Genomic DNA, 144,179 nt, shown 5'->3' on the forward strand with positions numbered 1-144,179 from the left:
ATTCTGTTCATTCGGTTGACTCAAAATTTCAGGAACTACTTCAACAATACAAAATATTTGGGAGAAATTCAAAAACGTTACTAAACGTATTGCAGAGGTTGAAATTCCTAAAATTTGCATGGTGTGGAAATTTCTTTTTATAAATAATCTACACTGTGAATGACTTTTCCCTGACAACACTGGCAGAGAACTGGCAGATTAAATAGCTTAAAATAGGATTTATTAATACAGTAATTACTCAGGAATTAAAGGGATTACTACAGTACCAGAATATGGCACTATAGCTTCCCCTGCCTCTCCCTCGCGCTTCGCCTGCCATGGTAGATAAAGTGTTAAGAACCCTTTATTTACTTACCTGACCCAGCGCCGATGTCCCTCGGTGCTGGGTTGCAGCTCCACCTCCTCCTTCTGTATTGCTAGATAAGGGAGTGGTAATGTGCATGTACGGCGCACATTACAGTCTCCCCATAGGAAATAATTTAATCCTTCTGAGAAAGAGGATATACAGAACCTCTAGGAGGCATAGTACCTGGAAGTAAGTCAATGGCACAATCGTAAGAACGTTGTGGGGGCAATTTATCAGCTTTCTTTTTATCAAATACCTCTCCTATATCACAATATATCTCTGGTATCTTTCTGAATAGAGGAAGTGAAGTGGGTACATTGATAGAACCAGGATTGTTTAACCTCAGAAACACATCCCTTAACACAAGAAGAACTCCACTTCACTATTTCACTCTTCTCCCAATCTGTCACAGGGTTATGTTTAGTTAGCCATGGGTAACATAGAACAATTGGGAAAGGAGGTGAAGAAATGGTCTGCAAGACAGTTATTTCTTTATGAAGAACACCAACTGTCATAAGTATTGAAACAGTTTCTTTAGTGATTGTGGGTTCCACTAAAGGACTACTATCTATGGCCTCAACTGTCAAGGGTGAAGATCTTTCTTTGAGAGGTAGAGAATACTTTTGAGCAAAAGTTTTATCTATAAAACTCTCCTTCTATGTATGTGTTCTGCCGCAGACAATCTAGTCACTCCTAACTGCATTGGTTCCGGAATTGCTAAAGCCATGGAATCTGATGGAAAGATAGGAGATAATCTTACAGCAGGTCTTCTAGGCCTCTCTCTACTGTTTTGCCTATGTCTTAATCTCTCATCTGTAATTTTTTAGCAGCTACTTCATCTAAGATGGAATAAGACAAGCCATTAAGGAATATGTCTACAGAGGCTTGATTATTCTATTTTATTTCTGGGGCTAGAGTGTAAAATTTTAAGGCATAATCAACTAAGGATTGTTTAATTTTTTTCAATATTAACAATGTTCTTGCTGCATTTGCTTGCCTCCCTGGTGGATCAGAAACATGTTTAAATGCAATAATAAATTCCTTATAGTCATAAACTAGATTACTGTCATTTTCCCAAAGAGGATTAGCCCAGGCCAGAGCTTTCTCGGTAAGAAGAGTAATAATAAATCAAATTTGAGATCTATCAGTAGGGTAATATCTAGGTGAAAACTCAAAATGGACGCTCACCTGATTCAAAAACCCTCTACAACCTACTGGGTCCCCTCCATAGCGTAAAGGGAAATGCATGTTATTATTGCTGCCGGGATAAAAATCTGCTATAGCAACAATAGGAGTTATGGATTGATCTTGACTTTCGGGCTGCATGTTCACCCCTGCGCGGTGGGTGGGGGCCATAAATCACAATGGGAGGGGGAACCTACTGTCCTCCCCCCGCCCCCACCAGTGAGCGTTGGGTGGGGGCCATAAAAATAATGAGGGGGGGACCTACTGTCCTCCCCCCTGGCCCCCACCACTGCGTGGTGGGTGGGGGCCATAAATCACAGTGAGGGGGGGACCTACTGTCCTCACCCCGCCCCCACCCCTGCGCGGTGGGTGGGGCCATAAAAATAATAAGGGGGGACGTACTGTCCTCCCCCCGGCCCCCACCCCTGCACGGTGGGTGGGGGCCATAAATCACAATGGGGGGGACCTACTGTCCTCCCCCCCGCCCCAACCCCTGCATGGTGAGTGGGGGCCATAAAAATAATGAGGGGGGACCTACTGTCCTCCCCCCTGCCCCCACCGCTGCGTGGTGGGTGGGGGCCATAAAAATAATGAGGGGGGGACCTACTGTCCTCCCCCCTGGCCCCCACCCCTGCGCAGTGGGTGGGGCCATAAATCACAATGGGGACCTACTGTCCTCCCCCTGCCCCACCCCTGCGCGGTGGGTGGGGGCCAAAAAAATAATGAGGGGGGACCTACTGTCCTCCCCCCGGCCCCCACCCATGCGCGGTGAGTGGGGGCCATAGAAATAATGAGCGTGGGACCTACTGTCCTCCCCCCTGGCCCCCACGCCTGCGAGGTGGGTAGGGGCCATAAAAATAATGAGGGGGGGACCTACTGTCCTCCCCCCGGCCCCCACCCCTGCGCGGTGGGTGGGGGCCATAAAATAATGAGGGGGGGACCTACTGTCCCCCCCCAGCCCCCACCCCTGAGTGGTGGGTGGGGGCCCTAAATAAAAATCCCTCCCAATCAAAGGTGACTAGGGGTTGACAAGCCCCTAGTGACCCACCCCCCCACCCCCAAAAAGTTACCCCCTACCTTCCCCCCTCACCCTAAAAAATAGTGAGGGGGGAATAAAATAACTAACCTGTAAAGAACAATTCAACTTACCATTTGACGTCTTCTTTTTTCTAAAATCTTCTTTTTTCAGCCCCCAAAAAAGGCCAAATAAAAAGCCATAAGAACTGACACAATTAAACAAAAATAAAAAATAAATCCATCTTCACCCATGGAGGGCTCCGCGCAGACTGAGCTCTGCAGGGCGGGGGAAGGCTTATAAAGCCTTGCTCCGCCCTGCAATTAGGCTAAGAACACTATGATTGGCTGGTTTAAGCCAATCAGAGTGCTCTTTGTCATGTTACACAGCGTGGGAAAATTCTAAAGAACTTTCCCATGCTGTGTAAAATGACACAGAGCACTCTGATTGGTTAGATTCCAAGCCCACCAATCAGAGTGCTCTTTGTCATTTTACACAGCGTGGGAAAATTCTAAAGAACTTTCCCACGCTGTGTAACATGACAAAGAGCACTCTGATTGGCTTAAACCAACCAATCAGAGTGTTCTTAGCCTAATTGCAGGGCGGGGCAAGGCTTTATAAGCCTTGCCCCGCCCTGCAGAGCTCAGTCTGCGCGGAGCCCTCCATGGGTGAAGATGGATTTTTTTTTTGCGCTCGTTTTTTTTTTTTTTTTTTATTGCGTCAGTTCTTATGGCTTTTTATTTGGCCTTTTTTGGGGGCTGACAAAAGAAGATTTTAGAAAAAAGAAGACGTCAAATGGTAAGTGGGTTTTAAAATTTGCCTGCCCATTGAAGTCTATGGCGGATTGCCCGGTTAGCAGGTTCACAAACGTTTGCGGAAGTTCGCGTTCGCCGTTCGCGAACCGAAAATTTTATGTTCGCGACATCACTATTCACTATTTTTGTTTTGATATTTCCTTTAACAAATCACTATTATTCAATTCAACTGCTTTTTTTCTAAAATAATCTTTTTTTTATAATTAAATTTTATGCTGATTATGCGTTAATGTGATTACTTCTTAATTGAATCATTAAAAAAGACAACATGTTCTATGTATTTGAAGCTCATCATGATTCTAATCATGAGTCTTATAAATGATATTAAATATTGTGGTTTTGATTAGGTATGATAAGTATATTACCAACTAGAAAAAGTTGTAGTTGAAATCTATGTTTTATTCATTTGATTTAAAGTGCCATTTGATGCTAAGGAGGATCAAACATATATTTTGTAAGAAAACAAAATGGTTGGTGTTATCTCTTTAAATGCCAGATGTAATTTATATATGAACTAGGTCAATGTTACAGTATTGATACTATTATAAATTGCTATGCTAGAACTGTCACTTTGGTTTGAAATTATGATATATGATCCTATATCTTGTTTCAGTCCATACTATAGTGTTTGCTTTTTGTTTGTTTTTTAGATATTAGTGGGGTTTCTAGGCTAATTACTACTAATTAGCATTGCCAACAACAAAATTCATCCTATATCCTTATTTTCTGGAAACAAGATGCTAATGTTTTGTGTAGTTCAAGGAGTCCCAAATCTGTTGGTGGAAAATATCCTACATATGCACCCGATTATTCGTGTTATTAATGTAATTCTTGTGTAATACTCTTGCTAATTTGCACTGAATGGAATAGCTTGTTTGTAGCAGAGTGAATGTTGTAATACCCATTTTTATTCCCTTTGTTCGGCTGTCCGTACCCTCCCGTTCATTTACCAAACCCCATCTGTTTGGTTTCTTGGTTTGCATCATTTAATAATCGACCACCCCTGGCTGCTAACCACAAATTGCTTGTTAAAAAAAGTGTTTCCCCTGTGTGTCTGACATTCGTATTACCGAACGCACATGTGCAAACAAACGGCAGCCATTTTGTCTCTCGAACGTGGGCAGCAGTACATGGTCTACGATGACCTGGAAGTAATTTTGGCTACTCTACTCGGCGAACACCTAGCAAACTGACACCGCTACCCATTCAACTTCCCGAACCAGTAGGAGAACGGCGTTCGGGAGACCTAAACATGTGTATGCTAGCAGCCAGAGGGCGCTTTCATTGATGTTTGTGTGAGAACTGCCGAAAGAAGACCAGTTAAAGCCTAAGTTTCTCTGGCTTCACCTTGTGGGTCACAGGTCCAAACTTCACTCGAATGGCCTTCCCAAACCACCATGGATCTGAGTGATATTTTGACAAAGAGGGCGCTCAGATCCCAGCAATTTGGTGAAGTAACTTTTGTGGGGTTCTGAAATATTAAAATGTGTTTTATGCTGGTTATAAATATTGTATATTTTCTGTACCTGGGAGATAATTTAATTAAAGAGTTGTCCTTACTCAATCATCTCCCAGGCACAGAGGTGGAGTCTGTGAACTGCTGATTTGTCCCTTGTCCCCACTTAGGTCCACCAGGGAAAAAACCCTGGAATGTGATTTAAGAAACCCATTGCATGGGGAGTTGCGTAGAAGCCAGCTGTGGCTTAATAAAAATCAGTTGACTCCCAGAACTTTGTGTCGTCCAGTTACTGGGGGGATTGTGCCTTGCATATCTTATTGCTTCCTCCGCAACAAGGATTCTACAGCGGAGATATTTATGCTGAATATTGGAGCTCCGCTACATTGTTAATATAAAAAAAGTTAGTAAATAAATTAAATGAATCTGGACTCTGAAATTTGGAGTTGACTCAAGTGTTGAGACCAAATTCATTTGTAGACCTAAGCCTAACACGAAGAGAGTGTAAAACAAGGACCTCTGCAGCCTAAGATGTTTGATGCAGATGAGTGAAAATGTCAAGGTCAAATAGAAGTCACATACATGTTGGTCGTACAATATTTTTTTGTAAAACGTAAAGTAGTATCTATGCAATGTAGGAAAGATTTGATCAGTGTTATTTAAGCCTATTCCATTTTTATTTTTATTTTTACATATGGATAGGGATCGAAGTCACCCCACAACAGCTGCATTATTTATTATCATGAGCATAGTGTATTTTTAAGAGGAGGAAGAAAGTGATGCAGAGGAAATAATTAAGATATTGGTTGCGGAGAGATGTATTCATTGGTATGTTGTTTATGTTGCTTTCTTGTGGCCTGTATGGTGGAATTGTAGTTAGAAGTCACAAAAAGATTTTTAAGTGTATTTAATTAATCTTATTACAATATTACGAATTTTTGAAATTCCAAGGATGCAGTTTGTGATTTCACAGAAACTGAGGTTCAATTCGAGATTGAAATCATCATGTTTCAATACAATGACTACACCTTTGTACATGGACTACACCTTTGTCCATTTTAAAACCAGGAAAAGGTGGGCATGGATGGTGAGCTGATTCGGTGGTGCAATGGGCCACTTGACTGGATTTGCCCTTCAGGCCTAAGGCTGCTAGTCCTCTCCTGAGAGAGCTGATAGGTTTCATCAAGGTATCAGTAGAATAGGAGTGTATTTATAAATAGCATAAGGTTGGTGTGCATGCCTAGGGTATCGAGGGACAACAAAGTGATGGGGTCCAAAAACTGATGAAAAAAGTTATATTTTGAGATGCAGTGAATGCCATAAATAAATTTAAAGATTCTAGTAGGACTCAATAAGGCAATACGGTAGCTACATTACTATTACATTTTGAAATAATTTAAGTCTTGCCTAGGTGGTAGAACCTTATTAGATAGTTATGTAGGCAACAGACTGGTGTTTCAGGCATTGGGGATTTGAAGGATAACCTTTTAAGAAAAGGTAAGCATATCATAGGGTGCGATCTCTTCAGGCAAGCCAATGTCCATTATGAAAAACAATCAATATCATTGCATAACAGTGCTTTTATTGGATAACATTGAGGTTAACTGGAAATTCACAATTTACTGGGTAATTTGTGTTACTTGTTTTTCCCTCCTCAAACATCAGCAACCCTATCATACTTGGAGCAGAGCAAGTAAGTATCCTGTCTCCCCCAGGTCCCCACATATCTGGATGTCATATCACTGTGAAGCTGAATGCAGATGATTGTGGATTAACAATTACTTTTATAAAAAGAGACCTTACATTTTCATACCATGTCACCTGTCTTTGGAAATTTTTAGAATTACGTTTGCCATACTCTATTCTCTGGCATAACAAGGGATGGCACCTAATCATTCGAATTTTCTGACCATTCTGCTAGCATAAGAAGCTGCAATCATGCCACCTCTGTTATGGATGATTGATTGAGAATCCCACTGTTATTGGACATAATGAGTAAGGTCACATTGTCTCTGTTTCTTTCAGGCTGCACAATTCATCTTAGATATAGATGATAATTTTATTTTGTACATGTTGATATTAGTGAGGCAGAGAATTCTCAAGCTCCTCTCAATTTACCGACTCTTCCATACTAAGAAAAAAAAACCATAACGGTTTAAGTGTGATAATAAAATGTACACTGGACAAAATTATAAATGCAACACTTTAGTTTTTGCCCCATTTTTCATGAGCTGAACTCAAAGATCTAAGACTTTTTCTATGTACACAAAAGGCCTATTTCTCTCAAATATTGTTCAAAAATCTGTCTAAAATCTGTGTTAGTGAGCACTTCTCCTTTGCCGAGATAATCAATCCATCTCACAGGTGTGGCATATCAAGATGCTGATTAGTCAGCATGATTATTGCACAGGTGTGCCTTAGGCTGGCCACAATAAAAGGCCACTCTAAAATGTGCAGAAAAATGGGGGCAAAGTGTTGCGTTTATAATTTTGTGGCAAAGTGTTGCGTTTATAATTTTGTTCAGTGTATAATAACACACCTGCCATGCTTTACTGAGGTGGCCCTTCTCTTCTCTCAGTTGGAGATCACTTTGCTCATACTGAGCAGCAGACAATGCAGAAATCAGGCTTCCTCAAACTGAGCACTGCAATCTCAGAATCCTGTAGCCTTAGAGATAGCAGAGTAAACAGAGGCAATGAAGGCACGTGTGGCACCCCTAGCAGGCATGTGCCAGTAGCGAGGTGCCTACTTTGCCTAATTGGAAATCCAGCTCTGTGGGAGGACAAAGGTCTATATTGAGTGTCCATCTTCCCTTCAGAAAACCATAGTACCCCTTCCTCCTATTATTTAGACATTTTCTACCAACTGCTTAACTCCAGAGGGGTTATAGACAGCACACTTAGCATTATATTCATTTAGTAAGTGGGTATATGTTGAATTATCCCCAGTGTGCTCTAAGTACATATGATTCTTGGTTTCCAATGCAGTTAATTGAAGAGGATGTTCTAAACAAGTAACACATTCAACTTTATAATATAATTTCATGGTTAAGCTGCATTTCCTTGAACCAGTAGATGAACTGAAATATTTTTGTCAGTAAGAATAGATTTCATGGGAACTGTTAACAAGTGCATTTATATTTAGAAATTTCAAACTAACTAGATTACTAAGAAAAAAAAATGAGTCATCAATTTGTTTCACATTTATTTATTCAGACCTACTAAAAATGAACTATATTGCTTAATCTTTTTTCTTTTTTTTCTGATTATCATATTTTGTATAGAATTATAAATATTTTCTTTGGGGATGTTTTAATTTGAATATTAAATGTTAAAGCAAACTTGTCCAGATATATATGCTCCATTGTTGCCAATTTTGAAACTCCTTGGGTGCTATACCATTGTATCACCTACCTCTGATCTCCACCATGACCTGCCCTTGTTCTGTTTTGATTGGTCATGCTTGGGGACATTTCCTCAAACATAGCAACCATTCCCTATGGTACCCACATGCTGGCCTTGTTACCAGGACAGTAGCATCAGAGCAAAGTGACATCAGTCATTCCATTCCTAGACATCTCTATCCAGAGCAACGCCCTGTCTATAACCAGTGGGAGGGGGGGGGCAGAGGGGGCCATGCCCCCCCCTACATCATGCTGTGCACTTGGGCCACCCCAAATGCCAGAAAATTGCTGGCCATGTGTTTAGATTCTATTCCCTCGGGCTGTAACAGTCTGTGACAGCCCGAGGGAATGCAGGACAGAGCAGCTCAGCTGGAGGCTGGGGGCTGTCTGTGGCCGGAGAGAGCACTGACAGGCTCCCCGGCACATGCCCCAGCCCCCAAACGAAGCCCCACCTCCTGAAAATAAGCCCCGCCCCTGCCATTAAGCAGCAGCCCATGCTGCTGCTGCAAAGGCCAGAAGGCCAGGACTCAGCAGTCTGTGTGTGTGTGTGTGTATGGACTCAGCAGTATGTGTGTGTGTGTGTGTGTGGACTCAGCAGTCTGTGTGTGTGTGTATGGACTCAGCAGTCTGTGTGTGTGTCTGTATTATGCAATTATGACCCCCAGCAACAGGTAGGCTTGATGTGTGTGTGTCTGGACTCAGCAGTCTGTGTGTGTGTGTGTCTGGACTCAGCAGTCTGTCTGTGTGTGTGTGTGTGTGTATGGACTCAGCAGTCTGTGTGTGTGTGTGTGTGTGTGTGTGTGTGTCTGGACTCAGCAGTCTGTGTGTGTGTGTGTGTGTATGTATGGACTCAGCAGTCTGTGTGTGTGTGTGTATGGACTCAGCAGTATGTGTGTGTGTGTGTGTGTGTGGACTCAGCAGTCTGTGTGTGTGTGTGTGTGTGTGTGTATGGACTCAGCAGTCTGTGTGTGTGTGTGTGTCTGGACTCAGCAGTCTGTGTGTGTGTGTATGGACTCAGCAGTCTGTGTGTGTGTGTATGGACTCAGCAGCCTGTGTGTGTGTGGACTCAGCAGTCTGTGTGTGTGTGTGGGTGTGTCTCTGGACGCAGCAGTCTGTGTGTGTGTGTGTGTGTGTGTGTGTCTGGACTCAGCAGTCTGTGTGTGTACAGACTCAGCAGTCTGTGTGTGTGTGTGTGTGTAAGGACTCAGCAGTCTGTGTGTGTGTGTGTGTAAGGACTCAGCAGTCTGTGTGTGTGTGTATGGACTCAGCAGTCTGTGTGTGTGTGTGTGTATGTGTGTCTGGACTCAGCAGTCTGTGTGAGTGTGTGTGTCTGGACTCATCAGTCTGTGTGTGTGTGTGTGTGTGTGTGTGTGTAAGGATTCAGCAGTCTGTGTGTGTGTGGACTCAGCAGTCTGTGTGTGTGTGTGTGTGTGTGTATGGACTCAGCAGTCTGTGTGTGTGTGTGTGTGTGTCTGGACTAAGCAGTCTGTGTGTGTGTGGACTCAGCAGTCTCTGTGTGTGTGTGTATGGACTCAGCAGTCTGTGTCTCTGTGTGTGTGTGTGTGTGTGTGTGTCTGGACTCAGCAGTCTGTGTGTGTGTGTGTGTGTGTCTGGACTCAGCAGTCTGTGTGTGTGTGTGTGTGTGTGTATGGATTCAGCAGTCTGTGTGTGTGTGTGTGTGTGTGTGTGTGTGTGTGTGTGTCTGGACTCAGCAGTCTGTGTGTGTGTGTGTGTGTGTGTGTATGGACTCAGCAGTCTGTGTGTGTGTGTGTGTGTGTGTGTGTGTCTGGACTCAGCAGTCTGTGTGTGTGTGTGTGTGTGTGTGTATGGACTCAGCAGTCTGTGTGTGTGTGTGTGTGTGTGTGTATAGACTCAGCAGTATGTGTGTGTGTGGACTCAGCAGTCTGTGTGTGTGTGTATGGACTCAGCAGTCTGTGTGTGTGTGTGTGTGTGTGTGTGTCTGGACTCAGCAACCTGTGTGTGTGTGTGTGTGTGTGTGTGGACTCAGCAGTCTGTGTGTGTGTGTATGGACTCAGCAGCCTGTGTGTGTGGACTCAGCAGTCTGTGTGTGTGGGTGTGTGTGTGGGTGTGTCTCTGGACTCAGCAATCTGTGCGTGTGTGTGTGTGTGTGTCTGGACTCAGCAGTCTGTGTGTGTACAGACTCAGCAGTCTGTGTGTGTGTGTAAGGACTCAGCAGTATGTGTGTGTGTGTATGGACTCAGCAGTCTGTGTGTGTGTGTGTATGTGTGTCTGGACTCAGCAGTCTGTGTGAGTGTGTGTGTCTGGACTCATCAGTCTGTGTGTGTGTGTGTGTGTGTGTGTATGGACTCAGCAGTCTGTGTGTGTGTGTGTGTGTGTGTGTATGGCCCCAGCCCCCAAACGAAGCCCCACCTCCTGAAAATAAGCCCCGCCCCTGCCATTAAGCAGCAGCCCATGCTGCTGCTGCAAAGGCCAGAAGGCCAGGACTCAGCAGTCTGTGTGTGTGTGTGTGTATGGACTCAGCAGTATGTGTGTGTGTGTGTGTGTGTGTGTATGGACTCAGCAGTCTGTGTGTGTGTGTGTGTGTGTGTCTGGACTCAGCAGTCTGTGTGTGTGTGTGTGTGTGTGTGTATGGACTCAGCAGTCTGTGTGTGTGTGTGTGTGTGTATGGACTCAGCATTCTGTGTGTGTGTGTGTGTGTGTCTGGACTCAGCAGTCTGTGTGTGTGTGTGTGTGTGTGTGTGTGTATGGACTCAGCAGTCTGTGTGTGTGTGTGTGTGTGTGTATGGACTCAGCAGTATGTGTGTGTGTGTGTGTGGACTCAGCAGTCTGTGTGTGTGTGTATGGACTCAGCAACCTGTGTGTGTGTGTGTGTGTGTGTGTGTGTGGACTCAGCAGTCTGTGTGTGTGTGTATGGACTCAGCAGCCTGTGTGTGTGGACTCAGCAGTCTGTGTGTGTGGGTGTGTGTGTGGGTGTGTCTCTGGACTCAGCAATCTGTGCGTGTGTGTGTGTGTGTGTCTGGACTCAGCAGTCTGTGTGTGTACAGACTCAGCAGTCTGTGTGTGTGTGAGAGGACTCAGCAGTATGTGTGTGTGTGTGTATGGACTCAGCAGTCTGTGTGTGTGTGTGTGTGTGTGTGTGTGTATGGACTCAGCAGTCTGTGTGTGTGTGTGTGTGTCTGGACTCAGCAGTCTGTGTGTGTGTGTATGGACTCAGCAGTCTGTGTGTGTGTGTATGGACTCAGCAGCCTGTGTGTGTGTGGACTCAGCAGTCTGTGTGTGTGTGTGGGTGTGTCTCTGGACTCAGCAGTCTGTGTGTGTGTGTGTGTGTGTGTCTGGACTCAGCAGTCTGTGTGTGTACAGACTCAGCAGTCTGTGTGTGTGTGTGTGTGTGTGTGTGTAAGGACTCAGCAGTCTGTGTGTGTGTGTGTGTAAGGACTCAGCAGTCTGTGTGTGTGTGTATGGACTCAGCAGTCTGTGTGTGTGTGTGTGTATGTGTGTCTGGACTCAGCAGTCTGTGTGAGTGTGTGTGTCTGGACTCATCAGTCTGTGTGTGTGTGTGTGTGTGTGTGTATGGACTCAGCAGCCTGTGTGTGTGGACTCAGCAGTCTGTGTGTGTGGGTGTGTGTGTGGGTGTGTCTCTGGACTCAGCAATCTGTGCGTGTGTGTGTCTGGACTCAGCAGTCTGTGTGTGTACAGACTCAGCAGTCTGTGTGTGTGTGTAAGGACTCAGCAGTATGTGTGTGTGTATGGACTCAGCAGTCTGTGTGTGTGTGTGTATGTGTGTCTGGACTCAGCAGTCTGTGTGAGTGTGTGTGTCTGGACTCATCAGTCTGTGTGTGTGTGTGTGTGTGTGTGTGTATGGACTCAGCAGTCTGTGTGTGTGTGTGTGTGTGTGTGTGTGTGTGTGTGTATGGCCCCAGCCCCCAAACGAAGCCCCACCTCCTGAAAATAAGCCCCGCCCCTGCCATTAAGCAGCAGCCCATGCTGCTGCTGCAAAGGCCAGAAGGCCAGGACTCAGCAGTCTGTGTGTGTGTGTGTGTGTGTATGGACTCAGCAGTATGTGTGTGTGTGTGTGTGTGTATGGACTCAGCAGTCTGTGTGTGTGTGTGTGTGTGTGTGTCTGGACTCAGCAGTCTGTGTGTGTGTGTGTGTGTGTGTATGGACTCAGCAGTCTGTGTGTGTGTGTGTGTGTGTATGGACTCAGCAGTCTGTGTGTGTGTGTGTGTGTGTGTGTGCCTGGACTCAGCAGTCTGTGTGTGTGTGTGTGTGTGTGTGTGTGTATGGACTCAGCAGTCTGTGTGTGTGTGTGTGTGTGTATGGACTCAGCAGTATGTGTGTGTGTGTGTGTGGACTCAGCAGTCTGTGTGTGTGTGTATGGACTCAGCAGTCTGTGTGTGTGTGTGTGTGTGTGTGTCTGGACTCAGCAACCTGTGTGTGTGTGTGTGTGTGTGTGTGTCTGGACTCAGCAGTCTGTGTGTGTGTGTGTGTGTGTGTGTGTATGGACTCAGCAGTCTGTGTGTGTGTGTATGGACTCAGCAGTATGTGTGTGTGTGTGTGTGTGTGTGTGGACTCAGCAGTCTGTGTGTGTGTGTGTGTGTGTATGGACTCAGCAGTCTGTGTGTGTGTGTGTGTGTGTGTCTGGACTCAGCAGTCTGTGTGTGTGTGTATGGACTCAGCAGTCTGTGTGTGTGTGTGTGTGTGTATGGACTCAGCAGCCTGTGTGTGTGTGGACTCAGCAGTCTGTGTGTGTGTGTGGGTGTGTCTCTGGACTCAGCAGTCTGTGTGTGTGTGTGTGTGTGTGTGTCTGGACTCAGCAGTCTGTGTGTGTACAGACTCAGCAGTCTGTGTGTGTGTGTGTGTGTGTGTGTGTGTGTAAGGACTCAGCAGCAGTCTGTGTGTGTGTGTGTGTAAGGACTCAGCAATCTGTGTGTGTGTATGGACTCAGCAGTCTGTGTGTGTGTGTGTGTATGTGTGTCTGGACTCAGCAGTCTGTGTGAGTGTGTGTGTCTGGACTCATCAGTCTGTGTGTGTGTGTGTGTGTGTGTGTGTGTGTATGGACTCAGCAGTCTGTGTGTGTGTGTGTGTGTGTGTGTGTGTGTGTATATGGACTCAGCAGTCTGTGTGTGTGTGTGTGTATGGACTCAGCAGTCTGTGTGTGTGTGTGTGTGTGTGTGTGTGTGTGTAAGGATTCAGCAGTCTGTGTGTGTGTGGACTCAGCAGTCTGTGTGTGTGTGTGTGTGTGTGTATGGACTCAGCAGTCTGTGTGTGTGTGTGTGTGTGTGTCTGGACTAAGCAGTCTGTGTGTGTGTGGACTCAGCAGTCTCTGTGTGTGTGTGTATGGACTCAGCAGTCTGTGTCTCTGTGTGTGTGTGTGTGTGTGTGTCTGGACTCAGCAGTCTGTGTGTGTGTGTGTGTGTGTGTGTCTGGACTCAGCAGTCTGTGTGTGTGTGTGTGTGTGTGTGTGTATGGATTCAGCAGTCTGTGTGTGTGTGTGTGTGTGTCTGGACTCAGCAGTCTGTGTGAGTGTGTGTGTCTGGACTCATCAGTCTGTGTGTGTGTGTGTGTGTGTGTGTATGGACTCAGCAGTCTGTGTGTGTGTGTGTGTGTGTATGGCCCCAGCCCCCAAACGAAGCCCCACCTCCTGAAAATAAGCCCCGCCCCTGCCATTAAGCAGCAGCCCATGCTGCTGCTGCAAAGGCCAGAAGGCCAGGACTCAGCAGTCTGTGTGTGTGTGTGTGTGTATGGACTCAGCAGTATGTGTGTGTGTGTGTGTGTGTGTGTGTGGACTCAGCAGTCTGTGTGTGTGTGTATGGACTCAGCAGTCTGTGTGTGTGTGTGTGTGTGTGTCTGGACTCAGCAGTCTGTGTGTGTGTGTGTGTGTGTGTGTGTGTATGGACTCAGCAGTCTGTGTGTGTGTGTGTGTGTGTATAGACTCAGCAGTATGTGTGTGTGTGGACTCAGCAGTCTGTGTGTGTGTGTATGGACTCAGCAGTCTGTGTGTGTGTGTGTGTGTGTGTGTCTGGACTCAGCAACCTGTGTGTGTGTGTGTGTGTGTGTGTGTGGACTCAGCAGTCTGTGTGTGTGTGTATGGACTCAGCAGCCTGTGTGTGTGGACTCAGCAGTCTGTGTGTGTGGGTGTGTGTGTGGGTGTGTCTCTGGACTCAGCAATCTGTGCGTGTGTGTGTGTGTGTGTGTCTGGACTCAGCAGTCTGTGTGTGTACAGACTCAGCAGTCTGTGTGTGTGTGTAAGGACTCAGCAGTATGTGTGTGTGTGTATGGACTCAGCAGTCTGTGTGTGTGTGTGTATGTGTGTCTGGACTCAGCAGTCTGTGTGAGTGTGTGTGTCTGGACTCATCAGTCTGTGTGTGTGTGTGTGTGTGTATGGACTCAGCAGTCTGTGTGTGTGTGTGTGTGTGTGTGTATGGCCCCAGCCCCCAAACGAAGCCCCACCTCCTGAAAATAAGCCCCGCCCCTGCCATTAAGCAGCAGCCCATGCTGCTGCTGCAAAGGCCAGAAGGCCAGGACTCAGCAGTCTGTGTGTGTGTGTGTGTGTGTATGGACTCAGCAGTATGTGTGTGTGTGTGTGTGTGTATGGACTCAGCAGTCTGTGTGTGTGTGTGTGTGTGTGTGTCTGGACTCAGCAGTCTGTGTGTGTGTGTGTGTGTGTATGGACTCAGCAGTCTGTGTGTGTGTGTGTGTGTGTATGGACTCAGCAGTCTGTGTGTGTGTGTGTGTGTGTGTGTGTGTCTGGACTCAGCAGTCTGTGTGTGTGTGTGTGTGTGTGTGTGTGTGTGTATGGACTCAGCAGTCTGTGTGTGTGTGTGTGTGTGTGTATGGACTCAGCAGTATGTGTGTGTGTGTGTGTGGACTCAGCAGTCTGTGTGTGTGTGTATGGACTCAGCAGTCTGTGTGTGTGTGTGTGTGTGTGTGTCTGGACTCAGCAACCTGTGTGTGTGTGTGTGTGTGTGTGTGTGTGTGGACTCAGCAGTCTGTGTGTGTGTGTATGGACTCAGCAGCCTGTGTGTGTGGACTCAGCAGTCTGTGTGTGTGGGTGTGTGTGTGGGTGTGTCTCTGGACTCAGCAATCTGTGCGTGTGTGTGTGTGTGTGTCTGGACTCAGCAGTCTGTGTGTGTACAGACTCAGCAGTCTGTGTGTGTGTGTAAGGACTCAGCAGTATGTGTGTGTGTGTGTGTATGGACTCAGCAGTCTGTGTGTGTGTGTGTATGTGTGTCTGGACTCAGCAGTCTGTGTGAGTGTGTGTGTCTGGACTCATCAGTCTGTGTGTGTGTGTGTGTGTGTATGGACTCAGCAGTCTGTGTGTGTGTGTGTGTGTGTATGGCCCCAGCCCCCAAACGAAGCCCCACCTCCTGAAAATAAGCCCCGCCCCTGCCATTAAGCAGCAGCCCATGCTGCTGCTGCAAAGGCCAGAAGGCCAGGACTCAGCAGTCTGTGTGTGTGTGTGTGTATGGACTCAGCAGTATGTGTGTGTGTGTGTGTGTGTGTGTGTGGACTCAGCAGTCTGTGTGTGTGTGTATGGACTCAGCAGTCTGTGTGTGTGTCTGTATTATGCAATTATGACCCCCAGCAACAGGTAGGCTTGATGTGTGTGTGTCTGGACTCAGCAGTCTGTGTGTGTGTGTGTCTGGACTCAGCAGTCTGTCTGTGTGTGTGTGTGTGTGTGTGTGTGTGTATGGACTCAGCAGTCTGTGTGTGTGTGTGTGTGTCTGGACTCAGCAGTCTGTGTGTGTGTGTGTGTATGGACTCAGCAGTCTGTGTGTGTGTGTGTGTGTATGGACTCAGCAGTATGTGTGTGTGTGTGTGTGTGTGGACTCAGCAGTCTGTGTGTGTGTGTGTGTGTGTGTGTATGGACTCAGCAGTCTGTGTGTGTGTGTGTGTCTGGACTCAGCAGTCTGTGTGTGTGTGTGTGTGTGTGTATGGACTCAGCAGTCTCTGTGTGTGTGTGTGTGTGTGTGTGTGTGTATGGCCCCAGCCCCCAAACGAAGCCCCACCTCCTGAAAATAAGCCCCGCCCCTGCCATTAAGCAGCAGCCCATGCTGCTGCTGCAAAGGCCAGAAGGCCAGGACTCAGCAGTCTGTGTGTGTGTGTGTGTGTGTCTGGACTCAGCAGTCTGTGTGTGTGTGTGTGTCTGGACTCAGCAGTCTGTCTGTGTGTGTGTGTGTCTGTGTATGTGTATGGACTCAGCAGTCTGTGTGTGTGTGTGTGTGTGTGTGTGTTTGTCTGTGTGTGTGTATGGATTCAGCAGTCTGTGTGTGTATATGGACTCAGCAATCTGTGTGTGTGTGTGTCTGTGTGTGTGCATGGACTCAGCAGTCTGTATGTCTGTGTTTGTGTGTGTATGGACTCAGCAGTTTTTGTGTATGTGTATAAATCAGCCTGTGTGCATTCAGCAACACCTGTGTGCATTCAGTAGTCTGTGTGCATTCAGAAATCTGTGTGTGTGTGTGTATGTATTCAGTGTACTGTGTGTATGTACTCAGCAGTCTATCAATAATTAAAAAATAATTATTCCTGTGAGTTGTTGTGTAGGAAGGGCCCCAGTGCACTGCTTTGCCCGGGGGCCCTTAACGCTGTTAAAATGGTACTGCATGTGTGTGTCAGTGAGCTTCTATTTAGTGAGCATGTGTGTGTCAGTGAGCTTGTCTTTAGTGAGCTTGTGTGTGTCCCTGAACTTCTTTGTAGTGAGCCTTGTGTTTATACAAGTGAGTTTGTCTGTAGTAAGCTTGTGTGTGAGTCAGAGAGTTGTGTCTGTCAGTAAGCCTATTTGCGCATGTCAGTGAGCTTGTGTGCTTACTGTACAATATATACATATTGACTTGTAGAAATGGCATACATTTTTTCCAGGGCTGCTTTGGATTCTCAGTTTGGCTCTGCCAGCGAGTGCGCTTTACATCTGAATCATCTGTGTGAGCTTCCGCACACTTTAGCCCTGTTACACACGTCTGGGAGCTGCTGTTGACAGGTACTAGTAGTCTAGAGGTTGGGACATGGGGTATAGGCTCAGCTATATGTATAATACTATAGTGCTGTTCTCTGTATAATACAGATCTGTGTGTGTATAATATCCTGGGATAGTCAGTGTTCCTGTATAGTGCTGCTCTCTGTCTTGGGATATTATACACAAACAGACCTGTATTACACAGAGAGCAGCACTATACAGGGAGCACTGACTGTCCTGGGATATTATACACATAGCCATGTATTATACAGAGAGCAGCACTATACAGGGAGCACTGACTGTCCTGGGATATTATACACAGACAGTAATTGATAGCTGTGCTGCAAAATGTCCTTGGAAATTGTTTTCAAATGTTGGCAACTATGGCACTGTATCAAAGGAAATGTGTTTGTTTTTTTAATAATCCCTGGTGGAAAATAATGAATCCTCCACCAGGGATTATAAAAAAAAACACAACACATTTTGTCGGGGGCGGGGCTTAACATGCGGCAGGCGCGGGGTCAAACTGCGGCGAGGTCGGGGTCCCTGGCCCACCCTGTGTCCCCCCTAAAAATGAATCCTAGAGACGCCACTGTATAAGACTAACCACAAGAACCACAGAGCAGGTGTTATAGTTGTTGTGTTGGAAGGTTCTCCTGGTGTCCTGTCTTTTAATTGTTGGAACAGAGGTTCCAACTATTCCAACTGTATGCAGAACAGTTGATTGACACGTGGGGAGATATCTATTTTTCAATAGATTTTTCTTCCAATCTATGCATTTGGTAGCAATTCTGCTAGCACAATGCATATATTTGTTTTATTAGACTTTAAATTCATCATATATGTGTGTTCCTTGACATGTAGATTCAGGTTTAATGATCACATAAAGAAAATCTATAAAGTTTCAGGTTTTTAGGTTTATTGTTACTTAATGAGATGGTTATTCTGAGTTTATAAGATATTAAAAAGTATTAAAGGGTTTACCAGGCTAAATACAATTTTTTTAAACCAGGCAGGGATGACCACTATCTTGACTGTCCCAATCTTGTAATTATTCCTCTTATCCTTTGCAGTTTAGGGGGGAATTACTGATAGATTTCCTGATTTAACAACTTTGAATATGATGGATTACAACTTCCATGAGTCTCATGACAACATTTTGGGTGTGCTTTAGAAGAATTACGCTCTTGGAGTGTATATAGCTCTCTCTACAAAAGTTGATTGTTATCTTATTAGTGCACCACCTATTGGTTCTTCTAGAATAACATTATGGGGATTGTAGTTCAAAAACATTAGTGTTGGGGACATCTCTGCAATAACACTGTTAAATCAAAACTGCAAATTAAGAATTATTTAACATCAATCCAAAAGATAAAATATGATATACGCTTACAAGATAATTTAATACAACTTCTCCAAAGATTTTAAACTAGTCTGAAGATGCAGTCATCTTTGTGTGAATTAGGTCAAATCCAGTACAATTTGTATTAATCAGAGTATCCAAAATGCATATCCAACAGTGCATTAATCAAAGCATTACCTCTATTCATTTATTAATTGCAAGTAAATATGAACACTTTTTAGACTTGAAATTCGGCAAATCCCATGAAAGCAATAGCTCAAAATCCTATTCCCCTACAGAGTGTCTTGAGGATACCAAACTCATATCAGGGCACATACATTTTTAAAGAATCAATTCAGTGATCCCAAAACAATTAATGTTTTTTTTTTTTATCATATCTCTACTATCCTTAAAATATTTGAGATACCTAACAAGGATTGAGAAACTTTTATATCCCAAGCTGAGAGGGTGGGCTTTCATTCTCGTTAAATCTCTTCTTTTTGTCAAACTGCTTAAAAATAAAGCCAAGAAGTCCTTGCACCATAACTACTTAAATAAGCTGAAGTGGTAATAGTGCTTGGAGTAACCGTTTATAGCCTTAGGATAATTCATCTATTGATTGACAGTTCAAGTGACTACTAACATTGCCTGAAATGATGGTCAGATGTTTAACTACCTACCCTTGGAGGGTGTAATGGTCACCCTCGCACCATAACCACTATGATGTGCTTTACTTGTTCTGTTGCTTGGAGTGTTAGTTTTAAAAACACCTGTCATCAGTTTTATTACTACTGAAAATATAAGATTGCATTTAATTTCATCTGTGTGTGCATTATTTTCTCATATTTGCATAAAATATAATATATACCACCATATAGAAAAGGTTAGCCTAAAGATGTATTTTATTTGTTTCAAAATACACACAAGCTAATGTGACCTTTTATTTTCAGGAATAATAAAAAATAACGGCGGTTGTCCTTGAAGCAGAATAATTGAGAAATGTTCACATTAAAAGTCTGTATTATGCAATTATTACTAATCTTGTTCATATTTAAAATTTTCTATCTCACCTATTGCCAATTTAGGATATCAAACAATACATGTCTGTAAAATGTAGAAACTTGTTTTCAATCAGGAATATATAACATTTGGGAGGAATAAAAGGTTATTTCCACTAAGTAGGGAATATTTTGTGATTAATATTTTCCAGAAACATGTCCCATACAAAGATAATGCAAAAATAAGTTGCCGAATGTGCCACAGTCTGGCCAAATCAGTTCCAGAGATTCAGTGGTAGCGATCGGTCAATTTCAGGAGTTCCAAAATGACCAAAAAGACAAACGGTTCCTCTGGCTCATAGGTAGCGTTTATTCGCCTTCTATGTGCGAACAAATCTACTGAACAGCGCTCACCTGGCTTGTCATGGAAAGAAGCAGGCGTTCGTGAAGTTTGACCGGTGTTCGCAAGGCCGAGTGTCCGACTTAGAGTTCCAGACATTCGCCGACCAAGTCCCGCTGCCTGCTTTCGTGCGACAAGATGGCCACCATTTTCTCCAGCAAGTGTTGTTCGATTATACGAATGGCGGCCACCAGAGGCGGCTCTCTAATTAGGCAGTTTAGGCGGCCGCCTAAGGCCTCGCGCTGGCTGGGGCCTCGCGGCCGCCTAAACCGCCTGTGGGCAGAGTGTGTCAGGTCCTCGGTCAGTGACCGAGGACCTGACACCAGGAGGGGGCCCGGCGGCTTGCCCGGTATGCCGCCGGGTGCGAGGCCCCTCCTGGCTGCCAGGCCGGCCACCGCAGACACTGGTCTGCAGCTCCGCAGTGCGCAGAGCTGCAGACCATGTGACTCGCGAGAATTGGCCAATCAGAGCGTTGCCGCGGGTTACCACGGCAACGCTCTGAAATCTCGCGAGATTACACGGTCTGCAGCTCTGCGGAGCTGCAGACCGGAAGTAATGGCCACCGGACCACCAGGGAGCCCACTGGACCACCAGGGAAAGGTAGGCTCTCCCTCCCCATAACCCCCCACCACCATCACCACCCCCAGCCGTACCCCCCACAGCCTCACCACCCCATCACCCTCAGACTCACTCACCATCACCCCCCACCACCCTCAGCCTCACCCCCATCACCATCACCCCCCACCACCCTCAGCCTCACCACCACCCCCCACCACCCTCAGCCTCACCCCCCCTACCCTCACCATCACCCCCCCCACCCTCAGCCTCACCCCCCACCCCCCACCCTCACCCCACCACCCTCAGCCTCACTCACCATCACCCCCCACCACCCTCAGCCTCACCCACCACCCTCAGCCTCACCCCCACCACCCTCAGCCTCACCCCCCCACCCTCACCATCACCCCCCACCACCCTCAGCCTCACCCCCCCTCACCATCACCACCCTCAGCCTCACTCACCATCACCCCCCACCAGCCTCACCATCACCCCCACCACCCTCAGCCTCACTCACCATCACCCCCCACCCTCAGCCTCACCCCCCACCACCCTCAGCCTCTCCTACCACCCTCAGCCTCACCCTCACCCCCCACCACCCTCACCATCACCCCCACCACCCTCAGCCTCACTCACCATCACCCCCCACCCTCAGCCTCACCCCCCCACCCTCAGCCTCACCCCCCCACCCTCAGCCTCACCCCCCACCACCCTCAGCCTCACCACCTTCAGCCTCACCCCCACCCCCCCTCAGCCTCACCCCCACCCCCCTCACCCTCACCCCCCACCACCCTCAGCCTCACCCACCACCCTCAGCCTCACCCCCACCACCCTCAGCCTCACCCCCCACCACCCTCAGCCTCACCCCCCACCACCCTCAGCCTCACCCCCCCACCCTCACCATCACCCACCACCCTCAGCCTCCACCACCCTCAGCCTCACCCCCCCCTCACCATCACCACCCTCAGCCTCACTCACCATCACCCCCCACCAGCCTCACCATCACCCCCACCACCCTCAGCCTCACTCACCATCACCCCCCACCACCCTCAGCCTCACCCCCCACCACCCTCAGCCTCAACCCCCACCACCCTCAGCCTCACCCCCCACCACCCTCAGCCTCACCCCCACCACCCTCACCCCTCACCATCACCCCCACCACCCTCAGCCTCACCCACCACCCTCAGCCTCACCCCCACCACCCTCAGCCTCACCCCCCACCACCCTCAGCATCACCACCCCCACCACCCTCACCATCACCCCCCACCACCCTCAGCCTCACCACCCCACCCTCACCATCACCCCCCACCACCCTCAGCCTCACCCCTCCTACCCTCACCATCACCCCCCACCACCCTGAGCCTCACCACCCCCACCACCCTCAGCATCACTCCCCCCGCCACCCTCAGCATCACCCCCCGCCACCCTCAGCATCACCCCCCCGCCACCCTCAGCATCAGCCCCCCGCCACCCTCAGCATCACCCCCCCACCACCCTCAGCATCACCACCCTCAGCATCACCCCCCACCACCCTCAGCATAACCCTCCGTCACCACCCTCAGCCTCACCCCACTCACCATCACCCCCTCCTTCTCACATCACCCCCTCTCACATTACCACCTCTCACTCTCACATTACCCCCTCTCACTCTCACTTTACCCCCCTCACTCTCACTTTACCCCCCTCACTCTCACATTACCCCCCCTCACTCTCACATTACCCCCTCTCACATTACCATCACCCCCCTCCCTCTCACATTACCATCACCCCCCGCTCCCTCTCACCATCGCACCCCCGCTCCCTCTCACCATCGCACCCCCGCTCCCTCTCACCATCGCACCCCCGCTCCCTCTCACCATCGCACCCCTTCTCCCTCTCACCATCACCCCCCCCCTATACACACAACACACTTCAAGCAGCTACCCCATACACATAGGGTCTCAGACAAAAACGCAAACATGCTCACAGAGACATACATTCAGACACACAAGGATACTCTCTGTCAGACACACTCTCAGGCACATACACAGGTAGACAGCGCATCAATGTGTATATGTGACACTTTTTTGTTAGTGGGGCCTCATGTTTGCGTTTCGCCTAAGGCCTCATAAAGTCTAGAGCCGCCTCTGGCGGCCACACAGGGAGAGCACTTAAGCCTGTGGTTTCTTTGAACTTAATGAGCCGGGGGGTGGTCAGTGTTTGGTAGATTTATCTACCGAACACAGGGATAGTAACTTGGGGAATACAGTATGTAATTTTGTCACACCCTGTAGTATGTATAATTCAGAAGAAGGTGTATAAGATTAAGTAATTAGCAATAAAGAATCCTGCAGAACATGCAATATACATTCTGCAGGGCAACCCTTTTCACGTGTTTTGAAAGATATGACAAATTATATGTTTCTGAAACATGGTGGATATGGACATGGACTTATGGGTAGCTCTGCACTTTTAACTGACAGGACAGGAAAAAGAACTGTAAGAATAAATGGTACCACCCACTCTTTGTCGGGCAGATTCTTCTACTCGTTCACAGAAGTCAGAAAGGGGCCATAATTTTATTTTATGCTCACTAGACCAATATCTTTGCAATCCTAACCATGGCTCAGTCTCTTTTCCCAGCAGACCCAGTAAACACATCACTTTAGGTAATCTGTGGTTAAACATTAACTGTCTCCCCTCACGAAATTACTATTGCTTATGGGGTGTTTATAAAAGCCTTTAGATTAAGCACATTAGGCTGTTAATTCATTTTAAATTTACCAGTGCCATGTATCCTACATTGAGGCCTCAAAGATCATTATTTCTTTAGGTCTTGCCCAGTGACTCTATTTAGCACTGTATTTAGCACGAGGCTGACAATGTTTTTTTCTTGGGTGGTACTTTGAGGGGACTGGCAAAAAAGCCCCAATAGTCCTGGCAGATGCCTTGCCAGCCTCTTGTTCTGGGGGCCCAGGAGCTGGCCACCTTAGGCCCCCCAGAGGCTGGCATGTCCTTGTGATGGAGGCAAGTGGTGATGGAACACCTCTCCCATGACCTCTCCCTGCTCAGCTCCCTCGCACGCACTGCAGTGATGCCAGAGCCGGAATATGATGTCACTCTGGCCCTGGCATCACTAAGAGGTGCGCGTGGGAGCTGAGCAGGAAGATCACTGCTTCCTCGCTGCCCGCAGCTATACGCCAGCATGCCCATCCGCTCAGCACCCCCACTGGACCCAATGGATCCCACGCCAGCCGCTCAGCCCAGCATCCCCACTGGACCCCAGGGAAATAGAGACTCCATGCCAGCACTCCCAAAGGTAGGGAGGCTTGGTGGAGTGAAATTTTAAAAAATAAATAAATTGTATGTGTGTCTGTTAATGAGTTTGTATGTGTTTGTCAGTAATTGTGTATGTGTGTTTGTCAGTGAGTGTGTATGTGTATTTGTCAGTAAGAGTGTATGTGTTTGTCTGTGAGTGTGTAAGTGTTTGTCAGTAAGAGTGTATGTGTGTTTGTCAGTGTGTATGTGTATTTGTCAGTGAGAGTGTATGTGTGTTGTCAGTGAGTGTGTATGTGTGTTTGTCATGAAGAGTGTATATGTTTGTCAGGAAGAGTGTATGTGTGTTTGTCAGTGAGTGTGTATGTGTTTGTCAGCAAAAATGTATATGTGTGTTTGTCAGCCTGTAGATATGTGTGTTTGTCAGTGTGTATGTGTGCTTGACAGTGAGAGTGTATATGTGTTTGTCAGTTAGTTTGTATGTGTGTCTGTCAGTGAGTGTGTATGTGTGTCGGTCAAAGAGTATGTGTTTTTTGTATGTGTGTCTGTCAAAGAGTATGTGTGTTGTCAGTAAGTGTATATTTGTGTGTCTGTCGGTGAATGTGTCCATCCACCAGTGACTGTGAGTGTTTGCTTCAGTGAAAGTGTGTGTTGGTTATACAGCGTGTTTCTTTTATCATTTGACTTGAATAATAAATGGAAATATATTGTAACATATAGTATGTTACATGTAGCTTGGATGAAATTTAAAACATAGTATTTGTAGTGGACTCCTGGTAACTTGACTACTTACCTCTGCTAACTCTCCTCTCAAACTGGAACCATAGTTCTCTTCCCCCCAGTAACCAGACGAGACATAGTTCTGGGAGTAATCGGGGTTCATTTCTCTGGATGCAGCCTTTTATGCCCATAACCCATAATGGGGTCTCCATTCTTTTACATAGTGATCCCGCCCAGGTGTCTCTGAGTCTGGGAGATAATTGAGTCAAAGACTGGTAAATTAAATAAATTACAGGAATCTTGTTAGTGAAGATTTGCTAATTTTGTTAGCAGTGCAACATGTTTGTGTTCAGTCCTGAAAAAATCCTATACTAAAAGCCAGACATATTACTGTAAATACATCGAGCTTTCTGTTCTCCTATCAGTATATGTTTTAGGAAATGTCTGAGAAAAAACATTAGTCTAGTTTAAGAGAACTAGACAGAGGAGAGAGTGAGTCAGCGACGGACTCAGATTATAAATAGGCCCAGGCACACAGAAGACCACGTTAAGCGGCTAATACCATATAAACCTCATCCCCCCAAAACCAAGCTGCCAAAAAAAGTGTCTTATTCCTACACAAAAAGATAAAACGAAATGTAAATATCACAGTAATCCAAAACATTATTAACCATTATTTCATAAAATATTTTGTCATAGAACGTGATTTGCACAACATGTAAACTCTTATTACAGGCATCACATGTACAGTGAAACGTCTACACATTATAATAATTTTTTTATAGCCTCTGTGTGTAATACTTTATAATGGGTACGGTTAAGTCAGTTATAAGGTATATAGGTACTGTTTGGTCAATTGTTAGGTAAATAGGTATATGTAAAGAGGTAAATAAAGAAAACTTGGAAAGGTTAATTTTGAGAGTATAAAAAGTTACAAAATAGCAGTCTGTCCTCATAACCACTACAGCGTGTCTAGCTCACCTCTTGTCTGTTATATTCCATATGTACATTGCTAAATCACATGTATATTATCTCCATTTTATAAATGTAAAGTGCTTCGGAATATGTTTGTACTATATAAATGATATTCAATAATAATAATAAGATGGCATGTATCTGCAACAATATCATATTTGTCTTACATAATTGACATATACATGTTATCCTAAATATTCAAATATAATTGTATGTCACTTCATACTTCTTCTAAACATAGTATTAGAAATGTACACTAAACAAAATTATAAACGCAACACTTTTGTTTTTGCCCTCATTTTTCATGAGCTGAACTCAAAGATCTAAGACTTTTTCTGTGTACACAAAAGGTCTATTTCTCTCAAATATTGTTCACAAATCTGTCTAAATCTGTGTTAGTGACCACTTCTTTTCCTGTGCCGAGATAATCCATACACCTCACAGGTGGGGCATATCAAGATGCTGATTAGACAGCATGATTATTGCAAAGCGTTGCCTAAGGATGGCCACAATAAAAGGCCACTCTAAAATGTGCAGTTTTATCACACAGCACAAAACCACAGATGTCGCAAGTTTTGAGGGAGCGTGCAATTGGCATGCTGACTGCAAGAATGTCCACCAGAGCTGTTGCCTGTGAATTGAATGTTCATTTCTCTACCATAGCCGCTTCCAAAGGCGTTTCAGAGAATTTGCCAGTACATCAAACCGGCCTCACAACCGCAGACCACGTATAACCAAACCAGCCCAGGACCTCCACATCCAGCATCTTCACCTCCAAGATCGTCTGAGACCAGCCACCCGGACAGCTGCTGCAACATTCGGTTAGCATAACCAAATAATTTCTGCACAAACTGTCAGAAACCATCTTAGGGAAGTTCATCTGCATGCTTGTCGTCCTCATCGTGGTCTTGATCTGACTGCAGTTCGTCGGCGTATCCGACTTGAGTGGGCAAATGCTCACATTCGATGGCATCTGGCACTTTGGAGAGGTGTTCTCTTCACGGATGCATCCCAGTTTTCACGGTACAGGGCAGATGGTAGACAGCATGTATGGCATTGTGTGGGTAAGCGGTTTGCTGATGTCAACATTTTTTTGAATCGAGTGGCCCATGGTGGCGGTAGGGTTATGGTATGGGCAGGTGTATGTTATGGACAACGAACACAGGTGCATTTTATTGATGACATTTTGATTGCACAGAGATACCGTGATGAGATCCTGAGGCCCATTGTTGTGAAATTCATCCACGACCATCACCTAAAGTTGCAGCATGATAATGCACGGCCCTATGTTGCAAGGATCTGTACACAATTCCTGGAAACTGAAAAGATCCACGTTCTTGCATGGCCAGCATACTCACCGGACATGTCACCCATTGAGCATGTTTGGGATGCTCTGGATCGGCGTAAACGACAGCGTGTTTCAGTATCTACTAATATCCAGCAACTTCGCACAGCCATTGAAGAGGAGTGGACCAACATTCCACAGGTCACAAAAAACAACCTGGTTAACTCTACATGAAGGAGATGTGTTGCACTGTGTGAGGCAAATGGTGGTCACATCAGATACTGACTGGTTTTAGGACGCCCCCAGAACCCCCCAATACAGTAAAACAGCACATTTTAGAGTGCACACCTGTGCAATAATCATGCTGTCTAATCAGCATCTTGATATGCCACACCTGTGAGGTGGATGGATTATCTCGGCAAAGGAGAAGTGCTCACTAACACAGATTTAAACAGATTTGTGAAAAATATTTGAGAGAAATAGGCCTTTTGTGTACATAGAAAAAGTTTTAGATCTTTAAGTTCAGCTTATGAAAAATGAGGGCAAAAACAAAAGTGTTGCATTTATAATTTTGTTCAGTGTATTTCTTACTTCAAATAATTTAATAATTATATATTTTGCCAAATTCATATTTTCTCTTGGCTATATCAATGCTAACATTTAAGAAAGTAACACGATGTAGGAATATTGGCAAAAGCCTTGGTATGTAAAATAAAGTACATTTTAAGCATTCTGTTTTTGAACAAGGACATCCTTGTGTCTTGTATAACATTTTAATAATACATGGTGGAATTATTCAGTCATATATGTTTTTCACTTGAGGAACCATGATGGAAGTCAGTCAGTCATGCGGTATTTTATCAGCAGGCACTGTTTCCCTACTGTTAACGGGAGAACTCCAGGTTTGATTAGATAACTGGAGCTCCACCCTGTCAAATGTGGCCAACATTAGTGGCCCTATACAGACTGATGAGCTTCATGCAGTACTCCAAGTGAGCATTGCGCTTAGTACTTTAAATGGGGATTTAAATCCCTGATGCCACAACTTGGATTGACCAGGGGGTCCGCTGTGTCAGCTGAGACCATATTTAGTGGCCCAGTTTAAAAGATGAGCTGCATGCAGCTCACAAAGTTAGCACAGCATGCAGCCCTTTTAATGGAGATTAAAATCCCCATTTGCTGCGATGTAGTGTGAACATCAATGAAATCCACGTATCAAGATACCTGGGGCTCATCTTTCTCACAATTAGCGGCTCTGACTGATCAGCGGTATGTAGATGGTGGCAACATACCACTCTCTATTTTTTTTAGCTTAGAATTCCCTTTGCTAATATCAGTACTGATATTAGCAATGGGAAACCCTTGGGATTGGGATTAAATTTATAATTAGGATACATTTAGGGTTATTAATAGGTTTAGGACATCAGCAGAGATAATCTTTCTAATATTATTGCTAAGGTTATGACTAAGATTAGGACTAAAGTTATGGTTATAATTAGGATAAGGCATGTGATTACATGAGGGTTAGGATTAGGTTTTGGTTTAGGATTAAGGATAGGATTCGAATTGATACTTTGGAAAGTCATCAACATGGTGTAGTCTTGTACTCAGGACATGTTGCGTAAAAAATACAATTTTATTCAGTGGCACACAATATAAAAAAAAATATGCAACATACAAAAATACAATGTGTATATCAAAATTAAAAAATAAAACTGAATACCACTAACATTAGTCAATAATCCTGCAAGTGTATTAAATGATACTGCAGAAGGTTTTTTTATTTTACTGTTTATAAACTACCATCAGAACCATTAACGGTGCTTTGAATCTTTACTTTCAGTTTTTCCTGCACTCCTACAGTAAACTTCATATTTAACCAATATTTATAATCCTTTCCAAATAGATATGCCTGCATACAGGGTATTTTCTTTTACTAGCATTGTGTTTCTTTTTACCAGCAAACACACAGACGAGCAATGTAGAAGCTGCCAGCTGTTAAGGCTAGCGTTCTTTATCAATTTATTAGCAATGACTGATAAGGCTCCCAACAGTATAGTAAATTAGAGAAGTGGTCTATGACTTTATATGAATCAATAACAGATGTTTCCCCTATTCATATAATTCCTCTTTCCAGTTTCCTTTTGTGTCTGTTACAATACTCCCTAGAAAGATTAATTGCGCAATAAAGTTTTACAATGTAACATTTGACATTTTAATCTTCACCGTCTTGCTGTTGCATGGGTTAATTTAACTCGACCAATTGCAGCCATTTTTTTAACCTCAAAATGTCATGAAATGGTCTGTTTCCATTTCTTTTTGTACTACAATCCCCATAATTACTAGAAGCTTATATATATATAAGTGTGTGTGTATATGAGTTTGTGTATGTGTGTTGCCTTACATAGTAGTTGGAATTTCAAGTAAGTGCGATACAATCTCTGGCACTCCAGCTTTTGTGGAGCAAAAGTTCACCTTTAAAGTAACACTAAAGTGTCAGGAACACAAACATGTATTCTAGACACTATAGTGTTAAACTAACTATTTAGGTCTCCTACCTCCCTTGCATCACATGGCAAGGTAATTTTACTCACCTTTTTTCCCATGTCCGACCAGTCTTGTCGTGCCTGCCTCCATGGTTGAGATCATCAAACATCTCCTCATAGAGATGTATTGAATCAATTAATCTCTATGGGGAATGCTCAGCGTCTCCTTGCAGAGTGTGGAGACTCTGAATGCCAGTGCTGCACACTGTTCAGCAATGGACTAAGAAGCACCTCTGGTGGCCCTCTGAGTGGCTGCAACTAGAAGTGTTACTAGGTAGTGTTTCTATAAAAAAAAAGCCTACATGGGGCATGCTATGGACACCAGAATATTAAACTGTAGTGGTTCTGGTGACTATACTGTCCCTTTTAGGAAAAATTAAATATCGTGTAATATAACAGAACTACAAAGACAAACCATGTTAGAGGAGAATAAAGTCATGCTGGACTTTTGTAAACATCAATAAACCACAAATTCATTAGCACCATGCTTTATGATAGCTTCATGTCTTATCCCATCCATGGCAAAATACAGTCACTACTTCTCTCTTTCTCTCTATATTTATCTCGGTTATATATTTTAACAGGCAGTCCCATTTTCTACTCTGACTGAGGATAGTGAGAGTTATGCTCTAGGGAAGCCATCACTATTTACAGGATTTCCTGTTGACATGTATGTTGGGAGAGAAGTTGAGGGGTGTCCTCAGCTCCACTACCAGCATATCCCTGTCTGGAGAGCAGCCGCACTTAAACAGCACCTGAAACCCAAACAACAACCTCACACCAGTCTTGGGCAAATGTAAAAACCCAGTGTCAATTAAAGCAACCAATACCCTAACCCTAAACCTAACTGTAACCCTAACCCCAAAGGGCTTTCCGCCCTCCCTATCTCGCGGTCACCCCACACCGCAGCAGTTAAAGGGTTAAAACAAACTTTTATCACTTACCTAACTCCAACGATGAGGTTCCTCAGCACCGTCTCCATCTCCGCTTGGTCCAACGTCATCGGGCTGAGGTGGAACCAAATGCACACGCAGCTTGAGTACATCCAGCATCCTTTCACGGAGTCAAACTCCATTAAACAGCAGGAACTGCCCCTAGTGGATTTCTGGTACACAGCCAAAAGAGGCAGTTTCTATGAAACTTCAATGTTTTCATTGTAAGTATAAGAGATACAGCAACATTGCTCCCAGACCACTTCAATGAGATGAAGCTGTGTGGGTGCCTAAATAAATAAATTCACAAAAGTGAAGCATGTATTTAAGTATATAATACCATCTTGGGGTTCCAGGGATATGTAAAAATGAATGACTTGGTTGCAATTATACTTTATTAAGACCCTCTCAGTGTCATAATTTTTCCATTTAAAGTAAAATGAAATAGTTTTTTACACATATAAAAAATTGGTGTATGCTTTTAAAAAGTCATAAAATGAAAACAAACTATAAAACAAAACAGTATTCATGTTTACATATGCGTATCTTGTGTAGAAATTAGCTGACCCATAAAAAGCCAAGAAGAAATTCAAGGGGCATCGCTGACCCATAACTTAATTTAGCTTGATGAAATGCTTTATGTGTGAAAGGTGTGCTCTCGTTTTACAATTTTACCAAAAAGTGTGGATTTCAATAGGCTTTCAAGAAGACAACAGGTAATGTTACTTTCCGGTCTGGTCAGATATTGCCAAGAACACCTCCCTTGCAAAGACTTTTCATTGAACTGCATTGAGAAGTCTGTGATTGGACAGCACCAGACCGCCTGGGTGGGGTTAGAAGGGTAGAGTTAGAAGGGCAGACAAGGATATTGCAGTTTTTGCAAGCTGTTTTTAGTAATACTCCCAATGAAAAAATGCATCTTTAAATGCATGCATGTTTTTATTATGGGTATATCTACTAAACTGTGTTTTTTTAGTTTTTTTTCTGTTTGGCAGTGTAGTGTCCCTTTAATATATGACAAATGTAAAATATATTACAGAATGCTGGATTTTAAACTCTGTATGAATGACACTGTAGGATACTGTTATGGTTTTACAGAGTGACATAGCTAACATAAATTGATGGAATATATTAGTTTGAATTATTTTAGACAGTTTTAAAATGATGTATTGGGTTGACAGTACAGCTATGAGACAACTTCAAATATACATGTCCTATCTGCAATTTACATCATAGTTTCAGTTTAACCCAAATAAGATCAGAATTTGGATTGGTGAAAAATAAACCCCTTCATGACTAAGAAAGTTTAACATTTAAATGAAAATGTGATGTGACCTAGTGTGTCCATGAACGTAAAAGAAAATATAAATGTTGTGCCTCACTATCATCAGAGCAGTATTCTAATCTGCATCGAGAGGTACCAGATTGGGTCACCCTTCAAAAATACTGGCCTGTGAGAAGCAAATTCAACCTTAGTCAAACTCAAAGACAACTCAACAGAACTTCAGCAAATAGGGGATGTCTGTAGCAAGCTGCTATCAGCACAGTTGACAACAGCAGACACCCTGACTCTACATAATGACCAGCTCAGGGGAGTAGCACTGCACTTTAAAGACCTTTAACCCCTTAGTGGCCAGACAGTTTTTAATTTTTCTTACCGTTAAGGACCAGGGCTCTTTTTACATTTCTGCTGTGTTTGTGTATAGCTGTAATTTTCCTCTTACTCATTTACTGTACCCACACATATTATATACCGTTAAATGGTCTTTCTAAAGATACCAATATTTTTATCATATCATATAATTTACAATAAAAAAACAGTCTTTTTTTAAATTTGAACCCCCAAAATCTGTTACGCATCTACAACTGCCAAAAAACACCTGTGATTAATAGTTTCTAAATTTTGTCCTGAGTTTAGAAATACCCAAGGTTAACATGTTCTTAGCTTTTTTTGCAAGTTATAGGGCTATAAGTACAAGAAGCATTTTGCTATTTCCAAACTATTTTTTTTTTTTTCAAAATTAACGCAAGTTACTAGGGATGTGTATGGGGAAAATATTCGGTTTGGTATTCCGAAATTCAGGACTTCGGACATTCTGAAGTATCCGAATGTGCGAATTGGGCGAAATTCGTCCAAATTGACATTCTTAACTAAACGAATTGCACATGTCTACAAGTTACATTGTAATACTGATATCTGTCAGGAATCCCTGAATAACCCTTCACATGTATATATTTTTTTAAAAGAAGACAACCTAAGGTATTAAACGTGGGGTATTTTGACACTTTTCATGCAACCATTTTACCACCAATCTATGCCAAATTTTTTACAAATAATAATAATAATTGGTGATTTTTTTGACACACATAGCAATTTAAGAATACATGTACTGGGAACTTTAAGTGTCACTACCAAAGAACTCCCCAATATGTGTTCAGCAACATCTCCTGAGTACAGTGATACCACCCATGTATAGGTGTGTCGGGTTCTCTGGGGGCTAAAAGACCTTATTTGGAAGGTGCACATTCCAGTTTTCCAACTTGGAATTTTCACTGCTGGTCATCATGCACTCATGTCCTACTTGGGACATTTTTGAAGCCGGACAATATAATTTACCCCCATCAAACCATATATTTTTGAAAAGTAGACACCTTAGGGTATTTCAAATGGTGGTATTTTAACACTTTCCATGCACTAATTCTACCACCAGTCTTTGTCAAACATTTGGGTAGTCATTTTTTTGTGTTATTTTTCAGTGGTCATCCTGAAAGCTCACCCAAGATATTATATGTTCCCAGGCTCACTATGACCTGCATCTTATGGAAAACATGAGAGATTCTGGACATTACTTACAACTAAACATGGCCTCAGATGGGACCAACAGATGGCTATGTGACAGTTACTTTTGTCTTTGATCTCCCTTGACCTGACAAATTATGGCACTATAGAGCTCTCTCCTGAGACTGGAAGATTAAGAAGGCCAATACCTTTGCCACGTACATAGTTTTACAATGTTCTTCCCAGGCTTAACAGCCTATTTCTACAGCCGTGGCATTTGCCAGTTCATGGGAGTCTTCTCTGTGTGACCCAAGGGGAGTCATGAAATGTCATTTCTGGACTTGTTGTATAGAGTAATTATTCCCACTTGCACCTATATTGTGTGTCCAACCATACGATCTTGGATCTCTGACATTTCAGGGGCTGCTCTATGCTATGCATGGAAATTGAACATTTGGTTTCCCTGCTATTTCCCTTCCTTTTGACCTGATTGATGTGCACTTCCAGTTTCACTAATAGACATTCATCTTGCTTAGCTAAAGTACTCTAGTTTGAGTATTTCACATCTAGATATATGTTTCAAATGGCTTATTCCACGAATGATCTTGGTAAGATGATCACTTTGTGCCCTATATATTATGCATTCATAACTTTATGCATATCCGATGGACTCATAGGAGCTTGGTCCATTGAAATGAGTGCAGGCTTAGACCAGAAGAACACCTCGAAGGGCATCTGTCATGATCTTGAGCAGGTCAGATAGGAGACTTATGTCAGGGTTGACTTCAGGTATTTTATTAGTGATTTTAGACATATTATGAAAACAGAATTTAGGCAATATGCCACAAAATAGGATACTTGCCACAGAACAGGTTACTTGCCAAAAAATAAAGAATGTCTGTAATTTCCAGGTAGGGTTGTAACAAAGGCAGGTTGGTATCAAAGGCAGGCTGGAAACATAGGAAGGCTGGTTTGAAGTATATGTAAGGGTGGAGCAGGTTATTGTTAGGAGCAGGTTTGAAGGTAAGACTGGAGAAGGTTGGTATAGAGCAGGTTTGAAGGTAAGTCTGAGCCAGGATATGAAGTGTTTCAGGTAAATCACCAACTTCAATGTAAAGGCCATGAGGTTATTTGGGTGTAGCCCTTTGTAGCTGAAGTAATCAAAGATTAACCGGATGAGTATTCAGAACTAGAGGCAAGTGAGGCCACTAGTGGTAGAAATTAATCAGAGCAGGAACTTGTTTTAAAGGAACAGAAATAAAATGAACAAAAGTCTTGTTTGTCAGGATAGGATCCTGACACAATCCCCTCCTTCAAGAGCGAACTCTGGTCACGAAGGTCTCTGGAGGAACTGAAAAGGATGTCAGTTAAAGGAACATACAGACCAATCGACAAAAAATTAAAACAGGAAAGCATTATTTCTCTTTCTTGGGTTTCTTCTTCTCTTTGATTTTCCAACAACTCCTGAAACATGGTTAGGTCCTTTAGACGAACAATAGTGCTATTTGAGGCTTTGACACACTCAGGTGGTATCTTTTCAGTTACGGTATTTTCCTTTACCCTTAGTGTAGAGATGGGTTCATTATTTTTCTTCTTTAACCCTGATTTAAGAGTCAGAGGTATAGAAGGTTTTTTTCAAGGTGGGTATTAGTGTACCTGAGATTACTGGTTGTGAAGAAGAGCAGGTTGACACTTGATTGAAGGTGTCCTTAGGGTTTTTTTCATTCACATGCCCCATCATTTTAAGAAGGTTTTCATAATCCCTCAGTTCTTTCTTTGGCAAGAGAATCATCTGAGGGAGGATTGGTAGGTATATCTGCTTCGTACAGATCAGATTCAGAAGTATCGTAGATATTGTTTTTGGTTATAGGTGAGATTGTTTTGGAGGTCTGTATATTTGGGTCATCGGTTACAGGAGGTTTTCTTGGAAATAGGTAATTTGGTGTCCTGTATCACCACAATAATAACGTAAATCATCCTGTCGTCTCTTTTCTTGTTCAAGTTTGGTTAGCGGTTCTCTTTTCTCACTTTTCCTGGAAGGTAAGGTTAACTTTTTCTTTTTCTCAGGAGATATGCAGGAGCTTGATTGCAGCAAGCAAGAAACAGTTTTGCATAGTTCCAAGAGACTTTCAGCAATGATTGTTAGAACTTTGGTTAACACTGTAGTCTCTGGTTTAAGGCATTTACATTCTGTCACGATCTTGAGCAGGTCAGGTAGGAGACTTATGCCAGGGTTGACTTCAGGTACTTTATTAGTGATTTTAGACATATTATGAAACTTGAGGGAAAACAGAATTTAGGCAACATGCCACAAAACAGGTTATTGTTAGGAGCAGGTTTGAAGGTAAGTCTGAAGCAGGTGCACAGGAGCCAGGATATGAAGTGTTTCAGGTAAATCACCAACTTCAATCTAAAGGCCATGAGGTTATTTGGGTGTAGCCTTTTGTAGCTGAAGTAATCAAAGATAAGCAGGTGAGTATTCAGAACTAGAGGCAAGTGAGGCCACTAGTGGCGGAAATTAATCAGAGCAGGAACTTGTTTTAAAGGAACAGAAATAAAAGAAACAAATGTCTTGTTTGTCAGGATAGGATCCTGACAGCATCTCTTTTCAGTCTGCTACCAAATAACTCCCTAATTTTATTTCTAGTTGAATTCTAGTTGACTTGCATATTGAGATCCCTACAATGAGCTAATCTTACCAGCAGTTTACAACTGGAGAAAGGGTGATTTTTTTTTTACTATGTTTCTCAGTAACATTTATTTGTGTGAGTTATATGTTCTTTGAGATACTAGTATCATACTCAAAATTCTGTTTTAAAAACAAATGGATTCTGGGTGCTACTCAATGGTCAATAGACTGGACACAAACTACATTCCCACAGATGATCAACTGTCTACACAATTCTTAGCACTGATTCATCAAGCGTAAAACAAGTCACAAAGTCTTCTCCTGTTGTCTCTTGATACACAGAAAAACTTTGATAGAATAAAACAGGACATTCTGTTTGCTATAAATTTTAAAACTCATTGGCATGTGAACATGGAAATACAAGCTCTATATATTGAACCCACTACATGAATTAGAAAAAAAAAACAGAGCATTTACAGATTCCTTTACTATTAAAAATTGCATTTTGACCTCAATATCAAGCCCTTTCTGGAGGCCATTAGGCAAAATACCATAAATACAGAGCATACGCATTGGAGAGGACCTCCACAAGGTTAATATATATGTGCTGATAATCCTGAAGTAATGCTGCTGAATATCATGTCCATATTTACTGATATGGTTTCCAACTGGAAAATAAACTATTAAAATTCTACAACACTAAATATCTCTCTTATGAGGAAATGTGTCATCCTTTTCCACTTGACCTTTCGGTTCATCACCCACCAGTATTAAATATTTAGGAGTGTAGCTGACAGTTGTCCTACTAAAAGAATTTCCTTTCTATGCCTTACTCCTTTACTAAAGAATTGGAGCCTCCCCATATACTGTGGCTGTGATGTGATAGGTAATTGCAGATATAATAGACTTTACGCTGTTAAAATTGTATTTCTTTAAACTGATTCTTTAATAAATGCATAAGATGTTTTTAAGATGCCATCTTGTCCTAGATTAATGTTATGTTCAAGCTTGCATTTTGGTCACAAGAATGATTTGGATGTCTGGGTCATGATAATAGATTGATAAGGATGTTGTTCACATATGAATGTCCTTTAATCTTAAGATGTATAATTAACCCATGAATTGCTTCTAGTAATTAGAAATGATAAACTATATATACTTGCTTGACCAATGCTGGACTTACTGACCGACTCTGGAGGAAACATATACTGAGTGATTACCTGTACAATCAGGAAGAGTATGGTTTACTTATACTTTATATTGCAAGCATATATTCATTTAATTCTCTATACTCTGCTTTATAATATATTAATGGATTATTACGTTTTTATGGTTGCGCTTCTCCTTTCCTCTCGCCCCACCACTTGCCCACTTAATCCTGTCCCGTCTCACCTTATCAGATCTCTCAAGAAGAGCTAAATAGTTTTCCTTTACATTTCCTCTACTATCTATGACATATAACCCAGACTTTTCTCCTGGCATGGACCTCGAAGCTCTTACTGTACTGCAGCCTCAATAAAACCTGTACATATGTCATAATATGATTTATAGACAGATAAAATCACTGAGTTATTTTGTACAAATGGATACCCTGACCTTTAAGTCACAATTCCAATATGCACAGAAATCCCAGCAGCAATTTTTATCAAGAGATCTCACATTGTTGAAACACTGTACTCTGACCCTGACCCCAGAAACATCTATATGCTGTTTTACAATTGAAGAGTGATTATTTCTTTATTTATTATTTCTGGGAAATAGCACAGGAAATAATCTATACTTTAGGGATGTGCTTTGGCAAAAAATTTGTCTGCTTCGGCAATTCGGACCAATGGCCTTCGGTTCGGTTCGGCACTTCCGAATTACCGAACTTTGGCAATTCGGAACTTCGGCAATTCGGAACTTCGGTAATTCGGAACTTTGGTAATTCGAAACTTCGGCACTTTGGACATTCGTAAACATCCGAATGCCCGAATTGCATGAAACAAATTGCACATGTCTAGTAAGTGGCGGTGGTGGCAGTCCGGCCACTGGGTTCCCTATAGATGTGTAAGGGGTTGTGGTGGCTGTCCGGGCCTTGGGAGCCCTATAGATGTGTAAGTGGTTGTGGTGGCAATCCTGGCACTGGGAGCCACCTGCCCATAAAGCCACCACAACCCCTTTCACATCTATAGGGCTCCCAGTGCCCGGACTTCCACCACAACCATTTACACATCTATAGGGCTGTCAGTGCCAGGATTGCCACCACAACCAATTACACATCTATAGGGCTTCCAGTGCCAGAACTGGGTAAGGAGAGGTGAGCAAGGCGGAAGGAGCCTAGTGTCAGGGTACCTGTGGTCTCTACCTCAGAGGAGGTGAGAGACTTAGACGTTTATCCTCCCAGAGGGGTTGTTTCTCCCGTTCCTCGCGGTCCTCTCGGCCATTTACACGCCGGCCGCGAGGGATCCACTTCCTTATATGACGCGACGCTCAGTAGCCGACGTCATGATGCCAACCCGGGCCCACCTGTCAGTCAAGTCCCGAGCACTAATCAGGACTCGTCGGGGGCGTGATTACCCTCTAGAACCAGGGTATAAAGTAGGGCTTTCGGCATCTGTTCATTGCCCTGTCGTGGTTCTAGCCTGTCTAGTCACTCAGTGCTCTTGTATTCTAGTTGTCTCTTTGGTTCTGACCCGGCTTGTTTGTACTACCCTGCTTATCTCTGTTACCCTTTGACTCGGCTTGTCTCTCGCTTACCTGTCCTCTCGTTCCCTCGACCTCGGCTTGTCTCTAGACCATTCTCTGCTTACTCCTTACGTTAAGTCCGGCCATTCTAAGGTCCGGTATACGTACCTACCACCTGTTTGTACTCTGCGTGTTGGATCCCTGTCCCGATCCTGACATTACGACAGGGCCAATGGATCCTGCAGGTACAAACACTCAGGTTGGTCCTTCCGACTCTAGGTTCGACGCCATGGATCACAGAATGGACCAGATGGCTCTAGCGCTACAGGCGTTATTATCTCGTTCTAGTAATCAACCAGAAGAGATGCGTAATACTTATATCTCCCCTGCGAGTTCAGGTCTAGAGGTAGCCACTGTAGGTGCTTCTTCCCATATTACTCCACCTGTACGTTATGGTGGTTCTCCAGAGAAGTGTCGTGGTTTCTTAAACCAAATAGGTATCCATTTCGAATTACAACCCCGCTCCTATCCTACAGATAGGGCGAAGGTTGGATTTATTATCACATTACTCGTTGAGAAAGCTCTGAGATGGGCCAATCCATTGTGGGAAAATGATAATCCGTTAGTATATAATTATAATGCCTTTGTAGCTGCTTTTAGAAGAACTTTTGACCCTCCAGGTAGAAAGGTCAATGCAGCTAGATTACTGTTGCGCCTTAGACAAGATAACCGAACACTTGTGGATTATGCACTAGAGTTCAGGTCTTTGGCGGCAGAAGTTAAGTGGAATGAACAGGCTTATATAGATGTATTTTTAAATGGGTTATCAGATGTAATCCTTGACGAGGTTGCTACTAGAGAGCTTCCTGAAAATTTGGAGGATTTAATTTCTTTTATTTCTCGCATTGATGAACGTTTAAGAGAGAGGCAGAACACTCGAGATAGAAACCGTAGACCTTCCTTTAAACTAGCTCCTTCATTTCAAAGTTCTGAATCCACAACCTCACTTTTTCCAGAACCTATGCAGATAGGCAATACTCGCCTCTCAGAGGAGGAGAGACAGTACAGAAGAAGGGAGGGGTTGTGTATGTACTGTGGAGTCAGAGGTCATTTACGCCTAAATTGTCCTAATCGCTCGGGAAACGCTCGCACCTAAGTTTCTCTAGAGGACAGGACTTGGGTGTTTCTATTTTGTCCTCTACTCATAATTATAAGGATCACAGGCTTCTGCTACCCGTTTCTTTAACTTGGGAGAAGGGAGTACTAGAAACTATGGCATTGATAGATTCCGGAGCTGCTGAGAGCTTTATCGACCAAGTTTTTGTTACCAAACACGCTATCCCATCCCAGTTAAGGGAAACGCCCTTGGCCGTTGAGGCCATAGATGGTAGACCTTTAGTTGAGCCTGTTATTTTTCGTGAAACCATACCCGTTAAAGTAACTGTGGGTATCTTACACGAGGAAGACATATCTCTATTGCTTATTTCTTCTCCTTCTGTTCCCATAGTCCTGGGGTATCCTTGGTTAAAAAAACATAACCCTATTATTGATTGGGAACTAGGGGAGATAGTCTCATGGGGTCAGGGTTGTCAGGACAGGTGCTTACGGAAAGTGTCACCGCTTTGCGCAGTTAACACACCGATTAATTCTACCTACTCTACAGAGGTACAAATACCGCCCCTGTACCTGGATTTAAAGGCAGTATTTGACAAAAAGAATGCTGATACTTTACCTCCACACAGGTCCTTTGATTGTAAGATTAATCTACTACCTGGTACTATGCCTCCCAGGGGCAATGTATATCCTTTATCCACTAAGGAGAACTTAGTCTTAGAGGAGTATATTCGTGAGAACCTTGAAAAAGGATTCATTAGGAGATCCTCCTCTCCTGCCGGGGCTGGTTTTTTTTTGTAAAGAAGAAGGATGGTACACTAAGACCTTGCATTGATTATCGAGGTTTGAACAAAATAACCATTAGAAATGCCTATCCAATTCCTTTGATTACTGAGCTCTTTGATCGTCTAAAAGGCTCCAAGATTTTCACCAAGTTAGATCTCAGAGGGGCGTATAACTTGGTGAGAATTCAGCAGGGACACGAGTGGATGACGGCGTTCAATACCCGTTATGGGCACTATGAATACACAGTAATGCCTTTTGGTCTCTGTAATGCACCGGCAGTATTTCAAGACCTGATCAATGAGGTTCTTAGGGAATTTCAACATGACTGCGTTATTGTATATCTGGATGATATACTTATACACTCTAGAGAGATTGAGACCCACCACAGACAAGTCAGAAGGGTATTGCGCAAACTTCTCCCACATGGCTTGTACTGCAAATTGGAGAAATGTAGCTTTGACCAATCCCAGATAAACTTTCTTGGTTATGTGATTTCTGGGGAAGGGTTTAAGATGGACCCGGATAAGCTCCAGTCCATTTTAGATTGGCCTTTACCTAGGGGCCTCAAGGCCATTCAAAGGTTTATTGGATTCTCCAATTATTACAGGCGCTTCATTAAGGGATACTCTTCTATTATAGCTCCTATTACCAATATGACCAGACAGGGGGCCGACACTAAGAACTGGTCTACTGAAGCCCTTCTTGCTTTCAAAACACTCAAGGAACTGTTTGCTTCTGCACCAATTTTAGTTCACCCTGATACGACTCTGCCTTTCCTACTTGAGGTAGACGCCTCAGAGACAGGTATAGGTGCTATCCTATCCCAAAGGTTAGGTGTGGATAAACCATTACATCCATGTGTTTTTTTTTCCAAGAAACTATCAGGTCCTGAGAGCAGATATGACATTGGTGACAGGGAACTACTAGCAGTTATCATGGCTTTAAAGGAGTGGAGACATTTATTGGAGGGCACCCTACATCCTGTTACTATTTTGACAGACCACAAGAATTTTTCCTATATTGGGGAGGCCAAGCGCTTGTCCTCCAGGCAAGCTCGTTGGTCTTTATTCCTCACGCATTTCAATTACGTGCTCACTTATAGACCTGGTTCTAAGAATTCTAAAGCCGATGCTTTGTCTCGCCAATATGAACCTTCTGCGATATCTGAGCCGGTTTTGTCTTCTATAGTACCCAAGTGCAATATTATCGCCAACACAACTCTCAAGATTCACTCTCCGTTGCTTGCCCAGATCATGAAGTTGCAGCATCTGGCGCCTAGACAGACTCCTGGGGCAAGGCATTTCGTTCCTCCTGAACTCCAACTGGAACTCTTACAGTGTTTTCACAACAGTAAGGCGGCTGGGCATCCGGGTATTCGCAAGACATGTTCCTTGATCTCTAAAGATTTCTGGTGGCCTTCTTTACGGAAGGATATTAGGGATTTCATCGGAGCATGTGAGGTCTGTATGAAGACTAAGCAACCTCATACGCCTCCATGTGGTTTGTTACACCCCTTGGACATTCCAGAGAGACCATGGTCCTGTTTGGCTATGGACTTCATTGTAGATTTGCCTGTTTCTAAAAGACAGACTGTTATCCTCACGGTGGTTGATAGGTTTACTAAGATGGCTCATTTCGTGCCCTTAACTAAACTTCCGACTTCCCCTGAATTGGCGGAGATATTTGCGAGAGAGATTTTTCGCTTACATGGGATACCTTCCGAAATTGTTTCCGATAGAGGTTCCCAATTTGTTTCACGTTTTTGGAGATCCTTCTGTTCTCAACTAGGCATCAAATTGAATTTTTCTTCTGCCTATCACCCTCAGTCTAACGGAGCTGCTGAACGTACCAATCAAAAGATTGAACAATATTTGCGTTGTTTTGTTTCTGAACACCAGGACGATTGGCAGTGGCGTACTAAGGGGGGGGTGGGGGGGGGGGCGGTCCGCCCCGGGTGCCATCCAGTAGGGGGGTGCCATACTCTGTCCCTCCTGCTGGTCGTCCTCTCCCTCGCGGCTCAGGCGCTCAGTGAGTGAGTCAGAGCACAGGGAGGGGATTCCCAGCTTGTGTTCTGAGTCATCACTGAGCACCAGGGATGCTGTTATGGAGTGTGCCAGCAGGGGGCGCAGAGTGTGCATTCTGCCAGGTTTCTCCCCTGCGGCCACTCTGCCTGCACCTCCTGCACTGCCTGCACCTCCTGCACAGCCATTGAATCATGGTAAGAAAATATTATTGTAAATTCACTCTCACCCCCTCCCTCAGTCACCCTGTCACCCCCCCACTCAGTCACCCTGTCACCCCCCTCAGTCACCCTGTCACCCCCCTCACCCTGTCACCCCCTCCCTCAGTCACCCTGTCACCCCCCTCAGTCACCCTGTCACCCCCTCACCCTGTCACCCCCTCCCTCAGTCACCCTGTCACCCCCCCTCAGTCACCCTATCACCCCCCTCAGTCACCCTGTCACCCCCCCTCAGTCACCCTGTCACCCCCCTCACCCTCTCACCCTGTCACCCCCTCAATCACCCTGTCACCCCCTCCCTCAGTCACCCTCTCACCCCCTCCCTCAGTCACCCTGTCACCCCCCCACTCAGTCACCCTGTCACCCCCCCCTCACCCTCTCACCCTGTCACCCCTTTCCTCAGTCACCCTGTCACCCCCTCAATCACCCTGTCACCCCCTCCCTCAGTCACCCTGTCACCCCCCCTCACCCTGTCACCCCCCTCAATCACCCTCTCACCCCCTCCCTCAGTCACCCTGTCACCCCCCTCAGTCACCCTGTCACCAGTCACCCCCCTCAGTCACCCTGTCACCCCCTCCCTCAGTCACTCTGTCACCCCCTCAGTCACCTTGTCACCCCCCCTCACCCTGTCACCAGTCACCCCCCCAGTCACCCTGTCACCCCTCAGTCACCCAGTCACCAGTCACCCCCCTCAGTCACCCTGTCACCCCCCTCAGTCACCCTGTCACCCCCTCACCCTGTCACCCCCCTCAGTCACCCTGTCACCAGTCACTCCCCCAGTCACCCTGTCACCCCCCTCAGTCACCCTGTCACCCCCCTCAGTCACCCTGTCACCAGTCACCCCCCTCAGTCACCCTGTCACCCCCCTCAGTCACTCTGTCACCCCCCCACCCTGTCATCCCCCTCAGTTACCCTGTCACCAGTCACCCCCCCAGTCACCCTGTCACCACCCTCAGTCACCCTGTCACCCCCCCTCAGTCACCCTGTCACCCCCCTCAGTCACCCTGTCACCCCCCCTCAGTCACTCTGTCACCAGTCACCCTGTCACCCCCTCCCTCAGTCACCCTGTAACCCCCTCAATCACCCTGTCACCCTCCCCAGTCAGCCTGTCACCAGTCACCCCCTCCCCAGTCAGCCTGTCACCAGTCACCCCCTCCCCAGTCACCCTGTCACCCCCTCCCTCTGTCACCAGTCACCCCCCCTGTCACCAGTCACCCCTCCCTCAGTCACCCCCCCTCAGTCACTCTGTCACCAGTCAACCCCTCCCTCAGTCACCCTGTCACCCCCTCCCTCAGTCACCAGTCAACCCCTCTTTCCCTCACTCTGCTACCTGTCACTCCCTCCCACGCTCTGTCAGCCCCTCCCTTCTACGCTCTGCCACCTGTCCCCTCCTCACTCTGCCAACCCTATCCCACAGCACACTATGTGCCTTACAATGCCCTACACACACTACATCCCACCCCCACACTATGTGTCTTACCCATACTACATCCCTATCACCCCTACACCAGGTCTGTCTCCTAAATTACTATCAATAAAGATTTGTATCAGGACAAGTAGATTGTCACGGCAGACAAGTAGATTGGGCAAACACTTTAGTCCCTGGACAAGTAGTTGTTTTTTTTTAAATTTCAACACCCCTGCCCTCTCTGCCATATACACCCCCACCATATACACCCCTGCCTTGTCATAATATCCTCCCTGCTATAAACCCACTACCTGGTCATAATTCCCACCCTGGCATATACCCCTTTAACATGTCATATAATACCCACACTGCCATAATCCCCTCCCTGCTATATACCTCCACCGTATCATAATACACACCCTGCCATACACCCTGGCCCTGCCTTGACATAATATCCTCTCTTCCATATAACACCCAATCCCATTGTTCCCACCCATGACATAAAACACCATATACTCACCACCTCACCTGCAGTCACCTCCTTCCACTGTGTGCAGTGGCACACACTGTCATAGTATCCACCACACTGTCCCACCCTGCCATATACCTTTCTCCTGATAGTAATACTCACCCACTTACATATACATCCACGTTGTCACATTCCCCCAGACAGATAGGACAGATATATACTGGAAGGCATTGAGATTAAACATTTTTATGGACCATATAGGAGTTTGTGTACGCCCTGCAGTAAGCCGGCAGCCGGGGTATGACATCATCCTGGCATCGGCATCACTACTGGTCGTGCAAGTGAGCTGTGAAGGAAGAGCACAGAGATCCCAGCCCAGCAGCAACCGCTTGTCACTCCCAGAGTAAGGTAGGGAGGTTGGTTGGACCTCTTAATAACTAAATGCGTTTGTATATCTGTGGTTGTGTATATGTTTAGTAGATAGCTCCCTAATTTGGTGTCCTTAAATATGTCAATCCCACATAAGGATAACAAATAAGTGAGTTATCTACTAAACAACCTAAAGATTAAAATTAAGAAAAAGCCTTTTTAAATTTTGATCTTTTAGCTATTTAGTAGAGAATTCCCTAAATTGGTGCCCTTATGTGAGATTCCATATGTAAAGATACCAAATTAGGGTGCTGTTTAGCAGATAGCTCCCTTATTTGGTGTCCTTAAATATGGCAATCCCACATCTCAGCATCTTGCCAACACTACACACAAACACATCCCTGCATTCCAGTGCAAACACTACATACAAACACACCTCTGTTTTAAAACATCACCATTATATATAACCACACCACTGCATCTCGCCAACACTACACACAAAAGCATGCCTGCATTAAAATGCCAACACTACATCCAAACACACCCATTCATTCACTCACACTTACTCCATACAAAAGCATGCTTACATTGAAACATGCAAGCACTGCTCAATGCTACATACATTTAAAAAAAAAAGTGGGTGTTTTGTACATTTTAAAGTGCAGGGGTGGGGGGGGGGGTGCCAAAACTAGGACCCGCTCCGGGTGCCACATGCTCTAGGTACGCCCCTGACGATTGGGTCGGTTTGATTCCTTGGGCGGAGTTTGCACACAATAATCTCGTTTGTGATTCTACTCGTTCCAGCCCCTTTTTCATGAATTATGGCTTTCATCCTTCCATTCTTCCCTCGGTCTCTCCTTCCCAAGGGGTACCGTCGGTTGATGTTCATGTTGCCAATTTGAGGAAGTTGTGGGATCAGACTCGACAAATTCTTCTACATAATTCCATGTTGTTCAAGAAACACGCTGATAAGCACAGAAGGGCGGCTCCAGTTTTTGTTCCAGGTGATAGGGTATGGTTGAGTACAAGAAACATTCGTTTAAAGGTTCCTTCTATGAAATTTGCTCCTCGTTACATTGGCCCTTACAGGGTTCTGACTCGAATTAACCCAGTTGCGTATCGCCTAGCTCTTCCATCTGCCTTACGCATCCCTAACTCCTTTCATGTTTCCTTGTTGAAACCGCTAGTCTGTAACAGATTTTCCTCTACTGTATCCTCTCCTCGCTCTGTTCAGGTTGAGGGTCAGGAGGAGTATGAAATCAACTCCATCATCGATTCTCGAATCTCCCGGGGGAAGTTACAATATCTTATTGACTGGAAGGGATATGGTCCTGAGGAGAGGACTTGGGTACCTCAGGAGGATGTACATGCTCCTCGCCTCCGCAGGGCTTTTCACTCCCGTTTTCCATCTCGTCTCGGTTCCTTCCGCCCGGTGGGCGTTTCTGAGAGGGGGGGTACTGTCAGGGTACCTGTGGTCTCTACCTCAGAGGAGGTGAGAGACTTAGACGTTTATCCTCCCAGAGGGGTTGTTTCTCCCGTTCCTCGCGGTCCTCTCGGCCATTTACACGCCGGCCGCGAGGGATCCACTTCCTTATATGACGCGACGCTCAGTAGCCGACGTCATGACGCCAACCCGGGCCGACCTGTCAGTCAAGTCCCGAGCACTAATCAGGACTCGTCGGGGGCGTGATTACCCTCTAGAACCAGGGTATAAAGTAGGGCTTTCGGCATCTGTTCATTGCCCTGTCGTGGTTCTAGCCTGTCTAGTCACTCAGTGCTCTTGTATTCTAGTTGTCTCTTTGGTTCTGACCCGGCTTGTTTGTACTACCCTGCTTATCTCTGTTACCCTTTGATTCGGCTTGTCTCTCGCTTACCTGTCCTCTCGTTCCCTCGACCTCGGCTTGTCTCTAGACCATTCTCTGCTTACTCCTTACGTTAAGTCCGGCCATTCTAAGGTCCGGTATACGTACCTACCACCTGTTTGTACTCTGCGTGTTGGATCCCTGTCCCGATCCTGACACCTAGGCTCTCAAAATAGGTAACTATTTTATTTCTTACATTTTTATGGCACCCGGGAGGTGGGGGGAGACCTAGAAAGGAGTAGAAAGGACACTGTAGCGTTAGGAATACTGATTTGTACTCCTTACATTATAATGTTAATTTAATCTTTTTTGCTATACACCTCTGGTTTGACTACTCACTCTCACTCCCGATCATCCTACACTCCTTGTTTATTGAAGGATTAATGTACATTTCACAGATTATATTTTATTTGTTAAGGAGTTCTCAAACAGCTGTCTATACCTGAGTTTATGTTCTATCTCTGTATTCCATATTTCATATACATGGATTACATTTACAGATTAATAATAGTGTTTGTTTTCTTTACATAAAGTAACTATTCTGCATTAGTAACATGAATAGTAAAAGCAAACATATTTAATGCTTTAATAACAACTGACATAGCATTTTGGGTGCTTTATTAAATCATATTTCCACAATTTGACCTGTCATTTCTCCCACTTTATCTGGTATCACAGAGTGGTTTTAGGAAGTGTGAATTTAAGCCACTTCTCTATTTTTTTTTCTTTTCCTCTTCATGTTAAATGTAAAGTAAATCAATTCTCATGAGCTCTATGAAGCCTTGTTTATATCAGGTATGAGCTGCTGCAGTGTTGTGAAGATGGTCACTCTCGTACAAATTCCGGTAGGTAGCTGAACTTAAAACATTCCTGATGTTTGCATTGCTTGTTAAAACTCAGGTGCCACGAATAGGGTGAGAATGAGCATCAATGTGTTTGTACAGCACAAAGGAAAAGTAGTGACTGTAGAAATAAACATGTGCATATATTCATGTATATGTAGTAATGCGTGCTTGCATGTATTCACACACAATATATATTAGGGCGTTCATCTTCGCTATTCTAGCACTTTAAAAGACTTGACGGTACTTTATATATAATGCAATTCTAAACAACTGGATGAAAAACATTTTTTGCTTTTTTTATGTTTTGGGAAAATTATTAATGTAAGACCTCTATCTATCTATCTATCTATCTATCTATCTACCTATCTATCTATCTATCTATCTATCTACCCATCTATCTATCTGTCTGTCTGTCTATCTATCTCCTGTCTGTCTGTCTATCTATCTCTGTCTGTCTTTCTATCTATGGAGTGGTCCAGATGTTATGGGGAAATTATGGTATTGTGAGATTCTGGACACATTATGTCTATCTATACATCATGCTTTCAAAAAGGTGATTTCATGAGGCTGATGAAAGTCACGTTGTTAAGCTTCAGACAAGATTCCTGGCTGTCACCATTTCTGGTATTCTTGGTGACAGGCTGGTAAGGGAGAAGTACAGTTGTCATTCTCCCCAGAGGTGGAACTGGAACTGCAAAGTGTCTGATATTATTTTACTTACAGCTCCATTTATTTATTTATTTATTCTTCTGTTTAGTTTATTTCATTGTTTGTTTTCCTAATCAGTACTCATACTGCAATGGAGTCATTAAGTTATTATACTGAGTTTTTATTGTTGTCAGTTACGGAACATTACTTAACAGTCGATTGATTTTAAATGTTAGTTAAAAGATAATAGTTCAGGGAATACAACAATTACCTATCCATGTGTGTATATGTTTTAGAATGCTTCATTGAGACTTTTGACTCCTGTGTCCCATAGATTATGAATGGTATCATGGACAGTTATAGTCAATACTGGGTAGAATCGAAGAGATCGACAATATAATTTATCTTGTCATTTTTGCCATATAACTGTTTTGTAAGTTTGTTTATTTTTGTTTGTTAAGGGAAATTACTTAGCAATTACATGATTTGTACTGGTTCTTTTGGGGATCACATATATAAATTCAAAGAAAATAAATGATGTACATCCATGGGTTTGTTTGCTTATTGATACATCGAGATAGCATGCTTTTCTTTGCAGTTAAAGAAAATGTGCTTTTTAAAAAAAAAAAAAAAAAATATATATATATCAAAAATATAAGTGCACAGAATGCACAACATGTAGAACAGAAACTGTGTATTTACAATATTTTGAAATTACTGGTTTGAGGTAGTAGCGTTTTCCTATACTTGAAGTGAAACTAGTTGTTTCATAATATTGATATAAAAAGCAAGTAGTATTGTTGGACAAAATGCAACGGTCAACGCAAAATTGCAAAAAACTAATTCAGCATGTAAACGAGAAAAAAACATCAGTCGATAATGAAATAGCTCAAGGGTGGCCAAAAGATAGATCCCCAACTGAACTACAAAAATCAACATATCTCCACCACTGTATTAATTAACCAATATCCTTTCTACATTTACATCATGGAGCTGAAAATTAGCTCCAGAGCAGAGATATTAGCAAGTATAGATTTTCAATATTTGGCAAAAATTATTTTGCAGAACTGAAATTTCTTGATGTACACAAGTCTAATACACACACGCCTGCATTCACGCACCCATGCACACACATACCTGCTGTAATTGAGCAAAGAGTGTGAAGGTAAGTATAGATAAATCCTTATTTAAGGATAATGTTGATAAAAGATTCCAAGGGATGAGTACCTTTAAAGGACCACTATAGGCACCCAGACCACTTCAGGTTAATGAAGTGTTCTGGGTGCCAGGTCCACCTAGGATTAACCCTTTCTGCTGTAAACATAGCAGTTTCAGAGAAACTGCTATGTTTACCTATGGGTTAATCCAACCTCTAGTGGCTGTCTCATTGACAGCCGCTAGAGGCGCTTCTGCGCTTCTCACTGTGATTTTCACAGTAAGAAGACGCCAGCGTCCATAGGAAAGCATTGAGAATGCTTTCCTATGAGACTGGCGGAATGCATGCACAGCTTTTGCTGAGCATGCGCATTCAGCCGATGACGGGGAAAGGAGGAGGAGAGTTTTCCGTGCCAAGGGAGCCTGGCGATGGAAAAAAAGGTAAACTTTACCCCTTCCTCTCCTTCCAGCCCGGCGGGAGGGGGACCCTGAGGGTGGGGGCACCCTCAGGGCACTAAAGTGCCAAGAAAACAAGTATGTTTTCCTGACACTATAGTGGTCCTTTAATATATGAGAGGCTCCTTTCGCCATACACACACCTTTGGTCAGACAGGGTTTCGAAAACCGAAACTTAGTCTCTATGGTCTTCCCTACTTCTGTGCAGGTAATAAAGCAGGGAAGACCACTGTGCCACCGAAGGTGCATGTATATGACCATAAATGATCCTGTAGTATGTAATCCTGTCACATAATAAAGAGGTTTACTATTATTATTTTTTTACATATACTTCATTTAAAAAAAAAATTCTATGTCCTTTTCATACTTGATGTAAGGATTGTTAAATTAAAAAATATTGTGAGGTTTACAGTAGTCCTTTAAGTGATCACTTTCTACAATTTACATATCTGATATACAAATATGTCTTCGAATTAAAGCACTTAAACATTAATCTAACATCATTGGTGACATCTTACGAATCAAATTTACTTTTGCAAAATATGAATTTTTGAGTATAAATATACCCTTGTGATATATATAGTATGAGTAATACAGTGGGACAGAGACAATATGCTCTTATCACTTTTGGAAACGCTACACATATAACAAACATTTTTAAATATGCATGTTCCAAAAGAGCTTCAAACTGATATTTTTTGTCTTCTTTTGGAACGACAGCAAAAACAGATGTGAGAAACTGAACTGAGCTGAACTTGATGGACACATGCCTCTTTTCAGCTATGTAACTATGTAACATTGAACAATACAGCAAAAATAATCGTATTAATAGATTCAAATATAACTTAAGAAAGATGCATGCACTATTAGTGTTAAAAATCTAAGTCATCCTACTATAATAGCATATTTGTATCTTTCTAGCCCTGGTTTATGTTAATTAGGGACAAGAAAAGTCAGGCTTAACTTTGAACCAAATATAGTTTTCTTTCTCTTGTTCATCCACAAAAAAAAACTAAATGCCTTGGAATTTCAATACATCTGACATGAACATAAAATAGACAAGTTAATGTATAAATACAAAATCTAAAAATACACTCTTTTCAGCTGCAATGATATCCTAAAAATAAATGTATACTATATTTTAATAATCCATGACAGGCATGACTGATAATTTAAGATTTTATGCTACACTTGATCATTTATAGCTGTCAGAGTTATTTTAGGTCATCAATATACCAAAAATAGTGAAGTCTGTGCTGAGTATCTGAGTTATTTAAAACTTGACCTTTGTAAAGACCCCCGAAAAAACGCTTCTACTGGATTTCCATTCATGAAAGAACAAAGATCCCTAATGGACTTGATGTTAAAAGGTTAAATTATATTATTATAGAACATGCAAAACCATACTAGAGTCTTGTGTTCAAACATATATTTCAGCGGGACTAAAAGAGTGGTTTGTGTAAGTGTTATTGATATTACATAATACGCGGGATACGATATCCAGTTATAGCTTTGGATTCCTTTGATATGGTGAATAAGTTATTTTTCAACAAAAATTAACATCGGTTTCAAGTGAAAGATATATATTTTTATTGTCAATCATTTTTTTTTTAGGCAATTGTATAACAGACACTTTTTTGTAGTAGAGACATTGCCAAACATAGAATGTGTAACAGCATTATGATATAACATGAACAGTGACATGCATCTAAACATGAACAAATAAGAATGTTTAGCCGCTCGCTCCAATTGCAGAAAATATGGGCAGAAGTAAATCTGTCTGAGCATAGCTAGGCTAATACAAAAATGTTGTACATAAGATGATATTGCGCACATAGTCACATATAGACTATTCAAGACTATTTTCAATAATATAGATTGCATACAAAAGCCACTTACATATTAATTAGTAGAGACATAACTTGGAACATGTTGTAAATAAACAATAAGAAAGTAAACGTATTGAGTGTAATATACAACAGGAAATAAAGGATTAAGACTTTTTGGCACCATAGGAAAATTAGAAAAAAATTGAAGAGGTGTTAAGATAGATGTTAACCTCTGGATTAGTGACAATTAAGCATTAATTATGCTAATGAGCTTCTCTCATAGTCCGGTAAAGATTACCCTACCCCCACCAGTGGCAGGACACAATCCTGTAACTCAGCATTAGACCCAATTTCCACTCGACCCCCCTTTCATGCTCCATCCCTGGGCCTCGACATAACTTGAGGTGTGAGAGATGTCATAGGTTCATTCGGTCACATGCCTGTATAAGGTGGCGTAGTTGCCCTGGTACTGCTTTCTACCAGTCAGCTTCATTAAAAAATCTTCAAATATTTTATCTAGCCCAGCCATGTCATAGGCATATAAACATTTCATGCTTGGCATCTTCTATTTTGAGTTGGTAGATGCACCCCACCTCTTCTTCTCCTCTCATCCTAGCTGAACCTAGGGTGATAGGCACTGGCTAGGATGGGGGAACAGGGACTTGCCACAAATGCTCAAATTCCATGTGGATCCCCCACCAGTGCCACCAGTATGGCTAGTTAAGCCACAGAACCACCTGAGCTGGATTACTCCCCAACCAGGGATGATAAACTGCCGAGATCAGCTATGCTGAGTCCGCAAGCTGTATCTTTGCCCTGCTAAGTTAAAGACTAGGATTTGTGCATAAAAAGTCTAGTATTTCAGTCACAATTCAAGTTTCTCCCTGGAGTTTAACCAGCTTGTTACAAATCAGTATGGCAGCCAATGCCATAGTGTTATTGGGTATTGCAAGTAGTTTACAAATTCAGCTCATCCTCAAACTATTTTTATCCAAAATGTAGCAGTGACTACGGCAATCACACACAATAGTCTAGAATGGGCAAAACTCTTTGTTCTGCTGATCTCGTACAACACCTGTAATTCCTCTTTGTAGCAAAATGTGTCTATTGTTTCCTGCACGGTTCCTGCAAGGTTCAGTAAGTACACTCAGCAAAAAAAAATATCTTGTAGCAATCAAGTTCTTCTGGCTTAGAGAATCTCTATATCTGCACACAGGTTATGCTTTAAACCCTGCGGGATGCACCTACAATGTACACCTGTGGTTAAAGGAACATTACAATCTCCTAAGTACTTCAGTGTGCTGAAGTGCTTTAGGGGTTAGCTGAAGGTCCCCTCTGTGTTATCTTGTAGAAGTGTTGATCTCAAGAGAACTTTTATAAAAGCCCTTAGTTACACCTTCAATCAGTCAGTCAGCCAGGAGGGTTTCCTATCTCACTTGCTTTGAACTGTAGTTCAAAGCGGAAGGCAATGCTTCTCATACAGACAAAAATGACACCAACGCTACTCTATGAGAACAACGATTGGCAGAGTCCCCAATGCTTCTATGATCACCAGTTGTGATAATCTAAGTGAGCGTAGAGCAGACTGTTAGGTTGTAGAAAGGAGAAGGCGGGTTTTATTATTACTATTATTACTATTATTATTACTATATTATTTATTTTCTTACTAAAATGTGGGTATCTAAAACAAAAAACAAGAACACCTCAAAGTTGAAAATAAATATATATATATATATATATAATAAAAATAATTTTATATATTATTATGTTTTCTTTTTTTCTTATAGGATACAATATTCCAAAAAATACAATTTATAAACTATATATATACATACACACATATATAAATGTAATACATAACAGGTAATAATTATATTCAACCATGACAGGCGCATTCTGTGCTGAGGTATATTGCCATAGATCTCTTATATATCTCCCTTTGAACACCAATGCATGATTTTATTACATACACTCCCCCCAGCTTATATCTCATGGTGAAAGAAACTATGGACATTCCATTAGATATGGAATGGACAAATAATGCACCATAGGAAGACCATTATCGTTACTGTGCAGACCATTTTAGTGTCTAACAGTTATAGAGTAAGGAACCAGCTAGTAACTCCTGAATTTGTCTTCTTATTCTGGCTTATCCAATTAAGAAGAGCATTGACTGTGTTAAGCCTAAAATGCCCCTCAGTAAACATTATTGAAGGATCCGTAAAGCCCATTAAAGGATTACTAAGCACCATAACCACTTCCGTGGTCTGTATGTGCAGCATTTTAGCTTAAAACTCTGCACATACAGAGGAAATGCACTTTCCTGTCGGAGATTTAACTCCGCCTCTGGCAGCATCGTTCGCCAACCTAGTATGGGAGTTCTCAGCTGGCTAATGTTAAATCTGTACATTTGGCATCTGTTACAGCACACATAGCAATTTTTCAAAAGACAACCAATAGCAGCACGCTCACCCTCTGTACTGCCCAAGTCATCCCCTCAGCCCATCATCTGGGACATCTCACCAACTTCCAGTGAGGGGAATGACATCACAGGAGGAGGGGTGGATTTTAGGGAGCCTAGTTTTCGATCACAGGTATGCTTTTCATCTGTTTTTGTTTTGGGGGGATGGGACAAGGCCAATAAGGGTTGCTCTATTATTAATATTATTATTATTATTATTATTATTATTATTATTTTATTATTTATATAATACCATGAGGACAACGTTTGTATAGGAATATTCATCAACTGATTCATAGAAACTTGTATCTGATTTTGGTTTAATTGCAACAGTTGTACATTGATATTCTGCATTCTTAAAGGAATTTGATGCACTAAACATTAATGATATAAGTGCATTATACTCTAGAAATTACAGACTGACTGGCATTGCAGAGAGTACAATATACTGCATACAGTTATTCTCAAGGTTTTATCTCACTCATGCACAGAGGGTGTGGTAGGTGGTTTTGATAGTTGGTGAATTCTCTCGTTGTCCTCTAATAAATGTCATAATGCAGAAAATAATTGACAATGAATATATTTTTCTAAATATTTTGCATTTGGAAATAATGCAAGATAATTATTAAAGGTTGGAAACTTAATTTTTCAAACAATGGTCAATATGAGCTCCCCAGGATAACCTTCTTTTCTTTTTTATTTAACTATTTTGTTACAATATTGCAAATGTTTCATTATTTCACAGTTTCTTACTTCTGGGTATCAGTCATTTCAAAAATTGTGAAAAGCTACATCACAAGGTATATTAACTTGTAACTTATATTAGGCTATTTAAATTTACAATATTATGAAAGTAAATATGATAATACTGTTTATTGCCAGTTATGTGCTTTAACTTTCATTATAATCTGTTCCCTAAATACTCTGCACCAAGATGGGATGTCCTGTTTGTTTATTCCCTCTATCACAAAATGAGGGAGAAACTATCTTTTGATTTAAACTAGGTTGTGTTGATAGAATCTTCTTTGATCTTCAAGGGGTTAATTGGATGGTTTGAGTTTTCACTCTGTTCTTCTGATAGCATTGAGACCTATCTGTATCCACTCCCCTTCCTGCTCTGTTATTATGCAATACTGCAAAGTTGGAAAAGACAACTCAATGTAACTAACCTTAGATGGAAAGGGGAACTAATTTTAAGATTAAAGAAATCACCATGCTTCTTTGCTTATGAAAGGTAAGATAAATGCATAGAAAAATTCACTTTAAATTAAATCATCCCAAAATATTTGGTTGACCTTTCGTAGGTAAAAGAAATGCATTTCGCAACCCAAAAACAAACACAGGGTTAAATAACTGAGGAAACAATAACCTTTTTCCTTTGGTATAACTACATTTACTTCTGTGCACAAGAAGTAAATGTATATGTCCACAAGCTTATGTATATGTCCACATGTGAATATTTTAGCATGTACATTTTCGTATCTAAATGTTTTTGTGTGTAATGCTCTGTTTTTATATCCTAAATGTTTTCAATTCTTTGTGTTATTGTATGCATAGTTGAGTAAACATGTGCTTCTGTCTGCTGTAATTATGCAGCTCTGACTGTGTGTGTGTGTGTTTGTGAGTGTGTGCCTCCATGTGCTCTTGCCTGGATTCTGCCAACACGTGTTTCTGACTGTGTTTATGCCTGAAGTTCCTGCTTTTACTGGGTTTATTGGGTTATGGTGAAAATCTGGAACAGATTGTTAATCTGTGACCCTTCTAATTATCTGAACAGATGTGATGTACACTAAACAGTGAGTTAAGATGAGCTGGCAACTAACTTTTTTAAATCAATTATTTTATATAACATTTAGCATCATGGTTAACCATTGTTAACAAATTAGATACCCATTATATGTTTAAGCAGAGATTCCTGTCCATGCTTTCACTTTTACATATTACTATGTGTTTATTTTTATGTGTTATTGCTGTTGTTTTATATCATGTTACAGTCACTTTAATATGTTTTATCTTACGTACAGTCACTTTAAAAGTACTTTTTACATTGTTGACCTTTGTTACTTTTTACCTTAGCAAAAACCTGGATTTACCTATCCAGCTTGATATTTTCATGTGTTTTATATTTTATATTTTATATCATATTTTAGGTGTTTATATAGACATAGATCATGCTCCAGTGGTTATGGTGCTAGTAGTGCCTTGACACTAATGCGGGAGAGCTGGAGATTCCTCAGCAGGGCCTTCCATTAGTTTGTCTGAGCAAAGTGCTGCAGGCAAAGGCTGTAGATCTATTGGACTGCCGCCTTAGCAAGCCCTCCCTTATTTTCCCAGAAGACACTTTCAGCTTCTGAATTTTTGCCCATGTGCATGCACATTTGATCATACACATGCGCATGTGTGGTCTGAGTTCTTGAGGAGTTGGTCTGAGGTCTATGTGAGAGGAGGCAGGCTCAAGTAGCGTGTGTTTCTGACACTTCCATTAGCACTCCTGAGCAAGGAGGCTGCAAATCTCCCTGGCTGTTTGATTGACAGTTAATTTCCAAACAGTTAATTTATAAAAGTAGAAATCTTCCCTTTTATAAATTGATATTAAACTAGGATACTCGTCATCCATAAAGCGCTTCAGCTGAAGTGCTTTTGGAGTGTGGTATGGCCCATTAATCAATGCATAGGAACTTTAGACTCTTCAGTGTTTGTAGTAGAGACCGGGAGTGGGATCCATCAGACTCTAGGTAATTAGTCAACCCTTGTAAATATGGATGGACTGTTACAGAGAGGGGTACAAGGAAACTCCTGGCACCATAACCACTACAGTGAGCGGTAGAGGTTACCGTGCACGGAATGTTCTTTTACAGGACTGCAGTTTCCAATCTAGTGATGAAACTTTGGATTCTCTTATTACAAGGGGTCACTACTATTTAAACTTGTCGAGCTTTCTAGTTTGTGATTTTACCTCCTTCCATTGAGACTTGCCTGAATGTTATAGCTTTCTTTTCATTATTATTATTATTATTATTGCAATTTATATAGCGCCAACAGATTCCGTAGCGCTTTACAATAGTATGAGAGGGGATTTAACTATAAATAGGACAATTACAAATAAACTTACAGGAACAATAGGTTGAAGAGGACCCTGCTCGATCAAGCTTACATTCTATAGGAGGTGGGGTGTAAAACACATTAGGACAGGAATTTGCAATCAAATAAGGTGGACTGCCCTTTAGGAGAGGGCAAGAGACAGGTATGTGAGGTATTGGTTAGTCTTGGAGGCCATAAGCTTTCCTAAAGAGATGGGTTTTAAGGCACTTCTTAAAAGATGCAAGACTAGGGGAAAGTCTGATGGCGGTAGGCTAGTGATGATGATGGTGCTGATGGTAATTCACAGCAAATTATTATCTAGTGGAAGTGGAAGAGTACCTGAATTCTGTATCCCTTGGTTCTGAAATTGGAATAATTTAATTGATTTCCTGATAGCCTGAGAAGTGGTACCCATTTATACTGTTAAAGACTATGCTGGATTGGGACATCAGACATGTGTATAACATGTCTGATACAGAATACCATGTTTTTATTATTTTATGTGATTTTGCACTTTGTTATTTTTTTTTTCAAAAATAATAAATGCCAAACTTTTCTCTTATTGCGTCATATGATGCAGTATTTTCACCACTATTTTTTATTCATTGACAGGAAGTGACCTACTGCAAACTGTTCTCTCCAATTATCTTCTTATTGTATGTACCCTATAGCCACAATGGCTAAGAAAGGTTAGTCATGGATTTCCTTAGCAGTAAAACAAGGGCAGGGAGTTCACAGATCTTAAAGTAGTTACAGTAACTCACACAAGTTTAATCCATGCTTCCAATCTAGTGACTGGAAGCAGAATGATTTTCTTGTTAATCTTGCAGCGTTGAGCTTGGTAGGCCGATATTGCAGGGTTAGAAAAAAATGGTGCCTTTGTGAGTTTTTTGATTGAGGGTTGAGGGTTACAGACAACTAAGTGAATTGATGATTCTAGTAGATGACTTGTATGTAACTCACTTATTATCTCCCATATAGCCGTGTGTTTCTTTAAGGTACCTCTAAACAAATGTTTAATGTATTCTATGTTGCTGATTTTGCTATATGTAATATTGTTGCTGGAGTGCTTATTTGTCATTTAATTGGTCAAGAAATTGTGTCTTCACATCAAATCAGGGGAGATTTTTTTTGGGGTGTCCGTTCTGCTGATGCCCAAGGACTTAAAAAAATTTATTAGTTCTTAGAAAATGTGGATTTTTGCACCCTTTTCAAGTGTGTTTAGGCATTGGATTTGGAGTGTATGATTGTCTCATTAAAGTGTATATATCCTCTCTCCAGCTGTGTTTAATGTAAAGGATTGTCTGCATTCTAGCACCAATACTAATGTTAAGCAGTTTCTCAGCTATTTAAAGCTAGTATTTATTAGTCAATAAAATATAAATATATGGTAATGACATACAGTGTTCCTTTGATGCTGAGCGGTTTGCATTGTTCTGAATGTTTTCTGACTTTAACACTGATGAAATGTGTTACTGAATGATTTATGTACCTCTGGCTTGCTTGCTTGCATTCTTAGGTCCCATGAAGCCCTTAAGAGATATAAATAAAAAAAGAGCTTAGAAGTTCAAAACCTAACCTACTAGCTGGGCCTAAAAGTCACTTACCACCACAAACACAATTTACTTTGTTATTCAAGATGTGGCTGCTGTACAGAATTACATTTTTGTAAAGAAATGTAAGGTTGTGTGAATGCTAGTGTATATATTTGTGGAGTATCAGTGCGTGTGTGAATGAAGGGTTGCATTTCTATGGATTGTCAGTGAGTGGATGAATTGAGAGATGTGCGTGAGATGCTCAAGATATGAGTGCCGCTAGGCTTCTATTCTGAGTTAAAAAGAAAAAATAGAAGCTGATTATGCTAAATGCTAAAACGTATCATTCATAGGATCCTGGAAGTCTCTTTAATTCAAATTCAACTACTAGAGAAATGTGTTCTTTGGGCTATCATACAATGTTAATTATGGTGATAAATAAGCATGATATTACAAATCCTGGAAAATGACAGTTTCTCTTTAAGCACAATTTAACACTATAAATACACTGCATGGAACCTCAAAATGTGGCAACAGTATCACCAATACAGATAAACAAAGAGTAGGATGGAATATATTAACCTCTATTACAAGAGGCTGAGTTAAGGCTGCATTGATATGATTTATCAATAAATTGTCTAATTCTGTTTAATATAGGGGCAAGTCAGTCTCAAATCCATTTAAAATAATCTGAATTTTAGCTTCTTCAAGTTGTAAGACAACAAATATAGTAATTTTCACCCGAACTGGTCTTCAATTTTCTCTAATTGTTCCGAATGAGTTTGATTGAATATGCTTCTAAGCCCAGAGAAGACTCTTGCTTCTTTAGATTGCTGTTTTTGATAACCACTGGTTATAGGCTAATGACTCAAAATAAAAGTGAAAGACAGACCCAAAAAAGACACACAAATTGGCAGATTTTCTTCCGACTTTGTCTGTATTCTCCAATATTTAGCAAGTCAGCTCACCACAACTCTCTTTTCAATGACTGCACCTCTTAGAAAACAATTTGCGTGACAATGTTGTATGGCTGAGATAGGGGAAAGAGTACAGACTTATTAAGTGTTCCGCAATAAGGATTATACAATTGGTAAAAGAGCTTTAAAATCTGTCCATACATTGCTGTGCTATTTTACACTGTGGTGTATTAAGAAGTGAAGAATAGGAATTCAGATGAATGCAGGGCTAAATAGTATGTTAATGCCTGTTAATGATATTGTGCATATGTACAATATTGAAAATATCATAATGCTTTCATGATCAAGTTGTAAAGCGCTGTGGAATTTGTTGGCGCTATATAAATATCATAATGATAATAATCAAAAATGCGTCAGAACATTCCCGGTACAAGGCTTTTCCATACCTTGGATCTAAAAGGATAAAACATTTGAACAATTTTAAAAAGTAAATTATTATTAGCATTATTTAGAAAGTGACAATATATAATACATACCTATGTAATGAAAAGAAACATACAATTTTCAAATTTGTTTAAAAAAAATACATAATATAACTATATATCCATTTTCATAGCTACTAGTGTTCCAAACTTGACATGACTAACCCAACTTTAGAACAATTTCTTGCTGTCCTGTTTTTTTTTTCTCTACTCAGGGCCAGCACAACACTAGGTGAACTAAGTAGACAGCCATCTAGGGTGCACCAGCCCAGGGGACGCAGTCTCCTGGTGACTATTGGAGGGGAAGGGCACCGAACAGAGTCTCATGAAAGGGTGAAAAAAGGTACACAGAGGTCTGGGACGACAAAGAGACACACAGTGGGCATGGGGGGATGACAAAGGGGCACACACTGGGGCTGGTGGGACAAAGGCACACAGAGGGGCTGTGGGGGACAAAGAGACAAACAGATGGACTGGGAGGCCAAAGATACACACAGAGGGGCTGGAGGGGAGATAGAGACCCGAAAAGGTGCTGGGGGAAAAAGATGCACAAAGGGGCAGTGTAATATCATACTTGCCAATGTTAGTCATGTGTTTTTCACAACATGAGGTATAATTCCACATTTTTAAACTGATTTCTATATTTTTTTAGGTTGTTTTGTATTCAAGTCTCCAGCGTATGTATCGTTTTTTTTTTTTTTAATGTGGTAACCTTGACTTTATACAAATTAGCATGGGCTGAAACTTCAACAAAGCTTCATCCTATTATTTGTAGTAAAAACATCAATTCAGATTTTCATGCACAATAGCCTCACAAAGTAATCTTTGGAGTGTGAAGTTACTGCAATGACATTCACAAAATTCTGACTGAAAAAAAAATGTGTTCTGTTAAATGCCAGAGGAAGGAGAATCAAAGTCAGCTTAAGATCATTTTCTGGTTAGGACATTGCAACAACTACTGATCAACCTGGTAGATAAAAGACATTCCTTGAGTTGTGAAATGCCAATGACAAGGATTTAGGCTAATTTATACTTTGAATGGTACAGGCAGACTAGACGACCTGACACATTTAGATCCCATACATGGAGAAAGAGAAGAATGTGAGAAATGCAAGTTTGTTACAGATTTTTACCAAAGGGTTAATGGTTGTTACATATTGCTACTCCGGACTGAAGCTTTTTCAGTAGTTTTAAATACACAATTAAGGATTTAAACAAAAGGAATGTAAAACATTAAAATCAATTAAAGGAGCTGTGACTATTTTTCTGGAATGGGATCTTTTATGGATTGTTTGGAGTTTGACTAATGACTTCTAAGTTGACTTTTTGCTGGCATTTTTTTGGGGAAGAAATATTAATAAATGCAGCACCAATACAATAAGTAAAACATAAAAAAAAAAAAAAAAAAACAACCACCTATAACTTATGATAACCTTTATTTTGTTTTTTTAATTTATAATGAAAATGTGGAAATGACATCATATTCCAGTTCAGATAAAGCAATACCACTGAAAATATTTCAAATTAAAAAGAGAAATTGAAACCCTTTTTTATTTCTCCCTTTGTCTGCATGTTTTCTCTAAGTTGAATTGTAAATGCAAAAGGAGAGAGCATATGACAACTAACTGTGAGGCGCCCAGTTACAGTATCACCAATACAGATAAACAAAGAGTAGGATGGAATATATTAACCTCTATTACAAGAGGCTGAGTTAAGGCTGCATTGATATGATTTATCAATAAATTGGCTAATTCTGTTTAATATAGGGGCAAGTCAGTTACAAATCCATTTAAAATAATCTGAATTTTAGCTTCTTCAAGTTGTAAGACAACAAATATAGTAATTTTCACCCGAACTGGTCTTCGATTTTCTCTAATTGTTCCGAATGAGTTTGATTGAATATGCTTCTAAGCCCAGAGAAGACTCTTGCTCTTTTAGATTGCTGTTTTTGATAACCACTGGTTATAGGCTAATGTTTACCTTGTTTCCATATTAACTTGATCACAGTGCTACAAGATAGAGAACCCAACCTAATTACATGCCATTGTTATGTTTCAGTAAATTATATTGATTTTTTTTTTAAAACAAGAGATACTCTGGTAGCAAGGCTAACACATTGACAACTATAAGATATTCTACAGACAAAATGTGAGCTGACAGCCCTAGGTAAAGCAGAAGTCTGCAGACCTGACTAAGCATTATCTCGGATCTCATTATATCCATTGCACCCTGGTCTACTTGCACACTCAGCTAATTCCAGACGACTCTGTGAAACCCAGCAATTCTATCAGTTACAATACTTTCCTTTATTTCAACATAATAAATTACTTTAGTTACTCTGCCTGTGTTTATTTTAGGGGGGTAGTGCTTCTTATTATCTGGATTAAAATTTTAATTGCCCAACTTAAATATCATTTTCAAAAGAGAAAACGGGATCTAATATGATTAAAGAAAATCAGTATGAAATATGTATATGTGTTATATGTCATTTTATATCACAATTCCTTACATAAAGGAAAATTAAATGATTATTCCCATAGTGAACATCCATTTTCAATTCTAAGCTAAGTTGGGAACTGTAACAAAACCTTCGACATGTAGAGTGTTTTAATAAAGTTCTCAACAAAGGCAACAACAGATGAAGACCACAGCCTTGACATGCAGAATGGGGTATACATGCGTTGGCATATAAAATCCCAAACATAAACATGGTTCTCCCAGGAAAAGATTCATCAATGAGTTTTGTTTGGAGCAACTGAGCAAAACTCATTGGCTTTTCATCTATGATGCTGGTGGATCAATCCATTTTATTGTAAGAAACACTCCAGGTACCAAAACAACTTCATCTAAATTGGGGCCCATGGAAGCACTCTTACCTCAAGGTGTTTAACCGTTTTCGAACAGTTTTACCTCTAAGTTGCCTCCATGGCTGTTCTCCACTGGTCTACTACTCCACTGGTCAACACAAAACGGAAGTTTCTTTGGAAGCCAGTTTTCGGAATGAGGAGACACTAACTGGCTGAGAACTTCAGCTGACTGCGTTCAGGCAATCAGCGATGCTCCTGCTCGGCGGCACTCTGACTCATTCATGCTTCTTCCATATCATAGAGTAAGCAACAACAAAAAAATGGATATTTTGGGGGAAGGGATGGGTGCCTGTTACTATTGGCACCTGAGATGTAAATCTAGCCCTGCTCAACTATAAATAACCACATTGAAGAGGGATTTAACATCATATTAAAAATATGCAATCTAGTAAGGCTGTTTAGTAAAATGTGAATGACGATGAGCTGAGAGTTGGCTTCAAAATTTAAACTAAAGTGCTAAGGTTACAGATATTTTTCCAATATAACTTTTTTTCATTTGTTTTGCAAGCTGGTTCTCAGCTCTCAACAGTTTAAATTGACCCCCTGGTATTGTTTAAACCTGTTTCATGCGTAATTGGTTCTAATCTGCTGAGAATGATTATTAGGCCTTTAATTTGGCAAAAAATACTAGAGCTGTAGCCTACAATGGGTGTGATCAACCGTTCCTTCATTAGATCACTAGCTATCGGTATGCTAAAATCTAGCATTTTACAGATCCTTATAATGAGTCATTACTGATTAGCTGAACGGTGTTTAATTAGGAGTTATTTTTAACTTGTATCTAATAATTGTTTGTTTTATAGTCTTCTTTTGTTGTTTATCACTCTTTAAACCAATCTTTTTTTTTAATTCAGACTTTAAAACATTTCAGTGCTCTGTGAGTCAGTCTCCATGTACAGTACTCAATCTGATGTACAGGGAGAACATGTTATATCTTTGTACTAATTACACATTCACCAGTTGAACACAATTTTCACAACTGATACACTGTTAACATTATGGGATATATATATATATATATATACATATTTACACAGAAATCAGTTTGATTTCAATATTAAATCCCTAATCCATAGTCAGGTGAGGCAGAAAAGATAGAACTATGCTAATATATCTTAATGGTTACATGATCAGTTTGCCTTAAAGATACTGATTATTCCTTTATCATGGATACAATCATATCACTGAATAGAGCAACACAGTGTATTACACATCGAGCATCTTTGTAGACCTGTCATATTCTATGATTTTATCTATGATGAAGCTGTAGTGAATAGTCTTGTGATTAATTAGTTGTCACATTAGAGTTCTATTATTAAACGCCCTTACATTGCTGGGCTTCAATCTATTTATAAGCAATATAAAGGTAGATATGGTACCGTTAATACATTTTAATCTAAACACATGCTAGGTTTCAGTACAATACTCAGGACATAGTTTGGTTGTGCTAATTGTCTGAGTACATTTTAAGTTTACAAATCCTAAAACTATGCCAGTAATATGGGTGACAAGCGCAAAGTATGTAAGGTACAAGAAGGGTACACTTTATCACTTTATCAAAAGGAAGATTCGGCATTTGCCGGACTGCTAATTTTGAAAGCACATTGTGAGACCAATTCGAGTAATTGAATGTTAGACTTGTCAACTTTGAAGTTGAGCGTATTGATTCTGGTTTTATTTAAATAGCGCGTACTTCGTATCAAAGACTTGCCCTCAAAGCCTTGTTTTGAAGATGTTTGTTCGCCAACACATTTTCTGCTAATAAATGCCTGGGATGTAAATATTGTTCTGGTGACAGGTATTGTGTTATAACTGAATATAAATAATTATTTAGGCATTGTGTCATAAACTATTATTGTAACGGGACATTCATTGTAACATGGATAACATTCATTTTAATTTAAATATAAATTGAGTTCTACTCAATATACAGTCAGTGTCAACAGCTCCTTGAATTTTTAAATTATTGATTACATTTGTGTTTATGTGTTTTGGTTTTATTTGTTTGGAGGATCAGTATGTGTGTTTGCTTATGAATACTGGTGGTGTATGTGTATGTGTATAAATGTAGGGGAGTATTTCTGTGCGGCAACAACGTGTATTAATGTATGCGTTGAGGTGTGGAGGATTAGGTGGGAGAGACTTGTTTATAAATGACGTCAAAGTTTACACTTTCCAATTAATTACTCCAGCAACCCATAAGAATGAAAGTTAGAAATTCGTGGGAGGTTTTAACCCCTTCCCGACTGCAGACGTACTGGGTACATCCGACAAAAAATGGCCATTAATGACCGCGGACGTATCCAGTACGTCCACGGCAAAAATGACCCCTGGACTTACCTGGACCGGCCGAGACCCCAACCATCCCCCTGCAGCAGCTCCAGCCACGGCAGCCCTCCAGCGCCATGTGATCAAAATGATCACATGGCCGCAATAGGAGTCTATAGAGCTGCCAGCAGGGGAACTGACTGAGCTGTCGGGCAGTCCTCCAAGCACCTAAATTTAAAAAAAAAATTATAATAATAAAATAAATATATTATACATCTATTATATATGTATAATATGATAAAATAATTAAAGCATTTTATAATATATTATACATATATAGAGAATAAAAGTGTGTGTGTGTGCACATCCAGCAATGTGGTATACATGATTCAATGCATAAAATGCCACCTAGGATGCTACATTGGGGAAACCACCCAGCCATTAAATGGCAGAATGAATATGCACAGACATTCTATTAAACACCACAAAGAAGAATCATACTGCACTCCTGTGGGACACCACTTTACCCAGCCTGGCCACTCACTGAAGGACCTAAAAATCAAAGTACTGAAGGGGGGTTATAAAAATACCCAGGAAAGAAAAGCCTTTGAAGCCAGAATGATTAAATGGTTTAACAGCAAGAATAGAGGACTAAATATTGATTTGGGATTCCTGTCCCACTACCAACACTTTACATGAACACTCTCCCAGCATTATCTTACTATTCTGTCATATGTACCAACACTTTAAAATGCATTCCTATATGTTTATTCTATCTGTATACCAAGTACTATGTGTTAACCTATGCTTTCCCATACTCATATGCATTTATATTTGTGTATATGAGTTCATGTGCATGTATGTATATGTGTTTATGTATATGTACATGTGTTTATGCGTTCACATATACACATTTATGTGTGGTGCATGTATAAAGTGTACCATCCTCTGCACTGTCTGCTTGTTTGTTTTTCTTTTCCCTCTCTCCCCCCTCACTCTGCTCTTCAGAAAGATATTTATGACCCTCTACAAAGATGGTGTCTATTTTCTACCAAACCTGTGTCTTATCTACACTCATGTCGCTTTAACCCCTATATCACAACTCAACTTTGAATTCTATGTGTCGTCTTGCTCAGAAATGCTTCAGACTTGAGAAAGGGAGGTTATCCCGAAAGCTTGTCACTAAAAAATTCTGTTAGTCCAATAAAAAAGGTATTACAAGATACAAATTTTATCTATTTTTTACATCTATATATATATAAGTAGAAATTGTAGCCGTATTAGTCCAGTGATGTAGATGTAAAAAATAGATAAAATTCGTATCTTGTAATACCTTTTTTATTGGACTAACAGAATTTTTTAGTGACAAGCTTTCCGGATAACCTCCCTTTCTCAAGTCTGAAGCATTTCTGAGCAAGACGACACATAGAATTCAAAGTTGAGTTGTGATATAGGGGTTAAAGCGACATGAGTGTAGATAAGACACTTTTTCTACCAAACCTGTGTCTTATCTACACTCATGTCGCTTTAACCCCTATATCACAACTCAACTTTGAATTCTATGTGTCGTCTTGCTCAGAAATGCTTCAGACTTGAGAAAAGGAGGTTATCCCGAAAGCTTGTCACTAAAAAATTCTGTTAGTCCAATAAAAAAGGTATTACAAGAGACGAATTTTATCTATTTTTTACATATATATATATACACACACACATAAGTATTATATACACACATATTATATGTAGATGTGTGTGTATATATATATGTATATATATATATATATATATATATATATATATATATATTACATAATTATATGATTTTATTAATTATAATTTGAGGGACCTTCCTGACAATCCAGGCAGACAGTCCAGATAATTTAATTGGCAACCCCTATATTTGACCCCGTAACTTTCCAAAACACCATAAAACCTTTACATGGGGCATATTGTAATACTCTGAACACTTCTCCGAACACAAAAATGAGTGTTTTAAAAAGTAAAACTCACCACGATGATGATATCGCCAGTAAAAGTGCCGTTTTTGTTTAAAAATGCAAAAAACGAATGGAAATGCTAACTTTGGCCAGTGTTCGTGACTAAGTGGCTACTACAAAAGACTGGACATACCCCATTTGGAATACACTGGGTTGTCTACATTTGCAAATGGTAAGCCATGATGAGGTTAATTCACATTCCTGGAATACCATATGGTTTCAAAAAGCAACATAGACCCAGCAAAACTGAAATGGGCAAGCACTGTATTGACCCTGCAACTTTCCAAAACACCCTGTACATGGGGGGGGGGGGGGGGGGGGTAGGGGGGGGGGTGTTACACTCAGGAGACTTCACTGAACACAAATATGAGTTGTTCAAAAACTTATCATGATGATGATATTACCAGTAAAAGTCATTTTTTTGTGTACAAAATGCAAAAAACAAATATGAACGCTACATTTGGGAAGCATTTGTGGCTAAGTGGCTACTACAAAAGACTAGACATACCCCATTTTGAATACCCTGGGTTGTCTACTTTTTCAAATGGTAGGTCATGGTGGAGTTCATTTTCATTTCTGGGCTGCCATAAAATCTCCAAGGTAACATAGCCAATCTGGCAAATAGCAATTTACAAAAATAGAAATTGGCAAATCTAATGTTTGACCCTGTAACTTTCCAAATCACCATAAAACCTATACTTGAGGATTGCTGTTGTACTCGTGAGACATCACTCTTCACAAATATGAGTATTTTAGAGCAGTAAAATGTACTATACTGATATCATCAGTGAAATTGCAGTTTATGTGTAAAAAATGCAAAAGAAATTATATAAAGACTAATTTTGGCAAGGGTTTGTGACTAAGTGGCTACTAAAAACAGAGTAGACATGTCCTATTTTGAATACCGTGGGTTTTCTACTTTAAAAAATATATTGTTTGATGGGGGCAAATTACATTGGCCGGCTTTACAAATGTCCCAAATAGGACATAGGTGCATGATGACCAGCTGTGAAAATTCCAAGTTGGAAAACTGGAATGCGCACCATCCAAATAAGGTCTTTTAGCCCCCCGAGAACCCGACACACCTATACATGGGGCATATCACTGTACTCAGGAGATGTTTCTGAAAACATATTGGGGTGCTCAATGGCAGTTACCCTTAAAGTTCTCCATACATGTATTCTTAACCCCTTAAGGACCAAACTTCTGGAATAAAAGGGAATCATGACATGTCACACATGTCATGTGTCCTTAAGGGGTTAAATTGCTATGTGTGTCAAAAAAATCATCAATTATTATTTGTATTTTTAATTTGGCATAGATTGGTGGTTAAATGCTTGCATGAAAAGAGTCAAAATACCCCAAGTTTAATCTTAGGTTGTCTTCTTTTAAAAATTATATACATGTGAAGAGTTATTCAGGGATTCCTAACAGAAATCAGTGTTACAATATAACGTTTGTTAATTTTGAAATAAAATTGTTTAGAAATAGCAAAGTGTTACTTGTACTTATTGCCCTATAACTAAAGTTCGAAAAAGTGTTTTTTGTTTTTAATTTTCATCATATTTTTTTTTATAGTAAATCAGATGATATGTTGAAAATAATTGTATCTTTAGAAAAAACATTTAATGGCGAGAAAAACTGTTTATAATAAGAGTGGGTACAGTAAATGAGTAACAGGAAATTACAGCTAAACACAAACCCTGCAGAAATGTACAAACAGCCCTGGTCCTTAACGGTAAGAAAATTGAAAAGCGGTCACTAAGGGGTTAAGTAGCTGATCATAACTTTTAATGACAAAGTCAGCTACCTGAGAGTGTCATACACTTTAAGAAACACACTTCCAAACTCACACTTCCAAACGCACTGTCTTATAAGCCTTATAAGCCTTACCCGCTTACTCAATGTCCAGAGCTATCACAGGACTTCTGATTATTTGAGAGAAAATTATAGTCTAGAATGTGCATCCAATGCTGTTAGTGGGACAAATGAGCCACTTAAATGGACAATTCATTGCAGTGCATGTGCGCTAGTGACACTTCCATGTGTTCTTTGCTAAATTATTGTCAAGGCACGACTAAGCTGTGCAGAGCAGTTTGATATCTCATCACTCTGCATTTTCAGCTGCCAGACAGCCCAGTTTATTTTAAATGAGTTCTACCAAGGTGCATGTATATAAGAAGCATGCGCAACCTTCTTCCCCTATTACATTCTGTCTGTCAAGTTCCATACAGCGTTTGTTATTATTTCATATTAGTAAACTTGGTGCTATTAATTTGTGTAATATATAGAAATAATAATTAAAATATAATAATAATGACATTAATACTATTAATAATAATAATAATAATAATAATAATAATAATAAAAACAATAATAATAATAATTTTATTAATTATAATATTATTACTAACCATAAACCAGCAACTGTAACAAATCTTTCTATCCTTAAAGAAACAGTATAAGTTCTTCCTTGTTCTCAGTTTTCGGCATGTTTTGATATATTCCAATAAAAATACTATTTTGCTGATTTTTTTTTAATTCTCTATGTTTTGCTGTACTAAGCAAATAAAAATCTGAGCTTTGCCATTTTAATCTGGAACACATTTAATGAAATCTTAATGTACACTTTATTTAGTTTATAATCGTGTAATTTGCAAAACATATAATCGCTATTAACTATCTTACTTTTTTATATCGCTTACAAATGCCTTCAGAGTGCCGAAATTAAACCAGTATTAAAAATGGCAGTTATGTAGATGTAAATAGCTAAATAAGTAGTATAAATTGAAAACTAAATGTTCTTAATTTATATTCAAATGACTTTTTTTGGTGGATTATTTATGCATGTTTATATCTGCTGGGGGAATTTTAAATACTATGTGTGATTGGAATTAAACAGACAGTTAAAAATGGGCTGTAAATCTAATGTTATTACTGATGAACATAAGAGCACATTAAAAATACTCGGGGAGCTCTTGAGAGAGATTCTTTTTACTACATGTTTGCAATTAACCAATGAGAACACCACTGTAGTTAAGACTCAAGTCTCAATTGACAATGCAGTTTATGTTGTATCTGGTATTCCTGTCATGATTAAATTAAAGGAATGTGACATGTAAAAGAGGCAGAGCTATTTGAAGTAACGGGCACTCTTTGCAATCAAAGGATGGCCTCATTGCAACCAATTAGATGCTTTATCATGCTTAGTAAGATTATAAAGTCCTACTGAGTTCAAACATGATCATTCTTCAACTGCACCATCCAGAGGATTCCGTGGTTGGTACCTAGTCTGAAGCATCAACTGCTGGAGCTGAGCTGAATTAGTACTGAAAATTTTTAAGATCCTTAAAAGATGCCTCATTTATCTGACTGTTCTTTTTATGAGGTAAGATGGATGGATGGATAGATGGTAGAAAGATAGATAGATAGACAGACAGAATGATGTGTTCATTAATTTATTCATACGTTTCAAATCATTGGTTTTATTTTTATATTTTTATGTTGATGGTTAATATTTGTCATTCATAAATGTGTATTTTATTTTCTATAAACAGTAAAGTATTTATAACATGCGTTCGGTGTTCGGATATCTAGGAGTTGTTCGTGGCAAACTAGAATGCAGTATCAAAATTAAAGAATTAATATTATATAAAAATATGCAATATATAGTGATGGTGGACATATATTAGTAATATCTGTATTTGTCATCTTGACTCTGTAACTTGTGGTTATTGTTTTGACATGAAATGTACTGTAACACTTATTTAAAAACGTAATCTCAGAACCTTTACCTAACTAGTTGAACATGAGACAAACAGGTCATGTATGTATTTTGAATTATTTAAAGTTAAATAATTTTTTTTTAGGTTTGCTTTGCATTAAGGAATGGTACCTTGCATTTTGGAAATATGAGAACTACAATGACTTTTTATATGGGGGAATATATTGAATATATCTAAATTTTATATACAGGTTCAAGCACACCTGGACAATCCAACAAAGTACCATCTACAACATACACAAAGACAGCAAGTAAAGCAGTACCTTACACTTGGAACTAAGTTTTCATCACAACCTCTTTCATATCCACATGCTATTCAACCCACGGGAGTGAGTTCAACACTAAGAAATGGACACATGTCTCCTGCTCCGGAGGCTTGTACAAATGATGGAATGGTTACAAACTTACTAACTTTGGGATCCGGTCAAGAAAATGAGGTACTGGCCTTGTAATTATTAATGTATAATCAATAATCGAAGCATTGATTAAATAATGTGAAAAAAAAATTCAATGCAAGTCCCTGTAAAAATTCAAGACAAAGATGTGGCTGCTGTTTTGAGTAAGATACATAAGATACTTGCAGAGAGGGCACGTATGTGAGATAGATAGATAGATAGATAGATAGAAAGATAGATAGAAAGAAAGATAGATAGATAGATAGATAGATAGATAGATAGAAAGATAGATAGATAGAAAGATAGATAGATAGATAGATAGATAGATAGATAAATAATTGTTCCCTGTTCCATGGTTGCGAACATCCCTATCAATAATCTTCCTTCCAATATTTTCTTATGTTTACAACATTAAACATAATTGTTTATTTGTTGGTAGTTTTACCTTAGGAATATCGTTGAAACTCATCAAAATCTCACTACCCAATTACCCAGTTTACATTCATAAACTTTATGAATGACTTATTGATGTTCTACTTTGGTTCTGCTTTAGGCAGAGGGACCAAGCATTTTTCATGTCTGTGAGTTTGTTACTGTCAACTTTTTTAACATCAGCCATTTAGAACTGGGATATCATATAAATGGTCATGCATATAGGTGGATAAACCCCTCCCCTCCACCCCCCCCCCAAGCATTTGTTGATGAAGTTGGGCAAAAAAATAAGAAGGAAAACACATTTAAATAATACTAAAAAAAAAAAAACTATGTGAGCCAAATGCTGCCTTGCTAAATTGAATGAATCAATACTAGTTTGATGCGTCAGTTCTTTCTGTGTTTAAATGTATAAAAGGTTGAAGTTGTGCAATACCTTCTCACGCATTGATACCATTTTATATTCTGTAAAGAGAGCAATCAGATTAAACAGAATATTTTTAATTTGAGTTTCAGGAAAGGGCAATATAAAATAATTTTATGAAATGTACTTATGTCTACAACTAAACAGTTTTGAAAAATATAATTTTGTTTGCTAAATGTTTTGTTCTTTTTTAACATTATTATACATAGTTCAAAAAATATCATAAAATGTGCTATAGATTTTTATTAATAGCCATTAAAGTAATCGTGTGATATTACTCCTTATGTTTTTTTTTAAAAATATGGGACATTTTTAGTTAGATATATTTGTTGATTGTTCATATCAGTATAACATAATAAATCCCTGGATATATCTATTTTCCACTAGTCTACCCAAACTATGATTTTTTTCATATTTATGAACACAAAATCGCATTATACCTAATGTATTCAATATGTATCATTAAGTTGGTTTTATTTAAAGATCGTTTTTCTTTCAACAGATGGAAGAAGTTATTGATGACATTATGAGCTTAGAATCAAGTTTCAATGATGATGGCTTAAACTGCACAGAACCTTCATTATTGATGTCAAGCAATGTAAGTTTTTCAAAACATCATTTATATGTTTCCTAATTAACAACATGCAAAGGTGTGCAGTTTGTTTTACGAGCCTATATAAAACAACCAAATAGAAAAATATGTTTGGGTGTAAAAACTATAACAAAGGAAAATTTTATAGGTAGGTGCCGGACTGTATCTGTGAACTTTACAGATCTTTGCATTTTTTTTGAAGCAGGAAGATTAAAGAAAGAATCACTTCAAAGATAATAATTTAGTGTAGTAAAGGTTGTAAAGTAGGTCTTTGTTAAAGGAACAATGCAAACACCATAACCACTACAGACAAACCGTTTAGTAACATTTTTACTTCCTGCCTGGCATCACATGGGCAGCCGTCGACACATCCTCTGTGCCGGACGTTCTCTTCATTGAGAATGGCCAAGCAGTGCAGTGCAATGAAGTGATGCTTGGAGTGTTCTTTTAAGGACACAAAAGAAACGTTATTCTCGATTTATTGTTCTTCATTTCATGAACTGACTTTTCAAAAGTATATGCTAAAAATATTCTCCAGTAATCAGAAAAAATAGGTGAACTGAGAACAAAATTTTAAAAGTAAACAAGCTGGAAAAAATATCCAACTACAGTACTTTAGTAACTGCAACTTAAGGCCTAATATTTACAACTTGCTTGTCAATTTATAGCAGTTTATTCTGGCTTTATTTATGAATAAATAAAAGTAATTTTTGGTCAACTGGAGATATTGGGAGAAATGTTTTGACATAACCCAAACTGTAAATGCAACCAATTTAAATCATATTGTACCATCCCTGTTATTCCTCTTGAATTAAGTGTGTTAATTATTTAAAAAACACAAGCATCGGAATAGACTCAGGACACCGGTGGGACGGTGGTAGAGGGAGTGGGCCAATGATGAGATCACGTCAAATGCTCCACCTCAAAATGGGTGGAACAGCTGTAAATAAGGTGGTTACACCCCTTTACTGGAAGGTCAGCTAGCTAGCCTATCATGTTAGGTTGGCCCAGGCTTCTAGCCTATCATGATATGTCGGCCCACTGAGGGCAGACCCTGCAGGGAGCAATGTTTTAGTGCTCTCTGTAGGGTCCTAATACCTTGAACATGTCTTATGTTGCGCTTGTACTGTGATTATTGAACACAGCAGTAAAGGACCTAAAAAATATGAATGTCCCACCAGAATCAGGATGGTTGGGAGGCATGTGTGTCCCTCTCCTTCCCAGTACATGTACAATAGTGTGGGGGGTAATGCGAGTTGGTTCCATGTATTCATTGTTGGCCAATCATTTTCTCCTCATTCCCACACTAGATATGTGACTGGATATGAACAAGGAGCTGGACAGATGACTCCGCTGTATGGTCTGTAGGGGTGGGGATTGGGAGATAAGGAAATATGCAGTCGTCTCCCAAATTCCATTCCTGCTGCCCATATTCAATATGGTGTTTCACTTGCTGTTTTTAAAGGCATCAGGGGCAATCAAACCATGGAAATAACAGTATATTCCAGTTAAAAGACCATGTTTTTTTTCAACCTGACACAATCCAGTGATTAGTGAATTACCCTGTCTGACTTATCACTCTTTGGGTCAGGGACTGTTTGTCAACCCACCTCTGTTAATAGGGATCTGTGGAATCCAGTTGTAGATTACCTCCTGGATAGCACTTTAGTGCTTTCAATCTATCACTGCTGTCCATGTTGGAGAGGAAGTTGGGAGCAGAGAAAGTATTGCAAAGATGATGTCATAATATATATATATATATATATATATATATATATAATACATACGTAATATATATATATATATATATATATATATATATAATGCATATACAATATTTTCTCATAATAAAGCAGTTTACATTATGTATTATATATATATATATATAAGATGCCAAAATACCAGAGTATTGCAGTATGCAATGATACCTCTTTTTATTGGACTAACATAATATTTCAAAGACCATCTTTCAATAGTTTTCCTCTCTTCTTCAGGAAACTTTATTATGAGAAAATATTTCCATAAAGGACATCATAATAAACCATGAGACCAAAGGTCCTCCCTAAGATGACATCATTTTCCCCTAATACTCATTTTCCTATACATTTTATCCCACATGGTATTTTTAGTTTATTGTAAGTGTTAAGGCATCGTGGGAGTTAATGTCTAGCGTTAGTATAGGGGTTACTGGGATACTATAGTGCCAGCAATACAAAGCTGCCTCCCACCTCCCTCGTGACCCCCGGTAAATAAAGTGTTAAAACCCCTTTATTAACTTATCTGATCCCAGCGTCGATGTCCTTCGGCCCTGGGTCGACGCTCTGACTCCTTTCGAATCCCGCGATGAGCAGGCTCTAATGCGCATGCATTGAATCAATGCTTTCCTATGGGGGAAAATCTGACGCTGGATGTCCTCCTGCAGAGCATGACCTCCAGCTTCAGATACCAGACCAAAGGTCCGTTTCAGTCCAGGAAGCCCTCTAGTGGCTTTCTGGTAGACATCCACTGGAGGCAGACTTAGAGCTGCAATGTAAACATTGCAGTTTCTCGGGAACTGCAATGTTTAACATTGCAGCACTAAGTGCAAAAGAGACACTGCACCCAGACCACTTCAATTATCTGAACTGGTCTGGCTGCCTATAGTGTTCCTTTAATGTTTAGTGTTAATACAGTGTAAGGGTTAATGCTTAGTGGTAAATATTTAGTATATTCTCTTAGAGGAGGGATTTAACCCCTTAAGGACCAAACTTATGGAATAAAAGGGAATCATGACATGTCACACATGTCATGTGTCCTTAAGGGGTTAACAGTCCTGGAAAGCTGTTTCAGCTGCCCTTATTAAAACTGCAGTAGTTGCCAGTTGGAAGTGTAACTCCTGCTAATCTCTGGCAGATAGGAACATGTATGACCCTCGGACTGCATGGAGGTGATGCGTGCGTTTCTCATTTATTACAAGGAATATATATTTATTTATGATGACACCATCCATGCAATACAGGATTTTAAGATAAGATGTAAAATACAATGCCATGTAACAATATGGCAGTGAGTCAAAGATACCATAACGATTCAGTATTCATTGTTCATTTAAAGTTTGGAGGAAACGTAAGTAAAAACCCTTCCCCCCCCCCACGACCCTCAGATGTAGACTAACATTGTCATTAAACACCATTCGAAAAGTGTACACAATTCAGACAAGGGCATTGGATAATACAGAGAAGTGAGCAAACATTAACACGATAATATGCCATGCACACTAAAAGCAAGAAAACAGGCTAAAGCAGAGGCAAAGTTCAGCTAGCAGCCCAGAATATAACTCTTCTTAGTTAGCATTATTTGAATGGAAACACGGAGAGCTGCAAATAGCTACTTGTGTCTCATATCAAAAGGCTTTTAACAGAACATTGATATCAGGGCAGAGAGGGAGGTAAGTAAACATTTTATTTAATTCATTTATTCTAACAGAGCTGCAACTAAGCAGGATGAAATAACCCAGACAGGATTATTCACTAAACTGAGAATTTTAAAGCGACTTCAAGGTGAACTTAAAATTCAAGGTTAAAAATGGCCAAATTTGAAAAATTCAATAAATCTAATTACATCAAATTTACTTTGAATTCTCGCTTAAGTGAATAAACCTGATAGCTTATTTAAATTGTGAAAATCATGAAGATAATCCATGTTTAAATTGACTATACTAGCTGTATATAAAAAGAATAATAATGATAAAAAAACTTCCACTTGGGAATGAATCGCTTTACACTGTTCTAGAACAGTAATGTAAAAAAGTGGTTCACCAGCACTTTGAGAAACTTGGGGAGGAATGGCGAGATAAGGAGGGAGTATTATTTTATTATTATTTTATTATTTACATAGCGCAGTCAGATTCTGTAGCGCTGTACAATGGGGCCCTGATCTGATCTGAGTGAATTGCAAAACAAAGGCCAATATTACCAGTCTGAAAAAAATCTCAATCTATGTGATCTGGCCCATTTTTTGTGCATCTCAGCTCTTGCAAAGTACAAGTTTTCCAGACTGCTAAGAGAATAGCCTCCATCGTTTGCCTGCTATAATAAAAGTGTGCTAATTCTCCCAATCAGCACAGGAAATGTACATTTAAAATGCTTTCGTTTCACAAATGTGTTTTGCTGAAATGTATGAATGAAATGTATGACATAAAATTATACTGCTTAGCAACTCCCAGCATTGTCCCAGTACAGTTGCAACCACAATATTAAGCAATCCTTAACCTTTTTGCTTACGAGACTTTTAAATATAATATACGGGCTGTGAATATGTGCATTATCATGAGTATATAGTACAATGATTCACTTTTTCGCTTAATTTTCCCATAATATGAAAATGAGTTTTAACTTCAAATGATTGAGGACACAGAACAAAGAATTGCTAACAGGGCCTCATAACATTCTAATTATTTTGTTCATTAATGATTTATAAAAATCTTTCTTGCGAGCAGCATCCTTTATTTTATGCTTGGTATAATAATAGAGGCTGCATAAATAAGACTGTTAAACTTTAAGTTGAAAAATGTGCTGAGCTGCTAAAATGTTAATTATTGGATGATTGTTTAAACTGCTCGTCACAAGTGGATCCATGGTTGCAGTGTTACAGCGGACGGAAATGTAAAAATAGGAGTTTAAAAATTTTCAAATAGGAGATTTTGAGGGGAGTAAGAAATATGATATTATGGTTATTTTCTCCATTTTTTGTTCTGCTATATTATTCTACTATAATGAGGCGAGAACATAGATCCACAGCTATTATTCTACAATTCCCAAAATATTTTTACAGGGTCCCTACCACACAGCATAGAGAGACTGTGACTTAAGACATTGGGCTTGGACCAATGGGATGCAAGCATGTCTATTGACGCGCTTTGTTTCGCTTTCTGAGGACAGTTTCTCTGGATGGTGGGACAGATTACCAAACTAGGACTGATCAGTGGAACACAGGGCTGCTGTGTGCTATTGTCTTATGGCCCCTTTGTTCTATTGCATAATTACATAAAGCTCACAAATCAGTAAAATTCTCAATTCCCCCCAAAAATATTAAACATTTAGTTGCATAGCATAGCAGATTACAGGTAAAGTATACTGATCGTTTAGTCAGTAAAAATATAATTACATTCCTCAAAAAATCCTTGTAAAACTAATATATTCAGAGGCTTTTTTTTTTTTTTTTTTTTTTGCATTTTTCTAAATTTTGATTACAAATTTACAAAGCTAGTCCAGGGTTCTGTATTTTTGAATAAGCTTGTCTTGAGAAGTGAATTTGGACTTTGCACATATCAGTGGCCTACAGGCATGCTCATCTTTGTGTGGCCAGGATAAGAATTAGTGCAGAGGTGGGTGATTAGTGATGCATGTAAACAGATTAGATGTATTGGCTTGATAGTTGTGTTGTATTTGTGTGCAAGAGATAAGATTTAGCAATGGTGATTTAGTGAAGTTTGATGACAGTGCAGTGAAGCATGACTCATGTCTGAGGGTATGCTTCTGTTTATCTTGTAACTGGATAGTGAAACTTGGCTTGATAATTTGTTACGCTATCTTAAAGGGGCACTCCTGACCTCTATAGCATGTCAGTTGGCTGAAGTGCTATATATGTGACAAGTGTGTCCTCATTTTCATTTTACAAAGAATGCAGATTTCAATAGAAATTGGTGCTTTTATAAATTAACCTTGTTACTGCTTTCATGTTCTGTTTTAGATATACCTCCAATTTAAAAAATGCATAATTAATATCTTGCATTTTTTCACTGGGGTGCATATCTACTAAATAGGGATTACAAAAATGGATTTGGGCCATGGAGTGTCCCTTTAAATGTTGTCTTTCTTTAGCTAAAGTTTATTATCATTTTCACTGTACACTAGTTCTGCAGTGCGTGTACATTAGTTCTGATTGCTATTTAGATTCAAATTGGTTGGAGGAACGCTGTTTTACAGACAAGCTGCTATTTATCTTGTGCAAGTCGCTCCATTCATAGTTCTTTCGCTCATGAAGTTACTCACAGCGGACACTGGCATAGCGAGGGGGAGTGGGGGTTGGGACCGGCCAAGGCGGCACCTTTGGTGGCGTCAGACACAGGACCGGCGCTACCATCCTAATGGAGCACCCAATGGAGCAAGGATGTCCGTGTGACTGACGGGAGCACATAAAACCACTTTCCCGCTGGGCACTCTCTCTTACTCCTCCAGATTCGCGAAGTGAAAGCCTCAGAGGGGATGGTAGCTGCGAGGAGCAGAAGCGGTTCACGGCCAATAACTTTGTGTTAAGGGCTGCATGGATAGATTACCTCATATCCCAGCGGCCAAGAGTTGTGAAGAGAGAAGGCTGGTCAGTTTCACTGGACAGCAACACCTGGCCACTGGTAGGAACTTGTTTAATTTATATATCATTTATAAAAAATAAGTGTATATAAGCTAGTGAGTTTGTGTAAGAGCCCTAGTGTGTTAGTGTCAGTGTGTGTGTGTATGTTTGTTTCAGTAAGTGTGTGTTTGCTTCAGTGTGTGTCTGTCACTGAATGTTCGTCTCAGTCAGTGTGTGTTTGTTTGTCTGTCAGTGAGTGTTTGTCAGTGAGTGTGTATGTCAGTTAATGTGTGTGTGGTTGTCTGTCAGTGAATGTGTGTGTTTATGTCAGTGAATGTGTGTTTCTGTGAGTGAATGTGTGTGTGTGTGTGTGTAAGAGTCAGTGAGTGCATTTGTGTATGTGTCAGTGTGTGCATGAGCCAGTGAGTGCATGTGTGTATATATTAAAGGAACAGTATAGGTTCAGGAACACTAATGTATTCCTGGCCTTATAGTGTTAAAAATACATGTAGTGTCCCTGGCCCCATCTTGCCACCCTTAACGCCATTAAGGCACATTATGCCGCCCTGCACACTATGGGCTTAAACACTGCTAGGACGGCATAGTTCACCCTAACGACCGTTAGTACCGCTGGCCAAAGAAACTTACCTGGTCGGACGATCCTCGTTGTTCCCGGTCTGGGGGGACTGCCTGATATGCTAGACAGTTCCCCTGCCACCAGTCCGGCCATCGCGGCCCATGTGATTGCGACGGCTCTGCAATAATATGGCTGTCTGCAGCTCTGCCTTCAGGGGGAACTGCCTGAGATGTCAGGCAGAGACCCAAAGTGGAAAAACATTTTTAATATTTAAGAATAAAGTTAAAAATAATATATATTATACATGTAATAATGTAATATATATGTATAATATATTATAAGTTCATTAAAGCATGTAATTAATATATTATACATATATAATGCATATATAATTTAGTAATACATATATTAATATCAGAATACACTTAGACGTTTTGTAATATTTTCATTGTGTATTGAGAGGGGGGTGGCAAAATCAGAGTCCTTCCCGGGCCGCAAAATCTCTAGCTATGCCACTGACAGCGGATCTGCATCTCAATGGGGAGCATTCAGCATCTCCTGTAGAGCGTGGAGAAGCTGAACATCTGTGCTGCACACTGTACTAGGAAGCACCTCTAGTGGCCGTCTGTGTGAATGCCACTAGAGGTGTTGCTAGGTAGCAATATAAACACAATATACAAGGTTACATTTTTATGGTTTTATACCAAGATACAAATTGAAAAAAAAGAGAAAGATATGAACTTTACATAAATTGTTTAAGCAATTGATATATTTCATCATCATCTTTTCCTTCATTCCATATTGGTTTTATCTTAATAATCTGTGTTTAACATGTATGATAAATACATCCATCAGTTAAGTAAATCACCAGGAGAGAGATTTTGAAAGCAGCCATGCCTCACAATCTCTTTATTTACATGATTTATGGCCAGTCCTGCCCATTACATGGCAGCCATGAATGATAGCTGCACATTTAACCTAAGATTTCTCCTATTGGCTAAAATAATCATTGTAATCTTATAGGAAGGTATTTTATGAGGTTATTATGTTAGCTGTCCATGCATAGTTGCTCAGATATTTGTAGTACTTACTAGCCTCAAGCATAAAGCAGTATCCATGCTTTTTGGATAAATTCCCCCAATTATATTCCAGTGGGAGCTTTTCTGACCAAACTTTTATTGGCAACATTTGAAATAATGTCTTGGTTGTGCGTAAAAATGGAGAGAAATTGAATATTAATTTTAAAATAGGATACAAAACTTTACATTTGACTGACAGTGGAGGACTAACCCCATGCGCTCCTAGAATATAATAAAGACTGGATGAAGATATGTCACATGATTTACAAGGGATCGTGACATGTCATGGACGAGTTTTCTCTCGTTGAAAAAAATGCTGTTTCTCAAGGGTTTTTTATGACGTTTTCATCCATCTCAACTACAAATTTCATATATTAAAATTAGGTTTTTTTCACATTACTTTATTTTTAACTTTTCCAATATTTCACATTCCCAGCTCTCTCGACAAACCTTGCTAACGCTATACCTTAATCAGTCATCACCACAGTGTTAATGTATTTTTCAAGTACTAAGAGTTCATTCACAATTTGCACTTAAACAACAGTTTTACCTTAGAAGTTCTCAGTAGGCTGCTAACTATATAAGAGGCTTGCTGATTCTATTCTGTGATCAGTTCTTCTATTTCACTGGTTTTCTGATGACATTTACACTGATATTCAGGGATACTTAAAGCCTATGTTTCTCTTTTTCATTCTTTTTTTGCATAGTTACCACTTTCTGGCAGCATTCTGGATGTTTACAACAACGACCAAGGTATCACCAGCTCCAACATGGGACTTTCTAATAATTCCTGTCCATCCAGTATCGGTGTGAAAAGGGAAGTTACGGGTAATGTCTTAATACTAAATACTTTTTCTATCCCTCAATTTAACTCTATCAATAAATGAGGAAGCAAATATTTCAAAAATATCCAATGAGAACAAACCATTAATGGACATTTGTGACCTTAAATTTAAGCAAAGCACACTGGCAAAAAAGTTATTTTTTGTCGAAATGATTCTGTAGAGTAGAATGGAAGTTTTATTCTTTTTCGTTTCACTGAACAAACATCTTTCTTTTAAACTTGTACCACTTTAAGAGACTTTCATATTTACGATTAAAGTAAGTAGCTTTCTTAATAGTTTTTTTTAGCTATTTCTTTTGAAAAAAAAAAGTTACATTTTTAACATTGACAATACTAGTGTGGTTTATAATACGCACTCCGTTTTAGTTAAACAAGGCAAAGAGCAACTGATATGTTTACTCTATACGGAGTTTAGAAACTTGGAAACAATGCTGTCTTTGTGATGTATATGAATATCACGCATTTCTAAAATCAAATTATTTTGAGAAACACAAGATTCTTTCAAACGTTGGCTCAGGATCAACTGCATAAATTAATTATCTCCCATTAAATTTGTTTCATGAAGGAACAAATGGCTTTTTAAAGCATACAGAAAATCCATTCAATAAGTATCTATATTAACGGATTAACAGCTTGAAAAGTTACATTCAATTAGTCTTCAACATTCTAAAACCTTTACTGTTTATTAATGTCAGTGAATTGAAACACAGTGTTCTTTCAGTAGAAACATTCACAAAATCCGATTAAAATTTGAACTGGTAGATGGAAAAAGGAACTTCTGCAAATGGTTAGTCACTTTTGTTTTGAGATGAAAAGTACAATAAATCTTAACATAATGATTAGCCGCTTAGAAAAACACATTTTTTTCTTTACAGTGTAGAATTGTTCCTACATTTAAGTAGTAGGAATGTTATTCAATTTAGCCACAGACTCTGCAATATTTTTACTGAGTGCAAAGACAATAAAAATGTCTAATGCTGTGGTTTGCAAGTTAATATTGTATAGTTTTATTGGAAAATTGTGTTTTTATTTCAGTTTTCTTTTTTTGCATTAATGTAAAAGTCCAATGGGCAATCTACATGCATGTAGATGGGAGCCTATATGGCAATTTCCTGACTTTGAGGCCTCTCCAATGATTGCTCCAAATGTGTAACCACTTTGAACACTTTGGAGTGAGTCAGCTGCTTAATAAAGCCAATTTAGTTGCAAAGTCACCAAATGCAACAGGCTGTAACCAGAGGTGTATTTCGGTTAGACATGATTTAAAGGAATATCTGATTTAAATTTGGTCATTTATTGTGCACTGACTTATACATGAGGTCTACAACCAAGCTAGTCAGTTGTTCAAGTCAGTTATTTCAGGGGATATGCTACTTAAGGCCCAAATTTAATTTAGCCGGATATTGGAAGCTTTCCAAATGATTTAATATATATTTTCTTTTCTAAGCTTTCTAAACAATTTCATATTTTGGATATCTATATATATATATATATATATATATATATATATATATATATATATATATATATATATATATATTTAAAATATTCAATCATTTGGAAAGTTTATACAACAATATTAAATTGAGGCCTAATTCCCTATAAATGATGCATTAACATGGGTCCAGGAGATAAGTAGCAGTGTAGAATTAACAAAGTAGATATATAGTGTAATTGAAGTCTCCTCTCCATCACATACTAATTGGCTAATAATCTCTTTCACTTGTGTGTCTAGTTAACACAATGCTGTTCCTCACCTTTGTCTGAATACAGACAGGATTCAATGGCTACATCTACTACAAATTACCTGAATGTAGAATTACTTATGGAATGAACTTATTGTCTGGTGTTGTAACAGTTAATTTGGAGATTCGGCAAGCTGGTGTAAATTTCTTGGTTATTGTTTTTGCATGTATCTTTATTACTTAAAGGGACATTATAGTCACCAGAATAACTACAACTTAATATAGTTGTTCTGGTGTCTACTGCATGTCTCTGCGGGTATTTTAATGTTAACACTGCTTTTTCAGAGAATAGGCAGTGTTTACATTACTTCCATGCTCTGTATGGAGGCGCTGAATGTTCCCTATAGAGATGCATTGATTGGCTGAGATCATCACAATTTAAATCCTCAGCCAAGGAGGTGGTGGATGGTATGGGGCCTGCCACAAAGAGATCCGTGTGGTCCGTGCTGGGAAAAGGGTAGTAAACTACATTTTTTAATGGAAAGAGAGGGGGGAGGGTGTCAAGGGGGACCGGAAACCTAAATGGTGTTTAATGGTTGTAGTAAGACATGTTTGTATTCCAGACACTATAGTGTTCCTTTAAACATGAATGGATCATTAAAAAAAAAAGTATCAAATCATCGGTATCATGATAAAGTGTTGTAATACAACTATAGCAAACAATGTTCTTGTTATCTGTATGGTAAGCACATATTGTATTTATTAGCATCCATACACTGAGTACTGGGTTCTTTTAGCATAGTAAGGGTTTACTTTGCATATTGAAGTGCAATTTTTCCAGAAACTTGAATGGAGCAATTGCTACTCAGCAAGTAGGATAAACCTTTGAATGCAATCCAAAATCTTCCCCTAATTTCTACAGCCTCAAGAACAGTTAAGCTGACAAAATATCCCAATTGGAATTATTTTTCAACTCCGCCCATTTTGGCTTAGATCCTGCAACCTGCAACCTAGATTTTGAAACTCACCACAACGCACTGCTTACTAATTTCCTTCACGAGGAACTATAGAGTTCCACATTTTATTCATATCTATACAGTTAAAAGTTGAGCATACTGATATTGTAAATAGTTAAAAAAAAATCAGACACATTTCTAATCTTGTACTGTAAAATCAAAGCTTCTAAACTATTGCATTATTAGCTTTAGTTGCCAGAATTATGTTAATTTTGTTATTTTTGTCACAAAACAGATACAAGAGCAATGGCAAAAGAGAGACAGAAGAAGGACAATCATAATCTCAGTAAGTATTCAATTCCCAAAACACACAAAGTGTTCGTAAAAAGCAAAATTCTATTGTACCTAATGTGAAACAAGCAGCACATTTTATTACCTGTAACCTTAATGGGTTAACTATCAAGGTGTGTTACTCCACAAACATTTTACAAACTACGAGGAGTGGATAAAAGGCTTGTTGCTAGTAAGGAAGAATATACACAGTATGAATTTACGAGGAGTGGATAAAGGGCTTGTTGCTAGTAAGGAAGAATATACACAGTATGAATTTAATAGAAACCCATATAAATTAACATTGCGTTGGAATTTAACCCCTGTTAGACTACACAAAATTTACTCTAATTTGTCACAAATGTGTTGGAGATGTATAGTTAACGATGACTCCTTTTTACATATTTGGTGGGGATACCCCAAATTAAAAAATACCATCAAGTATCTGCAAAATATTTTAATATCCTTATTAGGGATTAGATTCGATTTATCTTCTCAGATGTTTCTTTTCAACATTTAGCTTCCGGGAAATCATATCCAGAATTGTTTAATTGTGCATTTATCCTTCGAAAGTTAAAATTCGCATTGCACGTAGATGGAAATCTCATGGTGGTTTAATATGGACAGAGATATTGCAACAAATAGATTACCAATATAGAATGGAGGTAACATTCTTTTGAGATAATTTTCAACATGTAAAATATCTGAAGCTCTGGGCCCCTTGGAAACATTTTAGAGAGAACAATAATGGTTTAGTTTAGGTGGGAATTTTCATTGTTTCCCTCACCCCCCCCCTCCTTACTGGACCTTGTATGTTTGATGAGTGACTGACAGTTTGGTGATGCAAATGTTTTCGAATATTTTTCTTTTTTTCTTTTTCTTTTTTTTTCTCGACTATTCGAATAAATACTTATTAAATTTCATAGGCATGTTGAATTTACATCTAAGAATACTTATGAAGAAAAGTCCCATAGTTTTTTCATACAAAAACTTACATTCTGAAATATGTATCTCATTCTTAAAGACATGTAAATGCTTATTTTTAATCTGATACTTTTTGTATATATGCTCTTTGTATTTAATTGACTAATTGTAATTTCAACTATTCTACAAATAAAGAAAAATAATACATTTTAAATAAATAAATAAATAAATAAATATATTTTTACAAACAAAGATAGATACCACAGTGGTGACAGCTTTGCGTTCTGTATAACAATGTTTCCGTTTTGATTCTCGGCAAGGACAACTCAACTTTTGTCTTATTAAATCAGCAAAATAAATACCAATATGCTGAGTAATGATCAATATGATTCTTCTAGAATGGTAGCAGAAAATCTTATGTACCTTAAAATTAACACTCTGAGCACTACAAACACTACAGAATGTTGCAGTAGTCATGGCTCCAGGATTACCCAGTATAAGTAGTGAAACAGTTTGCTAATGGCTTGACAACTTACCTGCGACTTAGCCAACACCATTGACCACCTCCATAACAGCTGAAAGCTCTCTCCAATGAGCTGAGCCCAACGCTGTAGGGCTTAGCTCATTGGTTGAGAGCAATCAGTTGATGCTTTCAACCAATAAATGTGCACTACAGGACTTCACTCAGGAGAGCTAACATAAGCTCTTAGCTGGAGCTTCTATCTCTCAGTAGAGGAATTTCCCTGACTGATGTCAGGCGAAGCCTAGGTACATTTTTAAACCATTAGCAAACAGTTTGACTACTTACATTTGATGACCTGTCAGGGCACTGCTATCTCCATAACCACTACAAAACACAGCAGTGGTTATAGTGCTTGGAATGTACCTCATGATACTTGATTGTAAACATTAATCAAGTTAATATATTTGATACTTGCTATATTTGTATCCAAGAATAAAAAACCCACAAAAGTTCCAAACTGATTTTTTATCAGTCCATCAACAAGACTCCTGGAGGTCTTTAGGAAATTCACTAACTTCACCACATGATTAATTATTGTTTTTGTATATATAATTATATAATTACTGCAGAGAATAAAGAAGCAAATATTTTAAGAGGCTGTGTTACTTTATATTTTAAGTTAGTCTGATGAAGACAACAAATCATTACCACCAGGATTCTTGAGTGCATAAACCCATCAATGAGTCATTACTTACTCCAGTGGTCATTTGTGGTACTACAAGTGACCAAAAAAGAAAGAACCAAAGCATTTACCTAAACAAGATTTTAAATTAAAGCAGCCATTGTTTCTTTTCTACTTTTCCTACCCTCCTCTTGTCAGCCTGCCCTTAGTGACATGAAATGCTTTTGCCCATTACAGAATAATTCACTATCATTTTTAGATTTACAAAGTCATTAGAAAATTAACTTGTTTATTTTTGTCTTAACAGTTGAACGGCGGCGAAGATATAATATTAACTACAGGATTAAAGAACTTGGCACGTTAATCCCAAAGACAAATGACCCGTGAGTCTGTGTGTGTTTGTTACAGCTTTTAAAAATAAAACAAAAAATAATATATAAATTTTTTTAGGCTGTTCTATTTTGTTTTACAATTATTGTTATGTATACATGCTGTCATCATGCATGAGTAGTCACACGATGCGATCTAACCAACATAGCTTTAGTATTTCAGTAAAAGCCAGTATCACAGCAATATTGTCGAAATCTAAAGGTAAAAAAGAGATTTCTTCTATATATTTGCTACCAGTTTGGACCAGCAGAGTGGTCTGTGTTTGATTTTAACCCATGCCTTTTTTACATCAATGCAAGTGCACTTTAAGTAATACTTATTTTTGCTCAATAAAATATGTATGATGAGTTGAAAATCACCTTTAAAAATATAAGTAATAAAAAAAATAAATAGAAAAGTATAATGGATAAATTAATTTCTAATGCAGCCATGTTTAAGATTTTTTTTTCAAAATGCCTATTTTTACTGATGTACAAGAAAATTGTCAACAACATGTTATTTACTAAATGAACCCTTAAGTGTTGCAATTAGTTACAGAATTTTTTGAGCATAGTTTATTTTTTTCATTATTTTACTATAATTTTACATATTGCATACAGAGTATTTTTGCAGACTCTGACGGTCAGTAAATTGGAATGTATACAAACCAATGCATAGAGATTGGTGCGAATATCCGTGTGTTAGGTAAACAAAAATGTTCTTAAAACTGGATACTTTTTACACAATTTATTTTTGACACAATGTACATTAAGTGAAAATGTATCAATAATTAAGAAACTATTGTGAAATAAATGGCAGAACAGGAATTTCTAAGAAGAGGTTAACTACGTAATACAAGTATCCTGAGAGCACATTCGTTTTTCAGGACCAAGACGGTCTTTTTTAACAATGGAATTCTCCTCCCAACTCTGATGAGATTCAAATTTAGAGAATGGGATGGAAAAAATAAGCTTAAAAAATGTAGTCTACAGCCCTTAGTAATGTACATTTTCCATTCCATTAATGTATAAGTACTGTGCATAGATTTTAATCTTAGCCTAAATAATAAAAGCAATTTTCACTTAAAATATTAAAATTGTAATGCTAGAATCATGATAATACATTTAGCACTCTCACAAAAAAGTCTCTCTATTAGTTTCTTTTGACACATATTTTCATTCTAGGATCAATTTTACTATATAAGGACTTCTTAACTATTCTATTAAAATTTCCATTCAGAAGCAATAATATCTAAGAATGAATAATAGCCTTGTAAATCATTATTTCAGGTTAACGTGAAAGATTTTTGTAAGTTCTTATGAATTCTGCTGATGCGTACAATTGTGAAAAGGTTATTTCTCCATTTTTGCAGTGATATGCGCTGGAACAAAGGGACTATTTTAAAAGCTTCGGTAGAATACATCAAGTGGCTACAGAAAGAACAACAAAGGGGCAGAGAATTAGAACACAGGCAAAAGAAATTAGAACAAGCCAACAGAAGATTACTGCTTCGCATTCAGGTCAGTAAATGATAAAGATGAACTACACAGTTCTAAAATTAGTCTCAATCAACCCTATTCAACTATATCATTTATTTATCATTCCCATTAACCATTGTAACCATGTGTATGAAATCTTTTAGGAGATCACTTAAATCAATATTGTTTGATATGATTAACTCCTAGAAAACGTGCAAGCATGTTGTAGAATTAACTAGTTAATAGGAAAGAGCACTCAACTATATATATTGAATAAATGGTGCAAAGTCTCGAACTCCGCCAGGCCCGTAGTAAATCCAAGTAAGTAAATGAAGTCAAGCACTCGTTTGAAAAGATATAACTAAATAAATAAAAAGACATACCTTTATTTGCAACCCTCCTTATTTAATTTACTAGTAGCTTGCCAGTAACATAACAGCGGTCTCTCATTTGCTAACCTGGAGATTTGAGGAGGAAGTACCAACTTTTAGGCCAACTTTTAGGACAAAAAAATGTAAAACATCTGCTGATTTTTTATTTTGTCTGTTTTCGCCTACAATGCACAATCTCTTTTTGATTCGCAACACTTCCATCTTTTGTTAATAAATAGAAATGTTGTTCTACAATTAGTGATTATCTTTCATTTCTCAAGGCAAGTAGACAGTCAGGGTTATTTACAATGTGAGAATTCAAAGATAATTAAAAGTGAATTTTAAATTTAAGGCCAGAGTAGCTAAACTTAAAGGAGAGCCGTATTTTTCCAATTCGGCTATTTTGACCTTAAATTTGAAATACACTTTGGATTCTAACGTTGGTGGATAACCTTGAATGTGTCACAAATGCAATTGACTGCATTCTAGATCTTTAAATCAATCAATCAATCAATCAATCTACCAATCAATCAATCAGATTTTATTGCAAACCATAGAAGCAAAGTACTAGCAATAAGCTGGAGTATATCAACACATAACAGATGCTACTGTAAGGGAAGAAATACTATAAGCACATCATTAATATGCAATATTTTATACCAGTAATGCTGGCTGTTAGGTATATTGTTGCAATGTTGAGTCATGTGACTTATACATTTCAAATACAGCAGAGGAAAAGAGCAGAATGAGCTCAACATTGTTAAAGTGTCACTCACTAAGATCACTTTCTATGTGACAGCACTGACCCAACATAAGTGAATGTGATTTAAAGGAACATTATTCCCTTTCAATAGTCGCTCTGTGACTTTGCAGGTCTTGCTTTCAAAAGAAACCTTTTGGATATTCCTTGTTTTTTTTTTTTTTTTTTTTTAAATTCATCTTACTTTTTTAGTTATACATAAGAAAAACGAGGGACTACTTCTGTTAATGGGGAGAGTAAAGTTTGGCAAATGTTGTCGATGGGCGGATTTTAAGCAAGGTTCTGTACTATTTTACCCACAATACATCAGTAAAACAAATTTCACAGAGGGGGCATGAGAAAAGGGAATCTGAAATAAAAAAAAATGACAAATGACAGAGCTATAAGTAGAACTCCACATCTATCACTAAAGGAGTACTCTAGAGGTGAAAGTGAACTCTCTTTTTCAATGTATCTCTTTAACAATAGGTTCTACCACCAGGTGCGGGGCACAGCGATGGGGACACCTTGTGCCCCATCCTATGCCAACCTGCACCTGGGATGGTGGGAAAACCATATTGTGTATGCAAAACATTTGAAACAGTACATGGATCATGTTTATCTATGGAAACGATATATAGATGATATCCTTGTAATATGGACCGGTACGAAGGAACTTTTCACTGAATTTGTGGAAGTTCTCAACGAAAATGATCTAAATTTACGCCTGATAAATGGAGATAGGCATATCTACATTGAACTTTCTTGACTGCACATTTACTATTACGGAGGAATTACAGATTCAGACTACCCTATACCGTAAACCTACATCTACCAACAACATGTTAAGCTGGCAAAGCTATCATCCCACCTCACTAAAGAGAGGCATTCCAGTGGGGCAATATCTGAGACTTAAAAGAAATTGCTCCTCTACCATAGGCGTGCGCACGGGGTGTGCCGGGTGTGCCTGGGCACACCCTAATCCTCGCGGCACGCCTATGTATTGAGACCGGCAGGGGAGATCTCAGGATCCCCCCTGCCGGCTCATGCAGAGCCGGCGCTATCTGAGCGCCGGCTCTGCTCTCAGCCTCCCCTCCCCGGCTCACATGCATGCTGGCAATAGCTCCGCCGGGTTCCTCTCGCGAGATCTGAGCATTGCCGCGGCAACGCTCAGATCTCGCGTGAGTGAACTCTAGCTCTGCGGGGCTAGAGTTCACTCTCCTCTGGACCACCAGGGAAGGATGGCGGCAGCAGCAGCAGGATCCCCCCTCCCAGGCATAAGGTAAGAAGGGAGGGGGGATAACTGATCTGCCTCCACCTCCACTGGACCACCAGGGACAAGGAACAAGAATCCCCCCTCCCCACATAAAGTAAGAAGGGAGGGGGGATATTAAATAATGTACCCCCACCTCCACCCCCCACAATCACCCACACACATACACAGCACACACACACACATACACAGAACCCACATACACAGCACCCACAGACATACACAGCACCCACAGACATACACAGCACCCACACACATACACAGCATCCACAGACATACACAGCACCCACACACAGCACCCATAGACATACACAGCATCCACACACATACACAGCACCCACACACATACACAGCACACCCACAGACATACACAGCACACCCACACACATACACAGCACACCCACACACATACACAGCACCCACAGACATACACAGCACCCACACACATACACAGCACCCACAGACATACACAGCACCCACACACATACACAGCACCCACAGACATACACAGCACCCACACACAGCACCCACAGACATATACAGCACCCACACACATACACAGCACCCACAGACATACACAGCACACCCACAGACATACACAGCACACCCACACACATACACAGCACACCCACAGACATACACAGCACCCACAGACACACAGCACCCACAGACACACAGCACCCACAGACACACAGCACCCACAGACACACAGCACCCACAGACACACCGCACCCACACACACACAGCACCCACACACATACAGCACCCACACACACATACAGCACCCACACACACATACAGCACCCACACACACATACAGCACCCACACACACAGCACCCTCACAAAAACAAACAGGACCCTAACACACACACACACAAAACACTACCAGTACCCTCACACACAAACAGCACCCTGACACACAGTACATTTACAGCACCCTCACAAGTGCACACACACACACACACACACAAACAGCACCCTGACACACAGTACATTCACAGCACCCTCACAAGCACGCACACACAAACACCCTCACCCACATAGTACACTACCAGCACACACACATCACACTAACAGCACCCTCACACAGCACACACACAGCTTTGTGTGTGTGTGTATATATGTGTATATATATACATACATATACATATATATATATATATATATATATATATACGCCGCGTGTGCTTGTGCTTGAGGGTGCACACCCTAATGCAATAGGCTGCGCACGCCTATGTCCTCTACTGAGGACTTTGTATACAAGGCGGCTCTTCTAAAAGCTAGATTTAAAGCCAGAGGTTACCCTAACAGGTGCCTCAAACAGGCATATCAAAGAGCACTCCAGAGTGAACGTGAGATCCTCTTAGAGGATAAACCCAAATCTTGCCCCCCAAAAACAATCAGGTGTGTGGCAAATTATGATGCTGGATGGGATACAGCAAAATAGATCCTGGCCAGATTCTGGCCATTACTTACTCAAGACCATCATCTAAAAGATGTAATCCCGCCACGTGTCTCTATTACCGCCAAAAGAGGGAAAAACGTAAAAGATCTTTTGGTACCAAGTCATTTTTTGAAATCCAATATGAATAATCACAACAAAAAAAGTTGGATTAATGTGCAAGGTACCTATCAATGTGGATGGTGTGTAGCATGCCGCTACATAAATAGAGATTCGAAGTTTATAACTGACTCCTCTGCTATGTTCAGGGTTCCAATCAAACAGTTCTTTTATTGTAATTCCACAGGGGTTGTCTACCTTCTTACTTGTAAATGCGGACTAAAGTATGTAGGGAAAACAATACGTTCCCTTAAAAAGACTTGTGATGGAACATATCCATTCAGTCACATCTGAAAGAGACACCCCTGTTGCTAGACACGCTAGATTACATCATAGCAATTCTCCTAGATGTTTTAAGTTTGTCGGCGTTGAAAAGGTACAGATGGGTAAAAGGGGAGGCGATCTGGACTTAATCCTTAAAAGAAGAGAATGCTTCTTGATTCACAAACTGGACACTTTGTCTCCAAACGGCCTAAATGAGGGCTTTACGTTTACCCCCTTTTTAGAATCCTAACCCATATCGTTATGAGTATTTATTAGTCTAATGTGTTACCACCTTTATATATATATTATTTAAGAATTACATCATAGTTATGAAACATTGAGGTTAAGATTCTCCTACATTATATAACTGTGATAGCCTTTACTTTCACATTTTTGTGCCATCTTCTCTACTTATGAGATGTTAAATACGTTTTGTTACTCTCTGGTCTCCTTCTGTCTGTCTGTATATAAGTGTTTACAGCAAGCTAATATTGTACTTTGATTTCATGTTAGCAACAACATATTCTTGACTGTTGTACAATTTAATAGATACTATTGTTTCATATTGCTTACTGTGAAGAAAAAAATCCTTATACACATGTACATATGTTATTAGCTGCTGGGCACTAATAAATACATTTGGGCTTTGCAAATGCCAGCTATTTCAAAAGAGCTCTTAACTAATGAATTTTTCCAACCATGACACGTCCCTATACATTTACAGGGCGAGATTGTGTCTATGTGTCTATGGTTATGGAATATACAACTGTCTTACACGATCAGCATTAAGCCCCGCCCAGTGGCACCCAATAGGTCCTCTGGTAGCTAATTGACACGAGACATCCCCCAATCCGATCGGAGGGGGGCGGGTAATTGTAACGCCGCCTACTCCCGATCGGATTGGCTTCTCATTTCAGTGAAGGCTGCATAAAGACTCAGCAAGGTCAGTCTCCTCAATGATAGCCTTTGAGAAAGGCACTCGTTTAAGCGCCGAAACGCGTTAGGCTGATTATGATTTTTAAATCACTTCACTATTTCATTTAAGCACTTTATTTCTTTGGGGTGTTTATTTATTTCTTGTATGGGGAATTATAGCTGTTATTTCTATGCAATCTAGCAAGGGATGTAGCCGGTTCTAAGAGTTCATAAGAGATTCACAAGATTAGTAATGACTAGTTCTTTATTTATGGATGTAACAGGATAATAGGGACTTGTTTCCTGACAGCTTTTCATCGGTACCTATTACTATCTTAGACTCTGTTAATCTTTGAGCCTGGTTATAATTTAATAGGATTTAGAGGCTTTTATATATTTCATCTATGCCATTATAGGGTAGAAATTGATCTATGCAAGTTTCTAGTCTACACAACTAAGGAGATCTATCTACATGAGATTATAGGTCTTTTAGATTTCTGCTCTTTATATTCCAGTTACTATATAAGAGCTATTTACCTCTTCTTCCTCTTTTCTCCCATATATTCTGGCTCTCCCTTCCCAATTATTGAACTTCATTATTTTCTTTCCCCTTTTTGGGAATTTGTGTGTGTGTGTTTTTCATTTATTTTCATTTATGTCTATCATATCTTAATAGAATTATGATTTTTATTCATTAACTACTAACTCTGATACATCCAATTGGTGTATCCTGGACACTGTGTCTCAGGATCTCCTTCCCTCCTTGTTTTTCTTTAACAAGTGTATATATAGGGTTATCCCCTTCTACTGGATATTTTCAGGACACACTTTATAGCCCTGGTTTCTCAGAGCTACTTTTGTCTTTAATCTAGGTAGAGAGTGTGATAAAAATACACATAAATAAAGAAAGAAAGAAAGAAAGAAAGAAAATAAAGATACTTGCCTTTAACGTTCCTGCTGCGTCTGATAGAACTCTGTAAGGAGGAGAAGCAGTTTGCAATTCTCAACAAGGATGATTGGACCTTTTAAGCTTCATCTTTGCAGTATCTTGGGACCAAATCTTAGAGTCAGTTATTTATAACAATGTAGTTTATCAAATCAGATTAATTTTAATACATACGTGCCTTTTGGCATTATATAATATTTTCATTCAATGCCCTTTCTTTTCTGTATTCATTTTTACAGATAATGTTTGCATATGTGAGCATGATCTCTCACACCTCACCCCTCTGCCAGTCCTTACATTGGCTTCCTGTATGCTATAGGAGTCAATTCAAGGTACTAACTCACACCTATAAAGCACTGAACAACTCTAGCCCCTCTTATATCTCCTAACAGATCCATAGGTATGTCCCTTCTCGGTCTCTCCGCTCTGCCCGTGACCACCTCCTGTCCATTGTCCGCACCCATACGGCCAACTCGCGCTTGCAGGACTTCTCGCGGGAGGCTCCCTTCCTATGGAATAGCCTGCCTACCGCCATCAGACTCTCCCCTAGTCTTGCATCTTTTAAGAAGTGCCTTAAAACCCATCTCTTTAGGAAAGCTTATAGCCTCCAAGACTAACCCTTACCTCACATACCTGTCTCTTGCCCTCTCCTAAAGGGCAGCCCACCTTATTTGATTGCAAATTTCTGTCCTAATGTGTTTTACACCCCAACTCCTATAGAATGTAAGCTCGATTGTGCAGGGTCCTTTTCAACCTATTGTTCCTGTAAGTTTATTTGTAATTGTCCTATTTATAGTTAAATCCCCTCTCATAATATTGTAAAGCGCTACGGAATCTGTTGGCGCTATATAAATGGCAATAATAATAATAATAACATGATAATGTCTATGACCATTCTACTAAATTCATCTAACTGTTATTTTATAGGAACTTGAAATTCAAGCCCGAGCCCATGGTCTTCCAATGCCAGCCATGTGTACTGTAGAGCTCGCATCACAGGTCATTAAGCAGCAAACGTATGGAGAAGATATATCAGAAGAATATGCTCATCAGCTTCCTTTGGCTCTTGGACAATCCACTGACCTGTGCGATGGATCGACTGCATTTTCTGATCCACTTTCACACTTCACAGACTTATCATTCAGTGCTGCTTTAAAGGAACAGATGTTAGAAGAAATGTCTCCATTTGGAACAGATCCCTTCCTGTCTGCTACGTCACCTGACCTTTCTAAAGGAAGTAGCAGGAGGAGCAGCTTCAGCACAGATGATGATGATCTATGAGCAAAATTGCCACAATCACAGAAACAAAACCATATTTATATATTTGTGACTGTAGCTTCATTCTTAACAAAAGAAGACTATAACATATATTTTTTGTACTTTATCAATGCAAAATGTGAACATTTCACAGCTAACTTTTATAAACACCTTGATTTTTACAACTGTTTATATGCAAGAAATCCCTCTAAGCTATGACTGGGCAATGTGATATATTCTTTGTGTAGACCTCTCAACACTCTCAACACTCCAAGACAGGCAGCTGTTACTGAACCCCTTAAAAACCAATGATAGTTCTTACCATTATCACTGTCTGGTCCTTAAAGACTTTCAAGTCAAGCATGGAATGATCTGTTTTGACAACAACAGATCCACACCTTACTGATGTCCAAAGCCAAATTCACATAACAGTTTGATGTAGAAACAGGATTCTCAGGGCCTTCCCCAAAAAAGTAAACCACACACACACACACACACACACACACACTCTCTCTCTCTCTCTCTCTCTGTGTCAGCATAGTGGCATGATGTGTGCATTGCAAAATGCATATGTACATTTCTTAATGTGTGCATTTCCACGTGTAGCTTGTGAATGTGTATGTCTAGCAGGTCAGGGGTGCATTCCTGTGTGAGTATATGTGTAAAGTATCACTTCATGCCTGAGGTGTGGCAATGTGTGAATGCTATGTGTAGAAAAATGTGTATTAATCAGGCGTATACTAATGTGTAAATTAATGTATTGTATCAATACATAGATGTAAATTGTAGATACATTAAAATTAGTGCATTTAGTGTGTGATTGCATGTGAAGAGCTGTATATGTTTCTTAAATTGCCACCACTTTGCATACACCATGAGGTGTCCATGCACTTATCTCCAAATTGCTTGTGTTTACACTACAAGGTAGCCATCTCCTATAGCTACATTTATATACAATATAAGGATGTAGTCTAGTTCCCCATTTGTACATAAAGCACATGCAATAATTCAAATTATGCAGCCTAATGAAGGTAGGTGGATGCCTACTTGTAGACTTGGACATCCATGCCTGCCAATGTCACTAAATAAATGGGACATTTTGTTTTTGATAAGTACCAGATAGTTACATCTTAAATACATCTTTGGTCTTTAAGGAGTTGATGATGATTACAATTTAAACAGTTTCAACAATTACTAACATAAATCTGTAGATCTAAGTTGCCTTCAAAGTTCTTACAAGTTAGCTACTTGTCACAATGTTTACCGGGAATTCAGAGAAAGAAAATGTTATGACCTAAAGAACTTTTCTAAGTTGATGATGCCTATTATTAAAGAGATTATCCTCCGTAAATTAATATGGCACTCTTAAAACGTGTAGCATCAAAATGGCACTGCCTTCATAAGGACATAGTTTCATTACCAGCTAATTTTAATGGTGCTTTAAGGGTTTTATGAAGCTTAAGGTGGTACAAAGGATAGGGATAAGAGGGTGCTATTTAGGGAGATAGGTACTTACAAACTATGGTTTCCATCAATGTTTAGGAAATTATACATATTATTTGGGGGTAATTTTGCTTTTGGGATTGTTTTTGAGATTGATTCTGGATTTACAGTCCACAGGAACAAAATAGTTCATGCTAGATTAGGGCTCTGGATGGGGAACATGGGATACAATGAGTGCCATCACACTCTAGAGTTGACGATTATTGGTAGAAATCTATCCCCTACATCATACTGTTTTCACTTCCATTATGATGACTTGTATCAATTTAGCACTGTAAGTATACTACACTCTAATGAATACAGTGCTGCTACAACATTGTTGCTCCATATTAAATGTTGATCGCTAAATTTTAATATTTAATCAAAAAGTAAAAAAATATATATATAGTTCCACTGTTTAGTTAGTTTACATGTTATCATGTAGTAAACTGATATCTTTATTTACTCTAGAAACTGAAATTAATGCTTAGACAGTAATCATATAACACAATATATATTATGGGGCAAAAAAAGATGTACGTATGATATATTGATACAAATATGACAGGAAATAATGTGTTTTTTTTAGATTTTGCATTTGAGTGTGTCTTTTTTTTATCATATTTTATATTTGTATCCGATTTTTGGATTGGAATGTTTTTTATAACTGTTTCTGTTACACTGTACTTTGACAGACTTTTTTTTACCTTTTGTTTGCTTATTATCATTTCCAAGTTTAATTATACTGATATGTTACTTTGATTATCATAAACAGTAAATATTATATACCATGTACAACATGACCAGCACTGATAAAAAGCTATCTGAGAAGTACGATCAATATTGTAAATTGAAATTTTCTAAATCACAAGCAGCGTTTCTTGGAAAGATCTCTATAAGGGAGACTTTTGGTAGAGATAATGAAAAGCTGCAGGAATACGTAATCTTACAGAGCTATATTTAAAGCTACATTATGGAACAATTTCTCCAAAAATATATATAATTATAAGGCAAGATCTTGGCTGGCGTTTTTCACTTGATATGGAGAAAATTGGGTTGGTGGTAGTAAATAGCACAGATTAATATTATTCTGAGTGCATGTTCCTGTTCTCATACCCAATTATGTTGCACCACCTTCCAATCTGAACGTATTATTCATTGTAATATCCTCAGGGTACCTCACTTTGATAATTAGCAATGTAAACCATCACCTGCTGTAAATATACATTCAGACAAAGATTTACAATGAAATGTATGGAGTTCAGCTCTTGGTGTGAGCAATATTACTTAAATTCAAGTTAGAACACACATGGTGGACATTCCTTCCTTCTTTTCTTTTTCTCCCTTTCCCTCAATCTGTCTTTTTTTCCTCTCCCTCTCTCTCTTTTTTATTTCACTCTTTCTTTTTTCTTTCAATCCCATTCACATTGTCTCTCTCTTTCTCACTCTCTCTCTCTTTTTCTCATTCACACTCTCAAATTCCCTCACACTATCTAATTCCCTCACTCTCTCTTTTTTATCTCCTCTCTCTTTTCTTTCACTTTCTCTTTTTTATCTCCTTCTCTCCTTCTCTCTCTCGCTCTTTCTTTCATTCTCTCTTTTCTATTCCCTCTCTCTCTCTTACTCCCTCTAATTCTCTCATGAAACAATTTTCCTTATAGTAATATATTGAAAGTACACAAGATGAAATAATCCCGTCCATGGTATTTTCCAAACAGAGCTAACTATACTGGCTAGCACTGTGAGTGCATGTATTGTGCTCACTGTAATGATTATTCTGATGACATACTCTCGGACCTGATGAAGAAACTTTAGTGACAATCAAACAGAAATAGTCTCAAAATGTTTTCCAAAAAATAATAAAATGATCATAGTATTTATACTTTTTTTAATGTAACCAATAATCTTTAGAGCATACCTAATTGTTTGCTATTGGGAAAATATATACTTTAGTAAAAGTAAACATTATCCATATTTATCAAAGAGAGGTAACACAAAGATAGAGTATGATTGTGCCACAGTACAACAATAAAATGTAGGTATATGTATTTATAGTTCCTAGAGTCTTGTATAAGGTACTTGAAATCAATAGGGTCTTTGGAGCCAGAGGATGGTGTTCTTTGCACTTTGCAGATGTTCGTATATACAGAGTGGGGCAATAAGAAGGGAAAAGGCTAATAGTGCATTACGTCTCACTGGGTATAAGACAGCAAAATAATAGGGTTACACTCACATTTAGTAGAGCTTATGCCAGCTCTGGTGTGTATAGCGTACAGTGGTACAATCCCCACTTAAAGGAAATTACGTGAGTGTTCTTAATGATAAAGGTGTCGAGAACCAAAACGACAAAATAAAAGACAACAATAGCGCTCTCAATAAAATGTAAATAGTCCATAAAAAATAATAAAAGGTAGAGCAGGCTAACTGCTCTATGACAACAGCGTCAGTGGTATGATCCCCATCTGGGATTCTTTGGACTAGAGGAGGGTCAAGGTTTTTGGTGCCGGGTTATTTGAAGAATAAAATAATAAAATAATATAATAACAAATAGTGACACAAATAATAAAGTGATAATATAATAACACATAGTGGCACAAATAATAAAGTGACCAAAATCTATTTATTAGATAAAAAATAATTGCATACATCCAAATGTGTTTCACTATAAAAGGCTTTATCGATGGAGTACAAACATTCAACCTGGCACTATGCCTTATGGGGCTGCAGTACTGGGATAGTAAACTACACGTCGGCAAATATATTTGCCGATGTGAGAGTTAGAGTTAGAAACCGGACGCGGAGGGGGAGTTGTTGAAACCACATAGGCTCTAGGACACCTATTCTATTTATCAGAATTACTATTTGTTCCTTATTTAGATACAAGTAATGAACAATGGGTGTTCGTTTTTTTCTTTTTCAGCTTTGTTTCTCTGTTTATTGCTAGCATTTTAGCTTTGAGTGGAGGTTGCCGATTTCTCAGAATCAGCTTAGCTACTGGGGGGTATTTGAACAGTTGCTCTCGAAGGCACAGACAGGGCTTTGAACAAATTAGCTGACATCCTTTAATTGGTATAGCTATCTCTTTCTGAGATTTAGATTAGTTACTAGTTACTTATTTCTGTGCCCTTGCAAGTACAGACAGGGCTCATATGTTTTACCTTATTGTCTAGAATGCTGTAGACATCTTTTTGGTGTCATTTATATCCAACATCTATCATTCTCTCTACCTTTTTTTATTATCCTCCTGATAATATTCTTGTACATAGTTGCAAACCCCACTTCCTTATACATTGCATTACACACTTCATTGTCACTTTTTTGCCTATCTTATGGACTATTTATATTTTATTGAGAGCACTATTGTTGCCTTTTATTTTGTAATTTTGGGTTCCCGACACCTTCATCATTAAGAACACTCATGTCATATCCTTTAAGTGGGGATTGTACCGCTGTACACTATACACACCAGAGCTGGCTTAAGCTCTACTAAATGTGAGTGTAACCCTATTATTTTACTGTCTTATCTATACCCAGTGAGACTTAATGCACTATTAGCCCTTTCCCTTCTTATTGCCCCTCTCTGTATATACGAACATCTGCAAAGTTCAAAGAACACAATCCTCTGGCTCCAAAGACCCTATTGATTTCAAGTACTTTATACAAGACTCTTGGAACTATAAATAAATATACCTACATTTTATTGTTGTACTGTGGCACAGCCCTACTCTACCTTTGTGTTACCTCTCTTTGATTATTTTCAAGGGTTTTGAGGGTTACTGCCCTACTCATATTGTTCTGCTTTGGTTTATTAGCGGTGAACCCTAGTGTTTTTTCATTATCCATATTTATGTAAGATTTATTTTGAAGCTTCACATGGTTATTCACTAAAGTGTGAATTATTAGGAATACAAAGCGAAGTGAAGCTGGATGGCTCTACAGAACAAAGGGAGCCAATGCCGACTGGGGCTATTGGGCTCATGATGGACTTGACAAGACCTCAGCCAGTTTTAAAGCTGTTCTGCAATGATTTGACATCTTACTTACAAATCTTGCTGTGAGATAGCACCAGGACACATGAGAACATAACCACCACAGCAGGCTGTTAAAAAACAATTCATTTTAGAGGAAGATAACGTAAGCAGGGATTGAGCTAGTATCAAAATCAGTACTTTCAAACTTTGTTTCTCACTTGGATTTAGATGGCAACATAATTTGGAGAGATAGATCGTAGATAATGGCATATCTAAAACTGAAAACAAAAGAAAACATAAACCAAAATAATTGAAGATCTAAACTACTTCCTACAAAACAAGATATATTACTTCTTTTTGAATTATTCTATTTTCTTTTTATATACACAAAAAATAAAAACTCAACTTGAATGTGAAATATTGTATATTGTTGGGTAATATGTATTTTTTTTCTCATTTTTGTTTTGTTAAAAAAGATTACTTTTAAAATACAGGACAGCTTGGCTTTCCAAATATAACTCAATGTTCAGTAAGTAGAATTATGTCATAATACACACAGCCCTTTTTATGCCCTAAGGTGTCTGCCAGAGCTGGAAGGCGTCTTATGGCATGAACTGTTTAGTAACTAATGTGCTTTTTTGGAGACCTAGTAAATGTATTCAAGCAATAATTATCCCTTAGAGTTGGTATGATCCCTGTGGATGGCCTTGGAATAATGGTTTAGAAATATTTCAAATAATTGGTGTTCACTGTTCTGTTAAAAGAGCTCATGCAATTAAACGTGTATTGTAGAATACAGAAGACTTTTTTCTACTTAGAAACATCAGTGCTTATTTTTTAGTCTTTGCACATACTTTTTTTTATTCACTGCTGTAACTAGACACACATACACCCATTAATATTATTATTATTTAGTAATAAAAGTAATTCTATAATTTGGCTGTAGATAGTTTAGCGCATGTTATATTGCAAAGCTTTCTTTTAGCAACATACTTCTTTTCAGCACATTAGGTGCATTGGATGTTACCTGTTACAGGTGAGGTAGGATGTAGGAGCCCTTTTTCTTGGTACTGTAAATGTAGAACATATAAGCTCTAAACTTTAGATCCAAGATCTTTTTGTAATTTTTTTTTTTCATTAGCCCAACCATATACTTAAAGGAATACTCAAATCATCACTACAGTGATACATTTAATAAGGGATTGACACTTATATGTAGTGGTTTTGGTGTTTGGAGTGTTCCTTTCAAATTATGCACACACAAACATATACAGAAGTAGAAATACTAATGAGGGAAAAGGACAATAATTTTAACTTTTTTCCTATTGAAAAAATTTACAGAAATTATGGAAATAAATTATCTCTTCACGCATGATCTATTAATTTTAAACAAGATTATTTCGGCCGATGAAGTTAAATTCCAAATAAATAGACTCCCTATTAATAAAACACCAGGCCCTGACGGTTTTACGAATTTATATTATAAACAGATGCAGTCCTTATTAATTAATCCTTTAACAGACATGTTTAATCAAATAGCTCTAAACAAATTTTTTCCAACTGAATTACTACAGGCTAATATTATTCCGATATTGAAACCTGATAAAATTAGTAACAACCCTAGTAATTATAGACCTATAGCTTTGATTAATGTGGATATGAAGATCTATGCGGCCATAATTGCTGACAGAATAAAGACTATTATTGCGACATTGATCCATCCAGATCAGATAGGGTTTGTCCCGGGTAGGCAGGCATCAAACAATACTAGAAGAATAATTGACACTCTAGACTGGGCCAACAGATATCGGATTCCCTTCCTGGCCCTGTCATTAGATGCCGAAAAAGCATTTGACAGGGTCGGGTGGGGTTATCTTAGCGAACTTCTTATTGCATTTGGGTTCACTGGATGGATACACGACGCCATCATGGCTCTGTATTCCTCCCCCACTGCGAGAACGGTAGGACCAAATATCACAGCAGGGTGGTTTGCACTTAAAAACGGTACACGACAAGGATGTCCTCTTTCCCCCCTGCTGTATATCTTGTCTATTGAGCCCTTGGCAATCAATATTAGGAATAATCCTTTGATCCAAGGTGTCCATACGAATTCGATGGACGCTAAAATATCATTATACGCGGACGATGCGTTACTCACTCTTACATCCCCAGAGTCTTCTCTAAAATTTTTAATGATCGAAATTAATAAATATTCTACAATTTCGAACTTTAAGCTAAATATAACCAAATCCACAGTAATGTATGTGAATATGAACAACGACCTGGTAAACACTTTAGCCCACGCCTATAAATTTGTATGGACAGACTTGGAATTAAATTATCTAGGACTATATATAACTACCAAAGTGACAGCTATAATGGAGAGGAATATAATGTTCCTTATGAGAAATATGAATCTCAAACTAAAAAGATGGAAAAATTTAGAAACTTCCTGGCAAGGCAAAATAAATATTATTAATGCGTATATATTGCCTAAATGGCTATACTTATTTTCTATGATTCCACTCAAAGTCCCTGGGCCCTGGCTGGCTATGATTCAATCCAGTTTCAATAATTTTATCTGGAATAATAAAAAACCTAGAATTGCTCAAAAGATATTAACTAGAAAACTGTCTAACGGGGGTTTAAACTTTCCTAGTATTACCTACAGTTATCATGCTAATATCATTAGACATATCTACCTCCTTCAGGACCCTGAGCAGGTCTTAGAACCATGGTATAATATTGAATCTGAAATGGTCCAAACAGGCAGACTGCAACATTCGATGTGGATAGTTACAAAGAACTCTCTAATGAATTTGTTTAAGAACTCAACGATACTATTCCAAATTCTAGAAGAGTGGTTATTAATTAAGAAAAAACTAGCCCTAGGAAATATGATATCCAAATCATGCACATTAGACATACTGCAAATTCTTATAGAAGATCTCTCTTTAAAGAACTGGGCTAACGCTGATAGAATAAAGTTTTCACAAATTATGCAAAGAGATAATATTTTGCCATTTCAGAGCATTAGTGATATTTTCCACATTCCACGCAGGGAAATTTTTACTTATCTACGGATAAAAAACTATATTCATAAAAATGTGCTCAAATCGTCTTCTATCTATGCGAAAAAGTTGGAAGTTATATTTAAGTCTCAACCCATTAAAAAAAGCATGGCTGTTGCCTTATCAATGCTGGAACTTCTTAAAGAGTCCCCATATAGTTTGATTAAGAAGTGGGAACAAGATTTAGAACTACAAATTTCTTTAGACGATTGGAATTCCTCTTTAACTCGGGTGAATAAATATATCCATTGTCTGAACCTGTCGGAATGCCACTTCAAAGTTCTCTATAGATGGTATTATACACCTGCTAGACTAGCTAAAATGTTTCACTCTTCTGATCCAACTTGTTGGAGATGTGGTAGCCATTTAGGTACGTACATACATATCTGGTGGACATGTCCAGCTGTTAAGTCTATTTGGTCTTGGGCGTTTAATATTTTTTCATTAATGACTACAAATAGAATTCCGGAGAATGCTGCTTCGGCTATTTTACATCTGAATATGTCTTTAGATTCACAAAGAGATTTCTGTTTTGCCATTCATTCTTTGATTGCGGTTAAAATCATTATCGCAAGACACTGGAAAGTATCTAAGTCGTTTGACAAACGACTATTGATAGACCAAATTAGATTCCAATTATCAATGGAATATGAGTTGATCAATAATGCGACTTTTACTTCTAAGAAAAAGAGATGGTATTGTGAATGGTTAGACAAATATAATATATTATTTGGATAGTTCTCCTATGGTTAAATTAGATATCTGCATAGACAGAGAAAGAAGGGATAAAATTAAAACAGAAGCCAATAACCTCAGTCCATGGAAAGGGAGTTGTTTGAAAAGATGCTCTAAGGAAATTTTTTTTTTTCTTTTTTTTTTTATTTTTTTTTTTTTTTGTTGTTGTTTTTGGTTTTGTCGTGGTTAATCTATGTTAGTATGCTGTCATGCGGGTCTATAATTGAACATGCGATCACTGTGTTTGATCATGTACCATCTATCACTTATGTATTTGTTTGATACTTGTGTACACTTGTTGATCTGTATTAGTTTCAGCATACTTGTTGTCTATGTCAAATAATAATGAAAAACTTTTTCAATAAAGACATAATTAAAAAAAAAAAAAAATTATCTCTTCACGCTAGCCTCAATTTAATATTTTTGGAAAAATCTTTGAAACAATTTAATATTTTTGAATACACTTTTAAAATTTGAAAAATATTTTTATATTTTATTAATTTGATATTTTTTATAGAATTTTTTTACACATAATATATTTTTATATTTTAATATTTTGAAAAAAAATATTTAAAAAATATATCCAAAAATATTAAATCATTTGAAAAGCTAATCCAAAAAATGTTAAATCGAGGCCTATATAAGACTGCAATGTAATTCTCAACAAGCTATCCTTTCTTGCACTGATGTCCCTGTGCTGGCTAGACTAATTTCTACCATACTGGCCTTTTACATTGTGCAGAAGCAAATGATTTACTAGACTTCATTTTGGAGCAAACTGCAATTTGTTCAAATTTGGATTGTCTGAATTCCAGAACTCCGTGTCAAGCTATACCAAAGTTACGGACTAACCAAACAGCCTGATGATGAACATGTTCCGGGGGGGGGTGTGGGGGGGGGAGCAGAATCCTAAATTTCACCTGTGGCACCAACAAAAAAAGAAGATAATTAAGATGGTTAATGGCTAGGAGACTATCACGCTAATTTTATTCACAGATCAAATTTCAATGCTCCTCCTGTTTTTCTATCTGTTTGTCGATTTTTCTCAGTTGATCTGTAAACCAAATGGTGAGAAAGTTCCCCTACTAGTGTACTGCTAAATATGTACATAATATTTTATTATTATTTGAAAAACATTATCAAACCATTTTAGTTGGTTCCTCGGATCTGGTTCACAAATCGACATTTGACCAACAGAATTTCAGGTGTCCAGGGACAACGTCTATCTTTAGAAAAAAATGATCCTGCAGATCCGAATTTTCTCACCGTACACAAGTCTAAAATGTACGACTTATATGTATGGCCTAAAATGATTTAAAATGCTATTCTAAACAATAATGTACTTTAAGAATGTTTGGATTTTTTAAATAAAATAACTACCTGTATTGTTAGTTTATACGTTTAGGGAATATTGTAAAAAATGTTTACACAGTAAATATTCTACCATATCCTATCTGAACAATAGAACACATCTAAACTTACACTGAAAACCAATACAGATAAAGGTCTTGATCCCCAGTTAAGTAATTGTATTGTGTTTTCAAAATGTTCATGAATCTTACATTTAAATGCACAGCTCTTCCGAATAAAAATATTTTCATTTTGATCTTTTGGATGTAGAAAATGACAACTAGTCAAACAAAAGAAATGCAGTGTTTTCAGATCTCGAATAATGCCAAAAACACAAGTTCATTTGTAAACAACACAAAGCTAACGTTTTAACTCAGAAAGTGTTCAGAAATTTAAATTTTGTGGAATAATCATGATATTCGATCACAGCTTTCATGCATCTTTGCATGCTCTTCACCACTCTTTCACATTGCTGTTTGATGACTTTATTCCATTCCTGGTGCAAAAATTAAAGCATCTTGGCTTTCTTTGATGGCTTGTGGCCATCCATCTTCCTCTTGATCACATTTCAGAGTTCTTCATTGGGGTTTAGGTCTAGCGATTGGGCTGGTCATTAAAAGGCTGTGATCTGGTGGCCCTCTATCCAGACATTGATTTACCTGGCTTTGTGGCATGCAGGATTCAATACGTCATTAAGTAGAATGGAGTTTGCCTATGTTGGAACTCAACGATACTGGAATGGCTGCCAAACATGTAGAGTTTCTGATTTAAGAGAAATTGATTTTTTTTTCCAGTGCTGGGTTTATAAAACAGTGGTAACATGATTTTTTCTCTTTGTACACAATCTCTACAGATTTTGACAAAAAAAAAGCAGGCAAAACAACAAATAAAATTATGGCCAATCAAAAATGGAAATATAGCTTTTTTTTGTGATTTTTTTGTTTTGTCTATTGTGACCTAATATTTCAAATTCTTTGTTTGAGAATCACACCATGTGTGTTATGCAGGGAGATTGTACACAGCATAGCATTAACTATAAGGGCCCACAACTATGAATTCTTATATGATGAACGAGGCATTGCCCACAAACTGGTAAACTACCCAGAGCCCTATGGGATCTTAAATGAACACTGTAGGCACTATAACAACTTAATCGTATTGTTCCTACCCCCAAAACCCTTGATTGTAATAATCAGAGGCTTGGAAATAATACTTCAAGCCACGCCCCCAAGCCCACTGGGTATGAGAGCCGGGACTGTTACTTCTTGGCTCTCATACTGTAACATGTGTAGTGCCATAACGATCTGGCATAGAGAATATTGTATTTAAGCATTCTCTATCCCGGAATCTTAGGTGCATTGTGGTAAGTGCTTCGCATACACCTAAGGTCTCCAGTGCTCCTATATGCTGAGCTTGGATTGGGTCATCATCCTGGAGGTGTGCCTCAGGAGGAATCCACAGCAGTACTGAGGGAGACTAGGCAATGGAGAAAAGGTGAGTAATTAGTCTTTATTTGTTTTTGTAACAAATGGGGGGGGGCACTGAACTAAATAGGGAAATTGGGATTGTAGCACAAGGAATACAGGTAAACAAATCTAGGAATATTTTAACAATCTTCATTCTTACTCTAAGTTTATTTTTCTGATTATTATATAGCATTCTGTTGTGGATGGGTATCACCTTCCTTCTGTAGGTAAAATGGAAAATAATAAATTATAACATATTCCTGAAGTATTCCCTTTGCCCATAGATGTTATATCGCCTACTGGTCTAATTCACAGTTAATACATCAAGAAGGGTAATCTCATGGAATAGTCAAGCATTGCAATATTACACTAAGCAGGTATGTTTTCCCTTTACCTGGCTAGCTATAGAAATATTACAAATGGTAATCACCAAGGTAAAATCAAAGAGTAGAATAATAATAATAATAATTATTATTATGTTTTATTGATATGTATTCACCTAGCAACAATTGCATTTTTCCTTTAGTTGCTATTGTATTGTACGTTAAACTAGCTGCACCATTATTTACTATAGAACTCTATAATAGTAATGAGCCAAAATACTGTATTTAGAGGAAAAACAATAATCATTTTCTTAAAAGAACTGTGAGTAGTGAGTGGAAAAACATCTTGAGTATCAGCCACAGAAAAATTGCCTCTAAGGGTATGAACCGTCTCAGAACTAATAAACTGATGTTCTATGCCAGACCTAAAAGTTACTCACTACTGCAAACCTGGAGGGTCCATGGTGCAATCACCAGGGGTCAATTTCTACTTGACAACACTTAATTTTTACTTGCCAACGAACTAGAGAGCAAGTGGAAATTTTGAGCCCCGCTTGCATGATCGTGGACCCAGTCAGATATTGCTTGCAATGAGGCCTCCCTGGATACATATAAACAGGGCCTGCAAAAATATATGTTTAGTGATGCAAATGCTATCAGATATATTTGCTATTGTATCTGGAACCTCAAGTTAATTATTATTTACCTTGAATCTCAATACGTGGGGTGATGCAATAGTGAGAGGATGGGTAATACATATTCATCTACTTACAAATCTTACATGGATTAGGGGTGGGAAGTAGTTAGACCAGGTTCCCTTAAGCATAATGGTCATCTTGACTTACCATTAACATAACAGAGGCAGATGCAAATGAGCTGCTCTGGGCATGTTTGCTCAGAACATTAACCCCTCACTTACAAATTGGTGACAGGGCCGATGTTAAATACCAATAAGGTTACTGGCTAAAAGAGAGTCCAGGGGACTGCCACCGCTTGTTTAAAACTATTTATAATTATTCTGACTGTTTATCCTTTGGATGTGTGTGCAAAAGGAAAGTTAGAAAAAATTCAGAATGTGCCACTTTGAATTTGAGATTTTGTTTATATATGACATTTTTTTGTGTATTTTATATGTAATTTGGATTTTTTTAAGGCTACTTTTTTAGCAGACAACATATTATTCCAAATTCTACATGCAAGATGAAGATTGAATTTAAACATACATGTTATTTTATGAAAATGTTTTGGTTTTGTGAACTATTTTTGGTGAACTAAAGAATTGTGTATTTTTAAGAAACCTTAAACCAATCTCGTTTTTGAAAAAAAAAATTAATAACATTCTTATTATTTGTGGAAAGACAACAATTATGAATCCTGAAATGGGTTAAATTAGGATAACACGTTGACCAATGTCTAATAAGAAAACTCGGTGTGAAATGAACAAGCTGTGCGGCATGAGAATATACGCATCTTTATATGTTGATAATGAGAAGATTGTCTTGTTACCTTTGCTCTGAAATGTATCTGCTCGGCAGGGACACAGCATCTGCACTGTCAAGTGTGAACCTTGTTTCATTGTCCTAAAATTAGGCCAGCTTTTGCAGACAGAATTCCATCTATAGAATCTTTTTTCCATCTAGATGTTACCCTAATATTTAATTCCACAGCATTACTCACCTAAGGATTTTTTATTTAATTTCAGAATTTGACATGAATGTTGGTGATACTGAGTTTTATTTATATAGCTTTAATTCAAATGCCACGTTTAATTAAATAGAGGATATCCATATTGTTAAAAAAAATATTCTAGATAATTTCTTTATCTTGTTATAAGGTATATTTGTTTACCTGGGTCATAGTTTACTTTTTCATCACCAACAATGACCAGTGAAAAAATGACCAATAATTTCTCCCTAACATTCTTTGAAAATATATAAAGTCACTACTAGAGTACACAATTACTAATACAAAGTTGAATAACGAAGTTGATTGTTTTCTGTTTTATTAGATCTGTCTCATTGTGCCCTACAGAAATAAGAGAGTTTTTATGTTGCTCTTTTATTGAGTCATTCCAAACCCAGGGTTCAATTGATTGAACTTGCATGTGTTTAAAAGAAACAATTATAAAATAAAAGTAAAAAAAAATGGTTACTATAATGTTAGTTAGTCACTTTACATCACAGAGAGTATCATAAGATCTGCGTCCTTCGATCTCCTGAATGGAATCTCAGGTATCGAACGAATCACAGAAATGCATATTAAAGCAACTTTTAGTTTACAAGAGGAGTTCAAATATTATCATTTGTTGTTCCACCTAATTAATGGCTGTGTTAGATATGTAGAATGCGACTCAGCTAACTGTTTATTTGTTATGCTATTTTTTTTTTTAATTGGATCAATTTGGAATTTTGTAATCAAAATTTTGTATGAGAGTCACTAAAGTTATTATCCTTTAAATTTTGCAATGACATATTGAAATGAAGTCCCTCCAAATAAATACAAAATGGTCTTAAACTGTGGCTGACTGCCATGAAATTGATAGTGAATTAACCATTTAAGCAGTTTCAGAATTCAATAAAAAACAACCAATTGTCAAATGTTTAAAATAGAATTGAATGGAGGCAATTGTCCAACTTCTGAACCAATACAAAACCTAGAATTGTTGCTATGCATGTTCTACTGTAACTTAAGAGCTTCTCTTTAAGTGCGTAAAGTATATTATATTAAGTACATTTTTAGATTGTATTTTTTTTTTAGGATAGATATGGATTTTATTTAATATCCTACATGTATTCATAAAACAACATTAAGTAAATAAAATATTACAAATGTGTTAAAAAAAAAAAACACCTTTTTTTCTCAATCTTCTCTTTAGGTAGTATGTTCCTAACCAAAGAAATGTTTATCCAGGCTCCAGCGGAAACGATCAAGGTAAGTCCAGGAGATGCGTTGAAAAACAAAACTATTTTCTTTCTCAAAAATGTTCACTTTTGAATAAGCCTTTTTATAAGTGAAACGCGTTAATTGTGTTTTTACTTAACTGTGTTGCTTATAGACACTAATTTTGTTCAATAAAATAGTTGTTAATTTCAACACATCACCTAGGCTTACCTTGATCTTTTCCGCTACAGCCTGGATACATATTTCCTTGGTGGGTAACATACCACCTAAGTGCTGTTAATTGAGCTAAAACATACTTTTGCTCTTTGTTTGTGAATGAATACCCCTTCAATTTTGTTTTAAAATGTCATGTTTTTTTGCAGTGGGCACTATATTTTTACTTTTGTTTTTATCTGCATTAACCATCACAACATCTGCTTACAAATTCACAAGATCTTTCGTCTAGACATATACCATCGTGAGCCAACCCACCTGCCTAAAGGCCTCACGCACCTAAGCACCTTATTGAATAAAAGACCAGTTATCCTAAGGCAGGGAATCAACCGCCCAGTTGCAACAAAGTAGAGCAATTGCATCGCTAAACTCAGTAAGTGCACTTTTTACTCTGAATCACCATATACAGAATATACTACACTATATTTCTCTGTGAATTTCTCTTTTTTACATATTCAGCTACCACCAAGACTATTTCTACCATTGAAAATACACCAAGGCACTACCCCCTCTTCTTACTACATGAGTTTTACCAGTATGCCACCATACTAAACATTTTGCATATGCAATTGTCACCCTTGCAACTTAAGAAAATGTATTCAATATTATTGGCAAAACCCAGTGATACATTAGTGGTTTTGGTCAGTATTTGTAACAAATTTTGACTGGATTTAATGTCAGTCAGTATTCTAATAGTTGAACCGAATAAATGAGTTGGCTTCCAGAAAATAATCCTATGATAGATGTGCCTCCCCAACATCAAAACATTTATTGATATATGTTTGAGTCCACTATGTTCAATTTGTAAATCCACTGTATTGAGTTAATTGAGTTTTATTGTAGCATTTAATACACTTATTTGAGTTCCATTGATTGAGGCTCATGCTCAAACAGCTACCCCTTATGTTTAGACACAGTTGCACTGATGGAGGGGTAGCTTGTGTGCCTGGCCAAAACACTGTGCATCTCTGGGGTATTTAAAACTGAAGAAACTCAAAGATTACAGGTCATGAGGAAGACCACATGGTATTTGGATGAAACTTAGCATTTCCGTAGACTCGCACCTCAGATCACCCTGCTGAGTATCCCATTGTATTTCCACAGAAAGTTTGCCAAGAGGAAGAGCCTGGATCTACAGGACCATCTTCCTTCAGGGGTTAGTAACTACATGGTGGGACACATAGCACTGTTTGCACATTGCATTGTAGGTGTGCATGTTTGTTAGTGGTTTTCTTTTTTTTTGTGTGTGTGTTTTTTTGTTGTTGTAATACATGTATTAATCCATGATCTTTGTTTTATCTTTTTACTCCACATTATAATTTACCTATAAATATTGATGTGGGAATGCATGCCTCTTGTATATACACCTCTTGGTATGTATTATTACTTTACTAGTGTCCGGCGCCCTCTAGTGTATATATTTACTATATCTAGCATTTTAACAATCTGTTAAAGGGACACTGTAGGCATCTCATTGAAGTAGTCTGGGTTCAGTGCCCTTGTTCCTTTCACCCTGCAATGTAAAACAATTAAAGTGCCTTAATCGGCTGACGGCGGTTGAGGCCCAGCACTGGGGGACATCGGCGCTGGAATTGGGTAACTGTAAGAAGGTTTTTTAACCCTTTATTTGCCACAGGGAGGGGGCTAGGGGTAGTCCAGAGGGCACTAGAGTGATAGGAATACAGTTTTGTATTCCCAACACTATAGCTTTCCTTGAAATATTGGACAATAAAGTTCTGAATAATTGCTTAGGGAAAGGATTATACCATATATAATACCATACACACTTGAAAACAACAGAAATCTCAATGTATCTTTCCTGGTAAAATATTTTATAAATGTTATAAATAAAAATATAGGAGGTTTATGTCAAATATGGGAGAATTGTAGTATAATTCAGAGCTCAGAAAAAAATTGCAATGATAAACAGCAAACATTTTCTTTTAATCTATAATATCCTTCCCTGTTTGATTTGGAATGTGATTAGACATTCCACCCGTGGAACCAAAAATAAGTTCATTGATGGTCAGGGGACTGCCACTAAATCAAATAAATGAATAAATAAAATAAATAATAAATAAATAAACCAGGGATCAACATACTAAAAATAAACAACCAAATGCTAAAAATCACTATAATTGGCTGAATGTGGACTGAATTTGAATGATAAAATCCGATTTATTTTTGTGAAAATTTGTCCACAGTTACGATTTATTTTGGCAAAATTTGATCTAAATTAGTTTCATTAAAAGATCCCCCTGCTTTTAATTTAACAGCATGTATGGAGGCACAGAAGGTAGACAGTGGTTTGTCCACCTCCTCTATTTAATATGAAGTTACCAGATACCCATAGGTGTGGGCACAGGGGGTGCACCTGACAACAGTATGTATATTATTAGTGACTGGCCAGCAATAGCTGTCCAATCTCTAGTATTTTACAACATTAGGCAGTTAGTGGCTGCTCACTGTTTAAAGACATGTCCGCACTCTTGGCTAGGTGAGACGGGGCATAAGGGAGGTAACACACTGCTTATCTTCACCACCTCCACTTTTAACACCTCGCTTCCTGACTTCAGTTATTCTGAACTTCATTTGTGTTTTATTTTAATTTTCATTGTCAATTTCATTAATGTTTGGTTTTAATGGAGTACAGTAAATGCATTAAGTTTACTTTGCATGTACTTTACTTATTTTGAACTAGTTAACTATATTTACAGCTTGTGGCTGTTGTACTGACATAGAGTCAAAATGTTTACAATCTGCTAGAATTTTAGGAATTTGGATTTTCCCAAATGCCAGTTAATTCTATTCAAGTACCAATGGTCATTTTTTTTCTGTCTATTTTTAATCTGATTTTGTTCTATATTTACTATATGAAAGTACAAGGAGTGGTGCAGCGCCTAAAGTTTCCTCAAAAATATATATAAAAGCAGGGAGAAAAAGAAAAAAAAAGGAAAATATATAGTTTAGTATGTCACTGTCCAAATAAATAGAATAAAACAAAAGAAAAACACTCACAATTTCATGGAGCTAAAATTGTTGTTCTGCCCAGGTGTTTAAGTTGGAGCTACAATTTTAGCTCAGGAAATTGTGAGTGTGTTTCATTTGTTTTATTTTATTTATTTGGACAGTGACATACTACACTATATATTTTTCTTTTTTTTCTTTTTTCTTCCTGCTTTTATATATATTTTTAAGGACACTTTAGATGCTGCACAACTCCTTGTACTTTCATCTGTTTGTGGACGGGACAAGAGACCCTGGCTCCAGTGATTTAGCTGCCGTTTGGACTGTTCCAGTTATTGCTTAGCACTGAATACCCTTTAGCTTTTTCTTATATTTACTATATGCTATAAAATGCATATTTATCCTTACCTCTATTTTTTATGACCATTTTATGATAAGGCAAGGGACATTAAATAATCATGACCTCTAATCTTCGGCAAAAGATAAATTAATAAAAAATTATATTCTTCACATTTATTTTTTATTTTATTTGAGTTACCCCTGTACTACTTGCTTGTTTTTGTTCATAAGTAGTGAAGGAGTTAAGAGAAATATGTTTACGTAACTTAGCTCATATCAAATTTTGTTTTTAGATTAATATCAGCCATCCTCCTAACAGGGAGTATTAAATAATAATAACATTCCTGTTAAAAACAGAGCTGAAATGTAATTTGAGTAATGATCACTATAATGGTAAGTAAATATTATTGCTTCATTGTAAAAGCTTCCCATTTTCCATTCACAATAATTGATTTCCTAGAAGGATTCTGAATACATAATTCAATCCCTTACTAGAAAACACATCTGGTGCAGTATTTATCAAAATGAAATCTACGTTCATTTGTAAACAGAAAAGTAGAATGTTTAGCCGCTTCTAACAGTTAACAGGAATTCTTAGACACAATTATAAATAACAATATGTGTCACCTGATTCTAATGAAGCTGTTCGGGATCAGAGTTTTACTACAATTCATAAACTGCTTCAGCAGACCTTTCTTGATTTATGATGCCCATAGATCCTTCTAAATTACCTCTCATATTAAGCTGTGTGCGGTGTATTGTTCTGTGAAACAAAATGTGACTGTGAGATGAACAGTAACTACTGAATGCATAATCTATTGTGAGACAAAAAGTGAGTGCCATTAAAAAGTATTTTTTTTTTTACTGAAGGCCAAGGTTAAATGTTGCTAGATCTTATAGTGGATAATAGCGTACTTAGAAAACATTTAATATGGCACGTCCAATTCAATCATACAGGCTCTCTATCATTCAAGGGCATTCACTTTTACATGAATATTTTTCGTTATTGTGTTTTATACGCCATCTCCATTTGCATATAGAGAAATGAAATAATTGCTTAAAAATGGTTCTGTATTGCATTTAAGTGCTCTCATGTCAATACAGGGCCGGCGCCACCTGTAAGGCGACCTAGGCAGCCGCCTAGGGCGCAACTTACCAGGGGGCGCCGGATCCCTGTCCCCGCTGTGGCTCCTCATGCTGCGCCGCCTGAGCGCTTTAGCAAGCCCCAGGCGGCGCAGCACTGCTGCCTGGAGGGCGGCCGGGTTTATGACCGGCAGGAGGGAAGCGCAGAGCGCTCCCTCCTGCCGGTCTCTCCATGTAGCGTGGCCGGGCGGCGCGGAACGCGAGACAGGATCCTTTGTTTCCTGTACCCGGCCGCCGGCGGAATGACAGGAAGTGCTCACTCAGTGGCCGGGTACAGGAAACAAAGGTTCCTGTCTCGCGTTCCGCGCCGCCCGGCCACGCTACATGGGCAGGAGGGAAGGGTAAGGACCACTAAGGGGGGGAAGGGGGGGGGTTAAGGACCACTAAGGGAGGGGGGGGGGTTAAGGACCACTAAGGGAGGGGGGGGGGGTTAAGGACCACTAAGGGAGGGGGGGGTTAAGGACCACTAAGGGAGGGGGGGGGTTAAGGACCACTAAGGGAGAAGGGGGGGGGTTAAGGACCACTAAGGGAGAGGAGGGGGGGGTATAAGGACCACTAAGGGAGGGGGGGGGTTAAGGACCACTAAGGGAGAGGGGGGTTTAAGGACCACTAAGGGAGAGGAGGGGGGGTATAAGGACCACTAAGGGAGAGGGGGGTATAAAGACCACTAACGGGGGGGGGGGGGGTGGTATAAGGACCACTAAGGTAGGGAGGGGGTATAAGGACCACTAAGGGAGGGGGGGTATAAGGACCACTAAGGGGGGGTATAAGGACCACTAAGGGGGGTATAAGGACCACTAAGGGAGGGGGGGTATAAGGACCACTAAGGGAGGGGGGTATAAGGATCACTAAGGGAGGGGGGGTATAAGGACCACTAAGGGAGGGGGGGTATAAGGACCACTAAGGGTGGGGGGGGTATAAGGACCACTAAGGGAGGGGGGGGTATAAGGACCACTAAGGGAGGGGGGGTATAAGGACCACTAAGGGAGGGGGGGTATAAGGACCACTAAGGGAGGAGGGGTATAAGGACCACTAAGGGAGGGGGTATAAGGACCACTAAGGGAGGGGGGGTATAAGGACCACTAAGGGAGGGGGGTATACGGACCACTAAGGGAGAGGGGGCTATAAGGACCACTAAGGGAGGGGGGGTATAAGGACCACTAAGGGAGGGGGGGTTATAAGGACCACTAAGGGGGAGGGGTATAAGGACCACTAAGGGGGGGGTATAAGGACCACTAAGGGAGGGGGGTATAAGGACCACTAAGGGAGGGGGGGATAAGGACCACTATGGGAGGGGGGGATAAGGACCACTATGGGAGGGAGGGGGGGGATAAGGACCACTATGGGAGGGAGGGGGGGATAAGGAGCACTATGGGAGGGAGGGGGGGGATAAGGAGCACTATGGGAGGGAGGGGGATAAGGACCACTATGGGAGGGAGGGGGGGATAAGGACCACTATGGGAGGGAGGGGGGGGTAAGGACCACTATGGGAGGGGGGGGTAAGGACCACTATGGGAGGTTGGGGGGGATAAGGACCACTAGGGGGGGGGGATAAGGACCACTAGGGGAGGGGGGATAAGGACCACTAGGGGAGGGGGGTATAAGGACCACTAGGGGAGGGGGGATAAGGACCACTAGGGGAGGGGGGATAAGGACCACTAGGGGAGGGAGGGAGGGGGATAAGAACCACTATGGGAGGTTGGGGGGGTATAAGGACCACTAAGGGAGGGGGGGGTATAAGGACCACTAAGGGAGGGGGGGGTATAAGGACCACTAAGGGAGGGGGGTATAAGGACCACTAAGGGAGGGGGGGTATAAGGACCACTAAGGGAGGGGGGTATAAGGACCACTAAGGGAGGGGGGTATAAGGACCACTAAGGGAGGGGGGGGTATAAGGACCACTAAGGGAGGGGGGCTATAAGGACCACTAAGGGAGGGGGGGTATAAGGACCACTAAGGGAGGGGGGGTTATAAGGACCACTAAGGGAGGGGGGGTTATAAGGACCACTAAGGGAGGGGGGGTTATAAGGACCACTAAGGGGGAGGGGTATAAGGACCACTAAGGGGGGAGGGGTATAAGGACCACTAAGGGAGCGGGGGGGATAAGGACCACTATGGGGGGGGGATAAGGACCACTATGGGAGTGAGGGGGGGGATAAGGACCACTATGGGAGGGAGGGAGGGATAAGGAGCACTATGGGATGGAGGGGGGGGATAAGGAGCACTATGGGAGGGAGGGGGATAAGGACCACTATGGGAGGGTGGGGGATAAGGACCACTATGGGAGGGGGGGATAAGGACCACTATCGGAGGTTGGGGGGGATAAGGACCACTAGGGGAGGGGGGGATAAGGACCACTAGGGGAGGGGGGATAAGGACCACTAGGGGAGGGGGGATAAGGACCACTAGGGGAGGGGGGATAAGGACCACTAGGGGAGGGAGGGAGGGGGGATAAGAACCACTATGGGAGGTTGGGGGGGATAAGGACCACTAGGGGAGGGGGGATAAGGACCACTAAGGGGGGGAAGGACCACCAAAGGGGGGTAAGGAGGGAGGACTACTAAGGAGAGGGGAGGAGGGTGATTACCACTAAGGGGGTGGGGGGAGTAGGGGAATGTCTACTAAGGGGTTTGGGAGAGGGAGGACCACTAAGGGGTTTGGGAGAGGGAGGACCACTAAGGGGGGAGGGGGGAGTGAGAAGACCACCAAGGGGGACTGCAGAGGGACAGGGGGCCAAGGGAGAGCACTAAGTGACAGAAGGGGAGAACACGGAGGGACAGAAGGGAAGGGGAAATCAATAATTGAGGGGAGAGCACTATGAATTTAAAAAAAAAAATTAAAAGAAAGCTGTTCCCATCTCAGTCCCTATCCTACCCCACAAACCCTCTCTTTTACACTACACACATACACAATGCATCCCCCCCACACACACACAGAAACATACAATGCATTCCTACTCACACACAGACACACCCGAAACACACAATTCATCCCTTACGTTCTCTTACATAATTAATGCACCCCTTACAGACACACACTGCATTCAATTACATACACAGAAACAAACCTTGCACCCCTTACACACACACACACAGAAACATACAATGCATTCCTTACACGCAAACACACACTACATCCCCTATAAACACACTACATCCCTTACACAAATTGCACACATAAAACATCCCCAACTCATGGATGGGCCATGTAGGTGGATTTATGGGTGGGCATTGTAGGCGTATGCCCCCTGGGGGCCCAGACCTTGAGTTGTGTAAGGGGCCCTAAAAAATGGAGCTGCTTCCTGTTCGTTAATTGTTGTGAGCACTGTTAAAAACAGTCTCCAGAGAGCCTCTTCTACACCAGACCTGTGGAGCCAGACTGAGCCCATCATCAGCCTCTTGTCCTCATCTGGTGGTAAGTAGGAAATCCAATATATTATTAGTGGCACTAATCTCTAATTTACCTCACATTAAATGGATACTATAGTCACCAGAAGCACTACAGCATAATGTAGTGGTTCTGGTGTCTATAGCCTGTGCCTGTAGGCTTTTTAATGTAAACACACTGTCTTTTCAGATAAGACACTTTGTGAAGACTGGCGTTGGCCCATATGGCAGAGCATATGGGCGGGGCATTGTGATGTCACATGGTGGGCTGGACATATGGGGGGGCGTCAAAAATTTTTTTGCCTAGGGCGGCAAAAATCCTTGCACCGGCCCTGTGTCAATATGTATTTAATTTACGGAGAAGTCACACTGAATTGGTGAAATGCACTAAAAGACATTATTGACATCATGTCTCATAAGACGATCACTACCTCAGACATATAATTCATTGAATAAACTGGTTAATGATTGCAAAAATCCACCTATGAAAGCGAACGTAGAGGGGTTTTGAATTTTATTGTTATCATTATTATTTTTATTGTTATTTAAACATTACCAGTGAATTTCACAGAGCTCTCTATTCTATGCCTCTGATATCCTTAGACTTTTAATATATCTACTAACACCTTTCAGTCATTTTCTTATTCTTTTATCAGCGTAACAAACATTTACCACTGAAAACGATACATCTGGGATAACATTACCATTCGATATCCATATGCTTCACACAATTGGAAGTCACATAAGCTTAGACCAATCCTCTAGGGTGCAACATTTTTGCAAATAAATGGCACTTGTGATTGTGGTACATTAGCTCGGCATACTTTTTATCTTCGTCTTAACACTTTCTGTGCCTTGGGGTTTATACAACTGTGCATGCCAAGCTGCTGTGCTCTTAAATCCCAGAGTGAGAGAAAAGAATTATCAATTATACAACAGTAATCCGCTACTTATAGTGTATTGAACGTGCTCTTTTATTTTGTATTTTTCCACTATGAAAGATACCCTGAATCTATCAAATAAATTAAACATTAACATTAAGCATTAAATTGCTTTGATGTGAGGTATTTCTGAAGTTTTTCTTTGACAACTGCTGTAGTCAAAGACTTATCTATGTTATAGAGCCATTCATATGTGTGGGTTAAATAAATCTGATATGGATTCAGATCAAGTACTTATAATTTTAGAGTGTATGACAAGTGTTTGAGCAGTCGATCTTGGAAAGATTTAAACTAAGAAAATTCACCTAATGTTACTCTAAGGAATTTTAGCATGACCCTGATAAGCCTAAGGTTATTTAACGTGAGGATACCTTGTGGAAAGGGATATTATAATAACGCCTACAAATAAGTGTCTTGAGAGAGCTGTGGCCATTGCACGTCACAGGCAAATAATAGATTTTACTCTTGGTGTATCCAAATGATCTTTTAGGCCACAGGTCATATACCTTGCTTAATATTAGAAAAAAAAGATAGTTGACTAATGCATGAAACAGATTCTTACCACTGATCGAAGCTTCTTAATATACAGAAATCTTCACAAAGTTATGCTAATTCATGCCTTATTAGAATGCAGGCTAACTTTCCATAAATCCACCTGTACCTTATGTCCTTGGAAATGACAGATTCAAAGTTATAAATGAATTGTAATATAAAATAAGAATGACATATTTAAAGACTTTAGAACAGAAAAAAAAGTTTAAGATACATTATTAAACCATAATGTTCTAAGCATGGGAATCACAATGCATACCAGCTGAAAATCAAATTACTATTTTAATTTGGCATTTAGGAATTTACAACTAAATTCAAATTATAGTTCAACTTTCTTTTGTACAAAAATAATACATTTTCTTATGATACTTATTAATTGCTAAAGTTTTCATTTTTATTTTGTGCAATAATTCTTGGGTATGTATTACAAAGTGCTGTCTTATCTTGGATGTGCCAACGGTAGTGGAAAAAAAGAGATAGATTGGGTTAGATTCTACAAGTTGTTCTTATAACAATCTAAGCCTCAATTTAATACGTTTTCCAAATAATGCAATACTGTTAAAAAGACTTCCAAATGTTGAGTAAAAACTGCTTTGCACTGTACAAAATTCAACAAGACAAATCTAGTTTACAACAAGTAGCAGGGTCTCTGCTCAAATGAGCATACAATTCAAGGGAATTGGCTAAATTATGCTTTAAAGTTAAAGTGCATGCTATTTAGTGTAATAAATGGTATATATGTTATAAATAACATATTCTGAAAAAAGTTTAGAACGTCATTAGAGGAGAATAGGAAGCATGGATTAGTGATAACAAAATGGATGTGTGGCTGGAAAAAGGAAATTGGTTAAAGGGACACTCCAGGCACCCAGACCACTTCTGCTCATTGGAGTGGTCTGGGTGCCAACTCCCACTACTCCTAACCCTGTAAGTGTAATTATTGCAGTTTTTTTAAAAACTGCAATAATTACCTTGCAGGGTTAACTCCACCTCTAGTGGCTGTCTACTAGACAGCCACTAGAGGTCTCTTCCTGGTCCATAGCACAGGAAACCTGTGTGAGGACCTCCAGCGTCGCTCAAATCCCCATAGGAAAGCATTGAAAATAGTTTTCAATGCTTTCCTATGGGGAGACCTAATGCACATGCGCGGAATTGCCGCGCATGCGCATTAGGTCTCCTCGGCCGGTGGGCGGGATCAGTCTCGCCCGCCGGCCGATGGAGCCAGTAGGAGGAGCGGTGCAGAGGAGGAGACAGCGGCGAGGGACATCGCCGCAGCCTCAGGTAAGTGACTGAAGGGGTTTTCACCCCTTCAGTAACCGGGGATTGGTGGGTGGGAGGGAGAGGGACCCTCCAGTGCCAGGAAAATGGATCGTTTTCCTGGCACTGGAGTTTCCCTTTAATGACCTTCCAAAAGACAGATTTCAAAAAAGAGTAACGAAATTTGGGTATTGTAGAAGCTGGCAGTTACCTGTGTTTGACATCTTCTCACTCAAAATAAATTGTGAAAAAGGGCTCCCGCATGAGCAGTGTCGGGCTTCCATAGTACACAGAGCAGGTAGCATGGAAAAGGTTAAAAATCAAATTGCAATCGTCAACTCCAGGCTCTTCCCCTCCTATATTTAAGGCAGACCACATGCTCCCTAACAGGATACGTTGTATTTTTGATCTTGATCAACAGTGGAAAGGGGAGAAATCATGACTAAATCATGACTAATGCTCGTGCTATGGAAAATAAAATGTATAGTTAGTAAAATGTATAATTTATAAATAGTCTTTCTATAGAATCAGTCAACAAAGATGGGTAGCTGCTAAAAAAAAAAGGTCAAGAAGACGATTTCAGGTATATAACCCAAAATTATAAGATTATCTAATCAACATTGAAAGCAGAGAGTTAAATTCAATTCCTGTTCTTACCATACATACTTTAATGCTGCTATAGTAGTCTTGTAAAAAAAAGAATTCTGGAGTTAAATTATACAATTTTAAATACTATGTTTGATATTCATCATATGCCAGGGTGGAGATTATACCCCCAATGTTCCTTATCTTGTGCTCAGAGAAGATCAAAAATATGAACTGGCATTTTATTGGCTTACATTTGAAATATATTCCACTATTTGGACCTGCTGTGTGATCTTCCTTTACATACATTTATTGTGGATTATGCATATTATCCTGTGAATTTTATCTGTTGGTAGGGATTGTTCTGCCATTTGCTGTCATCTCTCTCAGTAGTGAGTGACTTATTAAAATGTAAATTGCATATTAAACACTCGCCGTATATGAAGTATGCCCTATGTTTTTTCCATATTGAACAACCAACTGGTGACTATCTGCAGCACATAAAGAAAAGTATAAAAATATTAAAAGAGAAAAGAAAGAAGTACATCTTATGAGATAGACTTTGAGCATTCCCTTTCAAATGAATTGCGATTTATCCTAATTTGTTTCATGATTCAAAGTTCCATCCATGGCACAAAAAATGATTAATGGTTAGGGGACAGTCACTAAATGTTGATTTTATTCACAGATGAAGTTACCAATAGAGGTAAAAAAGGAAGAGGAGCAGTAAAATAATCTATTTTTATATATTTTATGTTTAATCAATATATATACATATACACTGGTCAGCCACAACATTAAAACTACTGACAGATGGAGAACATTGATTATATTGTTATAATGGCACCTGTCATGGGGTGGGATAAATCAGACAGCAAGTGAGCTCTCAGTTCTTGAATTTCATGTTCCAGAAGCTTGAAAAATGGCAAATAAAATGCAGATAAAGGGACAAATAAAGAGTGACTTTCACAAGATTAAAATAGTGATGGCTACACAACTGCATTAGAGCATCTTCAAACAGAAAGTCTTATGGGGTGTTCCCAGTATGAAGTTGTTAGTACTTACCAAAAGTGGTGCAAGGAAGGACAACCAGTGAATCTGTGTCATGGTCATGGGTGCTCAAGGCTCATTGATGCACAAAGAGAACTGGGCCAGCCCTACGTCCAAACGTATAGAAGAGCTATTGTAGTTCAAGTTGAAGAAAAACATAATGCTGGCCATGATAGAAAGGTGTCAGAACACAGAGTGCATTGCATGGAACTGCGCAGGATTACAACAGTCAGAGTGCCCATGGTGGCACCTGTTCACCACCGAGAGCACCTTCAGTGGGGATGTGAGCATCAAACTAGATCATGGACCAATAGAAGAAGGTAGCCTGGTCTAAAGAAATATATTTTTTTTAATATTAGTTATTTGGCCGAGTGCATGTGGATCTTTTACCTGGAGATGAGATGGCAGCAGGATGCACTCTGGGAAGAAGGCATGCCAACGGAGGCAGTGTTATAATCTGGGCAATGTTGTGCTGGCATTCATGTGGATGTTACTTTGATACATATCACCTACCTAGAGATAGTTGCAGACCACATATACCCTCCATGGCAATGGTGTTTCCCAATGGCAGTGGCCTCTTTTAGCAGGATAATTCACCCTGCCACACTGATGCCAGTTTTCATGCCATTTTGGCTTGTTTTTCCTAAAATGGTTGCATGGACAAAATGGATGAATCGATGTTTTTGCCTTGCTTTTATTAAAATGTTTAAGTAGTGTTATGAATAATTGTGGCCAATTTATCCATCTGTAAATTATCTTCAAAATGCCAATGTCTATCCCTTTACTATAAGTGGCATGATCCAAAACCACGGTGGATAGGGATCTCCAAGCCCCTAGCTCCACCTGTTAAATTAAATTTACTTTAATAATAGTGCGGGGGAGGGATGGGGCAATAAAATAATACCTGTAAAACATTAAAAAAATATCTACTTACCATGAGAAGGTTTTTTTCTTGTAAATGTTTCTATCTTCAACCCCAAAAAGGTCAAATAAAAATCCATGATACGCAACTATTGCAAAAATAAAATCTGATTCACACAAAAGCAGACAAGCTATATAAAAAAAAAATCTATCTTGGCTCCAGGTGAGCTCCATGCAGAATAACACTTCAATGTGTGGGAACTGAGGGGGGACATTAGGTATTAAATTAGAAGTCCAACCTGTGATCACCCATGGTGGGGGCAGGAGGAGAAATAAGGACATACCATGAGCCATGAGTGGGGCAGATAGGTTGGACAGTAATCTGTCCACCACCATTATTTAATTTAAAGTCCCTACGTGATGCCTAATGATGGGTCCATGGGGGAATATTCCCTCCTGTTGATTTACAGATTCCATGGGACAAAGCCTTTCTAGTAACTGGGCAGCAATGGCTGCTCATTCGCTAGTTTTAAATATTTCTTAGATATGCCCCCACCTGCCACATGAGACTTCCAAATTGGAAACTATAATACATATCTTAAACTCCAGTCTCACAGACAACTAAGTAGGTGGAATGAGTTGACCTTACTAAGCTGTGTAACTGTAGGAATTAAAGGAAATCCCAAGAGTGGCAAATGGAGTGCTGCCTGATTGCATCCATAATGCACATCCACCCTCTACTCTTTGGATGTGTCATCTACCTGTAATAGTTGTAACACAGAGACCTCATAGTAGGTAGAGTGAGCTCTACTGGCCTTCACTATGGCTTTCTTGAAATTATAATAATGAAGGTATTCCAACAAACCCCTCAGTGCCCAACTATGAGCTCTACTCACTCATTAGCCTTGACGAGACCTGTTCAAGTAAAGTCTGGGGGATATTCTTTAGCATAGCTATACAAATCTTGAGAGTGAAATTAAAAACATATACATTCTTTGCACTCAGTTCATGTTAACATCAGCAGAGCACTACAGTGTTAAATTCACTATGTCACTGTTTCCTCCATATACTTTTATCTAACGCTTAAAACTCTGCTCTTATCGAGTGGCCTGTTTTAGATTTATTGGGCCATAAAAAATTGCATAAAGTTTGTGGTGCCGCTGGCTCTTATCTGTTCTGTGAATTGTTCAATGAGGAGTAGATACCCATGCCATCTTTTGTGGCATCTGGCATTCGACTTGCTTCTCTCTTTTTCTTCTGAGTGCATTTTTATCAAGATTGGGATGGTAGGACTTGTTATCCAGCATTTTAGGAGGGGTAGATGTGACAAAGCTATGTAATTCATTAGGTGCATCATGCATCTGCCTTTTGACATATTTATGCTATCATTTTAAATTATTTTATTCTCAATATAGGTGGTAGATTCTGTCACCTCATTCTACCTCCTCTCTGGTTTAGTATAAAAGGCACTTTCTGGATATGTATTTCACTGTTGTATGTTAAAATCTGTAAAAAACAAACAAAAAAAAAACCTTGTCTGATTTACTATTGAAGTATGGACTTGACAGTAAAGAAATATTTTCCTATTTAAGAGTGAAACACATTCTGATAAAAAAAAAAGGCAAAGACATTAACAGAGAAGGAGATAAGTGGATTTGGGAAATTTTGTATGGGTAAATTAAAACAAACAAGACTCCTATCACTATGGTATAAATGTTTGATAGAGGTGGCTAGCCCTAACAAACTACCATATATGATAACATGGGAGAAGGAATTAAATTGTATTATTGACCCAGCTCAATGTCAACTAGCAATGAGAGTAATAAATATATCTATGCACTGTCTTGACCATATAGAAGCTTCAAATAAAATTTGAATGAGGTGGTATTTAACTCCCCAGCGCCTCTCCAAAATGTTTTTAGGGTCTCCATCAGTATGTTGGAGATGTAATAAGGAAGAGGGTTCTATAAGTCATATATTCTGGAACTGCTCACAGTTATCCAGTTATTGGAGATCAATTAAAAGTTTGATCAAAGAAGAGGCTGGATATGACATACCATTGTTACCAGCTACTTATCTTCTGCATATAGTGCTCAGTGAAATTCCCTCGCATAAGGCAACACTGATTATTCACATATTCACATTGGCTAAAACGTGCATTGCAGCGTTGTGGAAAAGCAAACAAGTTCTTGATGTGTCAAAAGTAATTGCTAAAATTTCTCATACAAAAGTTGAGGCTATCTCCTACAAACTTTCCGATAACATAGAGCGCTTCCACAAAAGATGGGATTGTTGGAAAATCTAGCATTCTAGTACGTAAGAATGTACTCTAAGTAAATTCCCTTATGCCTCCCAGCACACATTTTAAAAAGTACTACCCTAATATGTGGTCAAACAAATGATAAATTGATGTTGGATTATGGTTAAGTTTCCAATACTTAGTGCCATTTTAAGGGTTTGTCTTCACTAATTCTTGCTTTCTTTGCTCAGTATGGTATTCCTGATGATTCTTTATTTTATTTTGTTGATATATTTTTTTTTTAAATAGTTATTGTGCTGCAGCACCTTTTTACAACTGCATTATGCTAGATTGAGTTCATATTGAGTTATATATGTAGGCATATGGATTATCCCCTTAAGGACACATGACGGAAGTATTCCGCCATGATTCCCTTTTACTTCTGTAGTTGTGTCCTTAAGGGGTTATGCAGATCAAAATTTATCTTGCAGAGAATTGCAACTCAATGTATATATAATGCTTTGCAATTGTATATGTATATATATATATATATATATACAAAAGTATTGAAATTTAGGCACTCACCCCTGAATTAAGTATAGTGATCTAAAGCATTACTCCAACGGGAAACATACTGGATACACCGCCTTGATACGGTTACCCCAAAAGGACTGAATGAATACATCACATTCTCCATGTTCTCTTAACTTTACATCTTATAGACATCCCAAGATTAGCTTAACAACAGGCTCTTGATCCACAGATTATGTATTTGATACATAGTAACTTTAAATAATGTAAACTAGTTACTCAAATTATAAATTTTTTTGTCATGCATGTATACCACGTCCATGCATACAAGTACATTCATTTATGCCCTCAAATATAATATCTTTCGTTTTCGTTTGTTTTTAATGTAACTGATAAGACCTATGGCATTTTAGTTTTATATCACTTCTTGTTGCACTGGATTTATGCACTATTGAGCACTTTTAGTACACAACACTGTCACTTCTGGCTCACAGGTTTTATTCATAGACACTTGCATCAACCTGAGGTCTCCTTACTCTATGCTTATTTATTCAGCGAGATCTCTCTAAAAAAGTAGCACTAACTTTGAAATCACTATGCGATACGATATTTTTTCAGGCTGGTTGCGAGCTACATTGTTTCTGGGTATCACCTAGCAACCACGCCGTACGCACTGACGCACGTTAGGGAAACCACGTGGGTCTCCGTGACACTTCCGGGTTTGAACGGGCGGCTGCACACACGAGATTGGTGAGCTTATTTCTTTCACTTATATATAAACTGTATATTTCTTACGTGTAAATTGTTCTTGAAAAAGACCCTGAGGGGTCGAAACGTCGAAATAGAGGATTTACACTCCGATGTAACTTTTTTGTACTATTAAATTTATTTTGGAAAAGCCCTTTTGAGTGCTCCGATCTATCTCTGGTATATATATATATATATATATATACATATATATATATATATATATATATATATATTTATATTGTATTGTATTATTATTTATGTACTTTGGGAAAAAAGAAAAGTAATTTTCTTCAAAAAAAAAAAAGATATTGAAAAAAAATAAAATCTGTAAAATAGAGATCGTGTGTTACATATATATCAATTAAATCGGGATTTTAATTTTTTTCGTAATGTCTTCAATTCTGTTGTTTCCAACAAAACCTTAGCTGTATCAATGATATTCAGAAAAAGTTTTATTTTCATTGTAGATGGTCTTCATGGCATTCTCCCATAGATGCATCTATGATACAGTGTGAAATTTTCGCCTGTCCCAATATTTCCACTGTGCTTGTGACAATTCTGCCCTTGCTTTCCTGTTTTATCTGCCTCTTCTTCTCATTGGTGAGGATATGGGAGTAGATATCATAAAAACTGTCACACACTCTACTAGCCGCCTTTTTGCCAAACATTTTCTTTTTAGTGTGTTATATGACATCAAGTGTGATATCTGTATCCGGAAACCTACGAGGTTCCTTCTGCATATGGGTGTAATCAGCTCCTTTTAATTTAGAGTTTATGGATTGTCCCTGAGATTATGCATGTTTAAACATTTTGCCTCAGTCCAATTTATCAATGGTACCAGCCAACATCCCCACATGTATCAAGCAATTATGACCACTATAAATTCTGCTTAGAATGTTGCATATGGTCTTGATTCTTTGCACATAAGTTGGTAACAGTCATTAATTTTATGTTATGATCAACGATAAAAATATGACTTTACAATGATAACATGAGATCATTTTAAATAGTTTTAACGTAAAAAAACAAGACATTTTCCAATAAACCTACAGGTGGCAAAAAAGCCCTACTCACATTAGAAACAAAATAAAGGAAAGAAAATGAAATAGGCACATTGTGTTCCAATAGATATATTTATTCTAGGGTTAATTTATGTAATAGTATTGCAAATAATATTATTTCCAGATAATGTGAACAGGGAAACAAGATAAATGGAATGCATCACTGTGTCCCATAGGACTAGCAACATTTAATTTACAGATCAAAAAAGCCTATCTTTGGAAAATATTTTTAGATGTATTCCCTGGATCATGAATTCTTTCAATGATCTGTCAACCCAGATAGGATGCATTATCTGTAATCTAAAAAAAAATATTTTGCAACGGAGGTGTCTGGTTTAAATCCTTACTAATTTTGTCAATTTATTCAGCTGTTTCAGGATTAAAACAGCATATGGTAATTATTTGTTCATTCACATATTTTTAATTGGTTTAGCAGTTTAGACTTCATTTACCAATCCACAGGGAAGATGATTAAATTACACCTTTGGTATCAAAAGTGGTAAAATCGTTAGATTTGATCTTGTGTCTTATTTATGGCTAATTGTTTTGCATGTCCCATGATGATCCTATTGCAATGACTGCAATACAAATGCCAAATTGGCTATATTTGTGATTGTTTGCGTTTTGCTGTTTTGTATATCTGGCCAAGAAGCATACAATCATTATCAATAGAGAATCAATTTACTGTTCATTCTTCCTCAGAGGATAAATCTAGAAATATGACTGATAAATATATATGTGTCCTCAAAGGTAAAATAAATAACTCACGGATATTTTGTAATTTTATGTCAGATAGTTTATATATTATTAGAAGAGATATCTTAAAACATGTCATTATCAAACATAGAATTTAAATTGTAAAGTAAAATGAAAAAAACATTTTTAACATGTTTTTATTACACCAACTTAAAGGGCAACCATTAATATTTAATATTATTTATTATAAAATAAAAGATAACGTAACGTAACATCATGTTATTACTTTTTCTTAGTGAATAGTCTGGCTTATCCCTTCCCTTTGGAGGCCGCCATCTGTATGCATTCTTTGGTCAAAAGCACAGCATTCTTGACTCAAAACACAATTGAACAGTATCTCAAATACGAACTCTGGGATAGTTTCAGACCTACAAATTGCACATAGGCAAGATAAGATAAGTGGTGCTTCTCACCAAAGGGGATTAAACGTGTCTGAGCCCACAAAGTAAAGGTGTATGATGAGATGCACCAAAAGAATCAATAACATATATTCATTACTAAACCATTCACAAGGCTATATTATATGGAATCTTTTATTTTCAGTATTAATAAAACCTAATGACAAATTTACTTTAAATACATGGGAAATTTAAACAAATCTAAAACAATACAATTTAAAATGAGTCTGTAGCCTTTCAAACACACTTTGTTCTATGCATCATTATATGTATCAGCAATATTCATTAATGATAAGACAAGTGTTTAGTTTAGGAACTAATATTTACAAAAATTACATTTTACAGGTTATGGACAAATGATTTTTCCTACTGCACAAACAATGAATTCATAGAAATGTTTATTTTATCATCAATAGTCAGTGCCGGACTGGGGATACAAAGCAGCCCTGGAAAAAAATCTATGCCAACCCCATAAGTCACTGTGCCATGTATTGTCACATGTAATACGTACGGCTATGTGTTGCCACCCTAGATGATTGAGTAATATATAAACACATTATATATACATACATGTATATATAATGTGTGTGTATATATTACTCAATCATCTAGGGTGGCAAGACATGTCTACGTATACATATATGCATACATATACATATATGCCCTACATATTATTGGTTAATATATATAAGCTCATTGACCTAAAGCACAAGCTCACAGATGCACACAAATAGGCTCACTGACAGACAATCTCACTGACTTGCACAGACAAGCTTCTTGGTATACACACACAAACGTAGTACAGAAAAACTCTGACACGCACAAGCTTACTACAGACAAGCTCACTGTCACACACACACACATGCTCACTGACACACACATGCTCACTACAGACAAGTTCACACACACATGTTTACTACAGAAAAGCTCACTGATAAATACATGCTCACTACAGACAAGCTCACTGACACACATCACTACAGACAAGGTCACTGGCACACACATGCTCCATACAGAAAAGCTCACTGACACACATGCTCCCTACAGAAAAGCTCATTGTCACGTGCATGCTCCCTACAGAAAGCTCACTGACACAAACATGCACACTAAAGAAAAGTTCATTGACACAGACATGTTTCCTACAGAAAAGCTCACTGACACACACATGCTCACCACTGACAAGCCCACTGACACACACATGCACCCTACAGAAAAGCTCACTGATACACACACACACATGCTTCCAACAGACAAGCTCACTGACACACACACACACATGCTCACTAAAGAAAAGCTCACTGACACACACATGCTCAATACAGACAAGCTCACTGACAACACACATGCAAGCTCACTCACTAGCAGCCATACACACATAAGCTCACTCACTAGCAGGCACACACACACACACACACACACACACACAAGCTCACTCACTAGCAGGCACACAAACACACACACCAGCTCACTCACTAGAAGGCACACACAAGCTCACTCACTAGCAGGCACACACACACACAAGCTTACTCACTAGCAGGCACGCACACACACACACACATACACACACAAACTCACTCACTAGCAGGCGCACACACACACAAGCTCACTCACTAGCAGGCACACACACATGCGGCCAAAATTGATTTACATTGTGCAGGGAGACTGACAGTATCACAAAATGTGTTGTGTTTTCATTAAATATATAAAGATATTCATTAAATTACACTATTAAATAGTAGCACAATCAACATATGCTACAATAGTCTGCGAAAGTTAAAATGTGCAAGTTAAGATACAAACATACAACATAATCCACAAAAGCTCAATTATGTCAGTATCATTACTTTCAAACCGTGATATATGTAGTCCCAATTCAGGATATTATTCTCCCACGCCTACTGAGGGCCCCGTTCTCCCCCCCTGTGGGCCAGGGGGGTTATCCCGGACCTCACCGGAAGGGCAGAGACCACCCCTACCAACCGAGCGGTGAACGGCTCAAATAGAGACCGCACGGCAAACTCCAAGATGGCAGCCGAGCCCAGTACAAGCCGGAGAACAAGCTCCTATCTGCAGCATGGGAGACAACAACTCTGCTACCGTCGGTCCTGAGGGCACCCTATTTGAACTCTCATTTCACCCACACAAAGTGGAGTAACGGACACAGCATGCAGGCTTCATCTTGGACCCCAGGCTGATGCCAGCTGAACTACAAGACCAGGAACACACTCCTGACCACCAAGTACCTCAGCCCTCAAGCAACCAGCGGGAAACACAGGGGACTTTAGCATGGCCAGGACACCAGCCGACTCAGCACCGCTGCAAGAGCAACAAAGCGGCTGCTAACAGTGTATACTCATAATTCTAGCACTGAATATTATTTTGTTTAGCATCTCCGTGTTTTCTGATTTTACTATTATTGATTTTATTACTGCAGAACTGCATAGAAAAATGCCTAAGTACACATAGGTGCTGTGTCCGACAAGCTCAGTGACTCTCTGCCCCTGGTGGTTACTCTCAAGCAGTGTACCTTTTATATAGCATGTACCTTAACAATCAATGTTTGAATCGTACACCCATACACATAGAATGTGCATACAAATCTAATGTCTTAGTCATCTGACTATGTGTGAAGTGTCTTCTTGTACTTTACCTAACCTGCTGAACGACATTCATATACTCACCACTCTGACAACTCAAATGTATAGTTACGCAAGTTATCTATATTTAAAAAATGTCCGACTTTCTATGCCACTGTCTAATATCTGTAATCCTTGCAACAGATTTGTAATTTCTTATAATTGATTATCGATCTTTTAAACTCGTAATATCTTTTTTACTTTATTGGTTATGATGTCTAAAATGCTCTCTTCTCTTTCTCCATAGAATAAGAGGTATTTGTACCTGTACGTATGTAGTTTTCAGTCTTTAGAATTTTTAATTTAATACATTATGAAGATCAATTTTGGATCCAGCAGTATTCCTTCTCTAATTAAGATATAAAGTTTTATGATATATATGATTATTTCTGAATGTATTCATTTTTTATTATTTACTGTATACATTGGGAGCTATTTCAAATTATAATGTATGTTTTAATTCATCCTGTTACTCATTGTACCTATGTTAATAGGGTTTCAATATAAAGATAAGCAATTAATTATTTCCTGTATTATATATTTATGTGCAATAATAGGTTGGTTATTAGCCCCTAATTGAAAGTAGTTCGCTAGGTCAAATATTTATATGCTAAAGTGGACTGGACATTAGTTCCTGATTGACACTTTTAGAAAAGATGAACCAAGTCAGCCTCCTATGAACAAGCCATGCCCCCGGACCAATGAGGGAACAGAAAGGGAGGAGCAAGGCACTTAAAAGAAGGGGCTGGATAACCATGACGTTGTCAGAGGAAGCCTTAGTAGGCGGGCGAAATGCGTCACACATACGTCACTAGAGAGGCGGATCCGGAAGTGATCACGTGATCATGACGGACGAAACCCGGAAGTGACTTTCTGTTTTGCTGCATACATGCTTTTATGTGGGTAGCTATGTCAGCATAACCCACCATTTGCTAAGTAAGAGTTTTTAACTTTTGTTTTTTAATAAATTGTATAAGATTCTATTCAATTGGAGATCCTGCCTCTCTCTGTCCTATATAGCACAGCACAACCAGCTTTCAGTGAACTTACTACTTGTCTTCCCTCTCCAGTCAAGCATTTCAAACCCAGAGCCAGGGATGATAGGGCTCTGGTAAATGTTTCCCCCACCCCCTACCCCCTGTCCCTCCCTAATTACATATTTTGGTTTAGATAGTCTGCACTATTCTATGTGTTTTTCATATTTACAGATTCTATTCATCAGTTTAGCGCACTCTTTTTGGTAAACATTTATCTGTATTCTGTGCGTACTTCTGTATCACTGGGGTGGAGTGCTGCCATACTGAATGTGTTATATTCTATAGCGCTCACATATTATTGTTTTTTTTCAGAGGTGAACTCCATTGGTTGAAAGGCAACGATCCACATTGATCTATACAGTAGCAAAACTCACCATTATTAAGTTTAGGCTACTACAGTGGACTTAACTAACAAGTCTAGAGTAGGTAGCAGGTACCATGTGCGTAGTAGGAGTTAATTAATGAGGCTAGTGAAATTTCTTTATGGTCTGGGTTTGGTGTGGTAGGGGTTTATTAATTGAGGCATTAAATATAAGTTAATAAACCTAAGCATGGGATTCTAATGGTATGTAATTCAGTTTACCATGGGTGGGGAGAGGGGCAAAAATATCTTGCACCAGGATTGTCTCTTCCCTAGATCCACCACAGCACAAATTATACAAATAATATCCCAGGTATAGTTTACCTTTACAGTTATATATTATGCTTTGCCCACAAGAATTGTATGGATCATGAAAAATGTATGGCTTCAAAAAACATCAATGCAGATGATGAATGTTGCACAGAGCTTGAAAAGAAACATTTTAAGACAAACAGATCTTTAAGTAGTTTTAGATGGATAAGAAATCAGAAGAAATAATCAATAGTGTAAGCTTGTATGTATACAATATTATCCCAGTTTAGCAGAAGGAGCTTCATGTTGTGTTTTTTGATGAATTCCCATTCAACCTGCAAAGTTAAATAAATGAATCTTCAGTTGATGAAGGTCAGAGAATACCATTCTGACCTTTTATGAGATTCTTTTGAATCATTCTTCTAAAAGACCATAGGATTTTTTTTTTTTTTTTTTCCCCTCCTAAGTAGAGACTCCTAAATCAACTTAGGACAAAGGTATGACACCAAGCCTTTGTTGGTTAACATTGTCAGATGTTATCCAGTTTATAAACAGTTCTGTCCAATCATTATAGTATAATCTAAATTTCAAAAGTACAAAAGAAACTATTTCAGGGGTTGTATTGTCCTCTGACAGCTTAGCTGGTTTCTGATGGTAAATTGTTAAAAAGTGTAGTAATATGTTTTACTAACACAAACGACTTTCAAAATTCAAAGACAATTCGTGAAAATCTACCAAACATCTTTAAAGGAACACTGTAGTCACCTAAATTACTTTAGCTAAATAAAGCAGTTTTAGTGTATAGATCATTCCCCTGCAATTTCACTGCTCAATTCACTGTCATTTAGGAGTTAAATCACTTTGTTTCTGTTTATGCAGCCCTAGCCACACCTCCCCTGGCTATGATTGACAGAGCCTGCATGAAAAAAAAAAAACTGGTTTCACTTTCAAACAGATGTAATTTACCTTAAATAATTGTATCTCAATCTCTAAATTGAACTTTAATCACATACAGGAGGCTCTTGCAGGGTCTAGCAAGCTATTAACATAGTAGGGGATAAGAAAATCTTAATTAAACAGAACTTGCAATAAAGAAAGCCTAAATAGGGCTCTCTTTACAGGAAGTGTTTATGAAGGCTGCGCAAGTCACATGCAGGGAGGTGTGACTAGGGTTCATAAACAAAGGGATTTAACTCCTAAATGGCAGAGGATTGAGCAGTGAGGCTGCAGGGGTATGTTCTATGCACCATAACTGCTTCATTAAGCTAAAGTTGTTCAGGTGACTGTAGTGTCCCTTTAATATTTCAAACAAGTCCATAGAATGTCCTGCAACAAACGGAAAAAGCTGTTATAAAGTGACAAATAAAAGAACAAATTAAATTCAGTGCAGTTTTAATCTGACTTACTTAGCGTGTAGGTAAATGGTAGCACTGAGTAGATTTGGCAATATAGATATCTCTTGCAGTTATCATTTGCAGTAAATTAGGCATTCAGGACACCAAAACAATTTTAATGGATTTGATTTATTTTGGCCTCTTTAGTATGCTGTATTTTTTTGCATGCTCAATTCTTTAGTTTTTTCACAAAAAAAAAGCTTTTGCAGAATGCTACACCATAAGCCTTAGCTCCTAAGGAATGCTGTTTTAAATGTATGCACACAGTCTTACCCTCAATTCACAATCTGACTGCAGACAGTAAGAGAAACTATAAAGAGGAAGTGATATTCAGTGGTGGAACTAATGTAAAGAGGGCCCTGGTGCAAGAATTATTTTGGGCCCCATCTAACACAAGGATGGCTAAAAGGTAGATCCTCAACTATCATGCAACTCCCACAATGCTCTGCCAACTGGAGATCTACCATTATCCCATCCTTGCAGGGTTGTATTTGCGAGCAGTATGTGTGTGTTTGAATGTAAGCATGTTTTGAATGGAGTATGTGTGTTTTTGAATGTACTAGTGTTTGTATGTACCGTTGCCATATGATAGTAATGGTGTGTTTGTATGTAGTGTTGGCATTTACATGAAGTTGTGCATTTGTGTATAGTGTTGGCATTGGAATGCAGGGGTGTATTTGTGTATTATTTTGGTGTTTGAATGCCTGGATGTATTGACATATTCACAAACACTGCCACACACAAATACACACAGATACTGACATAAATACACATACACACTGACACACACATACTGACACAGATACACACACGGACTGTCACACATATAGATCCACACCCATGCTGGCACACATGACACTGACACACAGATACACTCACATACTGACAAAGATGAACATACACACTTAGATATACACAGCTTTACACACATACCGAAAAAGATACACACACTTATATGTAGATATGTACAAACTAATACATACACACTGATACACACATATACTGACATAGATACACATACACATACACACACACACACACACACACACACACACACACACATACTGACAGAAATAACACATACTCACACAGATACACAAACACACACATAAACACTCATACTGACACAGATATACATATACATACACACTGACAGATACATACACTCAGTAACCCATAAGCACATTCAGTGACCCCCACACTTACACACACACACACACACACACTCAGGGGCCCCCACAGTGGCGTACATACCAGGGTCGCGGCTGCGACCGGGCCCGGCCCACGAGGGGGCCCGGCTGCCCCTGCGACCCGGTATGTACGCAATGGGCCAGCCTCTTCTCCTGGGGGGCCCAGTTGCCGGCCACCTCCGGGCCCCCCGAGGCTGGCCCTGCTTACACCCGGCGGGCAGGCAGGCTGGCCGGTGCGCGAGGGAGCACTCTCCCCTGAGTGCTTCCTCTTCAGCTCCCTCGCGCACCGCACTGATACCGGAGCCGGAAAATGACGTCATCTTCCGGCACCGGTATCAGTACGCGGCGAGCGAGAGAGCTGAAGAGGAAGCACTCAGGGGAGAGTGCTCCCTCGCGCGCCCGCCAGCCTGCCTGCCAGCCGGGTGACCAGCGCCCCCGGGAGCCTAGCAGCACCACTGGACCCACAGGGAATCCCCTCAGCACTCCAAAAGGTAAGGAGGCTGGGGGGATTAAATAATAATAAAAAAATGTTAGTGTGTGTGTGTGTGTTAGTGTGTGTGTGTGTTAGTGTGTGTGTGTTAGTGTTACTGTGAGTGTTAGTGTGTGTGTGTTAGTGTTACTGTGAGTGTTAGTGTGTGTGTGTGTGTTAGTGTTAGTGTGTGTGTTAGTGTTACTGTGAGTGTTAGTGTGTGTGTGTGTGTTAGTGTTACTGTGAGTGTTAGTGTGTGTTAGTGTTACTGTGAGTGTTAGTGTGTGTGTGTTAGTGTTACTGTGAGTGTTAGTGTGTGTGTTACTGTGTGTGTTAGTGTTACTGTGAGTGTTACTGTGAGTGTTAGTGTTACTGTGAGTTTTACTGTGAGTGTTAGTGTGTGTGTTAGTGTTAGTGTCAGTGTGTGTCTGCTAGTGAGTGTGTTACTGTGTGTGTCTGTTACTGAGTGTGTTTGTGTTAGTGAGTCTGTTTGATGTCTGTTAGTGAGTGTGTGTTTGTCAGTGAGAGTGTATGTTTTGTAAGTGAGTATGTATGTCTGTCGCTGAGTGTGTCTCTGTTAGTAAATGTGTGTGTCTGTTAGCTAATGTGTATGCGTCTGTTCTTGAGAGTGTGTGTGTGTCTTCAGCACTTACCTTTCTCCAGCGCCGGACTCCCCTGGCACTGGGGATCCCTCCGCCGCTCAGCTCCGAATGCGCATGCACGGCAAGAGCCGTGCGCGCCTTCAAACCGCCCATAGGAAAGCATTACTCAATGCTTTCCTATGGACGTTCAGTGTCTTAGAATCGCGGAAGCTCCTCTAGCGGCTGTCAGTGACCACCCAGACCACTTCATTGAGCTGATGTGATCTGGGTGTCTGTAGTGGTCCTTTAAGTGTGTGTGCATCTGCATGCACTGGTGTACATACCGTGGTCGCATGTGTTGCGGCCCCGGCCTGCGCAGAGTAAGCGTGCGGGGGGGGGGCCCACAGATCAATTTTCGCACCGGGGCCCCATAGGTCATGTGTACACCACTAGGCCCCCCCACATGTCAGCTGTCACTTCCTCCCAACCTAATTAGTCTCACATTAGTATCAATTACACTCCCACACAGGCACTGCAAGGGTAAAGCCAGGCAACCCCTGCCTTTTGGTCAATCTACCTTAGTAGCTGAAGCCAAAGTATCTAGACAAATCCTGCCTGGAAATATAGTTGTTTTATTGCTGTAACGTACAACCCAACACAAAGAGTAATAATAAATGGAGACAGATAGAAAGTCCCTAAACCAGTCCTTAGAAAATAGAATAATATAATTCAAGCAGAGTCAGAAGGAGCCAAGGTCGAGGGAAGCCAGAAATATACTAACACGAGAGACAAAAGCCAAGTCAGGGGAGCCAGAAATACACAAGAATGAGTAACAAAGCCGAGTCAAGGGGAGCCAGGAAACAGAGTTTGGCTGATTAATAGACGGTATGTTATTGTAAGTCAGCTATCATCAAACATAACAGATAAATCTGTGTCTCTATCTCCAATCTTGGAGAGGAAGTTATATTGAACTCGGGTATATATATATACCCACCTCCCTATACACAGGATGTTGAAAAGCTCTGGGAATTGGAGCATTAATATTACTTTGCACTGAGCACTTTATTTTTGTATTGTATATGTTTCTATTGTTGGTGGAATTCTTGTGATTAGATTCCACGGTGTTCTTAGCTACATGTTTTAGCGCTTATCACATTATCACACAAATTTTCTGTACAGAGCTGATAAAGTGTTGCAAAAAAATAACATCACTACCCAAGTATGTGTTTAAAAATGTACCATACCTGATTGTTGGCTTCATGTATAGTAAACAAAATATCTCTAATTCTGCATTACAGTTAAAGAGCACATGTTGTGCCTGTATTTGTTTAAGAACAGTTATGGCAGAGAGACTAGCAGATGACACTTTAACTGACTGAACAAACTTCGTTAGCAGGTAAATACTAGAGGTTTGGTTACAGATGTTATAGTTAGAAGCTAGGAGTTAGAGTTAAATGCTTTACAAATCTCATTAATATTTGAGGTATTTAATCGTCCCTGACCTTCAGCAGGGATCTTTGGTGATGTAATAATTAGAGAGTAGTAGGAAGGTGGTGGGGAACAAGTCCACAACACCCATAGCATATGGTAAAGGAACCGGCTCCTTAATTGGTAATAGTAAGTAACTGAGAAACCCGCACTCAGATAAGAAAGAGTATGGGCTAGGGTGTAAGGTTGGTAGTTAATAAACACACGGTATGTTTGCTTTTAGTTTACACTTGGTATGCAAGGTGTATAGGAAGATGTCAACATACCATACCTTAAATCTGACTTCAACAACTGATTTGACTCAGAGGGTTAGAAAAAATATTGTTAGCTATGTTTTCAGCTTGGCTACTCTAACCTTAAATTTAAAATAAACTTTGCATGCTGGCTTTAGTAAATAACAATGTTGCTTCCATAGCTAGTATAAACTAGCTATATATGGCTCACATTTTTCAAGTCATGTCCAAATATGAACCAAACAATCTAGGATATCCTGAATTGCTTTTATTGAATAGACAACTGGATCATTCATCTAACATTGTATTGTGTAATTGCAAAATATTTGCAACTCAAACTTTTGTGGATTGTCCCTCCTTAGAATTTGCAAAATGTTACTGCTGAATTGAGTTGCAATAATTAGAAGAGTTAATTGCTGAATTACCTAGCACGTCTCATCAGGAATAAGAGGTTTTTGACAGTTACATTTAACTTACAGATATATCCGTGTCCAAAATAATTGCCCTTGTCATCCATCAAGTTGTCTGATTAAATCTGCCTAGTTAGATGTCCATTGCACTCACCTAATGTAACCAATTTACCCAAAGTGATGATGTTTGCTATGGAAAAAAAAAAAAGCTTTGGATATGTATGAATTAATCGTTTTTCAAAATGTAGCTCAGAAGTTCACACGCAAACAATGGCGGCTCTAGACTTTGTAAGATCAAAGGCAAAAATCATGCATAAGAGCCTCACTGACACCAGAAATGAAAAATAAAAAAAATTATATTATGTGTATTAGAAGTTGGAAGGGTTTGTGTAAAGGGGGCAAAGTGTGCATGTGTGTACAAGGGTGTAGTATGTGCATGGGTGTGTACAGTGGTTGTAGCGTGTGTGTGTAAAGAGGTATAGTCTTTGTACAGGGGGTGTAGTATGTGGGAATAGAGGATATATTCATAGTGTATAGGGGATATAATGTGTGTATACAGGGCCGACCTTAGATGCCATGTGAAAATAATCTTCACAGTGCCTCTCCCTGGCCACACCCCAAAAACTAAAAGACTAGAAATCTATATGAAAATTTTGTTTTGTTTTTACTTAAAGTTATTAAAATTATAAGTGCAATATAAATATAACTATTGATTTTCCATATAGCCATTTCAGAGACGGAAAGAATTCCCAGAATTAAGAATTACTCATCATAGCCACAACAGCCCACTATAGTGAATATGATGTGAGGAGTACCCTAGCACAATTTCTCCATAATTAGGAACCATTTTGCAACAGTTTACCCTCTTACCTTGGACCTTGAATCAAACTCTGTGCATAGAAATATGCAAAGAATTGACATTAGCCAGCATTCTGGACTCTGTAATAATACCCCAATGACGTGGAATTACAAACAGATTAAAGGCAGCAAACAGATTAAAATCCGTACACTGATCAGCCACATTAAAACCACTGACAGCTGAAGTTAATAACATTGATTATATTGTTAAAATGGCACCTGTAAAAGGGTGGAATATATTGGGCAGCAAGTGAACAGTCAGTTTCTTGTTTTGTAAGCAAGAAAAAGGGGCCAGCAAAAAGTGATAGAGCCAAATAGTGATGGCTAAACAACTGAGTCAGAATATCTCCAAACAGCATGAATTGTGGAGTGGTTAGTACCTATCGAAAGTGGTGCAGGAAAAATCAACCAGTGAATCGGTTTCAGGGTCATGGGCACCCAAAGTCCATTGATGCAGGTGGGGAGCAAAGACTAGCCTGTCTAGTCTGATCACACAGAACAGCTACTATAGCTCACATTACTGAAAAAAATGAATACTGGCCACAGTATATGGCAGTTTGCTGTAAAATACTCATGATGACCCTTGTCCACTGCCAAAAACACCTTCAATGGTGACATAAGTGTTAAAATTAGACCATGGAGGAATGGAAGAAGGTTGAATTGCCTCATGAACCACATTTTATAGATCAGGTGGATGGCCGGGTGCGTGTTTGTAATTTGTAATTTGCCTAGGGAAGTCAGACTTTATGCATTATGCTATGGGTAATGTTCTGAGGGAAACCTTCGGTACTGGCATTTATGTGGATGTTACGTTAACACATACCACCTACCTAGAGATTGTTGCAAACCATATACACCCATTAATGACAATGTGTTTTCTGATGGCAGTATAACGCACCCTAACACACTGCAAAAAGTGTTCAGGAATAGATTGACAAACATGACAAAGAGTTCGAGGTATTCCCTTAGTGTCCAAATTTCCCAGATGTCAATCTAGTTCAGACCTCACCTCAAAACTTGCAGTATTCAAAGGATCTGCTTCTGATGTCTTGGTACCAGATACCATATGGCATGTTCAGATGTCTTGTGGAGTCCATGCCTGAATGCATAAGACTTGTTTTGGCAGCATGAGGTGGACCTAAACAATTTGAGACAGGAGGATTTAATGTTGAGACTGATCAGTGTATGTTCTGCATTCCATAGCACAGCTCTGCACATACAGGTTCCAGGGACTATGCTGTGACATTGAATTGGCCATGGTGTTGTAGACACCATTATTACCCTGACATGGCATCCATGGACATACACACTAATACACACAATAATATACACACATGCATGTATACACTGAAATATGCACACATATAAAAACTCTGAAACACGTATACACACTCTGATACACCCACACACACACAAACACACTGATGCACAGAGAAACACATACACAGCAGATGTGTGGAATTAAAAAAAAAATCTACTTGTCCAAGGGACTAAAGTGGTAGCCCAATCTACATGTCTGTCAAAACAATCTACTTGTCCTGATACAAAATATTTTTAATAGATTTGACCCCTGCCAAGAGTACCTGACATCTTCACAAATTAAATCTGAATCGAAAAATTAAAGGCAAAAATAGCTGTTCTGGAAAAATTCTTTAATGCCACTATAGTTATAATATGGCATACAATAGGAGTGCCAGACTGCACCGCAAAAGCCTGGCATTGTGCCCCATCACCTGTTTCTGTCACACTAACGGATTGTGATGCATGAGCAAGGAGAATTGTCAGCCATATAAGTATGGCTGAAGTTACTTTAATGCCCAAACCAAGGACAGGCACGTATTTTTAGTGGTGGTGTAGCTCACTTTCCTGTCTTGTAGCTTTCGGCTTAGGTATGCCCCTGTCATCTTCCCTGACCTGGCTTGGTACAGCTCCCGATCCAAACATTGTAGCATCTGTGTGAACAAGAAAAGCCTTTAGATGGATCAGGAGCTGCCAGTAGCGGGGCATATACAAGTGCTGCTTTTAATTGTTAGAACACCTGTTCATACTCCAGAGTCCATACTACTGTCTAGGGAGCTATATTTAGGAACACATTTCTGAAATATATGCACAGAAAGGCCATAACTTAGGTCTTGGTGTGGGGGTTGGCAAATTTTGCCAAATTTTGCCGGGATGGTGCGGTGAGTCTTAGTCGTCCATCTGTGTCGTCGTGTTGCCGCTCTCCGCCTGTGTGGCTGGCACCTTTGGGTATAGCGCCCAGTTGCTCTCTCCCCGGGAAGGCGTACCTTTTGGGATTCATAGACATGGAGCTTAGTTTTGCCCTGAGAAGGAGGGAAGTCCTGCTGTTGGGGGAATTTGTGTTGGGTCTTAGGGCGAGACTTCAGGTGGTCACGCTCAAGTGTGGGCTGAGGTGGGTATGCGTCCCCAGCTTGTGTGGCCTCGCTGCCTGCCTTACCGGCGTTCGATGTCAGCGCGGCCGCCTGGAAGATCAGATATGGGTGCCCATAATGGCGTCGGCGGGTGGTTGGCCTAATCCATGAGGCCACAAGTTGTGCTGCTAGCTGGTAGGTCACCCCCCTGTCCAACAATATCGTGCAAAAATTCAGGCAGAGCTGGTCCAGTGCTTTCAGAGGATGGGATGGGTTATGGCAGACCTTTCCCAGTTTCCTTTGTCCTCGCTGGCTAGGCCTCAGTTGTCTCGTGGGGTTGCGAGTCGTGTGTTCGGTACGGGCCCGTTCACTGTTGTAGGGTGCTTGGTTCAGTCGCTTGAATGATTATGCCGGGATGTCCCTCACCAGCCGGGGGGGAGATCAGGGTCCTGGGGATTGCTTCGTTATCCGCTGAGTCGCGGGCGGGGAGGTCGGCCGCCTCTCCCGTGCCTGCACCCTTTGGTAGGCCGCAATCCTATCTCCGCTTCAGGTCGCCTCTCCGAGGCCGGCGATCCGGCCACCTGAGCCTCGAGGGTCTCGCTGCTACTCAGCTACGTCGTTTGCGAAGTTCGGCGGGGTATTTTTAGTGTATCGTCGTGTATTTGTCGGTTCCCGCACGGAGCTCCGGTTTGGTGTGACCAGTCTGTTCAGCGGTCAGGCCCCGCCCCCCCCAAAGCAGTTTTTAAGTACATACATTCTAAAAAAAAAAAAAAAAAATGAAAGTGTAGGTACACTAAAACTGGGATGGGGTAGTTAGGTAATGAAGACCAGGGAAAGGCAGACATTTTAAATAACAATTTCTCCTCCATATATATTA

At 39.6% G+C, this 144,179-nt stretch overlaps 1 protein-coding gene across 2 annotated transcripts; it reads left to right on the forward strand.

The window, feature by feature from the left end:
• The first annotated feature begins 47,269 nt into the window (after positions 1 to 47,269).
• TFEC (transcription factor EC) lies at positions 47,270 to 96,207 on the forward strand. 2 transcript variants are annotated; one of them, XM_063445095.1, is made up of 8 exons: positions 47,270 to 47,332; positions 71,001 to 71,246; positions 72,563 to 72,658; positions 81,346 to 81,466; positions 84,419 to 84,469; positions 86,830 to 86,905; positions 88,264 to 88,411; positions 95,367 to 96,207. In XM_063445095.1, the coding sequence occupies exons 1-8, from the start codon at positions 47,285 to 47,287 to the stop codon at positions 95,718 to 95,720; spliced, it is 1,140 nt and encodes a 379-aa protein (XP_063301165.1). In that variant the 5' UTR covers positions 47,270 to 47,284; the 3' UTR covers positions 95,721 to 96,207. The 2 variants fall into 2 exon arrangements, with proteins under 2 accessions (XP_063301165.1, XP_063301166.1); XM_063445096.1 differs by lacking the exon at positions 47,270 to 47,332 and adding an exon at positions 70,381 to 70,413.
• Positions 96,208 to 144,179: the final 47,972 nt, after the last annotated feature.

The sequence above is a fragment of the Pelobates fuscus genome, chromosome 3 (assembly GCF_036172605.1).
Source record: "Pelobates fuscus isolate aPelFus1 chromosome 3, aPelFus1.pri, whole genome shotgun sequence".
NCBI classification, from domain to species: domain Eukaryota; kingdom Metazoa; phylum Chordata; class Amphibia; order Anura; family Pelobatidae; genus Pelobates; species Pelobates fuscus.

What these genes read in the sequence shown, in the direction of transcription:
- TFEC (XM_063445095.1), top strand. Translation starts at nt 47,285, where the DNA reads ATGAGCTGCTGCAGTGTTGTGAAGATGGTCACTCTCGTACAAATTCCG. An exon ending in GATCCGGTCAAGAAAATGAG is followed by an intron (nt 71,247 to 72,562) that starts GTACTGGCCTTG and finishes TTCTTTCAACAG; the next exon opens with ATGGAAGAAGTTATTGATGA. An exon ending in CATTATTGATGTCAAGCAAT is followed by an intron (nt 72,659 to 81,345) that starts GTAAGTTTTTCA and finishes TTTTTTGCATAG; the next exon opens with TTACCACTTTCTGGCAGCAT.